This window comes from Trachypithecus francoisi, unplaced genomic scaffold (genome assembly GCF_009764315.1).
Source record: "Trachypithecus francoisi isolate TF-2019V2 unplaced genomic scaffold, Tfra_2.0 Contig01451, whole genome shotgun sequence".
NCBI classification, from domain to species: Eukaryota; Metazoa; Chordata; class Mammalia; order Primates; family Cercopithecidae; genus Trachypithecus; species Trachypithecus francoisi.
The window spans coordinates 3659751-3803929 of NW_022681432.1; the positions used below are offsets into that span (position 1 = coordinate 3659751).

At 35.8% G+C, this 144179-nt stretch overlaps 1 protein-coding gene across 1 annotated transcript; it reads left to right on the forward strand.

The window, feature by feature from the left end:
* The first annotated feature begins 49436 nt into the window (after positions 1 to 49436).
* On the forward strand, positions 49437 to 107520 carry LOC117096172 (highly divergent homeobox-like). Its single transcript, XM_033233199.1, has 7 exons — positions 49437 to 49520; positions 65603 to 65749; positions 81406 to 81613; positions 88977 to 89056; positions 91440 to 91523; positions 99091 to 99213; positions 103395 to 107520. Exons 1-7 carry the CDS (start codon positions 49437 to 49439, stop codon positions 103518 to 103520), a joined length of 852 nt encoding a protein of 283 aa, XP_033089090.1. The 3' UTR covers positions 103521 to 107520.
* Positions 107521 to 144179: the final 36659 nt, after the last annotated feature.

Consider the following 144179-nt stretch of genomic DNA (forward strand, 5'->3'; position numbering starts at 1 on the left):
TGGGTTTGGTTTGCTCTTCCTTTTCAACTTAATTTTTTTCATTTTAATTTAATTACTTTCTATTCAGATCATTATTTCTTATACTAATTTTGCATTTGATCTCTTCTGCTTTTCTAGTTCCTGGATGCATTTTTAGGTTTTTGAAGATTTTCTCTTTTCTTGATATAGGCACTTATAAAGTTCCCTCTTAATACTGCTTTTCCTGTATCCCATAGGTTTGGGCATGTTGTGTTTCCTTTCTCACTTGTTGCAAGGAATTTTTCACTTTTCTTCTTAATTTCTTCATTGACCAACATGTCATTCAGGAGCATATTATTTAATTTCCATGTATTTGTAAAGTTTCCAAAATTTCTTTTATTATTTATTTCATTGTCAAATAAGATGCTTGTTTTTCATTTTTTGAATGTTTTAAGACTTGCTTTGTGACTGTTCATATGGTCTTTTCTTGAGAACAATCCATGTGCTGAGAAAAAGAGTGTGTATTCTGCAGCCGCTGGATGACATATTCATCCATTTGGTCTACACTGAAGATTATGTCTGATTTTTTTTGTTGGTTCCCTGTCTCAAAGATCTTTCTAATGCTGACAGCTGTTTGTTAAAGTCTCCAACTATTACTGTATTGGAAACCATCTCTCTCTTTAGCTGTAATATTTGCTTTATGTATGTGGGTGCTCCAGTGTTGGGTTCATATGTATTTTAATTTCTTATATCCTCTTGCTGAATTATCATTATATATTGACCTTCTTTGTCTCTTTTATAGTTTTTGTCTTGATATCTATTTTGTCTAATATAAGTATAGTGACTCTTGCTCTTTTTTGATTTCATTGGCATGGAATATCTTGTTCTATCCCTTTATTTTCAGCCTATATGTCTTTATAGATAAAAGGTATTTCTCGTAAGCAACAGATCAATGGGTCTTTTTTAATCCTTTGAGCCAGTCTATGTCTTTTGATTGTAGGGTTTAGTCATTTACATTCAATACTGTTATTGACAAATTAGGACTCACTCTGTCCACTCTGTTATTGTTTTCTGGTTATTTTACCGTTTTCTCTTCCTTCTTTCTTTTTTTCTTACCTTCCTCTACTGAGGTTAATTTTGTCTGGTAATACAATTTAGTTCTTCTATCCAATGTATCTTTTCTTGTTTGAGGTTACCATGAGGCATTCAAACACTATTTTATACCCATTATTTTAACCTGATAACAACTTAACCCTGCTTGCATAAACAAATGAGAAACAAGCAAAATGGAAACTAATACTCTATAGTTTATCTTCATCCCCCAACTTATTAACTTTTTTTCTTTTTATTTATGTCTTCTCATACTGAATATATCTGAAAAGTTGTCATTATTTTGATTGGTTCATTATTATTCTTTCTACTTAAGAACAAGTAATACACACATGACTGTTACAGTGTTATAATATTCTTTGAATTTTGTGTGTGTACGTACAATTACCAATGAATTATGTACCTTCAGATGTTTACTAACTCTTCATCAATATACTTTTATTTTGATTGAAGTACTCTCATCAGCATTTCTTCTAGGACATGTCTAGTGTTGATAAAATCCTTTAGCTTTTGTTTGTCTGAGAATGTCTTTATTTCTCCCCCATATTTGAAGGACATTTTAACTAGTGATACTATTCCAGGTTAAAATTATTTGTTGTTGTTATTGTTTATTTGTTTTTGTTTTTCCTTCAGCACTGTAGGTATTGCATGCCATTCTCTCCTGGCCTGTAAGGTTTTCACTCAAAAGTCTGCTGACAGATGTATTGGAGCCCTATTGTATGTTATTTGTTTCTCTTGCTGCTCTTAGGATCCTTTCTCTATCATCGATGTTTGGGAGTTTGATTCTTAGATGCTTTATTTGGGTTAAATATGATTGGTATTCTATAATCTTTTTGTAGTTGGATATTAATATCTTTCTCTAGGTTTGGGAGGTTCTCTGTTATTGTCCATTGAATAAACTTTGCACTCCTGTCTCTTACTCTACCTTCTCTTAGATTTACCCTTTTGAGACTATTTTTTGATCCCATACATGTGCTTGGGATCTTTTTTTTTTTTTTCTTTTTCCTTTCACTCCTCTGATTGTGTATTTTCAAATAGCTTGTCTTCATACTCACTAATTATTTCTTCTGTTTGATCAATTCTACTATTAAAGGACACTGATGCATTCTTCAGTATGCCTATTGCATTTTTCAGCTTAATAATTTTTGCTTGATTCTTTATCATTATTTCAATCTTTTTATAAATATATATGATAGAATTCTGAATTCCTTCTGTGTTATCTTGAATTTCCTTAAATTTAGTTAACATAAGTGTTTTAATTTTTCTTTCTAAAAATTCGCATATCTCTGTTTCTCTAGGATTGGTCCCTAGTGCATTATTTAATGTATTTGTTAAGGTTATGTTTTCTTGGGTGGTACTTAAAGATGTTTTTCAGTGTCTGGGAATTGATGAGTTAGGCATTTATTGTAGTCTTCACTCTCTGGGCTTATTCGTAGCTGTCCTTTTGAGAAGGCTTTCCAGATATTTTAAAGGACTTGGGTGTTGTGATCTAAGCTGCATCTTCTTTAGGTGGCAACTGAAGCCCTTTAACACTGTAGTTCTTGCAGACTGGTATAGGTGCTGCCTTTAAGTCCTGGGCAAGGTCTGGGAGAATCCCCTGGATTACCAGGCAGAGAGTTTTGTTCTCTTGCCTTACTTTCTCCCAAGCAAACTGAGTCTCTCTTTCTGTTCTGACCCACCTAAACCTGAGGATGGGGTGACATCAGCAACCCGGTGGCCATCAAGAGTATTACTGTGCTTAGTTCGACCTAAAGCCACCACGGCACTGGGTATCACCCAAGTCCTGCTGTAACCACTCCCTGGCTACTGCCCATGTTTTTTAAAGGCTCCAGGGTTCTACAATCAGCCAGTGGCCATGCCAGTCAGACCTGTGTCTTTCCCTTTAGAGTGTCCAGGTTTCCTGGGTCCCAAGGTGCCAACTGGGCACCAGGGACTAGAGTCCAATATCTTAGAAGTATCTCGTGTGTCCTTGTACTGGACCTAAACTGGCACTCAGACACCAAGGTGCAGTTCTTTCCACTCTTCCATTTTCTTTCAAAAGACAAAGAATCCTCAGCCCATAGCCACTGCCACCCCATACCACAAGGAATACTACCAGACTACCACCAATGTTTCTTAAGGACCAAGGGCTCTTAAGTCAGCTTGTGGTGAATGCTGCCTGGCCTGGGATTCACACTTTAGGGCAGTAGGCTCTTCTCTGGCCCAGAAGAGGTCCAGAAATGCTGTCTAAGTGTCCAGTTCTGGAATAAAGGACCCCAAGAACCTGCTTGGTGCTCCACCTGCCCGTGGCCGTGCTGGTACCTGAAACCAGCAAGTCTCTGAGACTTCCCAAAACACTTGACATGGTACCTGAGTATCATTGCTTGTTATTCAGGGCCCAAGGGCTCTTCATTTAGCAGATAATGAATGCTTCCAGGACTGTGTTCTTTTCTTCAAGGCAACAGATTCTTTTCTGGCCTATGTTGTATCTAGAAATGTCATCTGGAAGCTAGGGCCTGGAACAGGGGCCTCATGACTCTGACCACTGCCCTATCCTGCTGTTGCTGAGCTAGTATCCAAGATACAAGATGAAGTCCTCCCCACTCTTCCCTCTTCTCTCCTTAAGCGAAAGGAAGGGGTCTGTTTTGGAGCCATGAGCTGTGCAGTCTAGAGTCTGGAAAGGAGTGATGCCAGCACTCTGTTAACTGTGCCAGCTTTTGTCTCAATAGGTCACATGCCTTCCCCCCACGCCCCAACCAAGGGTCCTTTGCGCCTTAGCCTAGTTTTGCACTAAAACATGCCTAAGAGTTGCAGTATTTATGGTGTAGACTACCTTTCAAGCTTATTGGCCTCTTTTTATTATTTTTTTTGTTTCTTTTTGAACCTTTGATTGCATACCTTCAAATGCCTTCGAGCTCGTTGATTCTTTTTTCTGCTTGATCAAATCTGCTGCTGAATCCCACTAGTGAAATTTTTAGTTCTCTTACTATTGGGTTGGTGCAAAAGTAACTGCAGTTTTCATCATTAAAAGTAATGGCAAAGACCACAGTTACTTTTGCACCAATCTAATACATACCTCAGTTTCAGAATTTCTGTTTGGTTTTTTTTTCATTTATATCTCCTTGCTAATATACTTATTTTGCTCATGCATTATTTTCCCAATTTAATTCAGTTGTCTATCTGTTTTCTTTTGTAACCCATTCATCTGCTTTAAGATTATTTTAAGTCTGCTGTAAGCAATTCATAGATTTTCATTCCTTAAGGTAATTTACTGGATATTTATTTTGTTCATTTGATTGTGTAACTTTCTCTGATTCTTCTTGTTTCTTATATCTTTTCATTGGAGTATGTGCATTTGAAAAATAACAGCCCTCATTTTCCTCTATGGATCGATTTTGAATGGGAAAGACCTTCATTGGTCAATCCAGCTAAAGATTCAGAATTTTTGTTTCTAACTGACCCATTCAGTATTTTTTCTTTCTTCAGAAGCCCATAATATAGTGCTTTCTCTGTTCTCTGTGTTAATTCCGTCAGCACTCCACACTGCAAAGGATATAAACCAGCCCCTTGAGGGGTACAGGGAAGAGCTGAGGACATTGGAGCCATGCTCCCCTCCTCTGTCATTGGAGAAAGGGCATCAATTCTGTGTGTTTTCCAGGCCTTGCATGTGGTGTTGGCCACAGCTGCCCCAAGCATCCAGAGTATGCCAGTTTCATAGAAGTTCTGTGTGAGACAAATCAGAATCCAGCTCCTTGGGGAGTGCACCAAAAGGCCAAAAACACAGAAGCCTTGTTTCACTCCTCTCTTACTCTTGGAGGAGAGACCTCAGTTCCGCACCTTCTCCAAGCCATATAAACCTGTACCAACTCCAGGAAAGTACCTGTCCTCTTTGTTGTCCCAGCAATTTGACTTTACTAGATTTTCCAGCATTCTGTGTGAAACCAGACCAAAGCCGTCCCTTCAGGGAGTGCACTGAAAGTCAAGAGGTATTGTATATATGCCCATTCTCTTTCCCTCTCCCAGTGAGGAGTCACAGTCTTCCTTGCCACTGAGGTTTGCAGGCATGAAGGAGAGGCAGATGCAGGTAAAGATAAATTGTTCTTCTTACCTATTTCTCTGCTGTTGATCTCAGTTTTGTGCTCATCTAGGGGTACCACAACTTCTTATCTGAATTCTGGACATCTTATAAAGGTGTTTTGTTACTTATGCATTTTTAAAACTGTGCTTATGTGAGGAAACAAGGACTGGGACTTCCTTCCTTCCTTCCTTCCTTCCTTCCTTCCTTCCTTCCTTCCGTTCTTTCTTTCTTTCTTTCTTTCTTTCTTTCTTTCTTTCTTTCTCTTTCTTCTCTCTCTTCTTTCTTTCTTTCTTTCTTCTTTCTTTCTTTCTTTTTGGAGTCTCACTCTGTCACTCAGGCTAGAGTGCAGTGGTATGATCTTGGCTCACTGCAAACTCTGTCTCCCAGGTTCAAGTGGTTCTTCTGCCTCAAGCTCCCTGGTAGCTGGGATACAGGCACCCACCACCATACCCGACTAATTTTTGTATTTTTAGTAGAAATGGGGTTTCACCACGTTAACCAGGCTGGTCTCGAATTCCTGACCTCAAGTGATCCGTCTGCCTCAGCCTCCCAAAGTGCTGGGATTACAGGCATGAGCCACCATGCCCAGCCAGGACTGGAACTTTCTATTCTGCCATCTTCCTGACATAGGTGGGGACTTATTAATAATTTTTGTATTAATTACATGTTGAAATGGTATGACTTTTGGATACATGAAGTTAAATAAAATAGGTTATTAAAACTAATTTTACCAACAGCTTTTTACTTTTTAATTGTTGCTGCTAGAAAATTTAAGCCTATATATGTGGTTCATATTATATTTATATTGTATCACACTGGTCCACAATGTGCCACACATTGTCCATGATCCTAGGGATGCAATGGCAAGAAAAATAAGATATAATTCCTGCTCTCATGGAACTAATGAACTAGGTCTAGTAGAAAGATAAATATTAATAAAATAATCATATAATAAATTATAAAATGTTAATTGTGATAAGTGACCATGTTGGTCACTTTCGAGGTTCTTCTAGAAACACATTTTATACAAACAATGAAATATGATCACCATCTCTGAAAAATTTTTCACCTCACAGCCAAATAAAATCTTACCAGTATCAACGCCACTCAGCTACATTCCACCAATAAATCACCAGTAGTTAATCAAGTTTGGCTTGTTACTCATCACAGCAGAGGAAAACACAAACCATGGGGAAGCATGGCATATCTCGATAAGATGATGTTAGAAATAATCTAGTAGAAAACGTGGGCCTTGGTTGGGTGATTTAGGGGAGGGTACAATGGAGTAGAGATTTATTCCTGATTGGATGCTGTGAGAAAGTGAGGGTAATTCTATTATTATTTTGTGTGTGACCTAACAACCTGTCTGGGCTTAGACAAAATTATGAAGTAGACTTGTTTTGTCATTATCTGAAAGTAATATTGGTTTAGACTGTCATCTGTGAGACTGTTTATGTCCAACAAGAAGGCAAAGTAACTTCCCTATGAGTATCAATCCATCTGGTAATAATATTGAGGCTAGCTATGAACATCAAAACAACTTTGGACAACAGTGGCTGCTTCACTTCATAGTGCACACTGTTTTTAGCATTCTATTCATTTAAAGGTTACATTCCACACATGTTATGCTAAAAGGTTATCTTTGTGGAAATTGTGGAAAAGCAAGAAAATGTGGAAATTACTTACTATCAAGTGGACAGTCTGTATCAGTAAGGTTCCAAGCAAGAAAACAGAAAACACGCCAGAGGAAATTTACTATAAGAGATAGTTTAGACAGGTTTTAGGAAAAACAAAACAAAACACAGAAGCAAACACTGTTTTAAAAGGCAAAACAAAACAAAACAAAACACAGAAGCAACAAGAGTATAAATGCAGAAAGCAGCTATTGTCTCTATGGCTAAGGAAACAAAGGGAAGACATTTAGATTTCCAGAAGCTACATAACGTAGAGAAGGGAATCTGCTGAGCTGGGACTCAGATCTCTGAGTAGGTACACTACCCCCTAATTATGGTACCTCCTGGAGCATAAGGAGTTTGGTTCTGGTAGTGTGGAAAAACAGGAACCAATGCTACCATTACCAACAATAAATGTCAGAATGAAGGGCTATTCCTGGGGTGATATTGAGAGAAATAGGAAGCAAAACAGGAAAGGGCAAGTGTCTTCTTCCCTTTTGTAACTTTCTATTCTCCCTCTGGTGTGCACTAGTGGCAGGATATCATGCAACGCCACTTGGCAAGTGGAGAAATGTGGTTTGCAGAGTCCCAGCCTTAGCAGTAGAAAGGTGGTATAAAAGAGGTGTGTTGGTACTCAGAAAATATAGCTTAATTATCAATACACAAGAATGGAAGTTTTCATATCTCTTAATTTCTTACATTAACCAAGCTGTATGAGTATATGCTGCCACTCTTGAAATGAAAATAAGCTTGTATGAACTAGAAATTTCAATAGAATTTGTTAAATCTGGATTTCGCCTATTTTGAACCACAAAATGGTGGTTGTTCTGATTGTTTTTATTATAACAAACTATATTTCCTTATGATACTCACATAAGACTATGAGTCTTCAGTAATAAAAATATACTAGCATATTTATTGTACTTTGTAGTTAAAATGTATTTTATTTAGAATAGTTAGTTCTAGTCGTTGTAAAAACGTGGAGAGTTAGGTAGGGCAGGCATTTCTACTTCACCTTTACAGATGGCAAACAGAGTCACAATGGTTGAATGACTTGAGTAGAATGATATGTTTAGTAAATGATTGAATGTGGATTAGAACTCAAGTCTTTTCTGGTTTATGATACTCAAATCATAGTATTATACATTGTATTATCATCAGGAAGGGAAAATGTTACGGTGTGTTTTCAGCAGAAGTCTACAGACCTTATTTAGTAAGAACACCTTAAAATTTCTTTGGAATCTCGACATACCTGGAACAAGGAAAAGAAAAAATGAAAGGATAAAGTTGGTTAAGTATCTTTTAGTTAGCTCTGGAAATATATGGAAGTATAACCTCTTAAGCAGGTCATTGAAAATAGGTAATAATGGTAACTCTATTCCCCTCTATCCCTGGAATTTGGGGGCAAACCTGGAGAAAGCAGTCAGTAACTTGAAGATCCAGCTGGTTGATGTAGTGTTTGCCAACCTTGCTTGATCATAAGAATCATTGGAATGTGCATGTTGGGGTAGGGGTGGTGCTTGTGAAAATGTCTGTATTCTACATGAGGCCTACTGAATTAGAATCTCTAGGGGAAGACCTGAAAATTGTACTCTTAATAAATATCTCAGGTGATTATGACAAATCAAGTTTGTCGATCTTGGTTCTAAAGTTGGAGTACACTGATTGAACTTCATTAGCTGGCAGTAATTGAGTCATATTATACAATTTAATGTTACCAAACTTTTTAAGTGACCTTTTTTCCAAAAGGACTATAAGTTAATTTCTTCACAGTTTCAATTACATCCTAATTTTCTGTCAGTTCTATCTATGCCCTAAGCTTTTATTATTACTTTATATTTTTCATCATTTAAATCAGGCAAATAAAAGCAAAACAATGGAGCTAAGAAAATTTAAGTAGTACTTAGTGGTCTACTCTCCTATGAATTCCATTGTTTTCAGTTCTGCTAAAAACAGATTTATGTTATTTCAAGATTTCTAGGAATCCCAGTAAAGGGCTAAGAACACTGAATTATTTTAAATATGGTATAATATTTAAAACCACAAAAATGCAAGGAAGTCTCTTCAGAAAAAGAGGAATAATATGCAAGTATTCATGGCAGAATAGACCAAGCTGAGGAAAGAATCTCAGAGCTTGATTACAAGTTCCCCAAATAATCTCAAATAAAACATACAGAATGTGCAAAAGCGCTTGAGAAATATAGCATTATGGCCGGGCGCGGTGGCTCAAGCCTGTAATCCCAGCACTTTGGGAGGCCGAGATGGCGGATCACGAGTCAGGATCGAGACCATCCTGGCTAATACGGTGAAACCCTGTCTCTACTTAAAAATACCAAAAACTAGCCGGGCGATGAGGCGGGCGCCTGTAGTCCCAGCTACTCGGGAGGCTGAGGCAGGAGAATGGCATAAACCCGGGAGGCGGAGCTTGCAGTGAGCTGAGATCCGGCCACTGCACTCCAGCCTGGGTGGCAGAGCAAGACTCCGTCTCAAAAAAAAAAAAAGAAGAGAAATATAGCATTACATAAAGAGACATATTACTCTTTAACATCCTTGCAAAAAAGGGAGAGAAAGCAACAAACATGCAAAATATTTGAGGATCTCATCCATGAAAAATTCCCCAGCCTCTTTGGAGAGGCCAACATTTAAATTCAGAAAATACAAGAAGCCCTTGGAGATACTATACAAGACTACTATCCCCAAGGCACTCAGTCATCAGATTCTCCAAGACTGAAATGAAAGAAAATATTTTAAAGGCAGCTAGACAGAAGGGTCAGATACCTACAAAGGGAACTCAACCAGACTAACAGCATACCTTCAGGAAAAATTCTCCAAACCAGAAGAGATTGAGAGCCTATATTAACCACTGTTAAAAAAATAAATTCCAACCAAGAATTTCATATCCAGCCAAACTAAGCTTCAAAATTGAAGAGGAAATGAGATGATTATCAGACAAGCAAATAATACAGGAATTTTGTTTACCACTAGACCTGCCTTGTAAGAAGTCCTTAAGGGAGAGCTAAATATCAACAGAAAAACCATTACAGGCCATCACAAAAAAAAAAAAAAAAAAAAAAAAAAAAAAACACTTAAGTACTTAGACCATTGACACTGTAAAGCAACTACATAATCAAGTCTGCATGACAGCCAGCTAACAGCATGACAACAGGATCTAATCTGCACATATCTGTATCTTCAATGTAAATGGGTTAAATGTCCCAATTAAAAGACACAGAGTGGTGACTTGGACAAAAACGCAAGACTCAACTGTATGCTGTCTTGATAAAATTCATCTCATGTTCAATGACACCCACAGGCTCAAAGAAATGGGATGGAGAAAAATCTACCAAGTAAATGGAAAACAGAAAAAAGTAGGGGCTGATAGTATAATTTCAGACAAAATCAGACAAAATAGAATTTATACCAAAAATGATCAAAAAATACAAAGGAGAACATTAAATAATGGTAAAGTGTCAATGCAATAAAAAAACCGACCTATCCTAAATGTGAATGCACCCAACACAGGAGGACGCAGATTTAAAAAAAAAAAGTTATTAGCAACCTAGGAAGAAATTTGGATAACCACACAATAAAAGTGTGGGATGTCAACACCCCACTGACAGTATTATACAAATTGTTGAGGCCAAAAACTAATGAAGGCATTAGGGAACTCAACTCAACACTTCATCACATTGACTTAGTAGAAACCTAGAGAACTTTCCACTCAAAAACAACAGAAAACATATTCTTCTCATCTGCACATGGCATATACTTTAAAACTGACCACACAGTTAACCCCTAGCAAATTCAAAAATATCAAAATCACACTCCAGGGTCACACTCTAGGATCACAGTGCAATAACATTGGAAATCAATACAAAGAATAACGCTCAAAATAATATAATTATACAGAAATTAAACAACCAGGTCCTTAATAAATTTTTGGTAAAGAATAAAATTAAGTCAGAAATTAAGAAATTCTTTGAAACTAATGAGAACAAAGATACAACATACCAGAATTCCTGAGTCACAGCTAAAGCAGCGTAAAGAGGAATGTTTACAGCACAAAATGCCCACATGAAAAAATTACAAAGATTTCAAATTAATGACCTAACATCACACCCAGATGTTCTAGAGAAACAGGAGCAAATAAATCCCAAACCAGCAGAAGTCAAGAAATAACCAAATCAGAGCTAAGCTGAGTGCAAATAAGATGTGAAAAACCATAGAAAATATTAACAAATCTAGTCAATGGAGTTTTGAAAGAATACATAAGATAAACAGACCACTAGCTAGACTTATGAATAAAAAGAATATCCAAATAAACACAAAGAGAAATGACAAAGGAGACACTACCACTGACTTCACAGAAACACAAAAACCCTCAGAAACTATTATAAACACCTCTATGCACACAAACTATAAAACCTAGAAAAAAAATGGGTAAATTTCTAGAAACATACAACCTTCCAAGGTTTAATCAGAAATAAAATGAACCCCTAAACAAACCAATAATGAGTTCCAAAATTGAATCAGTAATAGAAAGCCCACATATAAGAAAATGCCCAGGACCAGACTGATTCACAGCTAAATTCTACCAGACATGTAAAGAAGAACTGGTATCATTTCTCCTGAAGCTTCTCCAAAAAAATTTGAAGAGGTGTGACTTCTCTCTAACTACTTCTATGTAGCTAGTTTTATGCTGATAACAAAATGTGGCCAAAACACAAAAGAAAAAGAAAACATCAAGCCAATATCCTTGATGAACATACATGCAAATATCTTCAACACAGTAACTTAGCCAACTGAATCCAGAAGCACATCAAAAGCTGATCTTCCCCGATCAAGTAGGCTTTCCTCCTGGGATTCAAGATTTGTTCAACATACTCAAATCAATAACTGTGATTTATTACATAAACACACACACACACACACACATCCATATAACCATTTCAATAGATGAAGAAAAGGATTTCAATAAAATTCCTCATTCTTTCATGTTAAAAATCCTCAACAAACTAGGAATCAAAGAACATACCTCAAAATAATAGGATTCATCTATAACCAACACAAAACCAACATCACACTGAATAGGCAAAAGCTGGACATTCCCCTTGAACAGTAGAACAAGACAAAAATGATCTCTCTCATCTCTCTTATTCACCATAATCCTGGAAATCTTAGCCAGAGAAATCAGGCAAAAGAAAGAAATAAAGGGCACCCAAAGAGGAAAAGAAGAAGTGAAACTGTTTCTCTTTGCAGATATGATTCTACACATACAAAACTCCATAGACTCTGTCAGAAGGCTTCTAGCTCTGATAAATGACTTCAGTAAAGTTTCAGGATACAAAGTTGATGTGCAAAAATCAGTAGCATTCTTATATACCTACAATATACAAACAGAGAGCCCAATCAAGAATGCAACTCCATTCACAATAGCCAGAAAATGATTAAAATACCTAGGAATACATCTAACCAAGGAGGTGGAAGATCGCTACACAGAGAGGTACAAAACACTGATGAAAGATACCAGAGATGACACAAACAAATGGAAGAATATTCCACGCTCATGGATAGGGAGACTCAATATCATTAAAAGGGGTATGATGCTTAAGTAAATTCACAGACTGAATGCTATTCTGATCAAAGTACCAATGGCATTCATCATCACAGAGTTAGGAAAATTATTTAAAAATTATATAGAACCAAAATAGAGGCTATGTAGTATAATAACCAAGGAATTGTAAGCAAAAAAAAAAAAAAAAAAAAAAAAAAGAAAAGCTGGAGGCATCACTTTATGCAACTTCAAAATATACTACCAGGCTACAGTAACCAAAAACAGCATGCTATTTGTATAAAAATAGACATATAAACAAATAGAACAGAATAAAAATCCCAGAAATAAGCTGCATACCTACAACCATCTGATCTTCGACAAAGCCAATAGTCAACAAAAACAAGCAATGGAGAAAGGACTCTCTATTTAATAAATGCTACTGGGAAACCTGGTTAGCCGTATGTGGAAGACTGAAACTAGGCTCCTTACTTACACCACATAAAAAATCAACTAAAGATACATTAAAGACTTAAATTTAAAACCTAAAACTCTAAAAACCATGGAAGATATCCTACAAAGTGTCATTCTGGATGTAGAACCAGGCAATGATTTTATGACAAAAAGGCCAAAGCAATAGTAACAAAAACAAAAAATTGATAAATGGGAACTAATTAAACTAAAGAGCTTCTGCACCGTAAAAGTAACTATCAACAGTGTAAACAGACAGTCTACAGAATTGGGGAAGATATTTTCAAACTGTGCATCTGACAAAGGTCTAATATCCAGATTCTCTAATCGCCTTAAATTAAGAAGCAAAACAAAAAACAATCCGATTAAAAAGTGGGCAAAGGATGTGAAACAGACACTTTTCAAAAGAATACATACACGCGGCCAACAATCATAGGAAAAAAATGCTCAACATTTCTAATCATCAGAGAAATGCAAATGAAAACCACAATGAGATACACTCTCGCACCAGTCAGGATGGTTATTATTAAAAAGTCAAAAGATAACAGATGCTGCCGAATTTGCATTATACATTGGTGGGGATATAAATTAGCTCAGCCATTGTGGAAAGCAATTAGATGATTTCTCAAAGAACTTAAAAGAGAACTACCATTCTACTCAGAAATCTCATTATTGAGAATGAACACAAATGAGTATAAGTCATTCTACCATAAAATAATATGCATGTGTATGTTCATTGCAGCACTCTTCACAAAAGCAAAGATAAGGAATCATCCTAAATGCCCATCAGCAGTAGACTAGATAAAGAAAATGTGGAACATATACATCATGTAGTACTACACAGCTATAAAAAAGAGCAAGATAATGTCCTTTGCCCCAATATGAATAGAGTTAGAGGTCATATTCTAAGCACACTCACCCACAAACAGAAAAACAAATACTGTATGTTCTCGGTTATAAACTGGAGCTGAATATTGAATACACATGGACACATGAAAGGGAACAACACACACCAAGGCCTACTTAAGGGTGGAGAGTAGAAGGAAGATGAGGATTGAAAAGTTACCTATCAGGTACTATGCTTATTATCTCTGTGGCGAAATAATCTGTACACCAATGCCCCTGTGACATGCAATTTCTCTATGTAACAAACCTACACAGGTACTCTTAAACCTAAAATAAATGTTTACAAAAAGAATAATGTGATTAATTCTCTAGCCAACAATTTGGAAATATTTTTTAAAAATAAATTCAATCGCTGGGCGCGGTGGCTCAAGCCTGTAATCCCAGCACTTTGGGAGGCCGAGACGGGCGGATCACAAGGTCAGGAGATCGAGACCACCCTGGCTAATACGGTGAAACCCCGTCTCTACTAAAGAATACAAAAAAAACTAGCCGGGCGACGAGGCGGGCGCCTGTAGTCCCAGCTACTTGGGAGGCAGAGGCAGGAGAATGGCGTAAACCCGGGAGGCGGAGCTTAAAGTGAGCTGAGATCCAGCCACCGCACTCCAGCCTGGGCGACAGAGCCAGACTCCGTCTCAAAAAAAAAAAAAAAAATAATGGCCGGGCGCGATGGCTCAAGCCTGTAATCCCAGCACTTTGGGAGGCCGAGATGGGCGGATCACGAGGTCAGGAGATCGAGACCATCCTGGCTAACACGGTGAAACCCCATCTCTACTAAAAATACAAAAACGAGCCGGGCGAGGTGGCGGGCGCCTGTAGTCCCAGCTACTCGGGAGGCTGAGCCAGGAGAATGGCGTAAACCCGGGAGGCGGAGCTTGCAGTGAGCTGAGATCTGGCCACTGCACTCCAGCCTGGGCAACAGAGCGAGACTCTGTCTCAAAAAAAAAAAATAAATAAAATAAATAAATAAATAAATAAATAAAAATAAAAATAAAAAAATAAATTCAATCAAGTGATAAGTTCTGTTTGGCTGTCTTTCAACTTAGTAAAAAAGTGTTTTTTTTTTCTTTTTCACCAACTCAAAAGTTAAATAAAAACAATGATATAAATACTTTTGGGAAATTAATAGTTAACATTTAATTTTTAATATGAGTTTATATTTTTACTTAATTTCACATGAAACAAATGTTTAAATTAGTAGTTTAATCTGACATATAGTAAGGAAGTCTTGTGAGTCAAGAAAATAAATCCAAAGACTAAAATCAAATTGCAAAATTCTCATAAAAGCACAATAGTGCAACAGAATTCCTTAGTGGTCTTTAGTCTACTTTGTTATAATTTTGATGTAATAATCTCATATCTTGAACATTTAAATTGAAGCCATGTTAACTTTTAAAAATACCTATGTCTGGATATATAATAGAAAAGAAAAAAAAAGCAGAAAATCAAGTAGTCAATGCTACAGTCATATAACTGAGTTTCAGGAAGTGATATGACAGTATCATTTGCAACAATTAAGCACAAAATACTCTTTAAACATTAAAAAATAAAAATACTGTTCAGAGATAGTTTTAATTCACTTAATGCTAGTTTTGAAAAGCATTTATTCTTGTCTGCTCCTTTCTGTTTGGGTGGACTTTTAAAATAGTTATTAACTAGTATATACACACATTTAAAATATTAAAACTGTGTAACAAGTGAAGTTGGACTTAGTTACGAATATTTTACAAGTTGTGTGACTAAATTTCATGAGACTGGAACTTCTCTATGAAGGATAGATAGATGATGATAGTGACGATGATAATAAGATAGATTGATGTTTGAATTAAAATCTTGAAATTCTTAATGTTTTGCAGGGTTTTTAAAATAATATTCACTATACACAAAAATTGTCAACTGAATTTGTTTTTTTCCATTCATATTAATGTAAAATTAGTACTGGTAAAATTTCAACTCAATGAATATTCTTATATTAAATTTTTCATACAATATATAGGCGAATCTAGATTTCCTTTTCCCAAAAGAAAACCCAGTAGGAAAACTGTGTGCTTCATTCTCTATTTAATTACTCATCTGTATTGAGAAAATAAGTGATGGTATGCATTTTGCATAAGGGGAAAATCTCATGATATTGTTTTCCAAGAAGTAATATTTAATTCTCCTTATTCTGTCTACTTCACACACCTCACCTTTCAAATTTCTTAACCATATCCAAGTACTTAAGAAACTTGAAGTATAAATGTAGTTAAAAGTATAAATATTTGTATGACACTCTCTGCTTTCTCCTTTTCACTCATAGAAATCAATTAACTCTATTTATGTCTCACTTCTATAAACCTTCATTTTCTGTTTGTATGTCCTGTGTCTTCAAGAAGCTTCTATTATATCACCTAAAATACTTAATACACTTCTGAGCCTTTACTTATAAACATATTGAATTGAATTGGTACTGTATTGTGCTATGGTATTCTTAACCTTAGATCAGATGTTATGAGTTCATTCAATTATTGGACAAAAAACAACTTAGTAATTTTTCAAAACTACTGGTTATTTCTAAATTTGTTGAATCATGCCATTGCTGTAATATCCTAAGATGTGACACAGTTATGTTAAAAATATTAGGAAAACAGTGGGGAATGCATGCAATAGAAGACACAGACGGTCTATATGTTTCACAATGTAATAGTTTGCTTTAAAATATATTTGTATACTGTAGATGCTTTTTACACTCAAAAACTAAATCAATCCATTCTTCTCAGGAATCAGACGGCTAGAACAGTTCCTTGTCAGTTTAGATCAGCTCTCTTTGCAAAATGTTGATCAAAATTAAGAATTATAAAGTCAATTTAATAATGGGATTACCTGTCTGATTCATTTAAAGATGCTTTAAAGCAGCACATTGTTTTTTCCTCCGTCTTTCCCTGTCCAGAATTAACATGCTTTTTGTTCTGACTTAGTCAGTGTATACCTCGTAGAACACGTTTATCTTCTTTTCAGTGGGTATCATATAAAACTTCTATGAAAGGAATATACCATGCTTTTGTGATAAACATTTTGAAATGTGTTTGTCTTCTAATTTTGAGAAATCTAAAATAAGTTGAAACAGCTTAGTTTATAGGGCATTGTACATAATTTTTGAAGAAGGTTCACTATTAGCCTGAATATTCTAGCAGAATGTCACTTAGGCTGGTTAGCAAATCTATACTTTGTAGTTTAGTTTTGAACTATTGGCCAACTGAAAATTCTGTATTAAGGTGCTGGGTGCCCAGTCCATTACAATATATTCAAATTAGTAAAATCTAAGATCAGCACTAATTTAGTCCACTGATTTCAGTGTACTTAGAGCTTAAAATCTCATTTGCGCACTGATTCCTTGTTGTAATTTGTTAAACTATGAAGTGGAGACACAGATTTTTAGCTTTTTGTGATAAGATAGCTCCCAAATAATAATTTTGCTGTATATTTAATTTTAAAGATTAGGAGTCTTAATTCCAGCAAAATAAAATTTAGCTTTCTTTACTGTTACATAGAAAAAAATATAAAGGACATTTCATTTAACCTTTATTTTTATTTATCAGTGTTTCAGAATTTTCTTATTTAGATTTAGATTGTTTAATGCTTCAAAGTCAAGGTTACTGAAAAGTTTGACCAGAGTCTAGCATTTTCTGTATGTCAGTAGTATATACTATATTCTAAGATGATTGATAAAATGAGTTAGTTAACGGTGACTTTTTTTCCCCCAAAGTTTTATTGGAGTAAATAGCTTCAGTGTTTAAAATGTATTTCCTAAGCAAGCATAAATTTTAGCATAAATGCATTTTTCAAGCGAAAAATATAATTAAAGCTATTAGCATTATTCTGAAAATATAACCTGAAAGTTTCATGCAAGGGTAATATTCCATAGTGTTCTTAGAATGAAAATTCTATGTGATTTTTATTGTACATGCTTTAGACTAAAAAGCTATCAACCTACTATAATGGCTAAATCCAAAACACTAAAAATTCCAATTATTGATGAGGAACAGCAGTAATTCACATTTATTGCACATGGGAATGCAAAATACAACAGCCACTTTGGAAGTCTGTCGGAAGTTTCTTACAAAGTTAAACAGTCTTACCATATTACATTCTTGTAAGAGTAAGCTGGTAAGAGTCCAGCAATTACATTCTTAGGTAGTTACCCAATTGATTTGAAAATTTACATTCTCACAAGTCCCACAAACAAATGATTATAGTAGATTTAGTCATAATTATAAAAAAACAGGAGATGGAAACAACCACGATGTCTTTCAATAGGCAAATGGGCAAGCAAATGGTGGTACATCAGTACAATGGAATACTATACACTGTATGATTCTTTTTATATGAAATTCTGAAAAGGGCAAACTATAGAAATGGTAAATAGATCAATGGTTGCCAGGGATATAGAAGAGGGTTGGTTCAACAGGTAAAACATGAGATATTTGTTAGGATAGTCAAACTATCCTATATGGTACTATAATATTTGATACATAACACTGTAAGTTTGTCAAAACATAGAATGTTACAGCCAATGCTATAAAATATGCATAAGAGCTATAATGGATTGCACAAAAACTCAACTTTTCAAAACAAATTGGCAATAGAGTAGTTCTCGGGTTCTAATATTCTTTTTTATTTTACTTTAAGTTCCGGAATACAAGCGCAGAACATGCAGATTTTTTACATAGGTATACATGTGCCATGGTGGTTTGCTGCACCTATCAACCCATCATCTCGGTTTTAAGCCCCACATGCATTAGCTATTTGTCCTAATGCTCTCTGTCTCCTCATCCCTCACCCTCCAACTGGCCCCAGTGTGTGTTGTTCCCATCCCTGTGTTCTCATTGTTCAACTCTCACTTAGGAGTGACAACATGCAGTGTTTGGTTTTCCGTTCCTGTTTTAGTTTGCTGAGGATGATGGTTTCCAGCTTCATCCATGTTTCTGCAAAGGACATGCTTTATGCCTGCATATACTCCGTGGTGTATATGTACCACATTTTCTTTTTCCAGCCTATCATTGGTGGGCATTTGGGTTGGTTCCATGTCTTTGCTATTGTAAATAGAGCTGCAATAAACATATGAGTGCATGTGTCTTTATACTAGAATAATTTATATTGCTTTGGGTATATACCCAGTAATGGGTTTGCTGGGCCTAATGATATTTCTTTTTCTAGATCTTTGAGGAATCGCCACACTGTCTTCCACAATGGTTGAACTAATTTGCAAACCCACCAACAGTGTAAAATCTTTCCTATTTCTCCACAGCCTTGCCTGCATCTATTGTTTCTTGACTTTTGTATAATCACCATTAGACTTGTGTGAGATAGTGTCTCATTGTGGTTTTGATCTGCATTTCTCTAATGATCAGTGATGTTGAGCTTTTTTTCATGTTTCTTGGCCACATAAATGTCTTCTTTTGAGAATTGTTTGTTCATATCCTTTTTCCACTTTTTGATGGTTTTTTTTTCTTGTAAATTTGATTAAGTTCCTTGTAGATTCTGGATATTTAGACCTTTGTCAGATGGGTATATTGGAAAAATATTCTCCCATTCTGTAGGTTGCTTGGTCACTCTGATGATAGCTTCTTTCGCTGTGCAGAAACTCTTTAGTTTAATTAGATCCCATTTGCCAATTTTGGCTTTTGTTGCAATCGCTTTTGGTGTTTTCATCATAAAGTCATTTCCCATGCCTATTTTTGAATGGCATTGCCTAGGTTTTCATCTTGGATTTTTATGGTTTTGGGTTTTACATTAAAGTCTTTAATATATCTTGAGTTAATTTTTGTATAAGGCGTAAGGAAGGGATCCAATTTCAGTTTTCTGCATATGGCTGGCCAGTTATCCCAGCACCATTTATTAAACAGGGAATCCTTTCCCCTTGCTTGTTTTTGTCAGGTTTGTCAAAGATCAGATGGATATAGATGTGTGGTGTTATTTTTGAGGTCTCTGTTCTGTTCCATTGATGTATATGTCTCTTTTGGTACTAGTACCATGCTGTTTTGGCTACTGTAGCCTTGTAGTATAGTTTGAAGTCAGGTAGCATGATGCCTCCAGCTTTGTTCTTTTTGCTTAGGATTGTCTTGGCTATACGAGCTCTTTTTTGGTTCCATATGAAATTTAAAGTAGTTTTTCTATTTCTGTGAAGAATGTCAATGGTAGTTTGATGGCAATAGTATTGTATCTATAAATTATTTTGGGTAGTATGGTCATTTTCACAACATTGATTCCTCCTATCCATGAGGATAGAATGTTTTCCAATTTGTTTGTGTCCTCTCTTATTTCCTTGAGTTGTGGTCTGTAGTTCTCCTTAAAGAGGTCCTTCACATCCCTTGTTAGTTGTATTCCTTGGTATTTTATTCACTTTGTAGCATTGGGAATGGGAGTTTGTTACGGTTTGTCTCTCTGCTTGACTTTTGTTGTTGCATACGAATGCTTGTGATTTTTGCACATTGATTTTGTATCTTGAGACTTCGCTGATGTTGCTTATCAGCTTAAGAAGTTTTTGGGTGGAGATGATGGGGTTTTCTAAATATAGAATTATGTCGTCTGCAAACAGAGACAATTTGACTTCCTTTCTATTTGAATACCCTCTAATTTTTTCTCTTGCCTGATTGCCCTTGCCACACCTTCCAATACTATGCTGAATAGGAGTGGTGAGACAGGGCATCCTTGTCCTGTACCAGTTTTCAAAGGTTCCAGCTTTTGCCTATTCAATATTATATTGACTGTGGATTTGATATAAAATAGCTCCTATTGTTTTGAGATATATTCCATCAATACCTAGTTTATTGAGAGTTTTTAACATGAAGGGATGTTGAATTTTATCAAAGGCCTTTTCTGCATGTATTGATATAATAATGTGATTTTTGTCATTGATTCTGTTTATGTAATAGATAACATTAATTGATTTGTGTATGTTGAACCAGCCTTGTATCCCAGGGATGAAGCTGACTTGATCATGGTGGATAAGCTTTTTGATGTGCTACTGGATTCAGTTTGCCAGTATTTTATTGAGGATTTTCACATTGATGATTATCAGGGATATTGGCCTGAAGTTTTTTTTATTTAATTTAATTTATTTGTTTATTTATTCGTTCCTGCCAGGTTTTACTATCAGGATGATGCCGGCCTCATAGAACGAGTTAGGGAGTAGTCTCTCATTTTCAATTGTTTGGAATAGTTTCAGAAAGAATGGCATCAGCTCCTCTTTGTACCTCTGGTAGAATTTGGCTGTGAATCTGTCTGGTCCTGGTTTTTTTTTTTTTTTAGTCAGTAGGCTATTATTACTGCCTTATTTTCAGAACTTGTTATTGGTCTATTCAGGGAATAGATTTCTTTCTGGCTTAGTCTTGGAAGGATGTATGTGTTCAGAAATTTATCCATTTCTTCTAGATTTTAGGGTTTATTTGTGTAGAGGTATTTGTAATATTCTCTGATGGTAGTTTGTATTTCTATGGGGTCAGTGGTGATATCCCCTTTATCATGTTTTATTGTTGTCTATTTGATTCTTCTCTCTTTTCTTCTTTATTAGTCTAGCTAGTGGACTATTTTGTTATTTTTTTCGAAAAACAGCTCCTGGATTTACTGTTTCTTTTTGGAGGGGTTTTTGTGTCTCTATCTCCTTCAGTTGTGTTCCAATCTTAGTTATTTATTGTCTTCTGCTAGCTTTTTGTTTTCTTTGTTCTTGCTTCATAAATCTTTTAATTGTGATGTTAGGGTGTCAATTTGAGATGTTTCCAGCTTTCTGATGTGGCATTTAGTGCTATAAATTTCCCTCTTAAGACTGCTTTAGCTGTGTCCTAGATATTCTGGTATGTTGTTTCTTTGTTCTCATTGGTTTCAAAGAATTTCTTGAAGCCTGCCTTAATTTCATTATTTACCGAGGAGTCATGCAGGAGCAGGTTGTTCAATTTTCATGTTATTGTGTGGTTTTGAGTGAGTTCCTTAATCCTGAGTTCTAATTTTGTTGCACTGTGGTCTGAGGGACTGTTTTTATGATTTCAGTTATTTTGGATTTTCTGATAAATGTTTTGCTTCCAATTATGTGATCACTTTTAGAATAAGTGCCATATAGCACTGTGAAGAATGTATATTCTGTTGATTTGTGGCGGAGAATTCTGTAGACCTTCATTAGGTCCACTTGATCCAGAACTGAGTTCACGTCCTAAATATCCTTGTTAATTTTGTCTCTCAATCTGTCTAATATTGACAGTGGGGTGATAAAGTCTTCCACTATTATTCTGTGAGAGTCTAAGTCTCTTTGTAGGTCTCTAAGAACTTGTTTTGTGAATCTGGGTGCTCCTGTATTTGGTGCATATATATTTGGATTAGTTCTTCTTGTTGAATTGATTTCTTGATCATTATGTAATGCCTTTCTTTGCCTTCTTTGATCTTTGTTGGTTTAAAGTCTGTTTTGTCAGAGACTAGGATTGGAATCCTTGCTGCTTTTTTTTGTTTCCGTTTGCTTGGTAAATTTTCCTCCATCCCTTTATTTTGAGCTTATGTGTGTCTTTGCACTTGAGATGGGTCTCCTGAACACAACACATCAATGAGTCTTGACTCTTTATCCAATTTGCCAGTCTGCGTCTGTTAGTTGGGGCATTTGGCCTATTTACATTTAAGGTTAATATTGTTGTGTGTAAATCTGATCCTGTCATCATGATACTATCTGATTATTTTGCACACTAGTTAATGCAGTTTCTTCATAGTATCATTGGCCTTAAATATATATATATTTTGTGTGTGTGTGTGTGTGTGTGTGTGTGTGTGTGTGTGTGTATTTAGTGCTTCCTTCAGGAGTTCTTGTAAGGCCAGCCTGGTTGTGATGAAATCCCTCAGCATATGCTTGTCTGTAAAAAACTTTATTCCTCCTTCACTTATGATGCTTAGTTTGGCTCCATATGAAATTCTGGGTTGAACATTCTCTTTAAGAATGTTGAATATTGGCCCTCACTCTCTTCTGGCTTGTAGCATTTCTGCTGAGAGGCCCACTAGTAGTCTGATGGGCTTCCCTTTGTAGGTAACCTGGCCTTTCTCACTGGCTGCCCTTAACATTTTTTTCTCCATTTTTACCTTCGAAAATCTGATGATTATGTGTCTTGGGGTTAATCTTCTCTTGGAGTATCCTAGCGGTGTTCTCTGTATTTCCTGAATTTGCATCTTGGCCTGTCTTACTAGATTGGGAAAGTTCTCCTGGATAATGTGCTGAAGTGTGTTTTCCAGATTGGTTCCATTCTCCCCATCTCCTTCAGGTACTTCAATCAATAATAGCTTCAATCGTTTTATATTGACCTATATGTCTCAGAGGTTTTGCTCCTGTTCACTCTTTTTTCTCTAATTTTGTCTGCATGTCTTATTTCAGCAAGGTAGTATTCAAACTCTGCTATCCTTTCTTCTGCTTGGTTGATTCAGCTATTGATTCTTGTGTATGCTTTATGAAGTTTGTGTGCTGTGTTTTTCAGCTCCATCAGGTCATTTATGTTCCTCTTTAAACTGGTTATTCTAGGTAGCAGTTCCTCTAACCTTGTATCAACGTTCTTAGTTTCTTTGCATTGGGTTAGAACATGCTCCTTTAGCTCAGTGGAGATTGTTATTATGCACTTTCTGAAGCCTACTTCTGTCAATTCATCCATCTCATCCTCCATCTAGGTCTGCACCCTTGCTGGAGAGGTGTTGCAATCATTTAAAGGAGAAGAGGCACTCTGGCCTTTTGGTTTTCAGATTTTTGTTTGTTTGTTTCTTTCTCATCTTCATGAGTTTGTCTAGTTTCGATCTTTGAGGCTGCTGACCCTTGGATGGGGTTTGTGTGCGGACTTTTTTGTTGTTGTTGATGCTGTTGTTGCTTTCTCTTTGTTTTTTTTTTGTTGTTGTTGTTGTTTTTGTTTTGTTTTCGTCAATGGTCAGGTCCTCCTTTTGTAGTTCTGCTGCACTTTGCTGGGGGTTCACTTCAGGCCCTATTCATCCGGTTTGCTCCCAAGCTTGGAGATGTCACTTGAGGAGGCTGGAGAACAGCAAAGCTGGGTACCTATTCCTTCCTCTGAGATCTCTGAACTTGGGAGGTACCAACCTGATGTCAGTAGGAACTCTCCTGCATAGGGTGTCTGACAACCCCTGTTGGAGGGTCTCACCCAGTTGGTTGGCACAGGGAGCAGGACCCATTTAATGGAGCACTTTTACCCTCTCTTATTGGAGGGGATGTGCTTTTCTGGGGGGAATCCCACCCATCTGGGCTGCCCTGATTCCTCAGAACTAGCAAATGGAAGGACTATGTCTGCTGGTCCATGAAGACTGTGGCCACCCCTCCCTCTAGGGGCTCAGACCAGGGAGATCAGAGTTCTGTACCTTAGCCCCTGTCTAGATTGGTTGGAGGTCCTGCAAGGATGCCCTGCCCAGTGAGGAGGGATGGGTCAGGGTCAGGCCTGAAGAGGCACTCTGGCTGCAGTCTGCCATAGCTGGTGTGTTGGGCTGTGGGATACCTCTTGCGACCAAGCTGTCCAGCCTCCCTGGCTCCAGCCAGAGTGGGGTTGGGGGGAAAGAGCAGCCTGGAGCTATAGAGAGGGTTGCTACCCTTTCCCCACCCTGGGAGCTTAGTGTGTTAGGCAGCTATCAATCCCAGTGTTGGCCTCCACACCCCACTCCCAAGGAGCTCAAATGGCTTAGACAGCAGGCAGCTGCAGCTGTGGTGCTGATCGTCCCTTCACCCGGGAGCTTGGCAGGTTTAAGCAGATTGTAGTTGAGAGGCTTTTGAGAATCTGCGCAGCTCTGTGGTTGGGACCCTAGACCCCAGTGGCATGGGTTCATGAGTGGGATCTTCTGATCCATGTGTTGCACAGTTCCATGGAAAAAGCATTATTTCCCAGGCTGGGCAACACACTCACTCACCACCTCCCTTGGTTGGGGTGTGGGGGGTCCCTGCCCCATGTGGCTCTCCGGTGGACCACCCCACCACACTGCTCTTCGTTCCTCTCTATGGGTCACACCAGCTGCCTAGTCATTTCCTGGATGAAAGAACCTGGATACCTTGGTTGCCGGGGCAGGATTCCCATGCTGTTATGGTTATTTTCAATGAGAGCCTCTGATTGCTGCTGCATCTAGTTGGCTATGTTTCAGGTTCTACATTTGTCTACTTCAATCAATAGCATTTGTCCACATTTTAGATTTAATTATTGTTATAGGACAATTCTTCACTTGAATGTCTTATTGTTAAACATGTTAAAGATAGCAAATTGGACTGGAGGTACTTCACGATGGCTTATAGAGACATCTCATACTCACCTTCACCACAAATAAGAAACTAAATAGCCAGTAGGTAATCACACTTTGAATAGATTATCCAAAAGAGAACACTGTGGTTCAACAGAAAAGTGATAGGAAATACCTAAAGCGCAGAAGGAGAGGGAAAAAAGGCAGCCTCCTCAGCTGGGATCTGCTGGGAGCCTGGTGAGACTCCTCGATGTGGTTTAAGGGTAAGTGAGGGATCCCCAGCAGTCCACCTTTCTACCGTGGACTCCCGCAATCTTAAACATGGAAGAGCCTCTTGGCCCTTGCAGACCTGAAGACCACACAATGGCACTACCCAAAGAGGGAGCTTGCGCTGGATCCGACTTCCTTGCTGCTCCAAGTTCTAGGCAACTTTCGCAAGGTGCCATTTTGAGATCCCAGATCCCAAGACTAGATATGGCCATTGGTCTCAACAGTACCTTCATCTCCACATCCCTGGAGCTTCACTGACATCCCCTATGCACAAACACCACACTGACTGACAGCTATCAGCAGGGCCAAAACATGGGCAACAGGCAGTGACTCCACTGCCTTCAGGAGAGAAGCCACCATGCAGCAGCAGAGTTCCCTACCTGTAGCTTCAGTTGCTGCATGCTGCTGTTGAAAATGAATTTCGAGTGAAGTGTTGACTGACGTTGTGGGAGACAAAGTGCGAGTAAAGAGCCTGCTCCCCATACACCTGCATGTGGCAGCTGCCACTGAAAGCAACCCCACCCTCCCCAGTGACAAGGCTTCAGTGCAGCTGCTGCCTCTCTTTAGCATTCTACTTGTGGCCTAAGAATTACTCTGCCCCTACCTACCACAACCAATATCAGTATGCACCACTCTGAGGCCCAAGAACATGCCCACTTAGTCCAGCTTCACCCCCTCATGCCAGAGTATGAAGTGCAGGGGTCTAAGGATCACCCAGCCTGTCTCCTTGAGCACTCCTCCCAGGGAACTGAGGTTGAGCACACCCACCCTGCTGATACTGCCACGGCTGACACTTACATGCACACACTACCTGAGGACCTGGAGACTGGCCTTCCCAGCCCACTGGGGATGCCAACAACACTAGCATATACTGCTCAAAACCCAGAGAAATATCCCACCACTGCTACTGCAATTGCCCATGCCACATCTGCTGTATAGTGGCCTGAGAACTTTCTCACCCATTTGACCATCACTGCCACAACTGAAATCCAAGCAAACAACATAGAGGCCCAAGAATCAGCTCTCATAGATCCACTAACACAGGTGCCATAATACTCTGCCCTAGGGTCCAAGGATAGACAGACTTAGCCTACCAATGCCACCACTGGAGTCCAGTCTCAGGTAGAACTTCACCACAGCCTCCAGTAATAACTGCACCCTAAGACATCAAGGATATCACAGACACCAATAATGTTATTTACAGAAAAAGAAATCATACAGCAATTATGCTACTGCATGCACCCAGAATCAAAACCAAAGTGGCCTACCCAACCAACACCATAGATTCATCTTCAGGAAAATGTCCTCCCCTATGAAAACAAATTCAAAAAAATTAGAAGCATTCGTTTTACTACATGTGTAGCTATCAACATAACACCATAGGGAACTTGAAAAAGCAAGGAAATATGACACCTACAAAGGAGCACAATAATTCTTCAGAATAGGTCCAAATCAGAGATAAATGTACAAAATATTGGAAAATAATTTGAAATACTGATTTTTAAAAACTCAGGGAGGTACAAAATAATACTGAAAAACAATATACAGAAATCAGAAAATTCAGGATATGAATGAGAAATTTGCCACAGAGATAGACATCATGAAAAAAAATTCTGGTACTAAATAATTCATTGAATGAAGTTCCAAATATATTGGAAAGTTTTAATAATTGACTAAATAAAGTAGAATAAAGAATTTCAGAACTTGAAGGCAGATCTTTTGAAATAACCCAGTCAGACAAAAATAAAGAGTATTAAAGAAGATGAACAAATCCTACATTACATATGGAATGCCATAAAGGGACCAAATATTCAAATTTGTAGAGTTCCAGGAGGTAAAGAAAAAATGAGTGGGTTAGAAAACATAGATGATGAAATAATAGATGAAACCTTTCCAAGTCTAGCAAAAGATTTAGATATCCAAATATAGGAAGCTCAGGAAGCCTTAAGCACTCACAATGCATAAAGGTCTTTTCCATGGCGCAATTTAGTGAAACTTTCCAAAGTCAAAGAAAGAGAGAGAATTCTAAAAACATTAAGGAAAAAGCATATAGACAACTATAAATGAACCCCCATTTCACTAATAACAAATTTTACAGCAGAAACCATACAGGCTGTGAGAGAATGGGATGATATAATCAAAGTGTTGGGGGGAGGGAAACTTGCCAATAAAGGATACTATTCTCAGTGATGTTATTCTTCATAAATGTAGGTAAAGTATTTTCCAGACAAATAAAAGTTGATAGAATTTATCACCACTAGACCAGACCAAGAAACACTTAAGGAAGTATAACACCAACACACAAAAGAATGATATCAATCATCATGAATACATACAAACATATAAAAACCACTAGGAGAGCAAAACACAAACAAAAAAGAAAAAAGACTCAACTCTTACCACTACAGAAAAACACCAAGCCACATTGATGATATGAGAGAAAGCAACAATTTATATGCAAAACAACCAGAAATCAATTCATAGGATGACAGGAATAAACTCTGATATGTCAATAATAACCTTAATTGTAAATGGATTTATCTATCCACTTAAAAGATATAGACAGGCTGAATTTAAAAAGTGACCCAGTTATATGCTGCCTACACAAAACTTTTCTGACTTGTAAAGATACATATAGGCTGAAAATAAAGGGATGGAAAAAGATATTTCATGCAAATAGAAACCAAAAGCAAGCAGAGGTAGCTATACTTACATCAGATAAACAGATGTTAAAAAAAAAAAAAAAAAAAAAAAAAAAACAGTGAAAAGAGACAAAGACATTATGATGAAGGGATCAACTCAGCAAGAGAATGTAATAATTCTAAATATATGTGCACCGAGCACTGGAGCACCTAGATATATGAAGTAAATTGTACTACACTTAAATGGAGAGATAGACTCCAATACAACAATAATTGGGGACTTCAACACATCACTCTCAGCATTAAACGGATCATCTATAAGAAAATTAGCAAAGAAACATTAGACTGAAACTACCTTTTAGATCAAGCGGATCTAACAAATATTTATAAAAATTTCATCCAAGAGAGCTACAGAACACACATTCTTCTTATCGAAACATAAAACTTTCTCCAGGATACAACACATGATAGGACAAAAAACAAGTCTCAAGAAATTTTTAAAAATCAAAGTTGTATCAAGTCTTCTATGACTACAGTGGAACAAAGCTAGACATTCATAACAAAAAGAAATTTGGAAACTGTACAAATACATAGAAATTAAACAACATGCTCTTGAATTTGAACTATTGGATCAATAAAGAAATTAAGGAGGAATATCAAAATTTTCTTGAACCAAATGAAAATGAAAATACCTCATACTGAAATATATAGCATATAGGAAAATGCAGTTCTAAGAGGTAAGTTTATAGCCATAAGCACTTTCATCAAAAAGGCAGAAGTATTTCAAATAAATAATCCAATCATGCATCTCAGGGAAAAGCATGAAAAAACTCAAAACCCAAATTAGGAAAAGAGAATAAAGATAAGAGTACAATTCAATGAAATAGGGACTAAAAAAATACAAAAGATCAACAAAATAAAGGGTTGGTTTTTTGAAAAGATGAACAAAATTGATCAGCCATTTGCTGGATTAAAAAACAAAGAAGAACCAAATAAACAAAATCAGAGATAAAAATGAGATATCACAGTGAATACCACAGGAATACAAGATTATCAGAGACTATCAAGAAGAACTGTACACTAACAAACTGGAAAACCCAGATGAAATGCAAAAATCCCTGGACACATACAACTTAGCAAGATCAAATTAGAAAAAATGAAAACCTGAGCAGACCAATAACAAGTAATGAGATCAAAGCAGTAATCAGGAGTCTCCCAATAAAGAAAAGACCACAACTGGATGACTTCAATAAAGAATTCTACCAAACTTTCAAGAAAGAAACCAATTTCTCTCAAAATATGCCAAGAAATTGAAGAAGAATGAATTCTCTTTAACTCATTTTATAATGCCAGCTTTACTATGATACCAAAACCAGAAAAGAACACAATAAAAAAGAAAACTACATGCCAATTTCTCTGATGAACATAGAAACAAAAATCCTCAACAAAATACTAGCAAAGGATATTCAACAACACATCCAGAAAACAATACACCATGATCAAGTGGGATTTAATTCAATGATGCAAGGATAGTTTAACACATGAAAATGAATAAACATGATGGTAATACAGCACATCAACAGAATGAAGAACAAAAGTCATATGATCATCTCAATAAGTGCAGAAAATGAATTTGATAAATTTCAACATCCCTTTATGACGAAAACACTCAACAAACTAGGCATAGAAAGAATGTATCTCAACATAATAAAGGACATATATGACAAATCCACAGGTAACATCATACTGAATTGAGAAAAGCTGAAATTCTTTAAGAACTGGAACAGTACAAAGATGCCACATTTGCTAAGCAAATTTTTAGAAAGTTATAAAGTATTTATACTGTAATTCAACATAGTACTGGAAGTCTTAGCAAGAACAATCAGGCAAGAGAAATAAATAAACAGCATCCGAATTGGGAAACAAGAAGTCCAACTATCCCTGTTATATGATCTTATATAGAGAAAGTCTATGGACTCAATCAAAAACTTCTTTGATCTGAAAAATAAATTCAGTAAAGTTTCAGGACACAAAATCAGTAGACCAAAAAAATCAGTATATAAAAATCCATAGATACAAAAATTAGTGATAAAAAATCAGTAGCTACAAAAATCAAGATACAAAAGTCAGCAGAATTTCTATTCACTAATAATAAAGTTGCCAAGAAAGAAATAAAGAGGGCAATCCAATTTACCATAACTAAAAAAGTAAAATACCTAGGAATAAATGTAAGCAAGGAGGTGAAAAATCTCTACAAGGAAAACTACAAAATGATAATAAAATAAATTTAAGAGGACACAAAAAATGAAAAGACACCCATGCACACACATTGAAATCATTTAGATCGTTAAAATTATTATACTGCCCAAAGCAATCAACAGATTCAATGCAATCCCTACCAAGATACCAGAGTCATTTTTCACATAATTAGAAAAAATGAATCCTAAAATTTGCACAGAACAAATGTGGAGCCCAAATAGCCAAAGCAATCCTGGGAGAAAAGAACCAGCTGGAGGTACCACACTACCTAACTTCAAAATATATTACAAGGCTGTAGTGACCAAAAAGCAAGGTGTTGATATAGAAACAGGCACATAGGACAATGGGACATAACAGAGGACCCAGAGATCAAAATGCATATTTAAAGCCAACTGATTTTCAATATAGGTGCTATGTACATACATTTGCAAAATGATAGCCTCTTTAATAAATCATGCTTGGAAAATCAAATATTCATATGCAAAAGAATGAAAGTGAGCCCTTATGTCTCACCATATACAAAGGCGTAAATGTAAGACTCAAATCTATAAAACTACTGGAAGGAAACCTAGAGAAAAATCTTCATGACCTTAGTCTAGGCAAAGATTTTATGCTTAAGACCTCAAAAGCACAGACAACAAAACAAAAATAGGCAAGTGAAATTATATTAAACTAAAAAGCTTCTGTACAACAAAGGAAGCAATCAAGAGAATGAAGAGACAACCTGTTGAATGGAAGAAAATATTTGCAAACTATTCATTTGATAAGGGACTAATATCCAGAATACACAAGGGACTCTAATAACTCAATAGCTAAAAAACAATCCTATTAAAAATTGGGCAAAGGATCTAGGAATTTCTCAAAAAAAGACATACATATGACTGACAGGTATATGAAAAAATGCTCAACATTCTTAACTAACAAAGAAATGCAAAACAAAACCATGATGAGATATCATCACACCCCAGTTGAAATGGCTTTTATCCAAAAGACAAAAAATAACAAATGCTAGTGAGGATGCAGAGAAATGGGAACTCTTATATAGTTTTGGTGAGAATGTAATGCCATAGAGCCACTGTGGAAAACAGTAAGGAAATTTGTCCAAAAACTAAAAGCAGCACTCCCACATAATCAGCAATCCTACTACTGAATATTTATCCAAGAGAAAAGAAATCACTATATCAAATATAGGAATGCCTATGCTACCATGTTTATTACAGCAGTATTCATAATAGTAAACATATGGAACTAACCAAAGTGTCAGTCAATGGAGAAGTGGATAAAAAATGTGGTATATATACACAATGGTATATTATTCAGTCATAAAAAAGAACGAAATCATTTCATTTGCAGCAACATGGATAGAAATGGGGATCATTATGTTAAATGAGATAAGCCAGGCACAAAAATTCAAAATCACATTCTCTCATATGTGACAGCTAAAAAGGTTTATCTCACAGAATAGAATGACAGATGCCAGAGGCTGGGAATAGCATGGATGGGAGGGGTGATTAAAAAGGTTTATTAAGGGGTACAAACATACAGTTATATACAAGAAATAATTTCCAGTGTTGATAGGAAAGTGGGATGACTACAGTTAGCAGCAATGTATTGTATATTTCAAAGAGGCTAGAAGAGGGGACTTGAAATGTTCCTAACACAGAGAAGCGATAAATACTCCAGATGCTGGATATCCCAAATTCCCTCACTTGATCATTACACATGCTACGCATGCAACAAATACATGTACCCCATAAATATGCAAAATATTACATCCCAATAAGAAAAGATACAAATTTGTTTAAATGTGCTTTTTAAGCAAGTTTACTGTGCCACAGAGCGTATAAGTAATCATTTTCACTTACTTTATTTTTTTGCTAACAATTTAAGGGCATGAGGTTGCAAAAGCTGTCACACCTTAAAATCTTTTGACAGCTTGCATAGATTCTTCTTTGGTAAGCTGGATAACGATAGATGAATATTAATACTCATTATCTTGGATATTTATCTTGGATAATTATGAAATTGTCTAGCTTGGACTAGTGAATTACTGGGGCTATTCTATGAGCCACTTGTGTTTTAACATTGCTCTTAAATCCATTCTAGGGGTAATAAAAGGTAAGTTAATTGTTCCAATCCCTGCCCACCCTCTAGAAGCTTCTATTTAAAAGCTAAGCAGATTTTCAGAATGTGAAAAAATGTTTATACTGTAACTGGTTAAGTTCAACAGAGGCTATATCACAGTAAGCTACAATATTGAAAACAGAAATTCACTCTTAAAAATTTACTAGTAAAAATACATTTAGTTAGCACACCTATTAATAGCAGATGATTTTACAATTTTTAAAACCATATACTTTAAAACTAGAGGCACGTGTCATTAGAGAGTGTGGTTATATCTAGAGACTGAATGTAATATTAACAAAACAATAATGGGAGAGGGGACAAGATGGTCAACTATATGCAACCAAGAAGCACTACTCCCATGGAGACAGACCTAATTACCAAGTAAACCACCATAACATGGGAAGAACTTTGGAGAGAAAAATCTGAGGGTGGATAGAAAGGATACACTGACGCCTAGGCTGAAGAGGGAGGAAGCTGGAAACACTGCACAGGGTACATGAGTGCTAGAGCTACCTTCAGGCCCTGGAGAGCTCCTGAAAAGAGGGTGAGAGAGAATGAAAGGACAGCTCACTCTTGCCACTGACCTATGGGAACCTAGATACAGCGGACCACGCATCCCTGACAGACATGTGAGCTGGCGTGGGGAATCTCCCCAAGGAACAAGTAGAGATATGCCTTTAAACCGCTTAAAGGCCAGGAGTTTCTGTGCACTGGGCAGCTCTGGTGGAGAGCAGTAATAGATGGCCATCTTCCAGCACTCCCCAGTTTTCTCTGGGAGGCACAGGCCTTAGCTGACCTCTGATCCAGAAGGGAGTGGAGCCCGCTTCCCCATGGGACTGACGCATGTCAATTCTGCACAGCACAGCCTCTGAAGCCCAGCCTCAGTGCATTGCTTCACCTGAGTATTTTCCGGGTGACCTGGGAAAACACTGAATCCCTCAGTGGAGCCAGAACCCAACTCCAAGCCCTGGGACATCTTAGTGCCTCAGGGCTGTGGCATGCAGCTCTGGATTAGGTAGCCAAGATCTACGGCCAGCACTCAAGCAGGGAAGGAGCCCCCAACCTCAGAGCACTGAGGAGGACAGGATGGGTGGGTCGCTGAATCAGGGCAGGAGTAGGTGTGCTTTCCTCTGCTGGGCTGGTCCAGAAAGGGTGTGGCATATCTCCCTGTCTCTGTGTCTGCCTGAGGTGGCCCTTTGACCCACAACACCTAACAAAAGAAAACCAGGCGTGGCAGTGGTGATTGAAGGGAGCTCCGAGAAAGCCAAAGAGCAAACCTGGTGAGGGTGCCGTCTCTCCACTCCCAAAGCAGAGCATACCTGCAAATGACAAAAAGTACAAAGGAGTCACGTGGCTATTAGCCTAACGGCTGACCATTACTCCCTAGCACCATCTAGTGGATTAAAATGAAAACTACAACGCCAAATATTCTGCCAGTATATACACCTGTGAAACCAAGCACACTAATTCACCTATGCAAAAGGATTCTTTACAGACCCCTGGCCCTCTGAGTGTCCAGAATGAAAGCCAACTGGCTATCCTCAGCTTCCACCACAGTTAAAGGAATACCACACATCTCAGATGAGAAATAAGCACAAAACTCTGGCAATTAAAAAAGCCAGAGTGTCCCTCACCCACTAGCTCCCCAGCAATGGTTCTTAACCAGTCTGAAGTGACTGAAATGACAGACATAGAATTCAGCATCTTGATGGCAAGGAAGTGTACTGAGATTCAGGAGAAAGTTGAAACCCTATCCAAGGAATCCAAGAAATCTAGTAAAATGATCCAAGAGCTGAAGGATAAAATAGACATTTTAAGAAAGAACTAAACTAAACTTCGAAAGCTAAAAAAAAAAAAAAAACTACAAGAATTTCATATTACAATCTGAAGCATTAACAGCAGAATAGGCCAAGCTGAGAAAAGAATTCCAGAGCTCAAAGATAAGTTCCTTGAATCAATTCAGTCAGACAAAAAATAAAGAAAAAAGGAATTAAGAAAAATGAACAAAACCTCTTAGGAACATGGGATTATGTAGAAAAAACAAATCTGCAGCTCATCAGCATTCCTAAGAGGAGGGAGCATAAAAGTTTTAAAAAATATATATTGGAGGACATCATCCATGAAAATTTCCTTAATCTCTCTAAGGATGTTGACATGCAAATCCCAGAAATACATAAAACCATGGCTAGATACTATAAAAGATGACCATTCCTAAAACACACAGTCATCAGAGTCACCAAGGTCAATGAAAAATTTAAAAAAAAAAAAAAACCTTAAAGGCGACCAGAAAGAAGAATCAAGTCACATACAGAAGGAACACCATCAAGCTAAAAGTAGACCTCTCAGTAGAAACCTTATAAACCACAAGACACTGAGGACCTATTTTTAGCATCCTTAAAGGAAAGAAATTATAATCAAGTATTTCATGTTTCACCAAACTAAACATCATAAACAAAAAAAGAAATAAAACCTTCTGAGACAAGCAAATGATGATGGGGTTCATGTCAACTACACAAGTCTTATAAGAGGTTGTTAAGTTAGTGCTAAACAGGGAATCAAAAGAACAACACCTGCTAACACAAAACACACGTAAGCACACAGCACACAGGTTCTATAAAGCAACCATGAAATCGAGTCTACATAACAATCAGCAAACAACATGATGACAAAATCAAAATCTCACATGTCAATACCAACCCTGAATGTAAATGGGCTAAATGCCCCCACTTAAAAGATACAGAGTTGCACGCTGGATTTAAAAAAAGAAGATTCAACCATCTATTGTCTTCAAGAGATCCATCTCACATGTAACAGCACATCCAGGATCAAAATAATGTATTGGATAAAGATATACCATGAAAATAGAAAAAGAAATGAGCAAGAGATGCTATTTTTATATCAGATAACACAGATTTAAACCAACAAAAATTAAGAAAGACAATGACGGGCATTACATGTTGATAAAGGGTACATCCAACAAGAAAACTTAGCTATACTAAATATATGCAGCTCAAACATTGGAGTACTCAGATTTATAAAACAAGTTCTTCTTGGCCTAAAAAAAGACTTAGACAACCACACAATAATAGTAGGCGGTTTCAACACCCCACTGACAGTGTTAGACAGATCACTGAGGCAGAAAACTAACAAAGAAACTTGACACTTGAACAGTTGGACCTAAGAGACATTACAGGTCACTCCATCCAGCAACCACAGAATATACATTCTTCTCACCTGCACACAGAATATATTCTAAGGTTGAACACATGCTCAGACATAAAGCAAGTCTTAATAAATTTTTTAAGAAATAGTGAAATCATACAAAGCACACTGTCAGTCCATAGTGCAATAAAAACAAATAATTACCAAGATCTCTCAAAACTACGGAAATATGTGGAAATTAGACAACTTGCTTCTTAATAACACCTGGGTTAACATCAAAATTAAGGCAAAAATTTAAAAAATCCTTGAAATTAATGAAAATAGGAACACAATTTACCAAAATCTCTGGAATGAAGCTAAACCAGTGTTAACAGGAAAGTTTATAGCCCTAAATCCCTTCAAGAAGTTAGATCTCAAATTAACAACCTAACTTTGCAACTAAAGGAGCTAGGGCAAAAAAGAAACAAATTAACCCCAAAGCTAGCAGAAGAAAATAAATAACTAAAATTAGAAAAGAATTAAATAAAATTAAGCTGAAAATACCCATATAAAAGATTATGAAATGAAGGATTGTTTCTTTGCAAAGACAAATAAAATTAATAAACTATTCTCGAGATTAACAAAGAAAAAAATCCAAATAATTTCAATCAGAAATGAAAATAGTGACATTATAACTGATCCCACAGAAATATAAGATGCTCCAAGATTCCTGGGAATGACTCCATGCACAAAAATTAGAAAATCTAGAGGAAATAGATAAATTCCTGTAAACACACAATCTCCCATGATTGAATCAGGAAGGCATGGAAAGCTGAATACACCAATATCAAACTCTGAAGTTTTATCAGTAATAACCAACCAACCAACCAAAAAAATTCCTGCATCAGATGGATCCACAGCTCAATTTTACCAGAGGTAGAAAGAAGAACCGGTCCCAATTATCATGAAACTATTGCAAAATCAAGGAGTAGGGTCTCCTCCCTAACTCAGCCTACAAAACCAGCATTACCCTAATACGAAAATCTGACAGAGACACAATGAAGAAAAAAAGATTAAGGCCACTAATTCTCATGAAGGTAGATGCAAAAGTTCACAAGAAAATACTAGTAAATCAAATCCAGCAGCACATCCAAAAGGTAATTTTGCACAGTCAAGTAGGCTTATTCCTGAGATGCAAGGTTGGCTCAACATACATAAATCAATGAATGTGGTATAACATATGAAGAGAATTAAAAGCAAAAAACATATAATGATCTCAACATACACAGAAAAACTTTTCCATAAAATCCAACATTCTTCATGATAAAAACCTTCAACAAACCAGGTATTGAAGGAATATCCCTCAAAATAATAAGAGCCATCTGTGACAAACCCACAGCCAACAAAATATTGCATGGGCAAAAGCTAGAACCACTCCCCTTGAGAACTGGAACAAGACAAGGATGCCCACAACCACCACTCCTATGTAACATAATACTGGAAGTGTTAGCAAGAGCCATCTGGTGGGGCGGCTGAGGGAGGGGGGGGCGGGGAGGGCAGGGAGGGGGAAAGCATTCAAGCATTCAAGTAGGAAAAGAACAAGTCAAATTATCTCTCTGTTGTTGATATGATTTTATACTTAGAAAACCTTAACGACTCTGTAAAAAAGGCAACTAGAATTAATAAACAATTTTAGTAAGGTTTCAGGATACAAAATCCATGTTCAAAATTTAGTAGCATTTCTATACACCAATAACATGCAGACTGAGAATCAAATCAAGAGCACAATCCCATTTACAAATCCCACAAAGAAAGTAAAATACCTAGGAATGCAGCTAACCAAGAAAGTGAAAGATGTCTGTAAAGAGAACTACAAAAAAACTGCTGCAAGAAATCAGAGATGACACAAATATATGGAAAAAATTCCATGCTCATGAATTGGAAAAATCAATATCATTAAAATGGCCACATCACCCAAAGCAATTAACAGAGTCAGTCCTTTTCCTGTGGAACTCTGAACATCATTCTGCAAAGAATGAGACAAAAAAATTCTAACTTTCACCTGGAACCAAAACAAGCCTAAATAGCCAAGGGCAAATCTAAGCAAAAAGAACAAAGCTGGAGACATTACACTACGTGACTTCAAACAATACTACAAGGCTACAGGAACCAAAACAACAAAGTACTGGTACAAAAACAGACACACAGACCAATGAAATAGAATAGAAAACTCAGAAATAAAGTCACACACTTATAATCACTTGATCTTTAACAAGACCAAGGAAAACAAAAATTGGGAAAAGTACTCCCTATTCAATAAATGGTGTTGAGGTAACTGGCTAGTCATTTGCAAAATAATGAAATTAGAACCTTATCTTTCACCATATATAAAAATTAACTCAAGATGTATTAAAAATTTAAATATAAGACTGAAAACTACAAAAAATCTTACAGGAAAACTTCGGAAATACCCTTCTCCACATTAGCTTTGGTGAGGAATTTTTGGCTAAGTCCGCAAAAGCAATTACAGAGAAAAAAAAAAAAAAAAAACTTGCTAAGTGAGACCTGATTAAACTAAATAGATTCTACACAGTGAAGTTAACTATCAACAGAATAAACAGACAACCCACAGAATGGAAAAAAAATTCACAAACTACATACTGCGCCTTATATCTAGAATCTATGAAAAAATTAAACAAATCAACAAACAAAAAACAACTCCAATACAAAATGGGCAAGGACATGAAAGGCGGCATACAAGCAGCCAACAAAAACATGAAAAAATGCTCATCAATAATCATCAGTGAAATGCAAATCAAAACCACAATGAGATATGATCTCACATAGCTCTGAACGGCTGTTATTAAAAAGTCAAAAATAAATACTGGCAAGGTTGCACAGAAAGGGAATGCTCATACACTGTTGGTGGAAATGTAAACTGGTTCAGCCACTGTATAAAGCCCTTTGGAGAGTTCTCAAAGAACTAAGAGTTGAACTACCATTTGACCCAGCAGTTACGTCATGGGTTATATACCAAAAGGAAAATAAATTTCTCTACCGAAAAGACATATGCTCTCATGTTTACCGCGGCAATATTTACAATAGTAAAGACATAGAATCAACCTAACTGTCTATCAACAGTGAACTAGATAAAGAAATTCATACATATACACCATGAAATACTATGGAGCCATAAAAGGGAATAAAGTCATGTCCTTTGCAGTAACATGAATGAAGCTGGAGTTCATAATCTTAAGTTAATTAATGTAGAAACATAAAACCAAATACCACACGTTCCTACTTATAAGTGGGAGCTAAACTTTGAGCATGCATAGACATAAACGTGGGAACGATAGATACTTTGAGCAACTAGAGGGGAGAGAGGGGGTCAAAGACTGAAAAAGTGCGGATTGAGTATTGTGCTTACTAACTTGGTGCAATATACCATGTAGCAAACCTGTACATGTATGTCCTATATCTAAAATGAAAGCTGATATTTAAAAGAAATGACAGCAACTACAAATACATATAGCCAGACATATGATCTTGATGACTTTTAACATTTTTAGTACTTATTACTGAATATAACCATGGAAATTCCATGAAATGCACATTAATATAAAATGACAATAGACTTAGGCTGAGTTTTTTCAGTTTTACTTATGGAGTAAACTATACATATTACACATTATTTTGGAAATTGTTTATAAAGTTCCGGACTAGGTAAATATTTTTCTAGTTTTTATTTCAATGACCAATTATGAAATAACATTTCAAAATTCATGTGAGGTATTACAAAATTACCTAGGAATAGTGTTTTCTCTCTTTGGGTGAGAGAGGGTAATCATTCTTAAATATTCTTGTTGATTCTAAACATCTGCTAGGGTGTGTCTGCCCTCCCAAAAGTTTTTCACCCTGTATTGGTGGTGGCATTATTATAAAGGTAGATTAGGAAGGCCAGGATTAAGAAGAATGCTACCTTTTTATTTTATATATGCTACACATTAATTTTATATATTGTTCAGATTTTCACAATGATCACAAACTAACTTGATTTTTAAAACTCCAGAATTTTTTTATATTTAATTTTTAAGGGTATATAGTAGGTATATATATTATGGGGCACACGAGATGTTTTGATACAGTCGTGCAACATGAAATAAGCACATTATGGAGAATGGGATATCCATTTCCTCGAGCATTTATCCTTTGTATTACAAACAGTCCAATTACACTCTTTTAGCTATTTTAAAATATACGATTAATGTATTACGGACTACACTCACCCTGTTGTGCTATCAAGTAGTATGTCTTTTTCATTATTTCTGACTTTTTTTGTAACCATTAAATATCCCTACCTCCCCCCATGCCCTCCACTACGCTTCCCAGCCTCTGGTAACCATCGTTCTACTCTCTAGGTCCATGAGTTCAATTGTTTTGATTTTTAGATCCCACAAATAAGTGATAATATGTGATATTTGTCTTTCTGTGCCTGGCTTATTTCACTTGACATAATGACCTCCAGTTCTATTCATGTTCTTGCAAATCACTGAATCTTATACTTTTTATAGCTAACTAGTACCGCATTGTGTGTATGTACTACATTTTCTTTATCCATTCATCTGTTAATGGACACTTAGGTTGCTTCCAAATTTTGGCTATTGTAAACTGCTGCAACAAACGTGGGAGTGCAGATATCTTTTAGAAATACCGATTTCCTTTCTTTTGAGTATATTCTCAAAAGAGAATTAAGTATATTCTCAAAAGGGATTGCTGGATCATATGGTACCTATATTTTTAGTTTTCTAACAGTCCTCCAAACTGTTCTCCATGGTGTTCGCACTAATTTGCATTTCCACTAACAGAAAGGGGAACACAATGGTTCTCCATATCCTCACCAGAATTTGTTATACAAGCCACTTTAGCTGAGGTAAGATAATGTCTTATTGTAGTTTTGATTTGCATTTCTCTGAGGATCAGTGATGTTGAGAACCTTTTCATATGTCTGTTTGCCATTTGTATGTGTTCTGAAAAATATCTATTCAAATCTTTTGCCCATTTTTAATTGGATTGTTAGATTTTTTTCGATAAAGTTGTTCGAGCTTCTTATATGTTCTGATTATTAATCCCTTGCCAGATGGGCAATTTGCAAATATTTGCTCCTTCTATGGGTTGTCTTTTCATTTTGTTGTTTTCTTTGTTGTGCAGAAGGTTTTTGACTTGACATGATCCCAGTTGCTCATTTTTGCTTCGATCGTCTGTGCTCATGGGGTATTATGGGGTATTTTTGCCCAGTCCAATGTCCTGAAGGTTGTTTCCAGTGTTTTACTGTAGTAGTTTAATAGTCTGAGGTTATAGACTAAATGTTTAAGGCCATTTTGTTTTGATTTTTGTATATGGCAAATAATAGGAGTCTAGTTTTATTCTTCCGCATATGAATATCCAGTTATTGAAGAGACTGTCTTTCTCCCCAGTGTATGTTTTTGGCACCTTTGTGGGAATGAGTTTACTGTAGGTGTGTGGATTGGATTTGTTTCTGGGTTCTCTATTTTATTCCATTGCTCTACATGTCTATTTCTTATGCCAGATCATGCTGTTTTGGTTACTATAGCTCTGTAGTATAATTTGAAGGCACATGATATAATTACTCCAGTTTCGTTATTTTTGCCTAAAATAGTTTTGGCTATTCTGGGTCTTTGTGAGTCTATATAAATGTTATGATAGTTATTTTCTCTGTGAAGAATGTCCCTGGTATTTAGATAGTGATTATACTGAATCTGTAGATTGCTTTGGTGAGTATGGAAATTTTAACATTATTAATTCTTTCAATCCATGAACATGGAATACTTCTCCATTTTGTGGTGTCCTCTTCAATTTCTTTCATCGGTGTTTTATGGTTTTTATTATAGAGATCTTTAACTTCTTTGGTTAATTCCTATGTATTTAATTTTATTTGTGGCTATTGTAAATGGGATTCCTTTTTAATTTCTTCTTCAGATTGCTCACTGTTGACATATAGAAATGCCACTGATTTTTGTATGTTGATTTTGTATCCTGCAACTTCACTGAATTTATCAGTTCTAAATGTTTTGTTTGTAGTCTTTAAATTTTTCCAAATATAAGATCATATCATTTGCAAAGAAGGACAATTTGACATCTCCCTTTCCTGTATTCATGCCCTTTATTTTTTCTCTTTTCTCATTGCTGTTCCTAGAACTTCCAGTAGTATATTGAATAACCGTGGTGAAAGTGGGCATCCTTATTGTTTTCAAGATCTCTGAGAAAGGGTTGTCTTTTCTTCCCATTCAATATGATACTAGCTGAGTGTCATATATACCTTTTATTATGTTGAGGTATGTTTCTTTTATCCCTGGTTTTGTGATTTTTTTTTTTTTTTTGTCATGAAGCAATGTTGAATTTTATCAGTGCTTTTCTAGCATTAATTGGCATAATCATAAAGTCTTTACCTTTCATTCTGTTGGTGTGATGTATCACATAGATTGATTTGCATATGTTGAACCATGCTTGCATACCAGAAATAAATCTCACGTGGTCAGGATGAATGATATTTCTAATATTTGGTTGAATTATCTTTGCTAGTATTTTTTGAGGATGTTTACATCGATATGCATCAGAGACAAATACTGACTTGGAATTTTCTTTTTTTTTTTTTTGAGGTGTCTTTATCTGGTTTTGATATCATAATACTGACTTCATAAAATGAGTTTGGAAGTATTTTCTCTTCCTCTATTTATTGGAATAGTTTAACTAGGATTGTTATTAGGTCTTTAGTAAATGTTTGCTAGAATTCGGTAGTGAAACCATTGGGTCCTGGAGTTTTTTTTTGTTGGGAGACTTTTTTTACGGCTTTGATCCCATTACTTGTTATTGGGCTATTCAGGTTTTGGATATCTTTGTGGTTCAATCTTTGTAGGTTGTATGTGTTTAGGAATTTGTACATTTCTGCTAGATTTTTCAATTTGTTGGCTTATAGTTCATTGTAGCCACTAGTGATCTTTTGAATTTCTGCAGTATGAGTTGTACTGTCTTCTTTTTCATTTCTGATTTATTTATTTGTATCTTATCTCCTTTTTTCTTTGTTAGTGTCGCTAAAGGTTGGTCAATGTTGCTTAAGTTTTCAAAAAATAAAAACAATGCTTTGTTTCATTGACGTATTGTTTTCTTCATTTCAATTTCATTTTTGGTTATATCTTTATTCTTTATTTTCTTCTACTAATTTGGGGTCTGGATTTTTCTTGCTTTTCTAGTTCTTTAAGATGCATTAGTAGATTGTGTATTTGATAGTTTTTACCTTTTCTGAGGTAGGCATTTATAGCCAAAACTTCCTTCTTGGTACAGCTTTTCTGTATCCATAGGTTTTGGTATGTTTTGTTTCTATTATTTGTTTCAAAAAATTTTAAAGTTTCTTCTTAATTTCTTATTGACCTACTGGTTATTCAGAAGCATATTGTCTATTTTCTTTCTATTTGTATAATTTACAAAATTCCTCTTGCTATTGATATCTAGTTTTATTCCTTTGTGGTCAGAGATGATGCTTGATATTATTTCATTTTTTTGAATGTTTTAAGGTGTCTTTTGTGATTACACATATGGTCTATCCTTAAAAATGATCCATGTGCTGAGGAAAAGAATGTGTATTCTGTAGCTCTTTGATTAAATGTTCTGTAAATATCTATCAGATCCATTTGGTGTATAGGACAGATCAAGTCTAATGTTTCTTTGTTGATTTTCTGTATGAAAGACCTGTCCAATGCTGAAAGTGGGGTGTTGAAGTCTCCAGCTATTATTGTATTGGGACCTATCTCTCTCTTTAGCTCTAATAATATTTCAGATCTATATGGGTGTTCCGGGTTTAATTATATATATACAACCAAATTTGATTATATATAATTTGATTATATATATAATTGTTACATCCTCTTGCTAAATTGACCCCTTTATTATTACATAGTGACCTTCTTTGTTTCTTCATACAGCTTTTGTCTTGAAATCTACTTTGTCTGATATAAGTATAGCAACTCCTACTCTTTTGGTTTCCATTGGTATTAAACATCTTTTTCCATCTCTTTATTTTCAGTCTATGTGTGTCTTTATAGGTGAAGTGCATTTCTTGTAGACAACAGATTAATGAAATGCATCTTGATTTTTCATCCATTCAGTCATCTATGTCTTTTTGTTGGAGAGTTTAGTCCATTTACATTCAGTGTTATTATCAATAAGTAAGGACTTACTCCTGCCATTCTGTTGTTTTCTGTTTGTTTTGTTGTCTTCTCTCCTTTCTTCCTTTCATTCCTTTCTTCCTCTGGAGAAAGTGATTTTGTCTGGTAAGATGATTTAATTTCTTGCTTTTTATTTTTTGTGTATCTGTTATATGCTTTTCTGTTTGAGGTTACCATGAGGCTTGCAAGTGCTATCTTGTAACCCATTATTTTTACCTTATAACAATGTAACACTATTTGCATAAACAAACAAACAAAATAAAACTAATATATATTCTACACCTTAAGTTTGTTCTCTTGCTTTTTAACTTTTTGTTTCTAATTGTATTTTATTGTACTGTCTATGTCTTAAAAAGGTTTTGTAGTTATTATTTTCGATCGGTTTATCATGTAGTCTTTCTACTTAGGATAAGGGTAGTTTGTACTCCAAAGTTATGGTGTTATAATATTCTGTGTTTTTCTGTGTACTTACTATTACCTGTGAGTGGTTACAGTGATTACTTATTGCTTATTTACATTATTTTCTTTCTGATTGAAGTACTCTCTTTAACACTTCTTTTTTTTTTTTTTTTTTCTTTTTAACTTTTATTTTAAGTTCCAGGATACATGTGCAGGATGTGCAGATTTGTTACAGAGGTAAACCAGTACCATAGTGGTTTGCTGCACACATCATTCCATCACCTAGGTATTAAGTCTAGCATCCACTAGCTATTCTTCCTGAATATGCATTATTTTTAAATGAAATTAAGCTGGTAGTATTTATTTTAAGATAAAAAAGTGTCAAATATTAGCAAATTTAACAACATAATTTCTCTTTCTATTATTATTCAATTATCATTTCCTTGATAGACTGTGATATATACGATGATATTTTCTATCAGATTATACCACCAGAAAATCAGTAATCTTGGAAAAGATGCATATTTTTCTGATTATGATGACAGACAAATTATTGAAATTATCAAAACAATTAGGAAATACAAAATATCAATAATGTTTTTTAACACCATTTTTATCTTTTTTTTTCTTTTTTATTATTATTATACTTTAAGTTCTAGGGTACATGTGCATAACGTGCAGGTTTGTTACATATGTATACTTGTGCCATGTTGATGTGCTGCACCCATCAACTCGTCAGCACCCATCAACTCGTCATTTACATCAGGTATAACTCCCAGTGCAATCCCTCCCCCCTCCCCCCTCCCCATGATAGGCCCCGGTGTGTAATGTTCCCCTTCCCGAGTCCAAGTGATCTCATTGTTCAGTTCCCACCTATGAGTGAGAACATGTGGTGTTGGTTTTCTGTTCTTGTGATAGTTTGCTAAGAATGATGGTTTCCAGCTGCATCCATGTCCCTACAAAGGACACAAACTCATCCTTTTTTATGGCTGCATAGTATTCCATGGTGTATATGTGCCACATTTTCTTAATCCAGTCTGTCACTGATGGACATTTGGGTTGATTCCAAGTCTTTGCTATTGTGAATAATGCCACAATAAACATACGTGTGCATATGTCTTTATAGCAGCATGATTTGTAATCCTTTGGTATATACCCAGTAATGGGATGGCTGGGTCATATGGTACTTCTAGTTCTAGATCCTTACTTACTTACTTACTATTACCTGTGAGTGATTAAAGTGATTACTTATTGCTTATTTACATTATTTCTTTCTGATTGAAGTACTCCCTTTAACACTTCTTATAAAATGGGTCTGGTGTTAATGAAACCCTCAGATTTTGTTTGTCTGGGAATGTCTTTATTTCCTTATGTTTGCAGGGAATTTTTGCTGGATATACTATGCTAGGTAAAAAGTGATTTTTTTTTTTTTTTTTCAGCACTTTAAATGTGTCATGCCACTCTCTCCTGGTCTGTAAGGTTTCCACTGAAAAGTCTGTTGCCAGATGCCTCGGACCATCATTGTTGTTATTTGTTTCTTTTCTCTTGCTGCTCTTAGGATTGTTTCTTTATCATCTATGTTTGGGTGTTTGATTAGCAAATGCCTTGAGGTAGTCTTCTTTGGGTTAAATCTAGTTGATGATTTATAATCTTTTTGTGCTTGGATATTGATATCATTTTCTAGGATCAGGAAGTTTTCTGATATTATCCCTTTGAATAACCTTTATATCCCTGTGTCTTTACCCTCTCTTTAAGACCATAACTCTTAGATTTGCCCTTTTGAGTCTGTTTTCTAGATTCTCTGTTTGTGCTTCATTGTTTCTTTTTTTTTTTTTTTCCTTTTGTCCCTGTATCTGTGTATTATTAAATAACATGTCTTCAGGCTCACTATTTCTTCGTTCTGCTTGATCCATTCTGTTGTTAGAGAACTCTTAGAGAACTCTGATGCATTCTTTGGTATATCAATTGCATTTTCAGCTCTGGAATTTCTGCTTGAGTCATTTAAATTATTTCAATATATTTGTTAAATTTATCTGAAAGGATTCTGAATTTCTTCTCTGTATTAGCTTGAATTTCTTTGAGTTTCTTCAACACAGCTACTTTCCATTCTCTCTCTGAAAGGTAACATATCTCTGCTTCTCCAGGATTAATCCCTTGTGTCTTATTTTGTTCACTTGGTGAGTTCATGTTTTCCTGGATATTGTTCATGCTAGTACATATTCTTTGGTATCTGGACATTGAAGAATTAGGTATTTATTATAGTCTTCACTGTCTGTTCTTAGTTGTGCCCATCCATTTTGGGAAGGTGTTCCAGATATTTGAAAGGACTTGGGTGTTGTAATCTAAGCTGTATCTACTTTGGGGGCACCCCAAGACCAATAATGCTGTGATACTTGCAGATCCAGAGTTGTATTGCCTTCATGGTCTTGACAATGTCTGGGATAATTCTCTGGATTACCAGACAGATACTTATTATCTTCCCTTATGTTTTCCCAAACAAATGAAGTCAGTCTTTCTCTTTCTGAGTACCTAAATCTGGGAGTGTAGTGACATAAACACTCCTGTGGCCACCATCACTATGACTTCATTGGGTCAGACCTGAAGCCAGCACAACATGTGGTCTTGCCCAAGGTCTGCCATAACCACCCCCTGGCTACTGTTTATGTTCGCTCTAGGCCCTCGGGCTCTACAATCAGCAGGTGGCAAAACCAGCCAACCCGTGTCCTTTCCTTTAGGGCAGGGAGGTTCTCCAGGCCCCAGGTGGGCCCAGAGGTGCCCTCCAGGAGTCTGGGACTAGAGTCAATAACTTTAGAAGCTTATCTGTTGTTCTACTGTACTGTGGCAACAGTGCAATAGAACTACAAGACGCAATCCTTTCCATTTTTCCCTACCCTTGCCAAAGGCAGAAGAACCTCATCCTCTCATCCTGTAGCCCCAACACCACAGGCCATGGAAGTACTGCCAGACTACTGCCAACATTCCCTTAGGGCCAAAACACTCTTAAGTCAGTTTGTGGTGAATGCTGCCTGGTCTGAGACTGAATTTTCAGGGAAGTGGGTTCCCCTCTGGCTCAGGGAAAGTCCAGAAATGTCATCCAAGAGTCAAGTCCTAGAATCGGAGACCTTAAGGGCCCTCTTTGTGCTCTACCCAATTGTGGCCATGCTGGTACCTAAGATGCTAGACAAAGTTCCCTTTACTTTTTCCTCTGCTTTTCTCAAGCAGAAGGAGCTTCACCTTGTGGTCCCCACAGCTAGTCATGTGCTGAGTCTCACCTGAAGCCAGAAAGTCTCAGAGGCTCACCCAAGGCCCTTGGCGTAGTACCTGGATATTGCTGCCAGCTATTTGGGGCCTAAGGGCTCTCTAGTTAGTAGGTCATGAATGCTTGCAGCACTAGGTCCTTTTCTTGAAGGCAACAGGTCCCTTCTGGCACAGGCCATGTCTACTAATGTCTGGGAGCTAGGGCCTAGCAGGTGATCTCCAGTTGTTAAATAATAATCTCCAGTTGTTAAATTAGTGTCCTTTTTGGGGGATGATCAGTTGAGCCTTCTATTCTGTCATCTTGTTCTGCTTCCTAAGCCAAAACTGTTTTGTTTGAAGTGATTCAAATGTACTTTTCAATTCGTATTTTTAAATACCTGTATTCTTTTATCACAATTTTCTTTTTTTTTTTTTTTTTTTTTTGAGGCGGAGTCTCGCTCTGTCGCCCGGACTGGAGTGCAGTGGCCGGATCTCAGCTCACTGCAAGCTCCACCTCCTGGGTTTACGCCATTCTCCTGCCTCAGCCTCCCGAGTAGCTGGGACTACAGGCGCCCGCCACCTCGCCCGGCTAGTTTTTGTATTTTTAGTAGAGACGGGGTTTCACCGTGTTAGCCAGGATGGTCTCGATCTCCTGACCTCGTGATCCGCCCGTCTCGGCCTCCCAAAGTGCTGGGATTACAGGCTTGAGCCACCGCGCCCGGCCTCACAATTTTCAATGTGTCAAGACTCTGAACTAAATGTCTGCCTACCCACATTCCCTACCAGATCCTTGTGTTTCCAAACATGGATAGAAGCCTATTTGGAGCAATGTTTCCTATAAAAAGTGCTGCTCTTCAAAATAGATCTGTTCTTCATTCTTTCAAACATGAGTAATTTAGGTACATCCTGTTTGCTAAGTCATGACTTTTCCCTAAACTATGTCTTATTCTTTGGAAAATAACTATGTGTTTTGTTGTTTTGTTTTAATCTATTCTCAAAACATCAGCTTTTATGAATTAACCCACAAGTTATTAAAAATGGCATATTTTAATGCAAAGAAAATATTTCTATATTTAGACAATTTAATGACATGGGTTATCTTAACACTATCGGTTTAAAACTATGAGTATTTTATATACATTTTCAAAGTAATTATAACTTTTTAGCACCTGGGGGGATTTAGTGGTAGAGATGGAGATGGCAGGATAATTTTCTGCTATATAAACATTTTATTAATTTAAACGGCTTTGTCTCTCACCTGCTATAAGTCAAGTTCTGAATTTTTGTGATCGTAATTGTTCTATACACATTGCAGAAGCTTTCCCATTCACAGATAAGAACACAACTAAAGCATATGTATGATAAACCTTTGGGAGTTTACATTTTACAAGAACAATTTTCCTTTTTAGTTCTTTGTTGTACTTTAGATCTGTAAGATTAAAATATTTTTTTAAACTGTAGGAACAAAAAAGAACTTATACAATGCAATGAGATTAAATGAAAGAATTTAAAATGCAAAACTCTGCCAGGTTTCAAACTTATATTACAGAATTCTTGGTCAAACATCACTTTTAGTGAAATCAAATGTAAACTTTCTATGTACTTATGTACCACATGCCTAGTAGATACTAAATAATGTTAAATGGCCAGCTGACAAAATGATCCTATATAGTGAAAGGTTTACCACTGATTTTTCTTTTCATTTAAGGCTATGCAAAAGTCATTTTAATCATGTCTTAAAATTGCATATAAAATATATATATGGGTAACCTGATGCCTATACATGATGCCAAGAAATACTTAATATTTTAAAATGTAACAGCACCTTCTGATGTTGGCTTAAGATTGTGAGAGCTATGCAAGGAAAATTATGCAAATTTTCCTTAGTGCTGAGCTACCTAGTTTATTACTATGACTACCCTCTTTTTGTATAATTCTTTGACTCCCACTTCTTTCTGTCTCAACAGCTGCTGTGCTGTCTTATTATATCTGGCCATTTGAAGACATCTACACATTTATTCTATTGTATCAACAATAGAATTCTTTCAAATTACATTTTCTTGTGGGTTTCCTATTTTGATTTATTTTTTAACCAAACTCTCCATAATTTTCTTATCACTAAACAATGGAGACATATAACTGGTGCTTAATCACTGTAGGAAGTTAACATTAGATATGGTGAAAGTGGGCAGCCAACCAGGTGCCATATTGCAGGAACTTGCAGCAGATTGCTGTTCAATTCCAGAACTCTGCTGCAGGGTACTGGGCCCCCACATTTAATTTTATTAACGAATAATTCTCCTCAGAGAGCACATAGAAATAGGCAATAAGCATCAAATGTGAACCTAAGATACTTTGAAAGGTGATATGATGATACAAGCAAGGCAGGAAATCAGACCTTTTCCACAAGCTAGCTGTCATGTGAGTGACATCTGTGTTCCATGGGGGCTGTGACATCCTGTTTTAAATATACAGAAATGTATAACTAAAAGAACAAAACAATAGCCAGCATGAGAAGCCCTTCACAAAGAAGCTGGAGCAAAATCCAAGCATGCTCAGCTACTGCTGCTCTTTCTAAAAGAGCAGTTTATTCTCTCAGGTACCTGTGATTCTCCTGTTAAGTTAGTCTCCCCTAATAGCACCTGTATTTTTCTTCCTATTTAGGATACAAGTGGGTGTATGCGGGGTAGGTTTCAGAAGAAGACTGATGTTTACTAGATTCCTATGAATATGAACCTGATTTATTTTGCATGTGTTTTCTCATTTAATCCTTTTTAGCAATCCTATGAGATAGGTAGTATTATGTCCATTTTGATATAATGAAAATAAGCTTCAGAGAGAGATTAAGTCACCTGTTCACAACTAGGAAGAGACAGAACTGAGATTCAAACATAGGATATTCTAGATTCTTACTGTTTTGCACTGAGGAGAAAAATTTCAGCCTCTATTTGTTACAAACTGTAAGCCCTTGCTATGTATTCATCATAATAAAAATCTATGCTATTTCTGGCTTTAAATGTTTGTTGCTGGAGAATAGAAGTGTTGTACATATATGTTGAACTGATGGACCTCATCGATTCTGTGATATTTTGTTTTGTTTTGTTTTTGAAAAGTTTGCAGTTACATACAGAGGCTTACCGACACTTCTTCTCTTTTATATTAAAGATACTGCCTGCTAGGTTTAGAGTAAAAATAATGTACTCAATTTTGTCCAAAGAGGATTAGTTAATTTTTCCAGGGAATTCTGCAAGAAGTCTAGCTATCTTCATTCAATGCTTTTAAGCTTAGCTATGATAATAGGGGGTTTTGTTCCACTTCTGCTTATCCGTATACATTTTCTATTTGTATGCCATTTCCCTAGCAGAGCATTGTGACTGACACTGCTTGTAAGACAAGTAAAATGTTAGCCGAGCAATGTCAGTTGAAACTCTAGAATTCACTGTCGATCTTTTTAAAATAAATAAACTGACAATGACAGCACTTTCTCACATATGGTATATTTGGAAAGGAGTGGGTCAGGGATTTGGATGCCAGAACTCCAGAGACTGAAAGCCAAAAGGTAACTGTTGTCCAGACCCCTATTCTGTAAAATTGAAGGAAGTTATTTTCAAGAATAAATTTCAAGTAGTTTTGTGATGATAAGTGCTTTATATTAGGCAGCAATCTCCAGAGAAATAGAACTCATACATTAGATGGAGATAAAGAATTGTCTCACACTATTGTGAAGGCAGAGGTCCCACAGTCCTCAGTCTGCAAGCTGGAGGCCAGGGAAAGATGACGTGTAGTATTGGTCTCAGTCGAAAGGCCTGAGAATGAGGAAAGCCAAGTCCAGTAAATTCCAGTCCCAAATCCAGCAGCTTCAAGACCCAAGAAGAGCCAATGCTTCAGTCTGAGTCTAAAGGTTAGAAAAGACCAGTGTCCCAGCTCAACAATCAGGCAAGAGGAATTCCCTCATAACCCAGGCTTTTTGTTCAGTTCCAGTCTTCAATTAAATAGATGAGGCCCATTCGCATTAGGAAGGGCAATCTACTTAACTCAATCTACCGATTTATATGTTAATCTAATTCTGAAACATCCTCACGGACACACCCAGAATAATGTTTGACCAAATGCTTGGGCACAGTTTAGCCCAGTCAAATTGACACATTACATTAACTACCACAAAGATATATTTCAGAAAGTCAAGGATCAGAAACTATTAGAATGTAAATGATAACTCTCTTATTGAAGGGTGTTAACATCAGGAATGTATTTTTACAACTCCTACAACTCAATACCGAAAACAAATAACCCATTTAAACAATGGACAAAGGACCTGAGTGGGAACCTCTTCAAAAAAGATACACAAGTAGCCAACAAGCATATAAAAAGATGTTCAATGTCACTAATCAACAGGGAAATGCAAATCAAAGACTCAGTGAGATTTCACCTCATACCAATTAAGATATCTACTGTAAAAACACACACAGGTACAAACAAATGCACACATGTTCAGAAAATGGCAAGGATTAGTGAGGAGATAGAGAAATCAAAACCTCTATGCACCGTTAGTGGGAATGGGAGATGGTATATCTGCTGGGGAAAACAGTATGTAGGTTTCTCAAAATATGAAAAATAGAATTACCCTGTGATCCAACAATTCCACCTCTGGGTATATATTCCAAGGAATTAAAAACAGGGTTTTGAAAAGATATTTGTATGCATATATTCATACCATTATTCACAGCAGCCAAAACATGGAAATAACCTAAATATTCATCAATGAATGAATGTATGAACAAAAATTTGGTACATGCATACAATGAAATATTATTCAGTCTTACAAAGGAAGGAAATTCTGACACATGCTATGACATAGATGAACTTTGAAGACATTATGCTAAGTTAAATAAGCCAGTTACATAAACACAAATATTTCATTATTTTATTTATATGAGCTATCTAGAGTAGTTAAACTAAGGAAGGTTTAATAGAATGGTCATTGCTTGGGGTTGGGGGAGGGGAAATGGGTAGTTTATTGCAGGGGTTCCCACTCCATGAGCCATGGACTGGTACGAGTCCACACAGCAGGAGGTGAGCAGCAAGCAAACGACCATTAATGCCTGAGCTCTGCCTCCTGACAGATCAGTGGCGGCACTCGATTATCATAGGAGTGCCTATGATAATCTATTGTGAACTGTGCATGCAAGGGATCTAGGTTGTGCACTCCTTATGAGAATCTAATTAATGCCTGCTGATGTGAGGTAAACCAGTTTCATCCTGAAACCATCCTCCTAGGCAACCCCACCCTCATCCGTGGAAATATTGTCTTCCATGAAATTGGTCCCTAGTGCCAAAAAGGTTGGGGACTGCTGGTTTAATGGATATGAAAAAGTTCTAGAGATGGGTGGCACAACAGTGTAACTGTACTTAACACTACTGAACTTTACATTGAAAAGTGTTTATAATGGCAAATGTTATATATATTTTACCACAATTTGAAAAATACATCAGTCAAATTAATTTTCTTCCCAGAAAAATTCACATAAGAGGATTACTTTTGAGGACCTCATATTGCACCTCACAGAGTTAACAAGCCATTTTCACTGGAGATAGAAACTATGTTAATAAATAAATTGAATGAAACAATATATGGAGCATAAGATTTTCTAAAAGTCACATACACAATTTAAAATTGTAAAACTTTGCTAATAATAAAAATGTACTCAATGTGATTAAAATATCATTGTGTAAAAAAGATAACACTTTAACACATGTTTAGTACAGTTCTTCTCACTAGGAGTATAGAAATTTTAAAAATAAAAAAGAAATAAAGCCAAGATTTTTTAAATGAGCATTTAACATAAAAATAAATGCATATGTTCAATAAGTATATAAAATGATTAATCCTCCTTATGCTTCAAGAAAACAAAATAAGAAGTTATGTTTTCACTAAATTGGCAAAAATTACACAGTAGAATAAAACTTAATATTTAAGAAGATAGAGGAAAAAAGGTACCATCATGCATTTCTGCCTTCATTCAAAGGCAGCCTGACAATATTTATTTAATTTTTAAAATTATACTTTAAGTTCTGGGATATGTGTGCAGAATGTGCAGATTTGTTATATAGGTATACACATGCCATGGTGGTTTGTTGCACCTATCAACCCGTCATCTACATTGGGTATTTTGCCTAATGCTATCCCTCCCTGCTCCCCCCACCCCACAACAGGCCTCGGTGTGTGATGTTTCCCTCCCTGTGTCCATGTGTTTTCATTGTTCAACTCCCATTTATGAGTGAGAACATACAGTGTTTGGTTTTCTGTTCCTGCGTTACTTTGCTGAGAATGATGGTTTCCAGTTTCATCCATGTCCCTGCAAAGGACATGAACTCATCTTTTTTATGGCTGCATAGTATTCTATAGTATATGTGCCACATTTTCTTAACAGTCTATCACTGATGGACATTTGGGTTGGTTCCAAGTCTTTGCTACTGTGAACAGTGCTGCAATAAACATAAGTGTGTATGTGTCTTTATAGTAGAATGATTTAAAATCCTTTGAGTATATACCAAGTAATGGGATTACTGGGTCAAATGTTATTTCTACTTCTAGATCCTTGAGGAACTTCCACACTGTCTTCCACAATGGTTGAACTAATTTACACTCCCACCACCAGTGTAAAAGCGTTCCTATTTCTCCACATCCTTTGCAGCATCTACTGTTTCCTGACTTTTTAATGATTGCCATTCTAACTAGTGTGAGATGGTATCTCATTGGGGTTTTGATTTGCATTTTTCTAATGCCCAGGGATGATGAACTTTTTAAAATATATTTGTTGGCTGCATAAATGTCTTCTTTTGAGAAGTGTTTATTTATATCCTTCACCCACTTTTTGATGGGGTTGTTGATTTTTTTCTTGTAAATTTGTTTAAGTTATTTGTAGATTCTGGGTATTAACCCTTTGTCAGATGGATAGATTGCAAAAATTTTCTCCCATTCTGTAGGTGCCTGTTCACTTTGAGGACAGTTTCTTTTGCTGTGCAGAAGCTCTTTAGTTTAATTAGATTCCATTTGTCAATTTTGGCTTTTGTTGCCATTGCTTTTGGTGTTTTAGTCATGAAGTCTTTGCCCATGCTCAAGTCCTGAATGGTATCGCCTAGGTTTTCTTCTAGGGTTTTTATGGTTTTAGGTCTTAAGTGTAAGTCTTTAATCCATCTTGAGTTAATTTTTGTATAAGGTGTAAGGAAGGGATCCAGTTTCAGTTTTCTGCATATGGCTAGCAAGTTTTCCCAACACCATCTATTATATAGGACATCGGCCGGGTGTGGTAGCTCCAGCCTGTAATCCCAGCACTTTGGGAGGCTGAGACAGGTGGATCACGAGGTCAGGAGATCGAGACCATCCTGGCTAACACGGTGAAACCCCGTCTCTACTAAAAAACTACAAAAAAACTAGCTGGGCAAGGTGGCGGGCACCTATAGTCCCAGCTACTCGGGAGGCTGAGGCAGGAGAATGGCATGAACCTGGGAGGCAGAGCTTGCAGTGAGCTGAGATTCGGCCACTGCACTCCAGCCTGGGCGACAGAGCGAGACTCCATCTTAAAAAAAAAAAAAAAAAAAAAAAAAAAAAAAAAAAACTATAGGGCATCATTTCCCCATAGCTTGTTTTTGTCAGGTTTGTCAAAGACCAGATGGTTGTAGATGTGTGGTATTATTTATGAGGCCTCTTTTCTGTTCCATTGGTCTATATGTTTGTTTTGGTACCAGTGCCATGCCATTTTGTTTACTGTAGCCTTGTAGTATAGTTTGAAGTCAGGTAGCATTATGCCTCCAGTTTTGTTCTTTTTGCTTAGGATTTTCTTGGCTATATGGGCTCTTTTTTGCTTCCATATACAATTTAAAGTAGTTTTTTCTAATTCTGTGAAGAAAGTCAATGGCAGCTTGATGGGAATACTATTGAGTCTATAAATTACTTTGGGTGCTATGGCCATTTTCACAATATTGATTCTTCCTATCCATGAGTGTGGAATATTTTTCCATTTGTTTGCATCCTCTCTTATTTCCTTGAGCAGTGGTTTGTAGTTTTCCTTGAACAGGTCCTTCACATCCCTTGTAAGTTCTATTCCTATGTATTTTATTCTCTTTGTAACAATTGTGAATGGGAGTTCACTCATGATTTGACTCTCTGTCTATTATTGGTATATAGAAATGCTTGTGATTTTTGCACATTGATTTTGTATCCTGACACTTTGCTGAAGTTGCTTATCAGCTTAAGGAGATTTTGGGCTGAGATGATGGGATTTTCTAAATATACAATCATGTCATCTGCAAAAAGAGACAATTTGACTTCCTCTCTTCCTATTTGAATACAATATATTTCTTTATCATGCCTGATTGTCCTGTCCAGAACTTCCAATACTATGTTGAATAGGAGTGGTGAGAGAGGGCATCCTTTCTTGTGCTGGTTTTCAAAGGGAATGCTTCCAGCTTTTGCCCATTCAGTACAATATTGACTGTGGGTTTGTCATAAATAGCTCTTATTATTTTGAGATATATTTCATCAATACCTAGCTTATTAATTTAAATGCACATACTCTTAGGTTCACTAATCACACTTTGTGGTCTAAGGTCTAAAATTAAGGCCTCATATTCTGCACATATTGGCATCCAGGGAAAACTGGGAGACCCTCGATTGGACCTCCTCATTATGTTCCTGCAGATAAAATATACTATTCAAATAGCTCTTTATATCATAGGCACCAAACACAATGCCTGTTTATTTCTGAGTCCCTCAGTTCCCTGCTAGTCCACAGAATGATTCAAACAGGCCAATCACATCCTCCTTTGGGAACCAGGAGTTACACCACCTTCTTGTTACTACAAAGCTTGCCTCCCACAGACCCTGCTTGTTTACTCTATTCCTAAGTGTAGCCCCATGTGGCTCTGCATGTCATAAAATGTCCTCAGCCTGTGAGTATATGTGACTAATACACTACTGTTGACCTCATCTATGTAGTGTTGGGTGTCGTAGTTTTGACCATCCCAATGACTTTAGGTCAAAAATCCCTTCCTCACCAACGGGAAGCAGAGGAGGTGATCAAAACACACTGCTAGGAATTTCATATCACATATAATGTTCATCAATAGATAACTGTAACTAAAGTGTGGAGTGCCCAGATGATGTAGCACAATGTAGCAGTTAAAAACACTGAGGTACACAAAAAATTAAAAATAGAATTACCATATTACCCACCAATCTCACATCTGGTATTGAAAAAAAAAAAGAAATCAGGATATCAAGAAGATGTCTGCCCTCCAACGTTTACTGTAGCATTATTCACAATAGCCAAAATATGGAAAAACCTAAATGTCCATAGAGGGGGGAAAAATAAAAAACAGCAAAAATGTTTCTTAGACATACAGTGGAATTTTATTAACCTTAAAAGGGAAGGAAATTCTGCCATACAGGACAACATGGATGAACCAGGAAGTCATTTTGTTAAGTGAAGTAAGCTAGGCACAGAAAGACTGATACTTCTTGATCCCACTTATATGAGGAATCTAAAATAGTCAAACTCAGAACCAGAGAGCAGAAAAGTGGTTTCTAGGAGCTGGGGGGAGGGGGAAATGGAGAGTTTGCTGTTCCACGGGTATAAAATTTCAGTTATAAAAGATGAATAGCCAGTGAAACACTGTCTCTACTAAAAATCCAAAAAATTAGCCGGGCATGGTGGCAGGCGCCTGTAGTCCCGGCTACGGGGGAGGCTGAGGCAGGGGAAACGGCTTGAATCCAGGAGGTGGAGGTGGCAGTGAGCCAAGATCGCACCACTGCACTCCAGCCTGGGCGACAGAGTGAGACTCCGTCCCAAATTAAAAAAAAAAAAGACTCTACCTCTGCGGACAGCGCACAGCTGCAGTCCATTAGGGGAAAGAGCGGGGCCGTGGCAGACGCGAACGACTCTGTCTGACAGCTTTGGGGAGAGCCGTGGATCTCCTAACGCGGAGGTTGAGATCTGAGAACGGACAGACTGCCTGCTCAGGTGGGTCCCTGACCCCTGAGTAGCCTAGCTGGGAGACATCCCCCACTAGGGGCAGTCTGACACCCCCACCTCACAGGGTGGAGTCACCCCTGAGAGGAAACTTCCAAAGAAAGAATCAGACAGGTACACTCGCTGTTCAGCAATATTCTATCTTCGGCAACCTCTGCTGCTGACACCCAGGCAAACAGGGTCTGGAGTGGACCTCAAGCAATCTCCAACAGACCAACAGACAGTCCTTCTGACTGTCAGAAGGAAAACTATCAAACAGGAAGGACACCTATACCAAAACCCCATCAGTACGTCACCATCATCAAAGACCAGAGACAGATAAAACCACAAAGATGGGGAAGAAGCAGGGCAGAAAAGCTGGAAATTCAAAAAATAAGAGCGCATCTCCTCCTGCAAAGGAGCGCAGCCCATCGCCAGCAACGGATCAAAGCTGGTCAGAGAATGACTTTGACGAGATGAGAGAAGAAGGCTTCAGTCCATCAAACCTCTCAGAGCTAAAGGAGGAATTACGTACCCAGCGCAAAGAAACTAAAAATCTTGAAAAAAAAGTGGAAGAATTGACAGCTAGACTAATTAATGCAGAGAAGATCATAAACGAAATGACAGAGATGAAAACCATGACACGAGAAATACGTGACAAATGCACAAGCTTCAGTAACCGACTCGATCAACTGGAAGAAAGAGTATCAGCGATGAGGACCAAATGAATGAAATGAAGCGAGAAGAGAAAACCAAAAGAAAAAAGAAGAAAAAGAAATGAACAAAGCCTGCAAGAAGTATGGGATTATGTAAAAAGACGAAATCTACGTCTGATTGGGGTGCCTGAAAATGAGGGGGAAAATGGAACCAAGTTGGAAAACACTCTTCAGGATATCATCCAGGAGAACTTCCCCAACCTAGTAGGGCAGGCCAACATTCAAATTCAGGAATACAGAGAACGCCACAAAGATACTCCTCCAGAAGAGCAACTCCAAGACACATAATTGCCAGATTCACCAAAGTTGAAATGAAGGAAAAACTCTTAAGGGCAGCCAGAGAGAAAGGTCGGGTTACCCACAAAGGGAAGCCCATCAGAATAACAGCAGACCTCTCGGCAGAAACTCTACAAGCCAGAAGAGAGTGGGGGCCAATATTCAACGTTCTTAAAGAAAAGAATTTTCAACCCAGAATTTCATATCCAGCCAACTAAGCTTCATCAGTGAAGGAGAAATAAAATCCTTTACAGATAAGCAAATGCTTAGAGATTTTGTCACCACCAGGCCTGCCTTACAAGAGACCCTGAAGGAAGCCCTAAACATGGAAAGGAACAACCGGTACCAGCCATTGCAAAAACATGCCAAAATGTAAAGAACATCGAGGCTAGGAAGAATTGCATCAACTAACGAGCAAAATAACCAGTTAATATCATAATGACAGGATCAAGTTCACACATAACAATATTAACCTTAAATGTCAATGGACTAAATGCTCCAATTAAAAGACACAGACTGGCAAACTGGATCAAGAGTCAAGACCCATCAGTCTGCTGTATTCAGGAGACCCATCTCACATGCAGAGACATACATAGGCTCAAAATAAAGGGATGGAGGAAGATCTACCAAGCAAATGGAGAACAAAAAAAAGCAGGGGTTGCAATCCTAGTCTCTGATAAAACAGACTTTAAACCATCAAAGATCAAAAGAGACAAGAAGGCCATTACATAATGGTAAAGGGATCAATTCAACAGGAAGAGCTAACTCTCCTAAATATCTATGCACCCAATACAGGAGCACCCAGATTCATAAAGCAAGTCCTTAGAGACCTACAAAGAGACTTAGACTCCCATACAATAATAATGGGAGACTTCAACACTCCACTGTCAATATTAGACAGATCAACGAGACAGAAAGTTAACAAGGATATCCAGGAATTGAACTCATCTCTGCACCAACCGGACCTAATAGACATCTATAGAACTCTCCACCCCAAATCAACAGAATATACATTCTTCTCAGCACCACATCGCACTTATTCCAAAATTGACCACATAATCGGAAGTAAAGCACTCCTCAGCAAATGTACAAGAACAGAAATTATAACAAACTGTCTCTCAGACCACAGTGCAATCAAACTAGAACTCAGGACTAAGAAACTCAATCCAAACCGCTCAACTACATGGAAACTGAACAACCTGCTCCTGAATGACTACTGGTACATAACGAAATGAAAGCAGAAATAAAGATGTTCTTCAAACCAATGAGAACAAAGATACAACATACCAGAATCTCTGGACACATTTAAAGCAGTGTGTAGAGGGAATTTATAGCACTAAATGCCCACAAGAGAAAGCAGGAGAGATCTAAAATGGACACTCTAACATCACAATTAAAAGAACTAGAGAGGCAAGAGCAAACACATTCAAAAGCTAGCAGAAGGCAAGAAATAACTAAGATCAGAGCAGAACTGAAGGAGATAGAGACACAAAAAACCCTCCAAAAATCAATGAATCCAGGAGTTGGTTTTTTGAAAAGATCAACAAAATGACAGACCGCTAGCAAGACTAATAAAGAAGAAAAGAGAGAGGAATCAAATAGTCGCAATAAAAATGATAAAGGGGATATCACCACCGACCCCACAGAAATACAAACAACCATCAGAGAATACTATAAATGCCTCTACGCAAATCAACTAGAAAATCTAGAAGAAATGGATAATTTCCTGGACACTTACACTCTCCCAAGACTAAACCAGGAAGAAGTTGAATCCCTGAATAGACCAATAGCAGGCTCTGAAATTGAGGCAACAATTAATAGCCTACCCACGAAAAAAAGTCCAGGACCAGATGGATTCACAGCTGAATTCTACCAGAGGTACAAGGAGGAGCTGGTACCATTCCTTCTGAAACTATTTCAATCAATAGAAAAAGAGGGAATCCTCCCCAACTCTTTTTATGAGGCCAACATCATCCTGATACCAAAGCCTGGCAGAGACACAACAAAAAAAGAGAATTTTAGACCAATATCCCTGATGAACATCGATGCAAAAATTCTCAATAAAATACTGGCAAACCGGATTCAGCAGCACATCAAAAAGCTTATCCACCATGATCAAGTGGGCTTCATCCCTGGATGCAAGGCTGGTTCAACATTCGCAAATCAATAAACGTAATCCAGCATATAAACAGAACCAAAGACAAGAACCACATGATTATCTCAATAGATGCAGAAAAGGCTTTTGACAAAATTCAACAGCCCTTTATGCTAAAAACCCTCAATAAATTCGGTATTGATGGAACGTACCTCAAAATAATAAGAGCTATTTATGACAAACCCACAGCTAATATCATACTGAATGGGCAAAAACTGGAAAAATTCCCTTTGAAAACTGGCACAAGACAGGGATGCCCTCTCTCACCACTCCTATTCAACATCGTGTTGGAAGTTCTGGCTAGGGCAATCAGGCAAGAGAAAGAAATCAAGGGTATCCAGTTAGGAAAAGAAGAAGTCAAATTGTCCCTGTTTGCAGATGACATGATTGTATATTTAGAAAACCCCATTGTCTCAGCCCAAAATCTCCTTAAGCTGATAAGCAACTTCAGCAAAGTCTCAGGATACAAAATTAATGTGCAAAAATCACAAGCATTCTATACACCAGTAACAGACAAGCAGAGAGCCAAATCAGGAATGAACTTCCATTCACAATTGCTTCAAAGAGAATAAAATACCTAGGAATCCAGCTTACAAGGGATGTAAAGGACCTCTTCAAGGAGAACTACAAACCACTGCTCAGTGAAATCAAAGAGGACACAAACAAATGGAAGAACATACCATGCTCATGGATAGGAAGAATCAATATCGTGAAAATGGCCATACTGCCCAAGGTTATTTATAGATTCAATGCCATCCCCATCAAGCTACCAATGAGTTTCTTCACAGAATTGGAAAAAACGGCTTTAAAGTTCATATGGAACCAAAAAAGAGCCCGCATTGCCAAGACAATCCTAAGTCAAAAGGACAAAGCTGGAGGCGTCACGCTACCTGACTTCAAACTATACTACAAGGCTACAGTAACCAAAACAGCATGGTACTGGTACCACAACAGAGATATAGACCAATGGAACAGAACAGAGTCCTCAGAAATAATACCACACATCTACAGCCATCTGATCTTTGACAAACCTGACAAAAACAAGAAATGGGGAAAGGATTCCCTATTTAATAAATGGTGCTGGGAAAATTGGCTAGCCATAAGTAGAAAGCTGAAACTGGATCCTTTCCTTACCCCTTATACGAAAATTAATTCAAGATGGATCAGAGACTTAAATGTTAGACCTAATACCATAAAAACCCTAGAAGAAAATCTAGGTAGTACCATTCAGGACATAGGCATGGGCAAGGACTTTATGTCTAAAACACCAAAAGCAACGGCAGCAAAAGCAAAATTGACACATGGGATCTAATTAAACTAAAGAGCTTTTGCACAGCAAAAGAAACTACCATCAGAGTGAACAGGCAACCTACAGAATGGGAGAAAATTTTTGCAACCTACTCATCTGACAAAGGGCTAATATCCAGAATCTACAAAGAACTCAAACAAATATACAAGAAAAAAACAAACAACCCCATCAAAAAGTGGGCAAAGGATATGAACAGACATTTCTCAAAAGAAGACATCCATACAGCCAACAGACACATGAAAAAATGCTCATCATCACTCGCCATCAGAGAAATGCAAATCAAAACCACAATGAGATACCATCTCACACCAGTTAGAATGGCAATCATTAAGAAGTCAGGAAACAACAGGTGTTGGAGAGGATGTGGAGAAATAGGAACACTTTTACACTGTTGGTGGGATTGTAAACTAGTTCAACCATTATGGAAAACAGTATGGCGATTCCTCAAGGATCTAGAACTAGATGTACCATATGACCCAGCCATCCCACTACTGGGTATATACCCAAAGGATTATAAATTACTCTACTACAAAGACACATGCACACGTATGTTTATTGCGGCACTATTCACAATAGCAAAGACTTGGAATCAACCCAAATGTCCATCTGTGACAGACTGGATTAAGAAAATGTGGCACATATACACCATGGAATACTATGCAGCCATAAAAAAGGATGAGTTTGCGTCCTTTGTAGGGACATGGATGCAGCTGGAATCCATCATTCTTAGCAAACTATCACAAGAAGAGAAAACCAAACACCGCATGTTCTCACTCATAGGTGGGAACTGAACAATGAGATCACTTGGACTCGGGAAGGGGAACATCACACACTGGGGCCTATCATGGGGAGGGGGGGGAGGGAGGGATTGCATTGGGGAGTTATACATGATATAAACGTCATGCACATGTACCCTAGAACTTAAAGTATAATAAAAAAAAAAAAAAAACTCCTAGAGATCTGCTGTACAACATTGTGCCTATAAGTAACAATACTGAATTGTACATTTAAAATTTTGTTAGGAAGCTTGATGTCACATTGTGCTCTTGTCACTAAAAAAGACTGAGGCATATGTGTTTTTGATGATTTAGAAAAATCTCTAATGCACAGTATTAAGTGGAAAAGTTTAGATTTGTAGTATCATGCCAATTGTTTGGCACTAATTCAACACTGCACGTAAAAGGGCAGTGTTGAATTACAGATTTTTAATAGTCATTTCAAAGCAGTTTCGTTTAAGTACAAATATATAACTCAGCTCCTCATTTAACCAAGATACATACTTAAAACAGGAAACTCTGTACCCCCATATCAGTGGTGTCATTTAATGTTATTTAAAAAAGAAAAACAAAGAGCCAAACTCTTAGAAGTGTCGTTGAGGCTGATAAAATGACAGAAGATTTCTATCTATTATTATACATTGCAATATAAGCCAAGTGAAGTCACTTGTTGTTAAGTACAGTTATCTGTTTACTTGGCCAAAGTCTCATCTTTCACCTAGATTGCCTGGGTTATTGGAATACTACTCTTTTCACAAAATCAACAAGATAATCGCCTGTCTCCTTCACCTCAGCCACAGGTTTAGGTTTCATGATGCTTTGTAAAGTGAAAGTGGTTTGAGAGTCCAATAGAAAAACAAAACTGACATCAACTTCAAGCTTCCCTAGGGAAAAATTCATCTTCTTTTGTAAAAGTCCACTTTTTTTCCTTCTCTAAATGAGTATTCACAGTTTTACTGCGAATTGACTTGTATTACCTCATTTATTTTCTTAGTAAAAATATGCTCTTAGGAACTTTAAAAATAACTGCTCTTCCCCTATATGCTTCTCCTTAATAAGAATTGTCATAATAAGTTGCCTTTAGCATTGCTAGTGCTAAGACCCCAGCACATTTCCCGCAAATGAAATCAGGTTTTATTTAGTTCAGTTAAAGAATGAATCATGTTTCGATGTCCTCTAAATGAATTACAAATTAATTAGCTGAATGCGTTCAGCGTTGTGTTCATTATCACTTCTATTGTGACAGTAATGTATGTTAGCTTGCACTGGAGAACATGATGTAAAGGAAAATAATGGGAATATTTATACTGGCTATTTTGATGAATTATTTGAATCTACATAGAATCTTACTATAATGTATCTTGCTCTCTGTTTTATTCTAAGAATTTTAGCTCTGCAACTATTGTGCAATCAATGTTGGCTGAACACCAAATGTGATTTTTATGTTGTAAATAACTAGAGAATTAGTCTTCTTAATTAAATAAATAAAAAAAACTTAGATGGCCTGTTTTGATCCATTTATTGGAAACATGTAATTTAGTATTAGTACTTACAATAACTGTTACTCGTCAGGGACTTTTTAAGTAGGAGAGAACAGATTTAGGTGATAATGAAATTAATTAACACACACACACAAAATATGATATATCTTATGAAAAAGCATGCTTTAAATATGCAATCTAACTTCACTTCCTTGGTAGTAAACCAAGAATTCATATATTTTTTTTTTTTCCTTTTGGTGGCTAAATTTACTATTCAAAAGCTTGTAGCTTTAAAAGAGACACATTTGCAACTGTTGTTTAATATTACATCAGTTTTAACTATGGTAACCCTTTTTATTAAGCCATGTTTTATATGTTGTGTATATTATTTTCCACTGTTTCCAGAATCTAGTTTAGGAGGTTTCATTTTAAATTTCAGTTAGAAAGGAAATGTTGAAAGCATTGTATGTCTGAGGAGTATTTGAGGGCTAGCCTCTGTGTGGGACTTGATCATATCATCTTAGGCAGAAGAACACAACAGAACCCCATACCTCAAGCCATGAATTGCAACAGCTGTCCCAGACTCACTCTGACAGTTTCTCTCTCTCTCTCTCTCTCTCCTCTCTCTCTCTCTCTCTCTCTCTCTGTCTCTCTCTCTCTGTCTCTCTCATTTTTTTGTCTCTCTGTTTCATCAGAAGCACATACACAGGGCTTTGCTGTATATATTTTTAATTAAAGCCCATGTTTAGATTTTTCCACCATGTCTGAAAATAATTTGAGACTTCACTGGGATAACAACAACTAGAAAAACTCAGATGTTTCTATTTATGGCTCTGCCATGGACTCTCTGTGCCCTGTTGAATGAGTCCTTTGGCCTAGCTTTTCCAAAGTAGAGGTCATTATTCCATCACATTTCTAATTTACTTCCTAGGGATACTGAGAATTCATTGAAATAAAACAACATGTAAATCTGATAATTTATTGAATAAGGAAAACCTAAGGACAAAAAGGGTAGGCTTATTATGAAACTTGATGAGGCCATAAATATGATTTTAGGGCTACGTTATCTCCTTACTTTTCTCTTATTTACATTTTTAGTTAATTATAACATCAGTAGGAAACTAATATCTAGATTTGTATAACAAATCTAGATTAACTTATCAAAAGGCAGCACACTAATGTAAGCCTGTCTTTGTTTTTTTGTGTTTAGTATGTGAATGTAAATATCTGTATTATAGAAAAAAGTTTAAAAGAATATACATTACAATGTTAACAAGCATTATTTCTAATTTGTAAGTAATTTAAAGTATCTTATTTTTACCTGTATTTTATACAATGAACATGTATTACTTGTGTTATTAAAACTATTTTAAATCACCATTGTTTAATTGCTATCAGTTCAAAAATTCTATGCATTTCCTCCTAGCACACTGTATTGTTATGGAAATTTAAAAAATAAAAATGCTTATTTTCAGAACAGGAGGACAGAATAAGAAGTGTGAAATAAATGCTGCTACTATTGTAGCACATCTCACCCTGATGTTTCTCTTTGTAATATTATTACCTTTGATTACTCTAAACTTAAAAATTCAAAACAATTTAAAAATGTGTTTTTCAGCTGCAGGACCGCACTCAGTTCAGTGACCGAGACTTAGCCACCCTTAAGAAGTATTGGGACAATGGCATGACTAGCCTGGGCTCTGTTTGTAGAGAGAAAATTGAAGCTGTTGCAACTGAATTAAATGTTGACTGTGAAATAGTTCGGGTAAGACATTTTCTATAATTTTCATGCTATGGTTGCTGAGTGGCATAAATGAAAGCTTTAAAATCTTACATGAGGTGCTCTAAGCAATACTAGCAATAAAGTGAAAACATAACTCACAGAATAGGAGATAATATTTTGAAATCATGTATCTGATAAGGAATTTGTATCAAAGCATGTAAAGAACAATTACAAGTCAATAATAAAAATGCCAATAACCCAATTTTAAAAATAGGCAAAGGAACTGAATAGACATTTCTCTTAAAAAGATATACATATTGCCATATTTACCTGAAAATATCTTCAACATCATTAGTCATTATGGAAATGGAAATAAAAATTACAAGTTACCATTTACCCACTGTAATAATATTAATATAAAAGGTAGATAATAATGAGTTTTGGCCAGGATATGGATAAATTGTTACCCTTATACATTGCTGGTAAGAATGTAAAATATTTTAGCAAGTTGGACAACAATCCTCAAACAGTTTAACACTAAGTTCTCATATGACCAAAAATTCCACTGGTGAAATGGATTTCACTCCACTCAAAAGAATAAAAAATGTATGTCCAACTGAAAAAGTTGTACACTGATATTCATAACAGAGTTTTCCATAATATCCAAATGGAAACAGCCCAAACATCCACCAAGTGAATGAATAGACAACATCTGGGTATATGCATATAATGGACTCTTATAGAGCCATATAAAGGAATGAAATATTAATACATGCTATATAATGGATGAACCTTAAAAACATTATGCTAAATGAAAGAAACCCATTGCAAAAGACCACATATTGTATTATTTCATTTATATGAAGTGTCCATGTTAGGCACACTCTAGAGACAGAAAGTAGGTTAGTAGTGCCAGGAGCTGGGGGTAGGGAGGGATGGGAAATGACTGCTAATATGTATGGGGTTTATTTTTGGCATGATCAAAATGTTCCAGATTAGATAGTGGTGACTGGTGCACAGCTCTGTGAATATGTTGAAAACATTTTAATTGTACACATTAAATAAATGAATTGTGTGGTGTTTTAAAAATATCTCAATAACATTGTTTAAAAATTGCCTGAAGTGAACTGAAATATATCTCATATAATGAATGATAGATAAAAAATTATTTTACATTCCCACCTACAGTGTAAAAGTGTTCCAATTTCGCACAGCCTTGCCAGCATCTGTTGTTTTTGACTTTTTAATAATTGCCATTCTGATTGGCGTGAGATGGTATTTCATCGTGGTTTTAATTTGCATTTCTCTAAAGATTAGTGGTGCTGAGCTTTTTCTCATGTTTGTTGGCTGCTTAAATTTCTTCTTTTGAGAACTCTCTGTTCATGTCCTTTGCCCAATTTTTAATGGGGTTGTAAAATTGTTTAAGTTCCTTGTAGATTGTGTATATTAGACCTTAGTCAGATGGGTAGATTGTAAAAATTTTCCCTTTTTGTAAGTTTTCTATTCACTCTGATGATAGTTTCTTTTGCTATGCAGAAACTCTTTTGTTTAATTAGATCCCATTTGTCAATTTTTGCTTTAATTGCAATTACTTTTGATATTTTTGTCATAAAATCTTTTGCCCATGCCCAAGTCCTAAACGGTATTGCCTAGATTTTTTTCTAAGGTTTTTATAGTTTTGGGTTTTACATTTAAGTCTTTAATCCAACCATTGTGAAAAACAGTGTGGTGATTCCTCAAAGACTTAAAACCAGAAATACCATTTGACCCAGCAATCCCATTACTGGGCATATACCCAATGGATTATAAATCATCCTATTATAAAGATACAAGCAAATGTATGTTCATTGCAGCACTATTCACAATAGCAAGGAGATGGAAGCAACCCACATGTCCATCAGTGATAGGCTAGATAAAGAAAATGTGATACATATACACCATGGAATACTATGCAGCCATAAAAAGGAATGAGATCATGTCCTTTGCAGGGCCATGGATGAAGCTGGAAGCCATTATCCTCGGCAAACTAACACAGGAACAGAAAACCAAACACCACGTGTTCTCACTTATAAGTGGGAGCTGAACAATGAGAAGACATGGACACAGGGAGGAGAACAACACACACTGGGGCCTGTTGGGGGGTAGGGGAAGGGAGAGCAACAGGATGAATAGTTAATGCATACAAGGCTTAATATCTAGCTCATGGGTTGATAAGTGCAGCAAACCCCTACCAAGGCACACATTTACCTTTGTAACAAACCTGCACGTCCTACACATTTATCCTGGAACTTAAAATAAAATAAAATAAAATAAAATAAAATAAAATATTAAAATCATAATGATCAATCATCAGAACAGTAGTTTATGTTCCATTTAAAAGATGTTGGTATACAATTTCAAAAGTGGTAGTGCTGGTAAGTATTTAACAATCAATTCTTTAAGGGGAAAAAAGCCTTAATTAATAGCATTTGCTGATTTCTGTGGTGTAAAGATTCCTACCACAGCTGATTCCATGTCTCACTCAACACAGAGTTGGGAAGAGATGCTAACAGTTGACACTTGTGAGCAAGTGTAGGTTGACACCAGTACACACACTGGAAAATCATCTCAGTAGATCAAAAGGGAATTACATTAAAGAAGAAGTGACAAAGAGCCAGGCTTGGTAGTACACATCTGTAGTCCCAGCCACACAGAAGGCTGAGGTGGGAGGATCACTTGAGCCCAAGAGTTCAAGCCAGTATCCCATTGGCTAAAGATTAGTCACATGGTCATACCAAACTACAAGAGAAGCTGCAAATGTGATTTTACTGTGAGGAACCATGTGCCCAGCTAAACCTTCTATTATTCTGGAAGGTGAGGACAAATATGGGGAATAGACAGCAGTCTCTCTCATTAGGACAACCTAATGAGACTCCACCTCTTATCTCATATATATGAAGAAAAGAGCAATATAGAGAGAATTTTTAGAGTACAGATTTCTGAAAATAAATACTATTCTCAAAATAAGTACTGCCCTGTTCAGAGTCTTGCTTTTTCTTGTTAGAGTCCAGATGGAAAATTAAATTCAATACTGTGTTTGTTGAGCATGCTGCTATGTGTTAAAGTATACTAACAAGGAGAGAGAAGTGCATTAGACATTATTTCTATTTTAAGGAGCTCAGAGTCTAACAAGAGGGATGACACAAGAAAAAAAAATGGCCGAAGAGGAATTGGAATAGGATCATAGTATGAGGAGCCTAAGCAACAGTCAAAAATAGGGAAATGAAGAGCATGTGTTCTTGTTGTCATTGTCATTTTTATTTTTTAATCAAATTTATATATGTATATAGCTTAGGAAGTAAAGTTCTGTAGAATTTGCTACAAAACCAACATTCCTCACTCCTTCCTTCCTACCATTTTGCAATAGCCCAAGTCGAACCACTTTCCACTTTTAGATATTTCCTTCAGTATTTACTTTCATCTATGAATGATGTGTTGTATTAACTAGAATTAGGTTTAGCTGTAAGTATTAAAAAGACCTAAAACTAACAATGGCTTAGACAAGATGTTTCAATTCCATATATAAGTCCATGAGTATGCAATTTACAGCTAGCATGGCAGTTTGTCTCTACAATGTCCACAGAAACCCTGATGCCTTCCAGTTTCCATTCTGCTGTCCCTATGATGTGGCCCTTTTTATCAAGATACAAGATGATAGTATACATACTCGAGGCAGCATGACAGAGAGGGAGAAGAATAAAGAGCAAAGGGTGTTTACCAGCTGTCTTTTAACAAGGATTTCTGGAAACTGCCATGAGATCCTTTCACTTGTATCCCATTGGCTAAAGATTAGTCACATGGTCATACCAAACTACAAGAGAAGCTGCAAATGTGATTTTACTGTGAGCAATCATGTGTCCAGCTAAACCTTCTATTATTCTGGGAGGTGAGGACAAATATAGGGAATAGACAGCAGTCTCTCTCATATGTTTACATTGCAAATTCCCAAATTGTTCAATGTTAGGCATTGTCTATTGATTTTTCACTGTGAAATGTAAAGTTTTTAAAAAATCTCTTTCAAGATTTCCTCATTAATTCTTTCACCTACATGCATAATTCCTCTCTCCTTATCCTCCTATAACTTTGGTCAGCTTGGTATTCATTATTATGACTATGTAAATGCTTTACACATTTGAATTATGTAGTGAAACATCATTTTTTCCTTTTCTGTATAACTTAGCATTGTTTTGTTTCCCTGTAGTTCATAATTTACTTAATTTATATTTTTGATATTCATATGTTTGCTTGAGTTATTTTCTAGGTACTTACTACTAATTTATCTTTAAACCCTTTCCCAGTTGCACAAGTCTCCACTCAACACATTCATACACATTTGGTAGTATAATAATTCCATCATCTTAAAGAAATATCTCCTGGAATTTTCTGATCTGCTCCAACTGAATTGGTTATTTTATGCACCTGGACTATAACTGTTACTCTAAGATTTCCACTTCCAATCTGTATTTCCTCTTGCTCTACTTTCAGTAAGATATCCCTTAATTTATTCTCCAACTTGTCTACTGAGTTTTTCACTTTTTAAAAAAATTTGTCATGCCACTGGTACTAATAAGTACCTTGTGCCATGACAACAATGTTCAGGTTCTATGGACAGCCATAAAGTCTCCTTGAGACACCCATACTGCAAGAGAGGAGACAGGGACAGAATCTCTTTAAAAACATACACTCCTAAAATAAAGATAAGATATCCACAGGATTTCTGGCTAGAGTTATCTCTGATATCAAGGGATTTTAGGCACACTGACTGTAAAAATGGCCAAAACCATTAACATCAGCTCCCCCTTAGGCATTACTATATGCTGAGTTTCTTATTCCTACACAAAGATCTTGATATGCAAAAAAGGAAGAAGAATTTTGCTATTTTCTTCTTGCTTAATATTTGTTTCAACTCATATTAGATGAAAGAATAAGGAGCTGTTCACTATCCTTTTATTTCTCATGATTTTCACATACTAGAATGCTCATGGCAGAAAGAAAATTTGGAAGAGGACCTCTTCTGTAACATGTGATAAATTATTCCAAAGGAGAATATGTTTGCAACATATATTCTTGAGATTTCAGGAAAAACTATTTATATGTTTTTAAGTCTAATATACCTTCTAATTACTAATCACCAAAATGAACTTCACCTTAGGATGTCTAGTTAACCACTACTTACGGTATGATTTGAAAGTTTCAGATTTTTTTTTTTATGTCTTATACTTCTAAGAAGTGTAGGAAGCAAACTTGGTATATTTTTTCTTTGACCTTAACAATGATTGTTAATTATGTGCATGTTTTTCTTCATCTTGAAATGTCATTTCCAGGTTAGTGCCTATTTACCGACTTACTCATTTAGCAAAGGTAAACTGAACACCTATTATGTGCCAGAGCTTTTCTAAGTGCCATGGGAAAAGTACATCTCTCTGGAGGAAATTGAAATTTACTGTGATCAATTATTCCTAAATGAGAATAATACATTGGAGAAATATTTTGAGGTATTACATGCAGACTATAAGTTGGAAGCACTGCTAAGTCCTCGAGGACAGTTAGTTCCCCCCTCCTCCGCCTTGCTACAATTCAGTTTAATGCCTGTCCTTTCCATTTGCATTAGGGTTATAGTGGACAAACATTAAAGTGTACCTTTGCATGGCCAAATATTGATAGAAACAACATATTTTAATGTTTGAGATACATTTTGAAGGACTTAAATACAGTTCATAGAAAACCACTTTATGTTTTTATATTTTAGATTATGTTTATTTTCAAAGGAGCATGGCTAGATTTGAAGTACCTTTAAATGGAACAGTGTTTATACAGTATATGGCAAACTACCTATTATCTATTACATACATTGATTTAGAGCTGGGGGGCACCTTGGGGTTGAGTTCAATGCCTATCTATCTATCTATCTATCTATCTATCTATCTAATCTATATGTAAAATGGAGCCAGATTAGCTTTCCCATAGTAGGTAGAGGCCAAGTCTCTTATTCCCAGTCTAACATTATTTCCAGTTCTACTTTACTAGTGTATGTCTTACCATAAGAAATAACTTGGATGCTTCTTAAAAATATAGATCACCCTATTCTAGACCTACTGAATCAGAATTTGCAAAAAAGGCCCAGAGAATCTATATGTTTCCCTTCTGCAAATTATTCTTAAGATCAGGTAAATTTGGAAAAACCTTTACAACACTATGTCATTGCAGCTAAATATTCTAGCATGTTCTTTTTATCCATAACACTTGGTCAAATTTTATAATTTATATTTGTTTTCTACTTGTTTATCACCTGTACATATGCATTTCTGTTGTTTATCATCTATATTTATACATTTAAGTTCCCTGAGGAAAAGACTATATCTATTATATTTACCACTGCATCCCAAGCACCAGAAACAGTGTTTGGTACATAGTAAATTTTCAGTAATATATGTGGAATGAATATATGAATATCTAACAGAAAAGTGTACCCTCTATGTATAGCATACATGAACTAACAAATGTATAATAACATACATTAAAATAAAAGTTTAGAATATAGCTTCATATTGTTTAATAGAAATATACTTAGAAATGTACAGGGCTTTAGAGTACTCATTTTTAATAACTATTATGTTTGTGTTGTTAATACATAGGCATTCTGGTTGAAAAGATACTACTATTATTTTAGATTTGTGACCGTTCTGGTGGGAAATTTATTATTCAGGAAAGTAAATAATTTTGAAATCATTTTCCTAATTTTGCACATAAATAATCTGAGGCCTAGAGTGATAAAATAACTTGTCCATTGTTAATACAAAATGGTTGAAAAACCTAAATATTTTAAAGTAGGGATGTTTAATCTGAAACAGTGAAAAAATACCCTTCACATAATTGATAGCTGGAATGTAGAAGGGAGAGTTCAGGGTGAAGAAGATCTGAAGCAAAGAACTGGAAACAATACCTCAATGAAATAAAACCATAGATATGATTCAGTTTAAGGAATACCGTTATGAAAACACTTACAAAACCAACTGGGAACCTTGCAGAGTGGTATGCTTCATGTACCTGATATTTTTATGCAAAAAGAGGATGGATACTTTAGGCGCTCAACAGATTGTATGATACCCACTCACATTGGTAAAAGTGATCGTCTTAACAGTCTATACACTCAACTTCTAATCTCTACCAGTAACAATCTCAGGGACACACCTAGAAATAATGTTTTGCCAGCTATCTGGGAAACATTTAGCTCAGTTAAACTGACACATAAAATTAACTATCACAATCTGCTATAGTAAAATATTTTAGATCGGCTGTCTTATAAACAGCATAAATTTGTTCTTAATTGTTCTGCAATCTGAGGAATCAAAGACCAAGGTGCTGGAAGGTCCAAAGTATGGACAGCCCACTTTCTAGACAGCTATCTTTTTGCTGTAACCTCACATGGCAGAAGGGGCAAGAAATCTCTCTGGGTTCTCCTTTATAAAAGCACTAATCCCATTTATGAGAGATCCATTCTCATTATCTATTTACCTCCAAAAGGTCCCACCTTTTAACACTATTACCTTGGGGGTTGGGATTTTAACGTGTTAATTTGGAGTAGGGGAGACAAATATTCAGACCATAGCAGACGCTAAGATTAATTCAATTATCTATGATTCTGTAAAAATGTAATAAACCCATTAGCATTGTATTTATACATTGAATCATTTTTCCAGTGCCTTCTACTTTTGAGGAATATCCAAAGAGGAAATAGTTTAGCTTTGGTTTGCAATAAAATCTCACACACTTCCAATATTCACATAACATATTATTTTACCTTTATCTTTGCACATTTTGTAATCACTCATTTCTCTCAAAAAGAGTGCAAAAGAAGTTGAAGATAAATAGAAACTTGGTTTCTGCCTTTTTTTCTTCACTCTTCCCCAGCTTTTATGACCCAAATGAAGCAGAAATCATCCTACGGAGACTGGTGTTTTCCTCCTTCTGCTCATACCATCATTTTCACAAACATTGGTGGCTAAGATTATTGTAAAAGAAAAGCTTCTGCATTTACAGTTTGTTAAGTGTTCATAGGTAGAAAATAGAGAGATTACATGACAATTTGAAGAAGCTTTAGTAAGCAATTGCCATTCTTTATCTTTTCTGAATTATAGCAATCCATTTTCAACGTTTTGATGTAATGACAAATTGGGTGCTAGAGTCAATAATAATTTAATTGTACATTATAAAATCACTATAAGAGCATAATTGGACAGTTTGTAACACAAAAGATAAATGCTTGAAGGGATGGATACCCAGTGTTTCATGATGTGATTATTATGCTTTGCATGCCTGTACCAAAATGTTTCATGCACCTCGTAAATATATACACTTAACATATACCCACAAAAAATTAAAAATAGAAAAGTGTTAAAAAGAAAAAATAAATGGAATTCTCCTTTTTAAACTAGTATTTCTCCTATGAAAGAGGTTAACAAAGCTAAGAAAATTAATATCCGTACATATTTTAATTTCATACTAGGCAATTTTCTCTTTTGTGTGTACTTTATTCATGGGTTTCAAACTTCACATTTAGTGTCAATCCTAAATACATACAAGGAACTACATTTTATAAACTTGAAGGGAAAATTCCCCCCATCAAATATAAAGAAGAATTCGTCTTTTTGAACTAACTAAATAGTTCTTCTGTTTTGCCCTGCATATTTTTTGAAATCTTACCAAGTATAAAGTTAACTTCATTCATGTTTTTTATTGACACAAAGAGTAGCTAAGGTGGCTTTGTATTTACGTTGCCCTATTGTATAGAAGAAATTCTAGTTGATATAAAGGGCATCATAATCAAATTTAGAGCTGAAACTCTAAACTGTTATTTAGTGGTTTTCTACACTGCTTTAGGTTTTAAGAATCCTTTTTGACATGACAAAACTAGAAAGATTACAAATTCTAGTCATAAAATGGTCTTTCTGAAAATTGCATAAGAAACATGGGAATAAAATGGTTTCAGACTGTTGCTTCTGAGAAAATGGAGTAGACATAATTTTCCCTATTCTTCTCATTAAGTAGAACTAAAATCCCTGGATATTATATAAATAGGAAACATAAGAAGAATCTCAAGGGTGGAAAGAAGTCACATCTACTAGGGACCATGGGACCCCATGAATGACACTCACACAATGGTGAGTTTCCTGGATTTTCTTTTGCTTCATATGCCCCAGAATAGATACTGGAAAAGCCAACAATCAAGAAACACCAGTAGGTGAAAACAAATGGTAAAAAGGAAAGAAAAAGAAAAGCCTGGCCTCTCTCAGCAAAGAACCAGGAAAAGGGCAGTCTAACATGACAGAAAATGTTTAGATAATGACCTCTTTACTTCAGCCAAATACCACGGGGAAAATCTGCAGCCACACCCACCCCTACAAGAAAAGGCCAAGTGGAGGACCAAGACTTCTGCCTCACCACGTTGTGGAACAGCTAGATGCCCCCACCCCAGCAAAACAAAACAAAACAAACAAACAAACAAACAAACAAAAAACACTCACTGATGGGATGGTGTCAGATAAGAAAGAGTGGAGAGCTGGATTAAAAATCCATTCTCCACCATTCCCTTGCAATGTCACTAGAAGACTTTTATTCCCTCCTGCACTTAGAGGTGATGATGAGCCCTTCCTCCTCCTCATTGGGGTGGTATCAGAAGATGCCTGTTGGAGCTCCTGGACTCCCAACTCCACCCAGGAGTAAAACGAGTCTCCTTCCCCAGTGGATGTCAATGGAAATCCAATGGGCAACCTGGAATTTTACCCTTTTGTGATTCTCATAAGATAGGTAGATAGATAGATAGATAGATAGATAGATAGATAGATAGCCTGGATCAATCACTAAAAAGTCATACAAAGGGATACAGAAAAGTTATATACATAAATATAAATGGAATTCTAAATATTTAAAAATATGCCACAGGAATGCAGGGGAAAAATACAACTAAAGACGCTAAAAGAAATGAAGGCAGAAAATGAAATGACATATTTAAGCTTTAACATAGAAATAATTGCATTAAATTTAAATGATCTAAATTCACAAACTAAAAAATAGAGATTTGCAAATTGGATTTTTAAAAATGACCTAACTTGATGTTGTCTACAATAAGTTAAAATATCATGATATGTGTAGTTTGAAAGTAAAAGACTATAAAACATACAGAATGCAAACATGAATCAAAATAAAGCAGGAGTTGATACAATAATATAAGATAAAGTAGACTTCAGAGCAAAGGAAATTACAGGGGACAAAGTGGGACACTATATAATAATAGCAAGGTAAATTATATCAAGGAGACATTGCAATTCTGAATGTGTATACATCAGGTATCACAGAACTACAAAACATGTGAAGCAACAACTAAAAATTCTGAAAAGAAAAATAAGCAAATCCAAAATTATATTTGGAGATTTCATCACCCTTCTCTCAATAATTCCTATAGTTATTACATAGAAGAATATTAGTAATATAGAAGAACCCCAAAACACCCTCAATCAATAAGGTCTAATTGACTAATAGAAGGCACAACCCAACAAAAATAAAATACACACTTTTCAAGTGCTTATGTAACACACTAAAAGACAGAGTAAATCCTGGACCATAAGACAAACCTCAATAAATTCTAAAAATTTAAATCATACAGAATATGTTCCTGACCACTATTGCATCAAAGCAGAAACCAATAACAGAAAGATGCCAGAAAAATCTCCACACACTTAGAGGTTATGCAAGACACTTCTAATAATCCATGGGTCAAAGAGGGAGTCTTTTTCAGATTTTGTAGATTTCAGGGTATAAGTGCAGCTTCGTTACACACATATATTGTGTGGTGGTGAATTCTGGGCTTTGAGTGTACCTGTCACTCGAATAGTGAACATTGTACCCAACAGGTGATTTTTCAACCCTCACCCCTCTTCCACCCTCCTACCTTTTAGAGTTTTCATTGTCTATTATTCCACTCTCTATTGCCATGGGTGCCCACTGTTTAGCACCCACTTACAAGTGATATCATGTGGTATTTGACTATCTGTTTGAGTTATTTCACTTAGAATAATGGCCTGTAGTTCCATTTATGTTACTACAAAAGACATGATTTTATTCTTTTTTATGGCTAAGTAGTTTTCTATGGTGTGTGTGTACACACACACATGCACACATAGGGGTAGGGTTAGGGTCAGGGGTTAAGGATGTTAGGGGTTAGGGCTGTTATATATATATGTGTATATATACACAGACATATAAACATATAGATGTACATATATACACACACATATACACATCTATTTGATAAAAATTATGTTAATTTTGTAAATTATGTTTTTACATCTATATGTTTATATATGTGTGCATATATGTGTATGTAAACATATAGATGCACATATATGTGTATATATAAACATATAGATGTACATAATACATAATCTATATGTTTATATATATGTGTGTGTGTGTATATATGGAAAAACCCTAACCCTAACTCCTAACCTCCTTAACCCCTAACCTTAACCATATGTGCGCACACGTGCGCGCACACACACACACACACATATATGTATATAAAACATTTTTAAAGAAGTCATAAGGGAATAAAATGAAATTGGACTTCTAGTTTCTGGTCTGGCATGTGAGGAGCCTAGAAGTTGTCATTCTTCTTAACAAATAAAACGTTGAACAAACTGAAAATCAACAATTCTTCTTATATATGACAGATAAGTGAAGTTACTGAGCAAACCACTGACCCCAAAATTGGTGAGACAAATAGGCAAATACAGAGAATCACAACTTACTGGAGCAGAATTCCATGAGCAGAAGCCTCCATGGGAACCAGTACCAAGGCAGGAAAACCTAAATTGTAACTGATGAATTGCTGGAGGCTCAGTGTAGACAAGTCGGAAAGTTAGAAACTCCAGCATGAGCAATCATGGAGGGGGTGATACTTTTGTGAGTTTTACTCCCAGAGGCTGTATCAGATTCTCACTGTGAATATTGGAGAAAAACTCCCTCATGCTCTTGACAGGAAGAGTGGAAAAGTAACCATTTTTAAGAAATATTAGGATATTCTGTTAAGAAAGCCTGCTCTTAAGAACAAATATTTTACCAGAGCTTAGCCTATTGGGATTTTATCCTGACCTAACCATCCTAGGGCAAAAATAAACAACAATTATAACCAAATACAGTCCCCTTTAGCCATCCTGTCCCACCTAAGGTAGAGGAAAAACTGATAAGCACTTGTAAAGTTCACAGGCCGTGGCAAAGGTTCACTAAAAGACTGAGATCTCATCATAGGACTATAGGATGCTTTACCTTCCTCCTAACCTTAACACTACATCACCAAATGCTTAGTTCTTTCAGTTCTTTTAACCCAGTACATCATGTTTAACTTTTAATAAAAAATGACAAGGCATACCGAAAGGCAAAAAAAAAAAACAAACAAAAACAAAACAACAAAAGAAATTGAAGAGACAGAGCAAGCATCAGAACTACATTCATACATGACAGGGATGTTAGAATTGTCAGACCAGGAATTGGAAAGAACTATGATTAACATGCTAAGGGCACTAATGGAGAAAGTAGACAACATGCAAGAACAGAATGGTAATGTAAACAGAGGCATGAACATTCTAAGAAAGGATCAAAAACAAATGCTAGAGACCAAAAACAGTAACTGAAATGAAGAATGCTTTTGATGGTCTCATTAGCAGACTGGACATGACTGTGGAAAGAATTTCTGAGCTTAATGATATATCAATAGAAACTTCCAAAACTGGAGAGCATAAAACAAAAATACTGATTAAAAATGGAATATAATATACAAAAACTGTGGGATAAATATAACAGATGTAACATATGTCCAATGGGAATACCACCAGAAAGAGAAAAAAAAGGAAAATAGAACAGAAGAAATATTCAAAACCATAATAACTGAGAATTTTCCCTAAATTAATGTAACATATCAAACCACAGATCCACAATGCTTGGAGTACGCCAAGCAGGATAAATGCAAAACAAACAATAAAAAACTACACCTAGGCATATCATACTCAACTACAAAAATCAATGATAAAGAAAAATAATTGAAAGAAGCCAGAGGAGAAAAACAAATACCTTAATAAATGGAGAGATATTCCATGGACATGGATAGAACAACTCAATTATATCAAGATTTCAGTTCTTTTCCAACTTGATCTATAGATTCAATGCAATCCCAATCAAAACCCCAGAAGTTACTTTTCTTCTGTGGATTGTGCTTTTTATTACCATTTCTAAGAATTCTTCACTAATCCTGAAGCCCCAAAGATTCTCCTCTATGCCCTCTTGTAAAAGTTTTAAAGTTTTATTTTTTATGTTTAAATCTATGAAGCATTTTGAGTTCATTGTTGTATAAGGTGTGAGATTTAGGACAGGGTCCGTTTTTGTTTTCCTATGAATATCCAGTCGCTCCAGCATTGTTTCTTGAAAAAATACCCTTCCTCTATTAAATTCTTTTTGTACCTTTGTCAAAAGTCAGCTAAGCTGGTCATACTTGTGTAAGACTATTTCTGGGTTCTCTATTCTGTTTCAGTGATCTGTGGCTAGCCCTCTGCTAATAGCACACACTGTTGATTACTGTAAGTATATAATGTCTTGAAATTAGGTAGATACATTCTTTCCACTTTATTCTTTTTTATTCAATACTGTTTTAGCCATACTCACTCATTTTATTTTCATATGAATTTTAGAATTATCTCATATGTATCTACAAAAATCTTGCTGGAATTTGATAAAAATTATGTTAAACTATGTATAATGTAATGTGGTCAAAGTTCACTGCAGCCTTGAACTCCTGGGCTCAAGCAATCCTCCCACCTCAGCTTCCCCAATAGATGCAACTACAGGTGCTCACCAGTCACCAGGCCCATGTTAAACTGTATTTAACAATTAGATGTTTGCCAAGTTTACCAGTCTTTTCAGTGAACCCATTGTTTATTATTTTAAATTAATATCCTTTATTTTTTGAGCAGTGTTAAGTTTGTGCTGCCAAAGACTTAACAGGACAGAAATTCAAGCTACAGACTGGGAGCAAATATTTGCAAACCACATATATGACATGTAACTCATATTTAGAATATATAAAGAACTTCTCAAAACTCAACACTGAAAGCAAACAAGCACTTCAATTAGAAAATTAAGAGACATTTCACTGAAAAGGATGGCAAATATACGGATGACAAATAAGCACATGGAAATATGGTCAACATTAAGAACTTGTTGAGCTGTTGCTACATACACCTATGAGAACAGCTAAAAGTTTTTAGAAAATACTGACAATAATAAATGATAGCAAGAATGCTAAGAAACTGGATCTCTCATATATTGCTGATAAGAATGTAAAATGGAACAGTTTCTCTGGAAAACAATTTGACAGTTTCTTATAAAACTTAACATATAGCCATATGATCCTTAATTTGCATCCTTGTGCCAATATCCTAGAAAAATAAAAACCATGTCTACATAAAACCTGCAAGTTACTGTTCACAATGGCTTTATATATAATAAGCAAAAAATTTGAAGCAATGCAAGCATCCTTCAACAGGTAAATGGTTAAACAAACATGGGTAAACATATATCATGGAATACTGCTTAGCAATAAAAATGAATGGGCTCGATACACACAACTTGAACGAATCTCCAGGGAATTATGCTGAATTGAAAAAGTTGATTTCAAAAGGTCACATGCTGCATGATTCCATTTATATAATATTCTTGAAAAACCACAGTTATGGAGACAGAAAACAGATTAGGGATAGTGGGAAGGAGAGGAAGAGGAATGCTGTGATAAAGGGAGAATGAACTATACACACATATTTCACAGTATCAATTTCCTTTTTATGATATTTTGCTATAGTTGTGTAAGATGGAAGTTGGAGAAGATGGAGTGAAGAATAAACAAGACTTATCTTTGAAACTTCCCATGACTCTAAAATTATTTCATTACAAAATGTCTTCAAAATTGGTTGTAAGTTTAGTAAAATGAAATTTCAGAGTGCTTGAAATGCCAAGGTAATAATATGGAGCCAAAAAAAATTAACAGAGGGCACATTTTTGCATAGGAAGAATAAGATTAGAAATAGGATATGAATTAGAGTTACAGCTGTTTGAAAAAGAACCAGTTTATTTTTCTTTTGAAAGATTTGGTGAATCGTTTTCTTGAGAAACAAAACAAAAACAGAAAAAAGTCATCCTCAATAGACTACATGTTGCTTAAAAGTATGAATATTTATATAAATACCTTCTTTCTGCTAATAAATATTTTAAAGTAAAAGTCATAACTATTAATATTTTGAGGTGATTGACATGCTGACCATCATGAGTCGATCATTATAAAATCTGTACATGTACTGAAACCTCACACTGTCACACTGTACCCTATAACCATGTACAATTATTATGTGTCAATTATAAATAAAATAAATAAGTTATAAAAATATAAAACATAGTTATTTTTATTTTAGCATATTGACATAAACGTTTTTATCTTTCTATGTACCCATTTATTCCTTTAAATCCTATTTTATACAGCATTCATTCATTATTTTACTGGCCAGAACTGCTAAGTTCTCTATGTTCACAAAAATTCCTCCTATATTTCTCTCATAAAGACTTGGATTGGGAATCGAAGAAGGAAATATCGTTTAATGGGGATTGAAGTTCCACCTCCAAGAGGAGGCCCTGCTGATTTCTCTGAGCAGCCTGAGTCTGGTTCTTTATCTGCACTCACACCAGGAGAGGAAGCTGGGCCTGAAGTAGGAGAGGATAATGACAGAAATGATGAAGTATCCATCTGTTTGTCTGAAGGAAGCTCTCAAGGTACTTTATATGCTGAATCTTCTAATAATAGCCTTTGTAAATTTGATGCATTTTTTACTTGCTTTTCAGCTTACTGCACTTCAAGTCTAGAGTCTTCAAAACATTTGGCCAAGTATTTGAAAAGAATAGATTTATTTTTAATACCTCCACCTAAACAATCTCCCACATCGTCATCACAAGGAACATTCATCTACAACAATAATAATCTCTTACATTTATAAATGTTGATTATTGCAATTCATACATTATAATTAAGTAAATGATTTTTATTTTATTGGAATTCTAGTCAGTTTAGGTCAGAGCATTATAAACACACTATAATGAAAGAGTATGGCATAATGTAACAAATACCAGGCTAGTAGTCAGGAAATCTGGATGCAACTCCTAGCTTTTCATGTGACTTTTCATGAGACTTTCATGCAAAGTATTTAATTGGGGTTTAGTTTCCTCATCTGCTAAAGATAGTCTGGATTATCTTTATGATACCTCTCAATGTTTCTCTAAAAGAGAATTCAAATAATATCATGTAATGACACTATCTGTCCATGAGAAGTATGTTTCATTTGTCCTCAAGCATAGATATGATTCTTTTCTGACATACTTTTATTAACACTTTTATTGAGATTTAATTTACACATCATAAAATTCATCCATTGTAAGGCCATGTGAGGTGACTAATGCCTCTAATCCCAGAACTTTGGGAGACTGTTATGGAATGATTGCTTGAACTCAGGAGTTCGAAATCAGCCAGGGCAACATTATGAGACCTCATCTCTACAAAAAGTGGTTTTTGGTTTGTTCGTTTGTTTGTTTTTGTTGTCGTAGTTATTGTTTTAATTAGCTACAGTCCCAGCTACTAAGGAGTCTAAGTTGAGAGGATCATTTGAGCCCTGGAGTTTGAGGCTGCAGGGAGCTCAACTGATTGTGCCACTGTACTCCAACCTGGATGACAGAGTGACACTTTGTCTCAAAATATAATCATTCATTTTAAATAAAGAATTCAATGATTTTTAGTAAATTTTATGCAATTCCACAACCATCATCATCACTGAAATCTGAATTTATATCACTTTCATCACTCCAATAATTCCCTTTAGCCCATTTGCAGTCACTCCCTCTCCCCACTCTAAACTTCAGGAAGTCACTGATCTGTTTTATGATGATATAAATTTGTCTTTTCTGGGCATTTTCTATAAATTGAATCATACAATATATAGGATTTTGTATCTGTGATTGAGAAACAAAAAGGATCACGACGTTTCTCATTTTGCTTTTGGTTTCATTGAGCTCTGTTTAGAATACTTACAAAATATTTTCCAGTTTATTTTTTGCCTTTTAATTTTGCTTATGATGTTTTCTGATGTCAGATTGTCTTTTGCAATTTTTAAGTTTTCAAATCTACCAATACTTTCCTTTATGGTTTCTGACTTTGTGTCATAATTACAGTCTTTCCTTGTACTACAATCATGTAAATATACCCCTACATTTGCCTCTAGTATCCTTATAGTTTAATTTGTACAACTTGATATTTATTTCACCTAGAATTAATTTTGCTTTAAGATGTGTGAATACATCCAATTTTATTTTTCCAAATGGTTAACTAATAGTCCCTACACCATCTGTTGAATAACTCATCTTTTACCAGTGAGTTGGAATGTAGCTTTTTATTAAATACACACACACACACACACTCTCTTACACACACATATACACACACATGCAGGCGTACACATATACACATGTGGGTCAAATTTGAGGCTTCTTATTGTTACACTGATCTGATGGTTTACAACTGTGGCTTTATAAAATGTCTTAATATCCGGTAGGGCACTCATTCTTCTTTGCTTTGTAGTAGATTGATTATTGAATTGTTTAGTCATACAATTTGAACTGTTTAAGCATGCCTTTTCCAAATCTCCTTCCCCAAAATTTATTCGAGATTTTTCTTGGGATTGTATTAAACTTATAGAATACTGTAAGAAGATGAATTCAGCTTTGCATGTATTGAATTTTATATAGTGTTCGGACATCCATGTAGAGCTGTCCAAGCAGGCCTTTGGATAATATGAGTGTGAAACTCAGATGAGGGCTTAAGACATAAGAAGAAATATGGAAGTCACCACATTGAGGCAAAAAATATCTAACCATGAAAATTGAAGATTTAGTTAAGTGAGAAATGAAAAACAAGAAAGGACAATGAACAAAGACGTGTATTGATAAATATCCAGATTTGGGAGTTGGAGGAGAAAAGGGAGCCACTGAAAGAACATTCAGAAACAGAAGAGGCAGGACGGTATGCTTTTCCTAAAACCAAGGCAAGAGTTGGGTGCAGTGGCATGCCTGTAGTCTCAGCTACTTGGAAAGCTGAGGCGAAAAAGATCCCTTGAGGTTGGGAGTTTGAAGCTTCAGTGTGTTCTGATTGCACCTGTGAATAGCCACTATACTCCAGCCTGGGCAACGTAGTGACTTCTGTCTCTAAAATTAAGAAAAATAATAAATAAAGAGATTTCAGAAGGAAGAGGTGTCATTATTTCAGTAGTCTCATGGTCTCATAGAAGTTAGGTAGAAAAAGGGATGAGAAAGCCATTGAATTTGGTGTTTTAGAAATTCTTTTTAAAAAGCAATTAACTGCATGGGAAGAGGAGAGGCAAACAGATTGCAGTAGGTTGAGTAATGAAAGGGAAAGCAAATCTACTAGTATTAAGAGGGCCATGTATTTTAAGATCAGGTATTTGAAAGGTTATCAATGTGAATATTCAAGTTTCTCTCTCTCTCACTCCTCTCTTTCTCACTCTCTCTCTCTCTTCTCTGTCTTTCTCTCTCTCTCCTAACATTTGTTCTTCATATTGAAGATGATAAAAGAAAATTGAGTGTACAGGAAAATAGTGAGGCAGATTTTAAAATTATCGAGAAAAAAAGAAACATTGCACCATTTCCAAGCCCTTTATTTCTAATATAATTGGTCCTTTAAATCATTTCTGTCATTTGTTAGTGTTTACTAAATTGCATGTGCCTGGAGATACTTGGATATTCCCAATGACTCATGACTGGTGCTTTAGAGCCTGCTGAGTGGTGGCTAGTTGAAGGAGAGTGGGGAAGTAGGGATTTGTGTGTTTCTGTGGTTGAGTGGGTAAGCTGAGAGAAAATATTCAGAGAAAGTACAGAAGACCCTAAGTGAAGTTTCATTTCCCAACTCCCACTTCTCCACCTAAAAGATAATTTTAAAAAATAAGTAGTTGAAGAAAAAAGTGAAAGTTAATTTTAAAGACCACTTAATGGTCCACTCTGAATGGACCACTGCTCCTACATTGACATTCTTTGTCATGGTGTGTTCTTTAAATAGCTGGCATAGTAATCACGACACAACGATAAAAAGAAGAAAGAGAATTTAATACATGAATCAAAAAACACTTGATCAGAAGTGTGACTGCCTAGAATTTTTGTCGGTGGCTTATTTTTCACAGCTGCATGGTAACCTTTTCATTCTCACAGAAATTGCAAGAGAAAAGCAAAAAGTCTTTTTCAGATACTGAAAAGAGCCCTTTTTGGTACAGTTTCCTACTAGTTATGTCCTATTCTTTTCCTCATTTTGCTAGTGGGGAATACTAATCCGATTCATTTGATTAAGTGAATCATATCATCTGGCCTAAACTAATATCACGCCTTTAAAATATGCTAACCATTTTCCTTCCAGTTTATGAAAATGTATTTAAATATATTTCTACTTTGAAATTTCCATTAGTCACATCTAAGAAATATAAAGAAAAAATAATTTTTAGATTATTATAAAATTAAGTGCCCATAGTATTTCAAAAACCTAACAACTGAAATTCAGACTGCTTATAATAGGGCTATTGATTCAGTAGCATTAGAGTCTTCTGCATATCTAAGAAGGGAAAGATTTCTTTAAATTAGGGTTACATATTATGTATTAAAAATCAATTGAAAATCACATTAAAATATTCTAGAAAAATCTGTATAAGCAAAAATTAAGATTTTTTTTTATTGCAGTAAAAGGCAACTTTAGTAAGAGTCAAAAAAAGTGCTGCTGGTCTTTTAGCAGTTTCAGTTCCATTCGTTTGTTTCTGAGAAGGTAGATACTTCCCTAATACGTATTAGAGCTTCTGACTTACCTCTAACTTCTGCCTTCCACCTCCCACCTTCCCTTTCCCTGTGTAGTGGTGAAGAGAAAAGAAGTGTTGTTAGGAAAGATAAAAAACAAAACAAAAAAACAAAAAAACCCTGCCTGAGCTCACCCCTCCCACAACTGCAAACTCTAGCAAAAGTAATAGCTAGATGGCTGAGCTCCTTAATTTCTGTATCTACAGTTAATAGAATGTGAAAAATAAATTTATGTCTGAACAATTTTAAAGATTTTTACTATCCCGAGAAGCAAAAGTTTTAAAGATGAGAACAATTCATCTATGTCATTGAATTTTACATCAAAGCCTCTTTTTTTTTCGGCTGTATCTATTATATGAGTATGCACATGAAAGATAATTCTACATTCAGTTACTTAGTGTGAGTATATAGAGCCACCACATAGAGCGCCCTCTAGAGCTTTAACTGGGTAATAATTCCACTTTATTATCCAATTAGCAGCTGAGTTGCTTTTCTTGGGGAATTACCAGTCACATAGATAGTGTTTAGATTTCAAACATTCACAAATATTGAAGCTTCTGTAAGTGAAAGAAAACATTCTTTATTCAACTGTATCACTTCACATCCTTTTATTTTAGAAATCCTCAATATAGTTTTAATTTAAATCTTCCAAATAACCAAACCATATACAAAATATGTTGCCAGTAAAGCAGAACTGTGTACAAAGTTATGAGAAAAGGAGAATAGGAATATAAGGCAAACCTGTAAAGAATGTTACGTTGTTGATGAGCAATATAAACTCTCTTCTGAGGCCACTAGTGCTAATACTGTCTGATGACATTTTTTCCCTTCCTTCATTACATTTTGTTGCTGATTACATAGGAATTGAAATGTCTGTGATTTGAAATGTCTAAATAATGAGTAGGTAAAGGCTCCTCTGTCTATGAACCATTCTTTTAAAAAAATAAATTGACATGTTTTTAAGATTTCACATATAAGTGAGATCATGCAATATTTTCTTTCTGTGTTCAGTTATTTCACTTAGCATAATGACCTGCAGGTCTGTATTAGTTTGTTCTAGCACTGCTATAAGGAAATACCTGAGACTGGGTAATTTATAGAGAAAAGAGGTTTAATTGGCTCACAGTTCCGCAGACTGTAAAGGAAGCATGTTGCTGGCTTCTTCTCAGGGAGGCCTCAGGAATTTACAGTCATGGCAGAAGGTGAAAGGGAAGCAGGCAGGTCTTACAGGAGGAAGAGGGGTGAGGTGTTACCCACTTTCAACACCAGATCTCTTGAGAACTCACTCACTCTTACAAGAACAGCACCAAAGGGGAAATCTACCCCCACGATCCAATCACCTCCCACCAGGCTCCAACTGCAATATTGGGGATTGCAATTTGATGTGAGACAGACCTAAGCCATATCAGGGTCTATCCATGTTGTGGCAAATGGTAGGGGGGAAAAACAGTCAAATATATACAGATAGAGAGAAAAAAAAAAGAGGTTACCAGGATCAGAAGAGGAGGGAGAGGAAATAGGGAAATGCAGGTCAAGTGATAAAAAGTAGCAAATATGTAGTATGAGTAAGTCAAAAGATCGAATATGCAATATGAGGATTACTATTAATAAATGTACCCTATTCAGAATTTTTGCTAAAGGAATATATTATAGCTGCTCGTGGGTGGGGATGGGTAACTATGTGAGATAATGGATATGTTAACTTGTTTCATTACAGAAACAATTTATATGTATGTGTGTATGTGTGTATCTTATAACATCATGTTGTATATCTCAAATATACCCCCAAAAATTTAATTTTTAAAAAATATAGCAGAGGAGACAAAAACATTTAAATCGTGTTTATAGTGGACTTTGCATCAAAATTCTGGTAAGAGTTTTCTGAATATCTTAAACTTGAATTCTCTATATAGTCATATGTGAGTTCCTGGATCAAACACATTTTCCTCTTAATAATTCCCCTGTGCTCATACAAGCCACCCTTATATTTCTTTCCATGAAAAGGAATAGACTTAGAAAAATTTGTGAGGGCTGATAAATATTTTTGTTCTGCTTCCTAAGGTGAAGTAAAATGTCAGTTACCGTGAAATCAAGAAATTCTACTAGTATTTATTCAAATAATCTCCACGACATGTCTGTGCCAAAAGAAAAAAGATAGAGAAGAACATTGCTACCTTGTTTTTTTAAGGGGCTGGTGGAGGGTAATCTGAAACAGAAAGGATTATACATGCAGACACCCTGTGCCTTGAACCAATCAGTTCCCTTAGCTCAGCCTGGAGAGTTTTTTAGTAGTCTGATTTCTCTGAATTAATTTATTTATTTTACTTATTTTCTCATTTTTAGAATATTGAATTTTGATCAGAAAAGGGATACATGTTCATTTTAGAAAGTACTGGGAAATACAATAAAAAATAGAAACAACCCTATTCCTCAATGATAACCCTTCTGAAAATAAGGATGAGGGGATATTTTTGCCACTCTTTTCTCTTAGCATATATACAGAAGTGTGTTTGTACACACATACATTCACAAAACTGGAAATGCTCTGGATTTATGGTTTTATATCATAGATTTGAAAATTATGTTATCACTTTTTCCTTATTTGAATGAGAAACAAATGTTCATTGTAGAAAAATATTTAAACACATATAAACAAAAAGAAAACAGAAAAATTAAAAATTACCCATAATTCCATCTAGAAATAGTAATGGCAATGTCTTGGTGGAAACAGTCCTAGTGCTTCTCCATGAAAATTTACATATTTGTATAATAAATTTATGTAAATTATATAGTAAAGTTTATATATTTTAAAATAAAATTAATATTATATGTATCCACAAAATAGGTTTTGTTACCTTCATTTTTTCACTTGCCAGTAAACCATGAATATTTTCCTTATCACTACCGTTCTTCTACTTCAATTTTAGTGGCTTCATAATATTTATTATAGAGATAGATTCTAAATTTCTCTATTCCTCTATTGTTAAGGATACAGTTTTTGTCCATTTTTTCAATTACAAATAGGACAGTGGTGACCATCCTTGTATTTTCCCCCATCTCTACTTATTTCTTTAGAATACATCTTTTGAAGTAGAATTGTTCATCAAACATGTGTGAAATGAATTTGCCATTTGTGTCTTTTTATAATAGAGAAATTATTTAAATGATCTTGAAAATAGTATTCTCAAGAAAGTTTTGCGAAATGAAAAACGAAATTATGACTTTTTTTTTTTTTCTATAGAAGAGCCCAGTGAAGTTGTTCCAAATGAGGCAACGGCTCATAAGGAAGAGGACCACCATGCAGTATCCACAGATAATGTGGTATGTACAGTTTGAAATTCTTTTCTCATTATATGGTTGATTACAAGCCCAAGTATCCAGTTGGTGAAAATATTCTCATTTTCAGAATAAAGTCTTGCTCCACTTCACAAACCAAAACAAAACTATTTCCAGTGAAATTACATATCTTTGAGGGCTTAGTAAATAAAATTTAAAATGTTGTCATTTGTATCACTAATTTTTTGATTGAGGAGATTTGCAAATATAAAAACCCAATACTTGGTACATATATGATATTTTATATATAACAAGTTATTTTTCTTATTTTTCTTTTTGGTTTTTTTTTTTTTTTTTTTTTTTTTTTTGAGACAGAGTCTCGGTCTGTCGCCCAGGCTGGAGTGCAGTGGCGCGATCTCGGCTCACTGCAACCTCTGCCTCCCGGGCTCACGCCATTCTCTGCCTCAGCCTCCCGAGTAGCTGGGACTACAGGCGCCCACCACCACGCGGGCTAGTTTTTTTTTTTTTTTTTTTTTTTTTTTTTTTTTGTATTTTTAGTAGAGACGGGGTTTGACCGTTTTAGCCAAGATGGTCTCGATCTCCTGACGTCATGATCTGCCCGCCTCGGCCTCCCAAAGTGCTGGGATTACAGGCGTGAGCCACCGCGCCCAGCCAACAAGCTATTTTTCTTCAACACGGTTAGCAAAGAGCAGATTTCTACCTATTTGACAGATAGCAGAATTAAAACAGAGTTTGGCATGAGATCCTGAAGGAAACCTTTTTTAGTTGTGGCACATGTATGCAAAATTTTCTGACTCTGAGTTCTCTGTTCAGAACATACCTATCTGTGGTGTGTTTGGAACTCTTTTTCCTCCTATTAATAGTTAAATTGTACTCTGGTTAGTCATCTTAAAAATCACAATCTAGGAGGAAAGGTAGTATTAAATGTTTGAATAGCAAATAGAAGCAGGTTGTGCGTGGTGCATCCCTCCATGAATTGCCTAGCTCCTTTTTCCCAGAGCCAATCCAATATATAGAGAATCTAAAACATATCAAAAAATATCAAATATGAGGTCTTGGAAGAGCTGACATGATGAAGCCCCAATTTTATAGAGATTAGAATAGAAAACAAAATACTGGATTCATCTGCAGGCAGCAGTAGAAAGTAATTTCACTGCAGCTGTTTTCCTGACTCAAAAGCCTGCAGGTCACAAACCCTGTAATAGTATCGTATCCTCATATGCAATATATTAAATATAATCATTCCAAGTTAATTGGTGACTTTTAATCACCATATATAAATATATTTGTATGTGTGTGCATATATGTATGTGTGTGTGTATACACACACACACACACACACACACACAGACAGGGTAGGAAGCCTGATTTCAAATTCTGCCTACAACATGTTGCTATTTATGTGCTTGTTCTTAAAAGACCGTCTAGTGACTGAATATAGCTTAGTTTTTCCTTTTTTAAAATTTTTCTTTGGGTTGGCAGGGTTTAAATATTTAAAGGCATTTTTTCTTAACTGTGTTTTTTACATGCGAAAGAAAAAAATAGAGCTGATTTTATTTATACCTTTTTCCTTTTTTTTTTTTTAAAAAAAAAAATCATGTGATTAGAGAACTTGCCCCCTCATGGTTGGAGCTCATTGGTCATTTTTTTTTTTCATCAACGCTGAACAGTTTTGTTCATTCTTTCGACAGATATTTAATTAGTATTAGTACCTACTGTGGGCAAGATATTGTACAAGCTATGCTATGCCTTTTTTTAAAAAAAGCTAAAGATAATTTAATCTGTCTCTCTCCGTTCTCTTTCTCCCTTTTCCTCTCTCTCCACCTCCTCATCCTGGATGTCACTCTTCAATGAAGGAAACAAATCATCATGATATTTTTATCATTATATCATAGATGCCTGCTTTTAATTAGTTGTCGAGCTAAAGTTGTGCAGTGTGAAGTAAATATTGGAATTTTTAAAAATGGTATTTGATTTTGGAATATGTCATATGCTGACATTTTACATTAGAAGTCACAAAGAGGCATGTGGAAACTTACAAAAGAAACCTATTTCATCAATTGTGTGTTTACCCCCATTAAAATAGACCACCATTACAGGAAGTGAATTTCCTGTCACTGGAGGGTGCTGTTTAAGCAGTTCGCCTGTTTTGTTAGGGATATTGTAAAAAGACATTTTCTATTTTAAATAGTATTTATGTTTTTATTTACCAGTCATCAGTTAAAGGTAGAGGGAGGTGGCTCAGACACACACTATGTGTAACACTGAGGAGCCAGTCAGTTATCAGGGTTCATTCCAGATAATCTAGACTAGACAACCTGAACATTGAATGCATATTTTCTACACATTGCTGAGTGTAGTAAGAATGATGTGATATATATTTGTAACTTCTCTACTTCTGTTGCAGAAAATAGAAATTATTGATGATGAAGAAAGTGACATGATAAGTAATTCTGAAGTAGAACAAGTAAACTCTCTCTTGGATTATAAGGTAAGTAAATTAAAATTATGAATTTATTAAGAGAAGATATTAAATGAGGCAGAATTTTACAATACCTATGTTACTCCTATTTAATAAATTAAGCATTCTGAGGCTCTGCATTAATTCTTTCTGGCAACTTGAATATCAGTCAGAGTGCTGATTATTTTAATTATTGCTGTCTGGTTTAGGGGTTATGATCTTAGGCAAAGAGTTTGCTGAGCGGAGTAAGTATGGATGGTATATGGCAGGATGGAGGCAGTACTTAGTGGTGGTCAACATGAAATGTATAACAAAGCTTTTCGAAAGCCAAAGTTCATTTTTAAACGATGGTAAAAGGGATTTTTTTTCCAGTGGACTTTGGTAATTTTATCCTAAATTTTTACTTCTTCTGTAGATAATTTTTAAAAATATAATAATATACCTGTTCTAGGAGAAGTTTACAAACAATTTCCAAAGCAAATACAGAATGAATATGAATACAGATGACCTTTTCTTAATGTCACTTGTTAGTAAATTGAAAAGCTGCCTTTGACAGGGTGCTATACATTTTTTTAATTAAATCTGAACATAATCTGTTAGTCTGTATGTTAATATGTTTTCTGCATAGATTTATAAAAGTTGTCCCTTTGATAATGATTATTCTATCTTACTAGGTAACTTTGGGGCCTTCTGAAATTTTGGCCACACAGCCTTTTTCATACACAAAAGTTCTTGTCATGAAATGTCATCAGTGTTCAAAGCAGAGATTAGTAATGTTAAAATGTTAACAGAAAATAGTATTTAATCAGAAAGTACAACAGCTGTCATTTCCTCAAAAATCTTTTCAGTTTTACTATAATTGAAACGTATGCCATCCAACAGATTCTGTTTTCCAAATATTCATAACATGTCAAGCTTTAAAATATTGAATATTGTAAACACAGAAGGGAAATATCTTTTGAAATGTATTTCCTAAATGGCCAAAGAACTGATAAAATCCTATGTTTCGACTGTATTTCCAACTAACAAAATTATAAATTTGTTGGTTCTGAAATACAAGAGATTATGATAATCTGTCCTATATGGCCATATAATATTTCTAAATGCCCAGTTCAGGATTACAATGTCTCCGCATGCCACAACTTGGCACAGGTTGTGGAAACTACAGACGAAAGGACTGGATTGCACAGCTGTTAAGTGTACTCCTCTTAGCACTCTCAAATATGTCAAAGAGGGTTGGGCCCAGGACTCAGAGGATTCTTTCCAAGACCTCTCGCCTCTTGGGTGGCAGTCTACTTGAAAAGGTTTGGTGCTAAAAACCAGAGTAGGGCAGGGTAGAGTGTCTAGTCCAGAAATGTTTGTTAATATTTTCATTGAACTCTAAAGAGCATTGTATCAATCCAGTGTTTTCCATTGTAATAAATTCTGTGGAAACAAGGGGTCATTTACTGCCCCATTAGGGATTTTCTTGTATGTTTTATATAACTGCCTCTGTCTTGGCAGTTCCATAAAGTTATTTTCTTTAATCTTCAAAATTCAGCACCTATATAGAAAATATATCTTTTTGTAATCATGATTTTAAAATTTTTCAACTCACCTCACATGAACTTTGTTACTTCTAAAGGAAAGGTAAGCAAAACCTCATACAGCAGTTCTTGTTACTGATGTCAAGATGTTGATTTTAAAAAGCCCTACCAGTTTAGTAATTTAATCTGTCTTCAGAGAAAATGTTGTACCCCTTGGTATACACATACTAGTGTTTCTTGTTTGGGGATGAAAACCACATTGTTGATATCTTAAGTACCATTATGCATCGCTTATGATGGGGATAAATTCTGAGAAACCCATTGTTAGGCAATTTTGTTATTGTGCAAAACATCATAGAGTGTACTTACACAAACCTAGATGTATATAGCCTACTACATACCTAGCGTGTATGATATAGCCTATTGCTTCTAGGCTACAAACCTATACAGCACGTCACTGCATTGAATACTGTAGGCAATTGGAACACAAAGGTAAGTATTGTGTATCTTACCATAGAGAAGTTAATCATTGTACTATGGCGTTATGATGGCTACAATGTCACTAAGTGATAGAAATTTTTCAGCTCAATTATAATTTTATGGGATGACTGTCATTATATGTGGCACATTGTTGACTGAAACGTTGTTATACAGCACATGATGATATATTCATCATAAACTTCTTGTGAGAAGAGACTTACTTTATTCACCTATGTGTTACCTGGTTGAGAGTCTGTCTCATAACTGTTCAACTATAACTATAGTTATAGTAGTTGCTGAGTGAGTGAACAAATGACTTAGTTTATCTTTGGAAATCATTTTAAAACTATTATGCAAGTACTCATTTACATAAAATCAGGAGCTGGATCATTGTATTTTTTCCCCTACACTGAATTATTCAGTCTGTCATTCTTGGGATTTCATGTAGCAAACTGAAAGAATGTTTCCAATGGTGCATTTGACACTTATTACTATGCAACCATCAATAGTGGAGTTTTTGATTGAGATACATCACTAGAAATCCATGTTCTTCGGAATTCTAACTAACACAAAATGTTTATGAGATACGTTGATGGGCTCAGTACCTGAGGCAGGAGTAACTGCATCATAAAATAGCACCTCAGACTTGGCAGCCATTAATAGCTTGCTCAGAGATCAAAGCTCTGGTCAACGTGGAACCTGGAGTTCTCCTTACTATCATCTTGACAAAGAATTAACAAAGCTTACTCAAAATGTAGGTAGGACTTTAACAACAATAAAAATAAGATAGATCTTGTTTTCTGAAATTCAGTAACTGATGTTATGATACTAGTTCCTCTCACAAGCATTGATTTACTTAGAAAATCTGGAAAGTATACATACATTACTGCCTATTATCTAGGAAGTATTTAATAGGTTTGCAAAGCAGCTCTGTGAAGAAAATGTCTGCAATATTAAATTATCTTAAAGCTGCTTATATTTTTCAAACATTGCATAAATACTGAGGAGGAGAAATATTTGCATGGAGAATTAGAAGTCTGCATATCAAAAGATGCTTCATGACTTTTGTAAATGTGAATTAATGTTTCCCAATACACTGTGAATGCAGCTAAGAAGGACTGTGCATTCACACCACATACTACTATAATGATAACGTATATGTCTTGTATTAGAAAAGACTTCCTAGTCAGCACTTTACTAATACTACTGCTCCGACAATGAATACTAACAAAGCAAAGGCTTAAAATTAGTAAAATATATCATGACAGGAGTATGTTGAATTATATTATAATGCTTACTTATAATTTAGATTTTTATAGAGTGCTCTGGATAAGGAATTTAACTTGTGCAGATGATTCAATTGATATTAAATGGTCTGAGAAGAAGCAGTTTTATCAGGTAAAAAAAGCTTTTAACTAAGCTGATAAAATAAATGGTATAGTAAACATCTTAATAGATTGAATATGATAATTACTACAGCATCCTCTCAATTGAAACAACAAAAATACCCATAGAACCAATTAATTGTAATATACTTTAATTTGGTTTTGTGAACAAATGCTGTTAAAAGTCCTGCTATGATTTTGAGACCAGTTTGCCAGATGCGAAGAATAATCACAGCCTACTTTCATGTTTTTTGAAATGGTAACTGGCTGATTATTTATTTACAATAATTTTTACTTTTTAATTTTAAGCTGACAAGATTTGTGTATATTTATAGGGTACAAAATGCTGTTATGATTTATGAGTACAATGTGGATTAATTAAATCAAACTACATAACATATCCATCACCACAAATTACCATATTTTCTGATGAAAACCTCTCAACTTTTCTCATAGTGATTTTGAAATGTGCAATATATTATTATTATTTACCATATTCACCATTCATACAATTCAGCATATAAAAATATTTTGTTGTTTGAAAAAACATGGACAGAATTGGAGAACATTATGATAAATGAAATAAGCCAGAAACAGAAAGACTCCCACCAAGTTCTCATGTATGTGCACAATACAAAATAATCAAATTCAAACAAGCAGAGAGTAGAATGGTGGTTACCAAGGGCTTGCGGGAAATTGGGAAATAAGGGAATGATGGTCAGAGGTTACAAAGTGTCAGTTAGACAGAAGGAAAAGGTTTTGTTTCGCCCCTTTGGGATAGACTTTATTTTTAACCAGGTTAATTGATGCATAATTTTCATACAATAAAATTCCTCTTCTTAAGTATACAGTTAGATGAGTTTTGACAGGTGGACATAGTTGTGTAAACACCACCATAATTTGTTTATTCACCTGCTAATGAAGTATTGAACTGCTTCTGGTTTGGGACTATTATAAATAAACCTGCTATGAATATTGATAAGTCTTTTTATGACATGTGTTTTCATTTATCTTGGGCAAATACCTCAAAGTAGGATTGCTGAGTCTTATGTTAAGAAAGATTATGTTGAATTTCATAAGAAATTGCCAAAATATTTTCCACAGTAGCTGTACCATTTTACACTTTCACCAAAAATGTATGTATTAACAAACCAAAAATAAAATTCTAAGACCCTCAACCATCTGAATGAACCCTCCCTCTTGGCCAAGGGCATTCCAAAGTTAATCTGAAAAATTAGTTCAGGCCATGATGGGAATGGCGAGCTGGCCATGCCTCATCATATCTTCCTCCCGTTTGGAATTACTGATAAAACAGATTCTTTAAGTCTGATAAGAAACACTTACAATCTATTCTCTCTGAAGCCTGCTATCTGGAGCCTTCATCTGCAAGATAAAACCTTGGTCTTCACAACCCCCAATCATAACTCAGACATTCCTTTCTATTGATAACTCTTTCAAGAAATTGCCATTCAGAAAATCTTTGAATCTGTGTTTGACCTGGAAGCCTCTGCTTCCATTGCCCTTCCTTTCCGGAACAAACCAATGTACAACTTACAAATATAGATTTATGCCTTGTGTCTTTCTAAAATGTATGAAATCAAGTGGTGGCCCAACCACCTTGGACACATTTCTCAAGATCTCCTGAGGGTTGTGTTACAGGCCATTGGTCACTCATATTTGGCTCAGAATCAATCTCTTCAAGCATTTTGTAGAGGTTGACACCTTTTGTCAACATGTATGAGACTTCTAATTGCTCCACATTCTTGTCAGCACTTGGTATTGTCAATCTCTTTAATTATTGTAATATGTCAGTAGTAGTATCTCTTTGTTATATGTCAGTAGTTTTAATCTGTATTTCTTTAAGGACAAATGACATTAAGCCTATTTTCATGTGCTTATTAGTCATTCAGATACTTTATTTGATGAAGAGTGTGTTCAGATATTTTGCTTTTTACTTTGTTGCTCATCTCATAATTGAGTTGTAAGTTCTTTATGTATTCTGAATCCAAGTCCTTTGTCAGATGTATGGTTTGAAAATATTTTCTCTCTATATATGGCTTTATTTTTTATTTTCTTTACAATATATTTTAAAGAGCAAAGTTGTTTTTTGTATTGTTTTGTTTTGTTTGTTGACATAGGGTCTCACTCTCACCGAGACGAAGTGCAGTGGTGTGATCATGGCTCACCGCAACCTCAAACTCTTGGGCTCAAGCAGTCCTCTTGCTTCAGCCTCCTGAGTAGCTGGGACTATAGCTGCATGCCACCACACCATACCATGTCAGGCTATACATATAGATATATATTTGGTAGAGACCTATGTTGCCCAAGTTGGTTTAAAATTCCTGACCTCATTTTATAAAATAGGTCTTTCTTGAGGCTAGGCATAATAATGTATCCCAGTAATACCAACACTTTGGGAGACTGATGTGGGAGGATTGCTTGAGACCAGGAGTTCAAGACTGGCCTGGGCAAAATAGGGAGACCCATTTCTACAAAAAAGTTAAAAAAACAATTAACCAGGGATGGTGGTGCATACCTGTAGTCTAGCTAATGAGGTGAGAGGATCTCTTGAGCACAGTAGTTCAAGGTGGCAGTGAGTTATGATTGTACCACTGCACTCCAGTATGGGCAACAGAGCAAGTCCCTGTCTCTAAATAAAAAAAATAAATAAATAAAATTGATTTAACTAAATAAATTAAAATAAAAGTTTTCTTTTTTTTAAGTTCCATAGTTTTTGTGTTCTATTTAAGGAACTTTTTGCCTAACGCAAGGTAACAAAGATTTTCTCCTCTGTTTTCCTCCGAAAGTTTCAGTTTTATTATGCATTTTAGTTTTAGGTCTATGATCCATGTCTGTTACATTTTGCCTATGATGTGAGGTAAGGTTGATTTTTTTTTTTTTTTTTTACATGTGGATTTACATTTGTTTAACCACTGTTTGTTGAAAAACAATACTTTATCTATTGGGTGACCTCAGCACCTTTGTTGAAAATCAATCGGCCATTTTTGTGGGGATTTATTTCTCATCTCTATTTTTTTCTATCGGTTGATATGTCTACCCTTATGCAATACCATCCTTTCTTGATTACTGTGGCTTTTATAGTAAATCTGAACATTCAGAGCACTTTCATGGCCATTATCTTATTTGAGTGTTAGAGCCCTCAAAGCTAGAACTGTCAGGGATTACCAGTATAATAACCATTTTACTGATGAGTAAAGAGTCACCCACCCAAGTTTACAGTTATCAGTAGACCTGGCACTAGAATACTCCCAAATATTAGTCCAGTTGTTTTACCTATGCAACCAGCAAAAATAGTAAAGAGTAACTGATTTTTACACTAATGGTACACAGTGGTACATTTTCAGATTTTTTGGAATAACAGACTCCTACTTAATCCGTGGAGGCTCAGCAAACAACTTAAGACAGTCTTAGTAATTTCAGGCTCTTCTTTGTGCAAATTAACCATTTACGTTCTGAGTAGTTGGCTTTCTGAATGGCAAATTCAACATTACTGTGTCTGCTATTGCTCTTTGGGTTAATTGGACTCCGTCTATTCTCAATTTTTTTTTTTTTTTTTTTTTTTTTTTTTTTTTTTTGAGACGGAGTCTCACTCTTGTTGCCCAGGCTGGAATGCAGCAGCGCGATCTCCACTCACTGCAGCCTCTGTCCGCCTCCCGGGTTCAAGTGATTCTTCTGCCTTAGCCTCCTGGGTAGCTTGGACTACAGGCACATGCCGCCATGCACGACTAATTTTTGTGTTTTTAGTAGAGACGGGGTTTCACCATGTTGGCCAGGCTGGTCTCAAACTCCTGACCTCAGGTGATCCGCCCGCCTCTGCCTCCCAAAGTGCTGGGATTACAGGTGTGAGCCACACGCCCAGCTTTTATTCTTAATCTTAATCTAAATGCCAATCAGGCTTGATAGAGGAGGGGTCTTTCCAAGAAGGGAGCTGTTTTTTGGTTTTTCTCTTACTGGAACTGATTGGATTGGTTTTTTATCTTAAAAATTGTTTTCTATAGTGATTTGCTTAAAAGGCAGCCTATGAAGGATCATTTTCTTCCATGCTTTGTATTCCTTTATGTTAACATTTTGTTTTCTTTATTATCCTTCTTATTTGATGGTTTTTAAGAATTTTATTGTGTATCAAACATGTACACTCCTAGGTTTACATAAGGTAATTGTATCATTTGATATTTTCTCTTTCAGAATGAAGAAGTCAAATTCATTGAAAATGAGCTAGAGATTCAAAAGCAAAAATACTTTAAACTTCAGACTTTTGTCAGAAGCTTGATATTAGCTATGAAAGCTGATGATAAGGAACAACAGCAGGTAGGTCCCAGGAGAGAGTACTAAGCTGCAATGTATCAAGTCGAAAAATGGTATGTCACACTTGGGTTCCTCATATATTTTCATTTTTATACTTCATTTCTGTTTGGCATGGAGGAAATATTTGTTATTTCATGACCTTTGCAAAACAGTTTTCTTGAGAATAGCTGCTCAGGTTTTGAATGCTGCTTCGGTGGAAAATCAAAATAATTGATTAACATGCTTTTAATTTCAGGTTAGTCTTTAGGTGGGAAAAATAATTTTAAAATTAATTTCAAATAAATTTCTGAAAATGTTGATAGAGACTGGGCTACCCTAACTGAGAGGCACATATTTTGGGAACTTTTGTGAATGAAAGAGTTAAAGCATTTCTTTGCCTCTCTTCTGGATCTTAATTTCTTGTTAACCTTCACTACAGTTCACAGATGTTTGGACATCTTCTGTTCTGTAATGTGTTGCTCATCACTAAGAAAATATGAAATTACTTTGTGAAATTCTTTGTTTCCACAGTGCATCACTTACTTTTCCCAATTTAAGTATTTGAGCATTTGAATTTTTGACTCCAAAGATGAAATTTACTGTCTTTTGCATGTTGATGTGGGTTTTTGTTTACCAGTTCCTCCCAAATTACATTTTGTGTCTCAAATATTCATGTGTAATCTATATAATAATTTGTTAGGCCTGCTAAAAACTATAGAATTATAATAAATGTTCCATTTAATATTAAATTATACCAAATTTTCATTTGAACTACATGTCATTATGCTGATTCCTTGTCACAGTTCTATAGGAGTGGTGTGAGACACAGGTAACCCTTATCTTAGGAAACAGTCTCAGAGGTTTTTATTCATCAAGGAATGTCAGGAGTACAAATATTCATCTCTTATATCAAAGAAAGACAGCATGTATATAGCCCACCCCAGATATCCCTAAGGAAAAAGATTAAAGCCATAGCATCCTATAAGCCTCCTTTTTTTTTCAATGAAATAGCCTTTATATATTTTACTGAAGTGCTAAACCACAAAACTGAAACTAATGAATTTACTCATGAGGCTCAAACCAGCAAGTATATTATGTGTCAAGTTTTATGAATTTTACTCCCTGTGCACCCCATCACACACACACACACACACACACACACACACAGACATTCCAAGACAGTAGCTTTCATTTATCTTTGCCAGCTTAATTTAAGCATATTGGTTTATTATGTGAGTTATGTATATTCTGTGACATACTGAAAATGTGTTTATTTTTTAGAAACCTAAAAATGCAGATTTTAAATGAATAGAGGAGATAGTTTTGAACATGGTCCCAAGAGTACTGTAAATTTTAAATAACTGTGAATAAACAAAATTAGGTACAAGCAGAGGAATAACTTGAAGTGTGGCCCTTGTTTCGTAAGTCATAGCATGGTTGTGAATTCAGAGTTATGGCCAAGTAACTAGCAAGTTTCTGTGTCTCTTGACATCTAGGAATAGTACACAGACTCCATTTTGTTTCCTAATTCTAACCTCATTCTTGGTTTGGTTCTTTTCCCAATACCAATAACAAATAAGAAGTGTAACTAATGTGCATTTTTATTTTTCTCTTCCTTTCTACTTTCCCTCTGATTAAAACTAATAAATTAGTATATGGACAAAAGTTGGCTGAAAGAGAACATGATTCAAAAATTGTAGTGAACTTCATAGCCGGTATAATCAGCACCAAATAGAAACTACTAATTTGTATAATTAAGAATGAGTATAACGAATCTCAGAATATGGTCACAAAATATAGAAGACATGAATAGTAGTCCAAAAAAGTTATCTAGGTAATCACTTAAACTACTGATCTTTACATCATGAAATATTTTTGGGTTTATTTCTGGAATTAATTTTATTCTACCTTATAAAAGACAACCATGTGTCACTGGTTTTTAATTTTAAAACAAATTTTCAGTGTTCTTCCATTAATCTTGATTTGTGTAAGTTGAGTAAGATGTGTGGTCCATAGAATATTTTGGACCATTGAAGTAGTCCAGGGTTTACAAAATGTGATAGTCTTTGACTGAAACACTAGATTACCCAAAGATTTTGTTGTTGTTGTTGTTTAAATCAATTAGCCACTTTAAAATCAAAGTAATATTTTCAGCATTATATTTAGTCATTTGCTATGGTCTTGCTTCTGCTGATAATTCACTGTATGTTCCTAGCCAGATCAATAGCCTTTCTTGAACTTCAATTTCTCCACTTTGCGAATGGGATAAGAATGATTAATACTATAGAAATTGATATTCATACCATAGAGTCTAGAATAAGTGTTATGGAAACTGATCATATGGAAAATGCTTTAATCTCTTGGGAAAAATGACAGTAGGTCAGAACCTGAGGATAGCTGTCATTTATGAAACATTCGTAATAAAGAAAGTTAATTGTATTCACCTTAGTATCTGTGAAAAAGGCAGTTCCAACAACTGTTATAATCCAAAGATTTTTTCAGTTGCAAATCTAGTAAGATACTGAAAGAAGAATTCTAAAGTGGACCATATGTATTAGTAGTGCCCCATGCTGCCTCAGATATTAAAATTTTTGTATTTTTTTTACTGCACTCATTTTACTCAGTACTTATAATGCAGTAACAAAGAAATAAATAACAATGCTTCTCTGATTTGTAATCTCCCCACTAAAAATTAGAATATCATTAAATCTCATTATCTTGACTTTCTGACACTAAGCACATGTTTAGTGAATGTTAATTTGAATACTTTCTCCTCTTTAATATGGCATCTCCAAAATTGCAAAGTGAGCTAAATCCGTGATTCTTTCACATAGAATGATCAGCCAATGTCAGAAAAGGCCCCATTGCGCTGGGACTGATTTAGTGGTAAAACACTTTTCCAGGAGAAAATGACTCTGTGTCGTATTACTGCAATCTAGCAACTTAGAAAGCATGCATTACCTTTAAGTTAGTTTACTGTGTATATACGCAGTTCCAGCAATAAATTTATGAGAAATTCAATTTTATAAAATAAATAATAACAGCTTGTCTGCCAGATAGGGGTTAGTCTTCCCTTACATAGCCTGATAAAAATGAGAATGTTTTTATCTTGCCTCTGTGCTACAAGGCAAGGAGTATAGGATTTGCAGCTGCCACTTCTTTTAATAAAGAGAATGAGTGTATACTGTCTTATTTCAACAGTGGATTTCATATATTCTCCAACATGCCCTTTCTGTTCCTTAACTGGGTAGTGACAAGCTTTTCTCTGGTCCTATTCCCTTAGTCCTTATTTACCACTGCACCCAAAGCCCACATTACAAGTAATACTGTCTAAAAATTGCCAGATATGCTACATTATTCTTAGTATTGGAAGCAGCAAATCAGTCATTAAGTTCAAAATTCCTCATGGTCAAGTGAACATCAGCATTGTCAGCCGCATAAAACTTGATCAATCATTTATTTCTTTACTATGGATGCATGTTCTCCAACTTCAGATAAAACAATTAGACCATGACAAAGCTTAGTTTATCGTTATTGGATTATCCTTATTACTCAAACAGAGAAATGAGTAGCCCTCCAGGTACATCATTTCTACAGACAGATCCACTGATTCGGCTGTGCTCTGGTGGGTGCCTGACCATCTGTAGGTATGAACATAGCCTTAGGAAAGAAAAAATAAAATTACTTGGTCTTTTCAAGTTGTTAAAAGTTAATCTAAAGTAAAATAGCTGAACGTTTTTCCGAACTGCTAAGTTCTTTCTCCCACTAAAGAACAAAATCGTGTTTTGTTAAATGCAGTCTCCTACAAAGGACAGCATAACTGGCATGAATATTTTAACAGAGAAGGCAATTTTGAATCCCTTAAACAGTGATCAATGCACACTCAAAACCAGTATGAAAATCACTAACCTCAAACACTTCAAAGCACTTGGTTCAGAAGAGTTGCTCATTTCCCTCTTAATATCCCCTTTGTACAGGTTCCACTCTACACAATTCATACTTTCAACATCTAGAATTTTGTTACTTTCTTAATAATGTATGAAGAGTTTTTCTTTTCGGTAAGGTATTGTCTAAGATCCCAAATTATAAATTATTCTTTAAATCCAAAAAGATAATTCACCATTAGAGGACTACAACTATTAACATAAAATTGAAAAACAATCTATCCACATACTAATCGAAAAATATCAATTTTTTTTATTCAGGCACTGCTGTCAGATTTACCTCCTGAGTTAGAAGAAATGGATTTCAATCATGCCTCGCTGGAGCCTGATGATACCTCATTCAGTGTATCTTCTTTATCAGAGAAAAATGTCTCAGAAAGTTTGTGATTTCAGTTGGAGGGAATGTATGATACAGCCTTTTGGCTTTGTAACAGGTGTGCATTTCAAGATAACTGCATTCTGTTGCCCTGGTATTCTTTAGTTGGGAAAACACATTGTTGAAATGGATATATTCTGTGAAGAATGTACAAGATATAATGGCTACAGTGCAAAAAATGTAGGTGAAATTTAAAAGCATTGTTGAGAGAGTATTTTTTTAACTCATGGAACTCTGTAAAAAATTATATTTAAGTTTCAGCAGTTTGACCCTGAAATTTGTTATGTCTAATTTCTAACCAGAGACAAAATAACTAAAGACATTTCAGCATTGCTTATCAAGTTGCTACAGCTTGATTAGTCTTGTTTTTGTAGCCATTACATCTTCTTTCTTCTTCTCTGCTTTTCCTATCATACACACACACTTTTTCTCAGGAAAGTGGACTAAACATTTAAAACAAAACTTTAAAAAATTATTTGACTCATTATTTAATGAGTTCTCTGGTTTATTTTTTAACCCCTATGAGAATTCGACTTAAGCTAATGATTGAAAATTGAAATGATTACAGGTATGTAATTGTAAATTGCTGGTGTTCTTCTATTATCTAACCCAAATATTTGTGTGGGGTTGGGGAAACACAATGGAAAGGTAATTTAACCAACATAAAGTCAAATAAATTACGAAGTGTACAGAAACAAAATGTTGTCAAAATTAGTCTTGATGGGGATTGTTCATTACTACAAATGACAAATAGTGATACAATTGACATTCTAGTAGTAATTTGTATAACTGAGTTAGATGAAGTGTTACACAAATATTTTAAATGTATCCCATCTTTATAATTCTTTTTTAGTTCTTACATGTTATGAAACAGGAAGTCAAGGTAAGCTGCTGAGATTTTTTAAAAATTTAGTCATTCAGCTTTGCCACAGAATTTACCTCATTTCCATATGAGGCCTGTACAGAGCCATCAGCCAAGGATAGTATTCAAAAAGAGTTATACTACTTTGGTTGTAAATCACAGTCTTCTGAATTCCCTGAATACTATTCTATGAGTACACACCTAAAATGGGCAAGCTACCCAGTTGTTCTATTAGTAGGTACCAGATGGCAACACACTGTAGACTGTTCTTTGCAGTTCTTCCTTTCCGGAGTACCAGATGGTATTACCAAGACCCATAGAAGAAAAAAAATGTCAGTTTCTCCCTAAGCTCACAGTGTCATATATTTGTGACTTGGCGGTGTGCAATTGTGTTGCATGGTTAAATTATTATCTGTACCTAAAAGATTAATGAAGTAGCTAGATGGCTGTTTCGGTCATCAAGTTTCTGTTCCCAATTTGTTTTTAATTTTTGTGGGTACATAGTAGGTATTCGGATATTTTTAAAATTTGTAATTAGAGCCAAATTTGATCTTGAAATTTACTAATACCAACTTATGAACACAGAAAGGCAGTCATAAATGTCTTTAACCCTGAAGTGTCCCATCCTCCCACACACACAAATAGGTAAGGTCCCACTGATAGTCTCATTTTGTCACTTATTTGTTTATATTGCTTCCATACTACTGATACGGTTCCTTTGTTAATAAGAATATTTCAGTGTTCAGATATGCTTCCTTGAGCCATATGGAGTTTTGCAAACAGTGGTTAGTATTTCTTGCTGACAAGCCAAATTCCATTCAGAGAAAGCAGCACAGAGTAACAGAACCTCAGATATTATGATTAAATGTACCAGTCACACCAATTCCTCCATGAGACGAAGAGTCACCCCCATATACAGCAAATTTAGAAACCACTTCTTAAGTAGCATGAACAAATTCCAGGTTTCAAGTCTCTCCTAGGGTCTGCTTCATAGTTATTGAGTTTATCTTTCAAATATAATTACTTCTGCTTCAATTTAAGCCCCTTCTTATTTGGTTCTCATTGCAAATTAAGTATAGGTATACTCTCTCCTATAACTTTTAACACTATAGATTGTATTTGTCACACATCAGCCATTAGTCACTAAATCGAAAATACTTGTTGAGCTCCTGCTATAGAGAAGACACTGTGCTGGACACTGGTTTTCTCAGCAAACTGTAAACTTCACAAATAATTATTTCTTGTTAACATCTTCTATGGTATTAATAAACCTTATTTAAATAGAATTTTTAATAGATTTAAGGTTCTGCTAAGTGTGATTCTTAGAAGGATTTCTAGTCTACAATTTTAGAGAAAGCATAGATGATCTTTTTGTCTCTGTTTAAAGTTTCATCAAAACAGAAACTATATAAATCGTAACAAAACATTTAAAACTCCTTTTGACTTGAAATTTGTGTTTCAGCACCAGAATGTTTTCCTTCACCATCACTGGAATTAAAACACTTCTAAAATGAAATGTGGCTGTTCTGTAGCAAGAACCAAAGGAAATACCTGTATCTATAGAAAAAGAACCATAATTGCCAGATTGAAATTATGCATGGTAGATTTTGAAAAAGATGTCAACGTCAAGCTTTGAAAAGTTGTTATGAAGAAAGTATATTTTTTACATATGTAGATAGGAGTTGGTTTTGAGATATGTTAGAGCAGGAAAAATTATCAGCTTATAATTACTCTTGTGAACATCTTCATGGTTGGGGATAAAATTAACTAACTAGTGTTCTTTCTTTAGGGCTTTGAGAGTATTAAAACAGACCTTACTATCTGAAGGCTCTCTCAGGGAGACAGAAGCCAATGTGGAAAAAAAAAAACAAAACTAAACTAAACAACAACAACAACAAAAACTTCTCTTTTCTTTCAACTACATTTCTTTGTCTGCTTTAAGCTTAGAATAGCTAAGCGGTTTTTAAGCCAGAAATGTGTATGTAAGAGCACTTACCTTCCAAAATGTGTACATACGAACAAAAAGGAAAGTATTTTCTTCTTTTCAGCCAAGCTAAACTTATTCACAAGAAAATGCGAATTGCAATTGCTCTGGAGAATAGGAAAATTAGCACATGCAAAGAAAACCTTAAAAGAAAATTGGCCTCTTCATGGAAACTGGGGATATTTTGTTGTAAGGTCAGTTATCAACAGCAGGATTGTTGTATTGTCATTACAAGCATGTGATAGAAATGTTTGTTATTGTTGGAGAAGAAAAGGCTGAGACCCAATTATACTCTGTACTCTTTATTCGACCAAGACCTCAAAAGATGTCAAAGAAGCCATTTCTCCAAAGACAGCAACATCTATTGTGAGGCACTTTCATATTCAGCAGTCTGTAAGTTTGTAGAAGAAAACCTAAGTGGTGAATTTAAAATAATTCTTGGCTCTAAAATTAACTTTGTTGCCTTTTTGGTGGGGGTGGTGGGAATCGGATTCAGCCCATTTCCAAGGGATAGTTTCCTCATCTCGGACAAATAGTTTGTGATCATTTTTAAAAGACATTCTGAAATTTTAACTCCTGCCCTTCTTCCATATTACAGTTGTGTTATTCCAGAAATTTTGTCTGCTTTTTTAATATATTAGATTTTCATTCAGATCTTAAACATGCAAACATGTGATAGGTTAGCTTTTTAAGGGAATTATCCGTACCACTGTATCTAAATGTTAGGTAAATGGGTAGATTTCTCTTTGAAGTTGGTATTTTCCTTGGCAGACAGCACTGCATCATGCTCTTCACCAAGCTATGCTCTGTGATGCTATAATCGAAGAGGCTACTAACTTGTGAACCTGCAGTCTACACGCCATTGCTGAAAACAAACTTTGATTAAGAGCAGATTTGCTAGGGGGAAAAAAGAGTAAAGTGATATTTTCATGCAAATATAATTAAAATTGTTTCATTAAAATATATACTGAGTGTATATTGCTCCACATTGAAATTTTATTTTGCATTAACTTGTTAAGTAATTAATTTTAGCAATCCTGCATCCCATTTTACTAGTACTACCTCTGAATATACTGTCACCTTAAAACCACATCAGACTGTAATGTGAATTTTTGTAGAGTTTTTATTTAAACTTTTATAGAGGCAATAAATGATTTCCAACTAACAGACATCTATTTCTTTATTTTAATATTTATTTTTATAAGCCTTTGTGTTGTAAGCACTTTCACCTTTAAAAGTGGATTATTTTCTCCCTGAAATACGGTTCTGATAAAGTGAAAAATAAAGAGAATAATAAGGTGTTGGGGGTCAAAGAAGGGAGAAAATGGAGTGCTCATGTGAAAACTGAGTTGATTTCCAAGCTGACATGTGTACTGTCCTTAACTGACTTTACTTAACTCCAATACCAGTGGAATAAAGTCGATATTTTGTAATAGACAACAAATATGTTCGGGATATTATATTTAAATGGTAACATCAGCAAGTAAATTGCCACAGTGTAACAGAGTGTTATTTTTACAAGAGTTTTTTTGTTTTTTTGTTTATTTTGTTTTAATGTGGCGATTTTGCATCTAATTTTTCCTAGTTATCTTAGAAACTGGTTGAGCATGCTTTTAATTTGCGTGAATATGTCTATGCCTTGTCAAAGCCTTACCAATTAAAACTCTTCATGTTACCTAACTAGTGGGGAAGGAATGAGAAAGGGCAAGTGGTATGTTTTAAATAGCAAGTCAGCAGTTTTTCTTCCCAGTTGGTAAATTTTCAAAAACATTGCAAGGAGTGAATCACATACAAATATGCATCTCAAATGACGGATGTCTTTCTCAGATCTGCAAAATTATTGACTTAAGATGGTGAAATCATTTTATTTTAGATAAGTGAATGAATATCATTGCAAATCTATTTAAAAAACAAGTCAATGGATGAGTAGTTCATAAGATTGAATATTTTTCACATCAAATGAAACTAAAGAAGTTTCACATGTTTATTTATATTTCTTTATCAAAGTAATAAATGTTCATTGCAGAAATTTTAGAAAATGTGGAAAATATATTAAAAAACAGAACCACTTGTAATCCCATCACCCAGTAAGAATCGTTATTACATTTTAGAATATTTAATTCCAGTCATTTCTTCTGCATATTATGTTCTCAAATATATATTTACAAAACTAGAATTTTGCTGAATATGAAGATGTGTTCTGCTTTTTCTCTTAAAAAATGTATTGAGAGCATTTTCCCATGTGAATATGTCACAAAGGTATTTCCCCTCAATTACATTTGGACTCAGAGGGGGAAAACATTTTTTTGTGTGTGTTTGTTTTTGTTTGTTTGCTTGTTTTTAAGCATTTTATTCATCTGAGGTTATTTTTCCCATTTTTTTTATTTTTTGAATTATTGTTGGTACACAGTAGGTGTGTATATATAAGGGGTACACGACATGTTATGATACAGGCTTGCAGTGTGAAATAAGCACATCATGGAAAATGAGGTATCTGTCCCCTCAAGCATTTATCCTTCGAGTTACAAACAATCCAATTACACTCTTTGTGTTATTTTAAAATATACAATTAAGATATTATTAACTATATCACCCTATTGTGCTATCAAATAGTAGGTCTTATTTGTTATATCTAATTATTTATTTTCTGTACTGGTTAACCATTCCCACTTACTACACACCACCTCCCAGACCACCACTACCCTTTCCAGCTTCTGGTAACCATCCTACTCTCTATGTCCATGAGTCCAATTTTTTTTGATTTTTAGATTCCACAAATAAGTGAGAACATGTGATGTTTGTCTTTTTGTGCCTGGCTTATTTCACTTAACATTATAATCTCTAGTTCCATCCATGTTGTTGCAAATGACTGTATCTCATTCTTTTTGATGGCTGAATAGCACTCCATTATATATATGTATCACATTTTCTTTCTTCTTTCATCTGTTGATGGGCACTAAGGTTGCTTCCAAATCTTAGCTATTGTAAACAATGTTGTAACAAAGATAGGAGTGCAGATATTTCTTTGATGTACTTACTTCCTTTCTTTTGGGTATACACCTAGCAGTGGGAATGCTGGATCGTACAAGTAACTCATTTTTAACATTTTTGAGGAACCTTCAAACTGTTCTCCATAGAGGTTGTTCTAATTTACATTTCCATCAACAGTGTGCAAGGGTTCCTTTTTATCTGCAGTCTCACCAGCATTTGTTATTACCTGCCTTTTGGATACACGCCATTTTAACTAGGGTGAGATGATATCTCATTTCGGCTTTGATTTGCATTTCTCTGATGATCAATGATATTGAGCATCTTTTCATATGCCTGTTTTTCACTTGTATGTCTTCTTTTGAGAAATGTCTATTAAAATCTTTGCCCATTTTTAATCAGGTTATTAGACTTTTTCTATAGAGTTGTTCGAACTCCTTATATTTTCTGGTGATTAATCTCTTGTCAGATGGATACTTTGCAAATATCTTCTCCCATTCTGAGAGTGTTCTCTTCTTTTAGTTGATTTTATCCTTTGTTGTGCAGAAGCTTTTTAACTTGATGTGATCCCATTTGTCCAGCTTTGCTTTGGTTGCCTCTGCATTTGGGGTCTCATTCAAGAAATCTTTGCCCAGACCAATTTCCTAAAGATTTTCCCCATTGTTTTTTTTAGTAGTTGCATGTCTTAGATTTAAGTCTTTAGTCCACTTTTCTTTAATTTTTGTATATGGCAAGAGATGAGGTCTAGTTTCATTCTTCTGCATATGGATATCCAGTTTTCCTAGCTAGCACAATTTATTGAAGAGACTGTCCTCTCCCCAGCTTATGCTCTTGGCACCTTTGTCAAAAATGAGTTCACTGCAGGTACGAGGATTTGCTTCTGGGTTCTGTTCTATTCTGTTACACTGGTCTATGGGTCTGTTTTTATGCCAGAACCATATTTTTTGTTAACTATTGCTCTGTAGTATAATTTGAAGTCAGATAATGTGATTTCTCCAGTTTTGCTCTTTCTGCTTAGGATAGCTTTGGCTAGCCTAGGTCTTTTGTGGTTGTATATAATTTTAGAATTGTTTTTCATATTTCTGTGAAGAATGCCATTGGTATTTTGATAGCAATTGCATTCAATCTGTAGATTGCTTTGGGGAGTATGGACATTTTAACAATCTTGATTTTTCCAATACAGGAACATGGAATAATATTCCATTTTGGGGGGTTCTCTTAAATTTCTTTTATCAGTGTTTTATAGTTTTCATTATAGAGGTCTTTCACTTCTTTGCTTAATTCCTAGGTATTTATTGTGTGGTTATTGTAAATGGAGCAATTTTTTATGTTTTTTTTTTTTTTTTAACATTACACTGTTGGCATTTAGAATGGCACTAATTTTTGTATGTTGATTTTTGATCCTGAAATTTTCCTGAATTTGTTAATCAGTTTTAATCGTTTTTTTTTTTTTTTTTTTTTTTTTGGTGGAGTCTTTAGATTTTTCCAATGTAAGATTATATCATCAGACAATTATAATTTAACTTCTTTGCTTCCAATTTGCGTATGCTTTATATCTTTCTCTTGTCTGACTGCTCTATCTTAAGCTTCCAGTACTATTTTGAAGAACAGTAGTTAGAGTGGGCATCCTTGTCTTGTTCCAGATCTTAGAGAAAAGGCTTCCAGCTTTTTCTCATTCAATATGATATTAACTGTGGGTCTGTCATATATGGCTTTTATTATGTTGAGGTATGTTCTTTCTATACCCAATTTTTTCAGGGTTTTTATTAAGAAAATATGTTGAATTTTCTCAAATTATTTTTCAGCATCAATTAAAATGCTCATATGGTTTTTATCCTTCATTATGTTGATATGATGTTGATTTGTATATATTGAACCATCGTTGCATCCCAGGGATCTAACTTTGTCATGATAAATAATCTTTCTAACGTATCATTAAACTATCTTGGCTTGTATTTTATTGTGGATTTTTGTATCAATAGTCATCAGAAATATTGGCCTGCAGTTTCTTTTTCTCTTTCTTTCTTTTTCTTTCTTTCTTTCTTTCTTCTTTCTTTCTTTCTTTTCTTTCTTTCTTTCTTTCTTTTCTTTCTTTCTTTCTTTCTTCTTTGCCTTTGTCTGCTTTTGGTATCAGGGTAATATTTGACTTGTAGAATGACTTTGGAAGTATTCCTTCCTCCTCTATTTTTTGTAATAGTTGGGCAGGACTGGTATTGATTCTTCTTTAAATGTTTGGTAGAATTCAGCAATGAAATAATCAGGTCCTGAGCTTTTCTTAAGTGGGAGACATTTATTATGGCTTTGATTTTGTTACTTATTTGTCTGTTCACATTTTGGATTTTCCTGGCTCAATCATACTAGGTTGTAGGTATTTCTTCTAGGTTTTCTAATTTATTGGCATATAGTTTTTCATAGTAGCCATTAATGATCCTTTGAATTTCTTCAGTATCAATTGTAAACTCTGCTTTTCCATTCTGATTTATTAATATCTTCTCTCTTTCTTTCTTAGTTGTCTGGCTAAAGTTTTGTCAATTTTGTTTAATTTTTCAAATAAAATTTTTGCTTCATTGATCTTTCGTATTGTGTTTTTATTATTTCAGTTTTATTTATTTCTGCTCTGTTCTTCATTATTTATTCTTATTTTGGGTTTTGTTTGCTCTTGCTTTTCTAGTTTTTCAAGATGCAAATTGTTCATTTGAAGTTTTTCTTTTTCTTTTTCTTTCTTTCTTTTTTTAATGTAGGCACTTATAGCTATAAACTTCCTTCATAGTACTGCTTTTCTGCATACCATAGGTTTTGGTATGTTGTGTTTTCATTACCATTTGTTTCAAAAAGTTTGTAAAGTTCCTTCTTAATTTCTTTGTTGACCCACTGGTCATTCAGGGGCATATTCGTTTATTTTCCATGTATTTGTATAGCTTCCAAAATTCCTCTTTTTATTCATTTCCAGGTTTATTCCTTTGTGGTCAGATAAGATGGTTGATATTATTTCAATTTTTTAAATCTTTTAAGACTTGTTTTGCGACCTAACATATGGTCTATTTTTTATTGTTTATTTTTTATTATACTTTAAGTTCTAGGGTACATGTGCACAATGTACAGGTTTGTTACAAATGTACACATGTGCCGTGTTGGTGTGCTGCACCCACCAACTCATCATTTACATTAGGCATATCTCCTAATGCTATCCCTCCCCCCTTCCCCCACCCCACAACAGGCCCCAGGGTGTGATGTGCCCCTTCCTGTGTCCAAGTGTTCTCATTGTTCACTTCCCACCTATGAGTGAGAACATGCAGAGTTTGGTTTTCTGTTCTTGCGATAGTTTGCTGAGAATGATGGTTTCCAGTTGCATCCATGTCCCTACAAAGGACATGAACTCATCCTTTTTTATGGCTGCATAGTATTCCATGGTGTATATGTGCCACATTTTCTTAATCCAAAGCGTATGGTCTATTTTTTAAACAATCCATGTGCTGAGGAAAAGAATGTGTATTATTCAGATCTTGAGTGAAACGTTATATAAATGTCTATTAGATTCATTTTGTCTATAGTGTGGATTAAATCTGATGTTTCTTTGTTGATTTTCTGTCTGGAAGATCTGTCTAGTGATGAAAGTGGGGTGTTAAAATCTCCATCTATTTTTGTATTGGTCTATCTTTCTCTTTAGTTCTAATAATATTAATTTTATATATCTGGGTGCTGGAGTTTTAGGTGCATATGTATTTAAAATTGTTATATCGTATTTATAAATCGACCCCTTTATATTATATAGTGACCTTCTTTATCTGTTTTTATAGTTTTGTTTGGAAAGCTCATATAGTTTTGCCTGATATAAGCATAGCGACTCTTACTCTTTTTTGGTTTCCATTGGCATGGAAGATCTTTTTCCAACCCTTTATTTTCAGTCTATGTGTGTCTCTATAGGTGAAGTATTTTTCTTGTAGGGAAAAGATCAATGAGTCTTATTTTTCATCCACTGAGGGAGTCTGTGTCTTTTAATTGCAGAGTTTCATTTATTTACATTCAATATTATTATTGATAAGTGAGGACTTACTCCTGCCATTTTGTTATTTGTTTTATGGTTGTTTTATGGTCTTCTCTTCCTTCTTTCTTACCTTCCTGTCTTCCTCTTGTGAGGGTGATTTTCTCTGGAGATATGGCTTAGCTTTTTGCTTTTTATTTTTTGCATATCCATTGTATGATTCTGGGTTTGAAGTTACCATGAAGCTTACCAATACTATCTTATAATCCATTATTTTAATCTAATAACTGCTAAACACTATTTGCATGAACAAACAAACAAGCAAAAAATTAACTACTAAAAACTGTATGCCTTAACTTCTTCTTACAACTTTTTAACTTTTGTTGCTTCAATTTATTAATATATCTAATTGTACTGTCTAAGTCTTGAAAAGTTGTAGTTATTTTTGATTGGTTCATCGTTTAGTCTTTCTGCTCAGAATAAGAGTTTACACACTACAGCTACGGTGTTATAATATTCTGTGTTTTCTGCATATTTACTATTACCATTGAGTTCTGTACCTTCAGATGATTATTGTTCATTATGTTCTTTTCTTTCTGGTTGAAGTACCACCTTTAGTATTTCTTGTAGGACAGGTCTGGGGTTTATGAAATCATTCAGCATTTGTTTGTCTCAGAAAGTCTATTTTTCCTTCATGTCTGAAGGATATTTTCACTGATGTACTATTCTGGGTTAAGTTATTTTCCTTCAGCGTGTTAAATATGTCATGCCATTCTCTCCTGGCCTGTAAGGTTTCCATTGAAAAGTCTGCTGCCAGGTATATTGGATCTCCATTGTATGTTATTTACTCATTTTCTCTTGCTGCTTTTGGGATCCTTTCTTTATCCTTGACCTTTGGGAATTTGATTATTAAATGCCTTGAGGTAGTCTTCTTTGGGTTAAATCTGCTTGGTGTCATATAACCTTCTTGTACTTGGATATTGATATCTTTCTCTAGGTTTGGGAAGTTCTCTGTTATTATCCTTTTGAATAAATTTTCTACCCCATCTTATTATCTACCAATAACCCTTATTTAACACATTTGCTCTTTTGAGGCTATTTTCTAGATTCTGTAGGCATGCTTCATTGGTTTTCTTTTTTCTTTTGTGTCCTATGCCTGTGCATTTTCAAATAGCCTGTCTTCAAGCTCACTAATTCTGTCCTATTCTTGATCAATTCCACTATCGAAAGACTCAAATGCATTCTTCAGTATCCCAATTGCATTTTTCAGCTACAGAATTTCTGCTTGATTCTTTTCAATTATTTCAATCTATTTGTTAAATTTATCTGATACAATTTTGCATTCCTTCTCTGTGTTATCTCGAATTTTTTTATAGTTTCTTCAACACAGCTATTTTGCATTCTCTGTCTGGAAGGTCAGGTATCTCTATTTTTCCAGAACTGGTTCCTCGTGCCTTATTTAGTTCATTTAGTGAGGTCATGTATTCCTGGATGGTGTTGATGCAAGTAGATGTTCTTCAGTGTCTGAACATCGAGGAGTTAGGTATTTATTGTAGTCTTCACTGTCTGAGCTTATGTGTAGCTGTCCTTCTTGAGGAGGTCTTTCAGATATTTGAAAGGAATTAGGTGTTGTGATCTAAGTTGTATCTGCTTCAGGAAGCAACCCAAGCTCAGTAATGCTCTAGTTATTGCAGACTCGTAGAAGTATTGCTTTGATGGCCTTGGACCAATCCAGGAGAATTCTCTGGATTATCAGGCAGACTCTTTTTCCCTTCCTCTACTTTCTCCCAACATACAGAGTCTCTCTTTCTGTTCTGAGCCACCTGGAGCTGGTGGTGGAGTGACACAAACATCACCACTACTATGACTGCACTGGTTCAGACCTGAAGCCAGCACAGCATTGGGTCTCACCCAATACCTGCTATAATCACTCCGTGGCTACGGCCTATGGTCACTCAAGGCCCTAGGCTCTATAATCAGCAGGTGGCAAAGCCAGCAAGGTGTGTTTCCTTCCCTTCAGGTTGATGAGGTCCCCCAGGCCCTGGGTGGGTTCATAAGTGCCATCTGAGGGTCAAGGACTAGAGTCAAAAGCCTTAGAAGTGTACCTGGTGTTCCATTGTATTGTGGCTGAACTGGCACAGAAACCCCAAGACATAATCCTTACCCACTCTTCTCTCCTTTTTCCAAAGGCAGAGGAGTCTCACCCTGTACCTACCACCACCCCAGGCCATGATGAGTACTGCCAGACTACCTCCCATGTTTCCTTAAGGCCCAAGGTCTCTTAAGTCATCTTGCTGCGAATGCTTCCTGGTCCAGGACTCACCATCCTGGGAACTGGACACTCCTTTAGCCCAGGGCAAGTCCAGAAATGCTGTCCAAGAGTCAAGTCCTATAATCAGGGATGACAAAAGCCTGCTTGGTTCTCTACCATCTGTGGCTGTGCTGGTAACTAAGGTGCAAGACAGTCACCTTTACTTTTCCCTCTGCTTTTCTTAAGCAGATAGAATTTTGCCCCATAACCACCACATCTGGTTATGTGCTGAGTCTCACCTGAAGCCAGCAAGTCTCAGAGGCTCGCCAAGGCACTCGATATAGTATATGGGTATTGCTAGAGGGTATTCAGGGCTGAAAGGCTCTTCAGTTAGCAGGAGATAAATGCCGCCAGGACTGGGTTCTTTCCTGCAAGACAACAGGTTCAATTCTGACCCAGGGTGTGTCTAGAAATGTGGTCTGGTGGTTAGGGCCAGAAACAGGGGCCTCACAACTCTGACTGGTGCCTTATACTGCTGTGGCTGAGCTTGCATCCAAGATACAAGACAAAGTCCTCCCAACTCTTTCCTCTCTTCTTCTCAAGTGAAAGGAAGGAGTCTCTTTTGGAGCCAGGAACTGTGCAGCCTGGGGAAGGGAAGGGTTGATGCCAGCACTCCTTGGGCTGCCCCACTGGTGTCTCAGTATGTCACGTGCCCACTACCCACTCTCTCTGGAACTAGTTCAACACTAGGATTTGCCTAAGCACTGCAGTCTTTGTGGCCTAGACTGCCTTTTTTTTTTTTTTTTTTTCTTTTTTTGACAGAGTCTCACTCTGTTGCCCAGGCTGGTGTGCAGTGGCACAATTTCTCAGCTCACTGTAACCTCTGCTGTCCCTGTTCAAGCAATTCTTGTGCCTCGGGCTCTGGAGTAACAGGGACTACAGGTGCCCGCCACCACACCCTTGGGACTACAGGCGACTGCACTATGCCCAGCTAATTTATTATTGTTATTATTATTATTATTTTGCATTTTTAGTAGAACAGGGTTTCGCTATGTTGGCCAGGCTGGTCTCGAGCTCCTTACCTCAAGTGATCCACCCACCTCAGCCTCTCAAAGTACTGGAACTACAGGAATGAGCCACCTTGTCCATTCTAAAACTTGAGAGGGATAAATATAGGACTTCTAGAAGTCTTGAGGGAATTATCACAATTGAGTCCACTAAGTGGCTGATGGGCAGGAGAGAGGAAATTCTAAATTCTAAAATCTAGAAGATTAAAGTTGTGTATAGTAGTAAAATGAAGGAGTTAGGATCAAATGTTTTAAGAGTTAAGTTGTGGGGGCAATTCTCAAGTTTTAACACTTACTGGCAATGTGGTCTTAGGACAAGTTATTTGACCTCTGTGTATTTCAGTTTCTTTTCAAGATGTGAATAATGATAGATAGTAACTATCTCATCGGGTTGTTGTGAGAAATATAATAACCTGTCATAAAGTGCTTCGTGTAGTGCCTAGGACACAGTAAGTGCTCAGTAAATGTTAGCTAATACTGTTATTATTACTTCTAGAAAAGGATATTGAAGGAAGTCAAAGACAACTTCGACCTAACAATTTTGCCCTGGGCATAGATGGCCCAAGGAAAACATTTGGGAGAATCAAAACAGCACTCAAAACAGTTTCACCTAAATATGGTATATGACTAGCACAGTTTTCACATTTAAAGGGCAGCACAATTTTATTGTTCATGCCCTCAGTGGTCTTCTCACTGCCTTAGAGAGTTAATAGGCCTACCAATCAAAGAGCTGCTATGGGAACTGGGCAAATCTGGTACACTATCTTTCATTCAATAAAATATCGATGCTATGCAGCCATAAAAAAGGATGAGTTCACGTCCTTTGTAGGAACATGGATGCAGCTGGAAACCATCATTCTCAGCAAACTATCACAAGAACAGAAAACCCAACACTGCATGTTCTCACTCATAGGTGGAAACTGAACAATGAGAACACTTGGACACAGGAAGGGGAACATCACACCCTGGGGCCTGTTGTGGGGTGGGGGAAGGGGGGAGGGATAGCATTAGGAGATATGCCTAATGTAAATGACGAGTTAATGGGTGCAGCACACCAACATGGCACATGTATACATATATAACAAACCTGCACGTTGTGCACATGTACCCTACAACATAAAGTATAATTAAAAAATATATGTTGATGCCATACAACATTTTAAAGAAATAGCTATTTCTTTAAAAATGCATTTAACTTTATATATCAAATATTGGTCTCTGGCTCAATGTGTGTATGCATGCAGATGAATATCTGACACAGATCTTTGAAATCGCTTGCAGAAATTTTAGTTTACTTACTTTGTTTTTGCTTGTCATTAGTTTTCCATCAAGTGAATTCTAGCCACTTATTGCTGGTTCTAGAATAGATAAACTAATCTTTTTATCAAGCATATTTTATTTATCAGGAGAATCTCTACCTTTTTTTTCTAACTGCACATTACATATTTAAATGTAGCTTCCTTCCAGTCTATTCATGAACATACATTTTGCTTTCTTTATTTTTTTTTTTTTTAAATCAGCTTTTACTTTTGTTTCAGAGGATACATGTGTAGGTTTCTTACATGGGTATATTGTTTAGACAAATTAAGGCAAGAAGAGAAGACCAAATGCCACACGTTTTCATTTTCAAGTGGGAGCTAAACAGCGAGTACACATGGACACAAAGATAGGAACAATAGATACTGGGGTCCACTAGAGAGAGGAGGGAGGGAGCAGAACAAAGTTTGAAAAACTACCCAAGTAATGGGATCATGTGGACACATTTTGCTTTCTAAGGGTTATCTTTCTAATCCTATGCCATTTTAAAATGCCTAGTTTACCCTTGCATTAAGGATTTCACAACCTGTATCTCCGCTGGCACCCTGGGTCAGAGGAAAGGGTGATTTACCATTGTTAAACCTACTTATTGCACATAAGGTTATTTTTCTAAATCTACTAATATAGGTCTTGGAAAAATTAAACGAACATTCAATTGATTGATTTTCTTTTCTTTTCTTTTTTTTCTTTTTCTTTTTTTTTCTTTTCTTTTCTTTTTTTTTTTTTTTTTTGAGACGGAGTCTCTCTCTGTTGCCCAGGCTGGTGTCCAGTGGCACGATCTCGGCTCACTGCAAGCTCCGCCTTCCGAGTTCAAGCCATTCTCCTGCCTCAGCCTACCGAGTAGCTGGACTACAGGCGCCCGCCACCATGTCCGGCTAATTTTTTTGTACTTTTGGTAGAGACGGGGTTTCACCGTGTTAGCCAGGATGATTCTCGATTTCCTGACCTCGTGATCCGCCCGCCTCGGCCTCCCAAAGTGTGGTGCTGATTATTTTCTTATATAGCCTCATAAATTATTGTATTCACTTTTCACTTCTAAAGCATTCACCAATATGTTAACTTAAAAAAAAAGAAAAAAAGAAAAACACAAAAACAAAAAACGCCAATAACAAAAGGTTAAGGCAAGAAACAAGAGACCTCAGGTTCACTTAGATAAGAAATATTGACCCATTTGGATACAAATGTTGCTGGAAATCAGGAAGATAAAAAAGAATTCAGGTACGGAAATTTAGAAAACTCTATAATGAAGACAACATCAAGTTCAAAATGCAGTGAAACTACTATTCAATAATTAATGTTTCTCCTTATCCTAATTAGAAACTCATAAAGTCCTAGGCATTAGTCTTTAAAAAATTTTTATTGGCTTTCTCTAGTACAAACATTTTTATCAGAAGGGGCTGAAATTTTTAAGACAATAAGTTCTGGATCCTAGCATGTATGTCCTTGCCTCTCCTTTCAACAGTTAGATACAGTGTATTGTGGTATAGTAGAAAGAATACTGGCATGTGTTATTTGTTTACCATATAAATTCCTTAAGCCTCAGTTTCTTCATCTGTGAAAGGAATAATAATTCCTTATCTGACTGCTCTTACAGTGATTGTGAAAATCAAATGAACTACTTTTTTTTTTTTTTTTTTTTTTTTTGAGACGGAGTCTCTCTCTGTCACCCGGGCTGGAGTGCAGTGGCCGGAGCTCAGCTCACTGCAACCTCCGCCTCCCGGGTTTACGCCATTCTCCTGCCTCAGCCTCCGGAGCAGCTGGGACTACAGGCGCCCGCCACCACGCCCAGCTAATTTTTTGTATTTTTAGTAGAGACGGGGTTTCACCGTGTTAGCCAGGATGGTCTCGATCTCCTGCCCTCGTGATCCGCCCGCCTCGGCCTCCCAAAGTGCTGGGATTACAGGCTTGAGCCACCGCGCCCGGCCAAATGAACTACTTTTAAACACTCTTTACAATTTACGAAGCACTGCAGAAATGCAAAAGTTTAACACCTGTTAATCAAGTATTTACTGGTTGCCTAGATATTGAATCTATATGGGCACTGCCGGATATATGGAAAGGGCTATGATTTCTGGCTCCCAGGAGCTTGATGTACTGTGAAAAATTAGACTTAAACAGATGAAATGTAACGTGAAAGACATCACACAAGTGTTAAATGTTATGGTATAATTGCTAGGGGATTGGTGGAGAGTTATTGTGCGGAGACCTCAATGAGGTATAGCTGTCAAATGAAACTTTGTGTAAAAGGATAATTATGAGTTGAATCAGATCCAATTAAGGCCTATTCAGCCAAGTGTTCATCCCAGATGACTACCAAGATATAATATAAATAAAATATATGATTGTTCTCACAGGTTTAAAGAGAGTTTCCAAATATTTTATTAGCTTTCCTCAAAGCATTGTCCATTACATATTCACAACTGAGAATGTATTTCAGTCCTGCTTGAACTTGTTTTTATTTTGTGTCTGCACTCACATAATTAATATGTATTTAACTGATATTATGTGTCAGACATTGTACTGGGTGCTAGACACTCTGACCTCATAAAACAAGTTCATTGATTTAATATTCTCTGTGTAGATTCATAGAATATTAGGGCTGAAGAAGATATTAGAGTTTCTCTGGATCAAATCTCTCAGAAATGTACAGAAAAGTAAAATTGTGCTGAAAGAGATGACATCATTAACTCAAGATCTCACAGAAAACAAAAGGTAAAACCAAAACTACACTCTAGGTCTCTTCCTGGCCAGGGCAGTGTGTTTTCCATCAAAAAAGATTATTTAATAGTACCTTATTTGAGTTACTCTACTCCTACTTCTTTAAGGCAATGGTTCTCAAACTTAAAAATTCATAAGAATCATGGAGTTAGGTGATTTGTTTAAAACGTAAAGATTTGGGCCTTATACCTAGAGATTGTGAAACAATTGGATTCCAAAGTATCATTCTTTTTATAATTTTTTTATTTTCAATGTTAATATTTTATCTATATATATTATGTTTCAGGGTACATAGTAGGTGTATATATTTATGAGGTACATGAGATGTTTTGATACAGGCATGCCAATGTGAAACAAGCACATTATAGAGAATGCGGTATCCAACCCCTCAAGCATTTATCTTTGAGTTGCGAACAATCCAATTACACTCTTTACATTATTTTAAAATGTACAACTAAGTTATTATTGACTATGTAATCCTACTGTGCTATCAGATAGTAGTTCTTATTCATTATTTCCATCTTTTTGTGTACCCATTAACCATTCCCACCGCCCCCCGCCAACCCCCAATACCCATCCCAGCGTCTCCTAACTATCCTTCTACTCTCTGTGTTCATGAGTTCATTGTTTTGATTTTTAGATCCCACAAATGAGTGAGAACATGTGAGGTTTGTCTTTCCATGCCTGGCTTATTTCACTTGACACAGTGATCTTCAGTTCCATCCACGTTGTTGCAAATGACTGGATGCCGTTTTGTGTCATGGCTGAATAGTACTCCATTGTGTATAAGTATCACATTTTGTTTATCTATTCATCTGTTGATAGACACTTAGGTTGCTTCCAAATCTTAGCTATTGCAAACACTGCTGTAACGAACATAGGAGTGCAAATATCTCTTCCATATACTGATTTTCTTTCTTTTGAGTATATACACAGCAGTGGGATTGCTGGATCATATGGTAGCTTAATTTTTAGATTTTTGAAGAAATTTCAAACTGTTCTCCATAGTGATTATACTAATTTACATTCCCACCAACAGTGTACAAGGGTTCCCTTTTCTCCAGTTCCTCACCAGCATTGTTATTGCCTCTCTTTTGAATATAAGCCATTTTAACTAGGGTGAGATTATATCTCATTTTAGGTTTTGATTTTCATTCTCTGATAATCAATGATTTAAGCATTTTTCATATGGCCTGTCTGGCACTTGTATATCTTTTTTTTTAGAAATGTCTATTCAAATCTTACCCATTTTTTAAAATCAGATTATTAGATTTTTTTCCTATAGAGTTCTTTGAACACCTTATATATTCTGGTGATTAATTCATTGTCAGATGGGTAGTTTGCAGATATTTTCTCCCATTCTGTGGGTTTTTGCTTCACTTTATAGATTGTATCCTTTGCTGTGGAGAAGTATTTTAAATTTGATGTGATCCTATTTCCATTTTTGCTTTGATTGCCTGTGCTTGTGGAATAGTGCTTAAGAAATTTTTGCTCAGATCAAGGTCTTGGAGAGTTTTCCCAATGTATTCTGTAGTAGTTTCACAGTTTGAGGTCTTAGATTTTAGCTGTTAATTCATTTCGGTTTGATTTTTGGATATGATGAGAGATAGGGTTCTAGTTATATTCTTCTGCATATGGATATCTAGCTTTCCCTGCATCATTTATTGAAGAAACTTTGTTTTCCGAGTACATATTATTGGCATTTTTGTCAAAAATGAGTTCACTGTAGACGTGTAGATTTGTTTATGGGTTCTCTGTTCTGTTACATTGGTCTGTCTGTTTTTATGTCAGTACCATGCAGTTTTGCTAACTATATCTCTGTAGTATAATTTGAAGTCAAGTAATGTGATTCCTCCAGTTTTGATCTTTTTGCTTAAGGTAGCTTTAGCTATTCTGGGTCTTTTGTGGTTCAATATAAATTTTAGAATTTTTTTTTCTATTTCTGTAAATAATAATATCGTTGGTGTTTTGGCAGGAATTGCATTGAATCTGTAGATTTCTTTGTAGATTTCTTTGAGTAGTGTGGACATTTTAACAATACTGATTTTTCTAATCCATGAACATACTATATCTTTCCATTTTTCCTGCCCTCTTCATGAGTTTCATCAATGTTTAGTAGTTTTCATTATAGAGATATTTCACTTCATCAGTTAATTCCCAGGTGTTTAATTTTATTTGTGGCTATTACAAATGGAATTACATTTTTTATTTATTTTCTGGATTTTTCACTATTGCATGTAGAAATGCTAGTGATTTTTGTATGTCTATTTTGTATGCTGCAACTTTACTGAATTTGTTAATCAGTGCTAATAGGTTTTTGTGGAGTGGTTAAACTTTTCCAAATACAGGATCATATCACCTGCAAGTGAGGATAATTTGAATTCTTCCTTTCAGATTTAGATGCCCTTTCTATCCTTCTCAAGCCTGATTGCTCTAGCTAGGACTTCATAACAGGAGTAAAAGCAGATATTCTCACTGTGTTCCAGATCTTAGAGGAAAGGATGTTATTTTTTCAGCATTCAGTGTGATACTAACTGTGGATCTGACGTATATGGCTTTTATTGTGTTGAGGTATGTTCCTTCCATAACCAGTTTTCTGAGGGTTTTTATCATGAGGAGATGTTGGATTTTATCAAATGCGTTTTCAGCATCAATTGAAAGGATCATATGGTTTTTGTTATATATTCTGTTTATATGATGTATCACATTGATTTGCACATGTTGAAACATCTTTATATTTCATGGATAAATTCCATTTAGTCATGCTGAATCATCTTTTAATTGTGTTGTTGAATTTGGTTTGTTATATTAGTAATTTGTTGAGAAATTTTGCATCAATATTCATCAGTTATTGGTCTGCAGGGGTTTTTTGTTTTGGGTTTGTTTGTTTATGTGTCTTTGTCTTGTTTTGGTATCTGGGTAATGCTGGTCTCATAGAATGAGTTTGGAAGTATTATCTCCTCCTCTCTTTTTTGGAATGGTTGAGGTATGACTGATATCTCTTCTGTAAAATGATTGGTAGAATAAAGCAGTAAAATCATAGGGTCTCAGACTTTGATCAGTTTGGTCTGTAGTACAGATTAAGTCTGATGTTTCTTTGTTGAATTTTTATCTGGAAGATCTGTCTAACACTGAAAGTCTGGTGCTGAGGTCTCCAGCTATTACTGTATTGAAGTCTATCTCTTTATATCTCTAATAACCTTTGCTTTTTATAAAGTATAGTGACTCCTGCTCCTTTTAGGTTTCCATTGGCATGGAAATTTGTTTCCATCCCTTTACTTTCAATCTATGTGTATCTTTATAGGTGAAATGCATTTCTTGTAGGCAATAGATCAATCAACTTCATTGTTTTATCCATGCAGTCACTCTATGCCTTTTGATTGGAGAGTTATATTTATAATCAATTTTGTTATTGTTAAGTAAAGACTTACTCTTTCAATTTTGTTATTTTTTTTTTTTCTGGTGAGTATGTGGTCTTTTCCTTCTTTCTTTCCTTCCTGTATTATTTTTGTGAAGGTGATTTTCTCTGGTGATAAGATATAGTCTTTTTGCTTTTCATGTGTATCAGTTGCATGTTTTTTTTGGTTGGATGTTACCATGAGACATGCAAATACTGTCTTGTAACCTATTATTTTATACTAATAGCACTGTTTGCATAACCAAACAAGTGAAAAAATAACTAATAAAGATTATATGCCTTAACTGTGTACCCCTACCTTTAAATATTTAGTTATTACTACTTATGTCTTTTTGTACTGTCTATATCTTGAAAAATTATTGTCATTATTTTTATTGGCTTATTATTTCATCTTTCTACTTAAGAATAGTTTACACCTTGCAGTTACAGTGTTATAATATTCTGTGTTTTTCTGTGTACTATTACTAGTTAGTGTTGTACCTTCAGATAATTTCTCATTGCTGATTAAAGTAATTTTCTTTCTGATTTAAGTAGTCCTTTTCACATTTCTTGTAGGCAACTCTGGTGCTGATGAAACCCTCAGTTTTTGTTTGTCTAGAAAGCCTTTCCTTCTCCTTCATGTCTGAAGGATGATTTTGCCAGATATGCCATTCTAGGATGAAAGTTCTTTTCCCTCAGCATTTTAAATATATCATGTTACTCTCTCCTGGTCTGTAAGGTTTCCACCGAAAAGTCTGCTGCTGGACCTATTGGAGCTCCATTGTGTGTTCTTTCTTTTTGGCTGCTGTTTTTAGGATCCTTTCTTAGTCTTTGACTTTTGTGAGTTTGATTATTAAATACCTTGAGGTAGTCTACTTTGGGTTAAATCTGCTTGGTGTTCTATCACCTTCTTGAACTTCATTATTGATATCTTTCTCTAGGTTTGGGAAGTTCCATGTCATTATCCTTTTGAATAAACTTTCTATACCTAACTCATTCTCTACTTTCTCTTTAAGGCCAATAACTTTTAGACTCGCCCCATTGAGGCTATTTGTTACATCCTGTAGGTGTACTTCATTTTTTTTTCTTTTGTCTCTACTAATTGTATATTTTCAAATAGCCTGTCTTCAAGCTCACTGTTTTTTTCTTCTGCCTCATCAGTTCTGTTATTAAAGGACTCCCATGCATTCTTCAGTATGTCAATTACATTTTTCAAGTCTAGAATTTCTACTTGATTCTTTTTAATAATTTCAATCTCTTTATTAAATTTTAAATATCTTTGTTAAATTCTGACAGAATTCTGAGTTCTTTCTCTGTGTCATCTGGAATTTGTTTGAGTTTCCTCAACACAGCTATTTTGAATTCTCTGGCAGAAAGATACACATATCTGTTTCTCTATGATTGGTCCCTGGTGCCTTATTTAGTTCATTTGGTGAGGTCATAATTTCCTGAATGATCTTGATGCTTGTAGATATTCATCTGTCTCTAGGCATTGAAGAGTTAGGTATTAATTGCAGTGCTCACAGTCTAGGCTTGTTTTTACCTGTCCTTGGGACGGCTATCCAGATATTTGAAAGGACTTGGGTGTTGTGATCTCAGCTGTATCTGCTTTAGAAAGGATGCCAAGGCCAGTAACGCTGTGGTTCTTGCACACTCTTAAGGTACCACCTTCACGGTCTTGGACAAAATCCAGAACAATTACATGGATTACCAGGCACAGACTCTTGTTCTCTTTCCTTACTTTCTCACAAACAAATGCGGTCTCTCTCTCTGTTCTTAGCTACCTGGAACTGAGGGTGGAGTGACACAAGCACCCTTGTGGCCAACACCCCCAGGCCTTCTGTGAGTCAGACCTGAAGCCAGCATAGCACTTAGTCTTGTCCAAGGCCTTCTGTAACAAATCCCTGGCTATTGCCTATGTTTGCTCAGAGCCCTGGGGCTCTACAGTCGGCAGGGGCAATGCCAGCCAGGACTGTGTCCCTTCAGGGCGACAAGGTCCCCCAGGCCTCAGGCAGGTCTAATGGAGCCAGGGCCTAGAGTAAAAAGCCTTACAATTCTACATGGTGTTCTACTGTCCTGTAGCTGATCTGCCACTCAAACCACAAGATGCAGTCCTTCCCCATGCTTCCCTCCCCTTTCCAAAGGCAGAGGAGCCTCACCCCGTGGCCATGGTCACTTCAGGCCCACAGAGATTACCGCCAGACTTCTGCCAATGTTTCCCTAAGGCCCTAGGGCTGTTCATTCAGCTTGTGTAAATGATGCCTGGCCTTGAACTCACCCTTCAGGGCAGTGGACACTCATCTTGCCCAGGGCAGGTCCAGAAATACCTTCAAAGAGTTCAGTCCTTGAATTGGGGACCCCAAGAGGCCCTTTTGTGCTCTTTTCCCCTGTGGCTAAGCTGTTGCCTAAGTTGCAAGACAAAGATCCCTTTACTTTTACTTTCATATTTCTGAAGTAGAGGAATCTCACCCTGTAGACACTCCAGCCAGTTGAGGATATGCTGAGTCTCACCTGAAGCTAGCAAGTCTCAGGGTCTCATCAAAAACCCTCAGCTTCGTACCTGGGTATCACTGATGGTTATTCAGGCCCCAAGGACCTCAGTTAGCTGCTGATGAAACCTGCCAGGACTGGGTCCTTCCTTTCAAGTCAATGGGTTCTCTTCTGGTCCACAAAATCAGGTAAGCACTCATAGTACCTGGTTTTAACTTCATGTTTCTTAAGGAGGCACTGAAGAGGTAGAAAAAAATATCTCAAATCACTGACATACTTAGACATATCTGTGAGCTGGGGCATCATGACTCTAACCAGTGCTGTATCTTGCTGGGGCTGAGCTGGTATCCAAGATGCAAGGCAAAGTCCTCCCCAATCTTCCCTCTCCTCTTCTCAAGTAGAAGGAAGAAGGATCTTTAGGATCCATGAACTGTGCAGCCTGGGGTTAGGGGAAGGAAGATGCCAGCACTCCCACAGCCATCCCAGTTGGTGTCTCAATAGGCCACGTGCCCCCTCCCCCAGTCCATTGGCTCTGGGCCAAATTCAGCACTAGGACTTGCTTGGGTGTTGCAGTCTTCATAGACTAGCCTGACTTTTAAGTTTATTTGGAGCCCCAGAGTGCCTTAACCTGTGGTGACTAGGTTTGCAGGAACTCAAGCTCTGACTACTGAGATCCATAATTCCATTCTTACTAGGACTGGTTTAAATGCTCCCTCTATGTGTAGGCACCAGCTGAATTTGGTCTGGTTTTCCTTTCTGCTATAACAAGAAGCACTGAGTTTCATGCCCTACAATTGCTGGTTTTCTCTCTCTACAGGGCACAGAAACACTCTCCACACCATGCTACCACTGCTGGGGGGTGGGGGAGAGGTAATGTCAATGATTTGAGGTTGTTTTTTTCTACCACTTCAGTGCCTCTTTCAATGATATGAAGTAAAACCAGGTACTGTGAGTGTTTACCTGATTTTTTAGTTCTTACAAAGTTTCTTTTTTTGTGTAGATAGTTGTTAAATAGGGGTGTCCATGAAGGGGTGGGAGGGAAACCATTGGTGGCCTTCTATCTGCCATCTTGTTTTAATCCTTCCAAAGCACCATTCTTAACAGAAAGAAAAGATTATCTAACATTCATATGGAACAAAAAAAGACGCTGAATAGCCAATGCAATCTTGAGAGAAAAGGTGCTAGAGGCATCACACTACTTGACTTCAAAATGCACTACAAAGTTATAGTATTCAAAACAGCATAGTATTTGCCTAAAAGTAGGCACATAGACCAACAGAACAGAATAGACAATCCAGAAACAATTTCACACACTTATAGGCAACTGATTTTTTACAAAGGCACTAAGAGTATACATTGAGGAAAGGACAGTCTCTTCAATAAATAATGCTGGGTAATCTGGATTTCTACATGCAGAAGAATAAAACTAAATCCTTGTCTCTCATCATATACAAAAGTCAACTCAAATGGATTAAAGAATAAATGTAATACCTGAAACTATGAAACTATTAGAAGAAAACATAGGGGAAACATTTTATTACATTGATCTTGGCAAGGATTTAAAAAATAAACTCAAGAGCATAGGTAAGGAAAGCAAAAATAAGACAAAATTTCAGCAGACTAAAAGCTTCTGCTCATGAAAGGAGACAATCAAAAGAGGAAGAGACAATCTGTAGAATAGAAGTAATATTTGCAATTATGTATTTCTCGACAGGGTAATGTTCAGAATATATAAGGAAATCCATAACAAAAAAAAAAATAATCGATCTTTTTAATGGTCAATCAGAAGGCTGAGATGGCAGGATCATGTGAGCCCAGCAGATTGAGGCTGCAGTGAGCTTTGATTGCTCCACTGCCCTACAGCCTGGGTGACAGACAAGACTTTGCCAAAACAAACAAACAAACAAAAAACAAACAAAAAAAGCTTTTGTAGATTCTGGATAGTAGACCTCCGTCAGATGGATAGATTGCTAAAATTTTCTCATGTTCTGTAAGTTGTCTGTTCACTCTGATAATAGTGTCTTTCTCTTTTTTTAAATCTTTTTATCTTTTTTCCTTTTTTTTTTTTTTTTTTTCTTGAGGCGGAGTTTTTCTCTTGTTGCCCAGGCTGGAGTGCAGTGGCGTGATCTGGGCTCATTGCAACCTCCACTTCTCAGGTTCAAGCGACTCTCTTGCCTCAGCCTCTGGAGTGGTTGGAATTACAGGCATGCACCACCATGCCCAGCTAATGTTTGTATTATTAGTAGAGATGGAGTTTTACCATATTGGCCAGCCTGGTCTTGAACTCCTGACCTCAGGTGATCCACCCGCCTCGACCTCCCAAAGTGCTGGGATTACAGGTGTGAGCCTGGCCTACTTTAAAGTCTTTAATCCATCTTGAGTTCATTTTTGTATATGGTGTAAGGAAGGGTTCCAGTTTCAGTTTTATGCACATGGCTAGACAGTTCTCCCAGCACTATTTGTTAAACAGGGAATCCTCCATTTCTTGCTTTTGTCAGGTTTGTCGATGATCAGATGGCTATAGATGTGTGGTCTTATTTGAGTTCTCGATTCTGTTCTGTTGGTCTATGTGTCTGTTCTTGTATCAGTACCATGCTGTTTTGATTACTATAGCCTTGTAGTAGTTTGAAGTCAGGTAGCTCGATGCTTCCAGCTTTGTTCTTTTTGCCTAGAATTGACTTGGCTATTCGGGCTCTTTTTTTTTTTTTTTTTGTTCCATATGAATTTTAAATAATTCCTTCTAATTCTGTGAAGACTGTCAATGGTAGTTTAACGGGAATAGCTTTGAATCTATAAACTACTTTGGGCAGTATGGCCATTTTCACAATATTAATTATTTCTATCAACCACATTAAAAAGTTGTCAAAAGACATAAACAGAAACTTCTCAAAAGAAGACAAGCATGTGGCCAAAAAACATGAAAAAAAAAGCTGAACATCACTGATCTTTAGAGACGTGCAAATCAAAACCCCAGTGAGATATCATCTCATGCCAATCAGAATGGCTACTGTTAAAAGTCAAAAAACAACAGATACTGGCTAGATTGTGGAGAAAAAGGAACACTTTTTCACTGTTGGTGAAAGTGTAAATTGTTCAACCACTGTGGAAGACAGTGGAGCAATTCCTCAAAGATCTAGAAGCAGAAATACCATTTAACCTAGCAATTCCATTACTGAGTATATAACCAAAGGAATATAATCATTCTATTATAAAGATACATGGACACATATGTTCACTGCAGCACTATTTACAATAGCAAAGTTGTGGAGTCAACCTAAATGACTGTCAATGACAGACTGGATAAAGAAAATGTGGTATATATATACCATGGAATACCATGCAGCCATAAAAAGGAATGAGATCATATCCTTTGCAGGCCATAGATGAAGTTGGAAGCTATTATCCTCAGCAAGGTAACACAGGAACAGAAAACCAAATACTGCATATTCTCACTTATAAGTGGGAGCTGATTGGTGAGAACACATGGACACATTGAGGGGAACAACACAAAATGGTGACCTGTTGCAGGCTGTTGGAGGAAGGAAAGCATCAGGAAGAATAGCTAATAGATGCTGGGCTTAATACCTAGGTGAAGGGATGATCTGTGCAGTAAACCACCATGACACACCTTTATCTATGTAACAAACCTGCACATCCAGCACATGTACCCCTGAAATTAAAATAAAAATTGAAAAAAGGCATAGTCCTAAATAGATATTTCTCAAAAGATGGCATACAAATAATCAACAGGCATATGAAAAAATCTTCAACATCACTGATTATCAGGATATTCAATCAAAAGCACAATGAGATTCACTTATTTTAGTTGGAATTGCTATTATCAAAGAGACAAAAAACAGCAGATGCTCGCATGGATGTGGAGAAATGGGAACTCTTACACACTGTTGTTGGGAAAGTAAACTAGTAAAGACATTATGGAAAACCCTATGGAATTTCTTCAAAAAAACTAAAAATTGAACTACCGTATGATCCAGCAATCCCACCACTGGGTTATTTATCCAAGGAAATTAAATCAATATGTTGAAGAAACAGCTGCACTCCCATATTTATTGTAGCACTATTTACAATAACCAAGATTTGGAATCAACCTAAATATTCATCAGCAGATGAATGGATAAAGAAAAAGTAGTATATATACACAATGGAATGTTATTTAGCCACAAAAGAATGAAATAATGTCCTTTGCAGTAACATGGACGAATCTGGGAGATGGTATGTTTAAAGTGAAATAAACCAGGCATAGAAATACAAATATTGCATGATCTCACTCATTTGTGGAACTGAAAAAGTACATAGTAGAATAGTGGTTACCAGAGGATGGGAAGGGGAGGGGTGAGTGGGGTAATAGGGAGAAATGGATCAATGGATATAAAATTACAGTTCTATAGGAGAAATAATTTCTGGTGTTCTATTACAACAGTAGGGTGCCTGCAGTTAACAATGTTATATTTTATATTTCAAAATAACTAGAGGAGAGGATTTTAAATGTTATCACCATAAAGATATAGTAAATGAGGTGATGGATATACTAAATACCCTGATTTCATCATTACACAATGTATACATGCATCACAGAATCACATTGTAACCCATAAATGTGTATGATTGTGTCATGTCTACTAAAAATAACACTTAAAAATAATAACTTACCTTAATCACCTTCCAATGAATAAATAAAGAACTTGCTCTCTGAAAAAAAAAAAAAAAAAAACACACACACACACAATAAACTATAGGCTGATATTTTGTCATTTTTGCCTTTTAAAATAAAATAAAATTTTGCCACTTGATAGTGACTTAAGTGGTCCTCTGATCATGCTCGGAGAAACTTTGTATTAAAATCTGAAGTAATGACAATACACAGTTCCATTGTCCTGAGATTTGATGTTACTCTTATTTAATATGCTCCATGATAGTAAGGACCTCATTAATTTTTGCAGCCTTTGTCTTTGCCTATGGGAAAAAAACTAATTTTTAAGATTTTTTTACATTGAAGGCTTTTATGTTGTTGATATTTTTAATTTCTTTATCAAAAATGACTACCTCATACCTTTACTACTATGACAATGACCCAAGGCTAAGTTGATTGCTCATGAATGAACACCTGTCTGGAGTTTTCGGAAAAGTAAGAAGGATTTTTTATTAGAGCAGAGCACATGGTGCCTAGCACAGAGCTTAGAATCAGGTCTTGATGACAATAAATGTAGGTTACAAAGGAAAGGTGCATTAAAACTCTATACAAAGCAGCACACACACACACACACCCCTCACATAAAAACACCACATAGCACATATAACTACAGTCCACAAATACGAATGTCACTAACTGATCAGATTCTAGGACAATAATTGGGTTACTTGTTGCTAGTGGGGAAAATAACTTATGTATAAAATATTACTGATGTGGAGTGCTCTCTCTCTTGTGTATACATGTATGTGTACATTGTTACCTCTTCCTCCCGTGAACCTAGATGGGATCATGGAAAGTGAAAATAACAGAGAATGTCCCAAACCAAGAGAAAGGTATCAGTCTCAAATAGAGGAAAGGTATAGAACACCAAGCAGATTTAATCCAAAGAAGACTACCTCAAGGCGTCACACTCCCAGATGTTAACGATAAAGAAAGAATCCTAAAAGCAGCAATAAAAAACAGAAAAATAACATACAATGTAGCTCCCATATGTTTAGAAGCAGACTTCAGTGTAAAACTTACAGGCCACGAGAGTGGCATGGCATGTTTAAAATACCAAAGGAAGAAACCTATTACCTTAGAACAGTATATCTGGTGAAAATACCCTTCAGATATAAAGGAGAAATAAAGACTTTCCCAGACAAACAAGCTGAGGGACTTTGTCAATATAAGAACTGTCCTATAAGAAATGTTAAAGGGAGTACGCCAGTCAGAAATAAAAATGCATTAAATAATGAGCAATAAATAATCATCTGAAGATGCAAAATTCACTGGCAATAGTAAGTACGCACAAAAACAGAGACTATTATAATACCGTAACTGTGGTGGGTACATTACTGTTATCCTAAGTAGAAAGACTAAATGTTGAACCAATAAAAAATAATAACTACAACATTTGTTGTTTCTATTTATATCTTATTTTACTGACTTCATAGTACAGTACAGTGTATGTCAGTGCAATAAGATATAAATCGAAACAACAAAAAGTTAAAATGCGAAAAGACAAAGTCAATGCAAGTTTTTATTAGTTTTCTGTTTGCATGTTTGTTTATGCAAATAATATTATGTTGTTATCAGGTTGAAATGTGGGGTTATAAGACAGTATTTGCAAGCCTCATGGTAACCACAAATGAAAAAACATAGAACAGATATGCAAAAAAAACTCAAGAAACTCATCTTTTCTAGAGCAAGACAGGCATGAAAGAAAGAAGGAAGGAAAGACTACAAAACAACCAGATAAAAAATAACAAACTAGTAGGAATGAATCCTTAGTTATCACTAAAAACATTGAATGCAAAACGGTCTAAACTATCCAATCAAAATATATAGACTGGCTGAATGGATTACAAAATAGGACCCACTGATCTTTTGCCCACAAGAAACACACATCACCTATAAAAACACACATAGGTTGAAACTAATGGGCTGGAAAAAGATATTCCATGCCAATGGAAACCAAAAAAGAGTAGGAGTCACTATACTTATATCAGACAAAATAGATTTCAAAACAAAAACTATAAAACAGAAAAGAAGGTCATTATGTGAAGAAAAAGGGATTATTTGGCAAGAGGTTATTCAGCAAGAGGATCCAACAAGGGATCACCAAGATATATAAAGGAATATTATTAGAGCTATAAACAGAGATAGTCCCCAATAAAATAATAGCTGGAGAGCTTAACACACCACTTTCAGCATTGAACAAATGTTTAATGCTGACAGAAAATGAACAAAGAAAATCAGACTTAATCTGCACTATAGATGAAAAATATCTAATAAATATTTACAGAACATCTCATCCAAGAGCTGCAGACACACATTCTTTTCGTAAGCACATGGATTGTTCTCAAAAATAGAACATATGTTAGGTCACAAACAAGTCTTAAAACATTTTTAAAAATTGAAATAATATCAAACATCTTTTCTGACTACCATGGAATAAAACTAGAAATCAATAACAGTGTAATTTTAGAAACTTTACAAATACATGGAAAGTAAAGCTCCTGAATGACCAGTGGGTCAATCAGAAATTAAGAAAGACATTGAAAAAATTATTGAAACACATGATAATGAAAGAACATCATACTAAAACCTAAGAGATACAGCAAAGCAGTAGTAAGAGAAAAGTTTACAGCTATAAGTACCTACATCAAAAAAAGAAGAAAAAACTTCAGACAAACATTCTAATGATATCTCTTAAATTACTAGAAAATCAAGAACAAACCAACCCAAAATTAGTGGAAGAAAAGAAAGAGTAAAGATCAGAGCAGAAATGAATGAAATTGAAATAAAAACAATAAAAAAGATCAATGAATCAAAAAGTAGTTTTGGTGAAAAGTTAAAGTGGTTGAAAAAAAGAGAGAAGAACCAAATAAAATCAGAAATGAAAAATGAGGCATTATGACTAATATTGTAGAAATTCAGAGGATTATTACTGGGTACTCTGAACAATTAGATGCCAATAAATTAGAAAATCTAGAAGAAATGGAAGATTACTAGATAGGCACAACCTACCAAGATCGAACCAAGAAGAAATCCAAAACCTGAACAAGTAACAAGATCAAGCCATAATAAAACATCTTCCAGTGAAACAAAAGCCCATGACGTGATAGCTTCACTGCTGAATTCTACCAAACATTTAAAGAATCAATACCAGTCCTACTCAAACTATTCCAAAAAACAGAGGGGGAAGGAATACTTCCAAAGTCACTCTACAAGGCAAGCATTACCCTGATAGCAAAACCAGACAAAGACACAACACAAAAAGAAAACTAAAGGTCAATATTTCTGTTAAATATTGATGCTTAAATCCTCAACAAAATATTTGCAAATCAAATGCAAAAGTACATTAGAAAGATTATTCATCATGACCAAGTGAATTTTATCCCTGGGTTGCAAACATGGTTCAACATATGAAATCAAGCAATGTGATACATCATATCAACAGAATGAAGGGTAAAAATCATGGGATCACTTCAAATGATGCAGAAAAAGCATTTGATAGAATTTAACATCCCTTCATGATATAAATCCTGGACAAACTGGGGATAGAAGGAACATACCTCAACATGATAAAAACCATATATGACAGACCTACAGTTAATATCATACTAAATGGAGAAAGACTGAAAACCTTTTCTCTAAGACCTGGAACACAACAAGGATGCCCACTGTCACTACTGTTATTCAATACAGTACTGGAGTACTAGCAAGAGCAATCAGACAAGAGAAAGATATAAAGTGTGTCTAAATTGGAAAGAAAGAAGTCAAATTATCCTGTTTGCTGATGATATGATACTAGGAAAAACCTAAAGACTCAACAAAAAACTATTAGAAGTAATAAACAAATTGAGTAAATTGCAGGATACAAAATCAACATAGAAAATTTAGTAGCATGCCTGAATGCCAACAATGAACAATCTGAAAAAGAAATTAAAAAGTAGTCCCATTTACTAGCCACAGAAAAACCTAAATATCTAAGAGTTAACTTAACCAAAGAAGTGAAAGATCTCTATAATAAAACTATAAAGCACGGATGAATAAAATTGAAGATGACACCAAAAAATGGAAAATTTTCTATGTTCATGGATTGGAAAATCAATACTGTTAAAATGTCCATACTACCCAAAGACATCTACAGATTCAATGCAATCCTTGCCAAAACACCAATGGCATTCCTCACAAAAATACATGAAACTACTCTAAAATTTATATGAAGCCAAGAATCCCCAGAATAACCAAAGATTATTGCAGAAAGAACAAAACTGGAAGAATCACATTACCTGACTTCGAATTATATTACAGAGTTATAGTTACTAAAACTTCATGGTAATGGCATGAAAACAAACACATAGGCCAGTGGAACAGAAGAGAGAACCCAGAAATAAGTCCACATACCTACAGTGAACTCATTTTTGACAAGTGCCATGCAAATATGCTGGAAAAAAGACAGTCTCTTCAATAAATAATGCTGGAAAAACTGGATATCCATATGCAAAAGAATGAAATTTGATTCCTATCTTTCACTATACACAAAAATCAAATCAAACTGGATTAAAGACATAACTATAAGACCTCAAAATATAAAACTACTATAAGAAAACATTGGGGAAAATCTCCAGTACATGGTCTAGCAAAGATTTCTTTCTTTCTTTCTTTTTTTTGGGGGGAGTAGTTGTATTTATTGATTGATTGATCGATTGATTGATTGATTGATTTTAAATGTAAATTATTTTATTATTTCTCATTAAAGAAAGAAGAATAGGGCATTCCTGGCCTTTTTTTTTTTTTTAAATTATACTTTAATTTCTAGGGTACATGTGCATAACGTGCAGGTTTGTTACATATGTATACTTGTGCCATGTTGGTGTGCTGCACCCATAACTCGTCAGCACCCATCAACTCATCATTTACATCAGGTATAACTCCCATGCAATCCCTCCCCCATCCCCCCTCCCCATGATAGGCCCCTGTGTGTGATGTTCCCCTTCCCGAGTCCAAGTGATCTCATTGTTCAGTTCCCACCTATGAGTGAGAACATGTGGTGTTTGGTTTTCTGTTCTTGTGATAGTTTGCAAAGAATGACGGTTTCCAGCTGCATCCATGTCCCTACAAAGGACACAAACTCATCCTTTTTATGGCTGCAGAGTATTCCATGTGTATATGTGCCACATTTTCTGAATCCAGTCTGTCACTGATGGACATTTGGGTTGATTCCAAGTCTTTGCTACTGTGAATAGTGCCACAAAAAACATATGTGTGCATGTGTCTTTATAGCAGCATGATTTATAATCCTTTGGGTATATACCCAGTAGTGGGATGGCTGGGTCATATGGTACATCTAGTTCTAGATCCTTGAGGAATCACCATACTGTTTTCCATAATGGTTGAACTAGTTTACAATCCCACCAAAGTGTTAAAGTGTTCCTATTTCTCCACATCCTCTCCAGCACCTGTTGTTTCCTGACTTTTTAATGATTGCCATTCAATGAGATGGTATCTCATTGTGGTTTTGATTTGCATTTCTCTGATGGCGAGTGATGATGAGCATTTTTTCATGTGTCTGTTGGCTGTATGAATGTCTTCTTTTGAGAAATATCTGTTCATATCCTTTGCCCACTTTTTGATGGGGTTGTTTTTTTCTTGTAAATTTGTTTGAGTTCTTTGTAGGTTCTGGATATCAGCCCTTTGTCAGATGAGTAGATTGCAAAAATTTTCTCCCATTCTGTAGGTTGCCTATTCACTCTGATGGTAGTTTCTTTTGCTGTGCAGAAGCTCTTTAGTTTAATTAGATCCCATTTGTCAATTTTGGCTTTTGTTGCCGTTGCTTTTGGTGTCTTAGACATGAAGTCCTTGCCCATGCGTATATCCTGAATGGTACTACCTAGATTTTCTTCTAGGGTTTTTATGGTATTAGGTCTAACATTAAGTCTCTAATCCATCTTGAATTAATCTTCGTATAAGGAGTAAGGAAAGGATCCAGTTTCAGCTTTCTACTTATGGCCAGCCAATTTTCCCAGCACCATTTATTAAATAGGGAATCCTTTCCCCATTTCTTGTTTCTCTCAGGTTTGTCAAAGATCAGATGGCTGTAGATGTGTGGTATTATTACTGAGGACTCTGTTCTGTTCCATTGGTCTATATCTCTGTTTTGTATGTCTACTGCCATGCTGCTGTTTTGGTTACTGTAGCCTTGTAGTATACTTTGAAGTCAGGTAGCGTGACGTCTCCAGCTTTGTTCTTTTGACTTAGGATTGTCTTGGCAATGTGGGCTCTTTTTTGGTTCCATATGAACTTTAAAGTCGTTTTTTCCAGTTCTGTGAAGAAACTCATTGGTAGCTTGATGAGGATGGTATTGAATCTATAAATAACCTTGGACAATATGGCAATTTTCACGATATTGATTCTTCCTATCCATGTGCATGGTATGTTATTCCATTTGTTTGTGTCCTCTTTGATTTAATTGAGCAGTGGTTTGTAGTTCTCCTTGAAGAGGTCCTTTACATCTCTTGTAAGTTGGATTCCTAGATATTTTATTCTCTTTGAAGCAATTGTGAATGGAAGTTCATTCCTGATTTGGCTCTCTGTTGGTCTGTTACAGGTGTATAAGAATGTTTGTGATTTTGGCACATTAATTTTGTATCCTGAGATTTTGCTGAAGTTGCTTATCAGCTTAAGGAGATTTTGGGCTGAGACAATGGGGTTTTCTAAATATACAATCATGTAATCTGCAAACAGGGACAATTTGACTTCTTCTTTTCCTAACTGAATACACTTTGTTTCTTACTCTTTCCTGATTGCCCTAGCCATAATTTCCAAGACTAAGTTGAATAGGAGTGGTGAGAGAGGGCATCCCTGTCTTGTGCCAGGTTTCAAAGGGAATTTTTCCAGTTTTTGCCCATTCAGTATGATATTGGCTGTGGGTTTGTCATAAATAGCTCTTAATATTTTGAGATAAGTTCTATCAATACCGAATTTATTGAGCGTTTTTAGCATGAAGAGCTGTTGAATTTTGTCAAAAGCCTTTTCTGCATCTATTGAGATAATCATGTGGTTCTTGTCTTTGGTTCTGTTTCTATGCTGGATTACGTTTATTGATTTGCGAATGTTGAACCAGCCTTGCATCCCAGGGATGAAGCCCACTTGATCATGGTGGATAAGCTTTTTGATGTGCTGCTGAATCCGGTTTGCCAGTATTTTATTGAGGATTTTTCTATCGATGTTCATCAGGGATATTGGTCTAAAATTCTCTTTTTTTGTTGTGTCTCTGCCAGGCTTTGGTATCAGGATGGTGTTGGCCTCATAAAATGAGTTAGGGAGGATTCCCTCTTTTTGTATTGATTGGAATAGTTTCAGAAGGACTGGTACCAGCTCCTCCTTGTACCTCTGGTAGAATTCAGCTGTGAATCCATCTGGTCCTGGACTTTTTTTGGTGGGTTGGCTATTATTATTGCCTCAATTTCAGAGCCTGCTATTGTCTATTCAGGGATTCAACTTCTTCCTGCTTTAGTCTTGGAAGAGTGTAAGTGTCCAGGAAACTATCCATTTCTTCTAGATTTTCTAGTTGATTTGCGTAGAGGTGTTTATAGTATTCTCTGATCGTTTTTTGTATTTCTGTGGGGTCGGTGGTGATATCCCCTGTATCATTTTTTATGGCGTCTATTTGATTCTTCTCTATTTTCTTCTTTATTAGTCTTGCTAGCAGTCTGTCAATTTTGTTGATCTTTTCAAAAAATCAACTCCTGGATTCATTGATTTTTTGGAGGGTTTTTTGTGTCTCTATCTCCTTCAGTTCTGCTCTGATCTTAGTTATTTCTTGCCTTCTGCTAGCTTTTGAATGTGTTTGTTCTTGCCTTTCTAGTTCTTTTAATTGTGATGTTTGAGTGTCAATTTTAGATCTTTTCTGCTTTCTCTTGTGGGCATTTAGTGCTATAAATTTCCCTCTACACACTGCTTTAAATGTGTCCCAGAGATTCTGGTATGTTGTATCTTTGTTCTCTTTGGTTTCAAAGAACATCTGTATTTCTGCCTTCATTTCTTTATGTACCCAGTAGTCATTCAGGAGCAGGTTGTTCAGTTTCCATGTAGTTGAGCGGTTTTGATTGAGTTTCTTAGTCCTGAGTTCTAGTTTGATTGCACTGTGGTCTGAGAGACAGTTTGTAATAATTTCTGTTCTTTTACATTTGCTGAGGAGTGCTTTACTTCCAATTATGTGGTCCATTTTGGAATAAGTGCGATGTGGTGCTGAGAAGAATGTATATTCTGTTTATTTGGGGTGGAGAGTTCTATAGATGTCTATCAGGTCCACTTGGTGCAGAGATGAGTTCAATTCCTGGATATCCTTGTTAACTTTCTGTCTCGTTGATCTGTCTAATGTTGACAGTGGAGTGTTGAAGTCTCCCATTATTATTGTGTGGGAGTCTAAGTCTCTTTGTATATCTCTAAGGACTTGCTTTATGAATCTGGATGCGCCTGTATTGGGTGCATATATATTTAGGATAGTTAGCTCTTCCTTTTTAATTGATCCCTTTACCATTATGTAATGGCCTTCTTTGTCTCTTTTGATCTTTGATGGTTTAAAGTCTGTTTTCTCAGAGACTAGGATTGCAACCCCTGCTTTTTTTTGTTCTCCATTTGCTTGGTAGATCTTCCTCCATCCCTTTATTTTGAGCCTATGTATGTCTCTGCATGTGAGATGGGTCTCCTGAATACAGCAGACTGATGGGTCTTGACTCTTTATCCAGTTTGCCAGTCTGTGTCTTTCAATTGGAGCATTTAGTCCATTGACATTTAAGGTTAATATTGTTATGTGTGAACTTGATCCTGCCATTATGATATTAACTGGTTATTTTGCTCGTTAGTTGATGCAATTTCTTCCTAGCCTCGGTGGTCTTTACATTTTGGCATGTTTTTGCAATGGCTGGTACCCGTTCTTCCTTTCCATGTTTAGGGCTTCCTTCAGGGTCTCTTGTAAGGCAGGCCTGGTGGTGACAAAATGTGTAAGCATTTGCTTTTCTGTAAAGGATTTTATTTCTCCTTCACTTATGAAACTTAGTTTGGCTGGATATGAAATTCTGGGTTGAAAATTCTTTTCTTTAACAACGTTGAATATGGCCCCCACTCTCTTCTGGCTTGGAGAGTTTCTGCTGAGAGATCTGCTGTTAGTCTGATGGGCTTCCCTTTGTGGGTAACCCGACCTTTCTCTCTGGCTGCCCTTAAGATTTTTTCCTTCATTTCAACTTTGGTGAATCTGGCAATTATGTGTCTTGGAGTTGCTCTTCTCGAGGAGTATCTTTGTGGTGTTCTCTGTATTTCATGAATTTGCATGTTGGCCTGCCCTACTAAGTTGGTTAAGTTCTCCTGGATGATATTCTCAAGAGTGTTTTCCAGCTTGGTTCCATTTTCCCCCTCACTTTCAGGTACCCTAATGAGATGTAGATTTGGTCTTTTTCATAATCCCATACTTCTTGCAGGCTTTGTTCATTTCTTTTTCTTCTTTTTTCTTTTGGTTTCTCTTCTCACTTCATTTCATTCATTTGACCCTCAATCGCTGATACTCTTTCTTCCAGTTGATAGAGTCGGTTACTGAAGCTTGTGCATTTGTAACGTATTTCTCGTGTCATGGTTTTTATCTCTGTCATTTCATTTATGACCTTCTCTGCATTAATTATTCTAGCTGTCAATTCTTCCACTTTTTTTTTTTCAAGATTTTTAGTTTCTTTGCGCTGGTACGTAATTCCTCCTTTAGCTCTGAGAAGTTTCTCTCATCTCATCAAAGTCATTCTCTGACCAGCTTTGATCCATTGCTGGCGATGAGCTGCACTCCTTTGCAGGGGGAGATGGGCTCTTATTTTTTGAATTTCCAGCTTTTCTTCCCTGCTTTTTCCCCATCTTTGTGGTTTTATCTGCCTCTGGTCTTTGATGATGGTGATGTACTGATGGGGTTTTGGTATAGGTGTCCTTCCTGTTTGATAGTTTTCCTTCTAACAGTCAGGACCCTCAGCTGCAAGTCTGTTGGAGAGTGCTTGAGGTCCACTCCAGACCCTGTTTAGGCAAAGATTTCTTAAGCAATACTCCACAAGTGCAGACAACCAAAGCAAACATGGACAAATGGGATTACATCAAGTTGAAAAGCTTCTACACTACAAAGGATACAGTTAAAAAATTGAAGAGACAACCCACAGAATGGGAGAAAATACATGCAGACTATCCCTCTGACAAAGATGAATCACTAGAATATATAAGGAGTACAAACAACTCCGTAGGAAAAATCTAATAATCTGATCAAAAAATCGGCAAAAGGTTTGAATAGACATTTCTCAAAAGAAGACATACAAATGCAAACAGGCATACAAAAAGTTGGTCAACATCACTGATTATCAAATAAATGCAAATCTAAACTACAGTGAGATATAATCTCACCCCACTTAAAATGGCTCATATCCAGACAATAACAAATGCTGTTGTAGAGGATGTGCAGAAAAGTCAATCCTTGTATACTCTTGGTGTGAATGTAAATTAGTACAAGCACTATGGAGAACAGTATGGAGGTTCCAAAAAAAAAAAAAAATTGAGCTGCCATATCATCCAGCAATCCCACTGCTGGGCATAGAGTCAAAAGATAGAAAATTAGTATATCAAAAGTGATGTCTGTACTCCTAAGTGTGTTACAGCACTGTCTACAATAGCTGAGATTTGGAAGCAACCTAGGTGTCCATCAGCAGATTAATGGGTAAAGAAAATGTGGTACATATACACAATGGAGTACTATTCAGCCATCAAAAAGAATGACATCTAGTCATTTGCAACAACATAAATGGAATTAGAGATCATTATATTAAGTGAAATAAGCCATGCACAGAAAGACAAATATTGTATGTTCTCACTTATTTGTGGGATCTAAAAATCAAAACAATTAAACTCATGAACATAGAGAGTAGAAGGATGGTTACTAAATATTGTGAAGGGCAGTAGGGAATTGAGGAGAGGCTGGGATGGTTAATGAGTACCAAAAAATGGAAAGAATGAAAAAGAATTACTATTTCATAGCACAATACAGTGACTATAGTCAGTAACAACTTAATTGTATATTTTAAAACAATTAAAAGAATGTACTTGAATTGTTTGTAAGACAAAGGATAAATGCTTGAGGAAATGGATACCGCATTCTCCATTGATGTGCTTATTTCACATTGCATGCCCATATCCATATATCTCATGTACCTTATCAATATATACACCTACTATGCACCCACACAAAATTTTTAAATGATTTTAAAAATTAATACATAAATAACAAAATACAAATAAAATAAAATATGACTTTCTGTAACTTCTACCTATTGTTCCAAACTTTACCCAAATGATGTATGGCAATTCTGCCTTTTTATGTGAAATCTTGAGCATAATAAACATGGCAGCTCTGTCTATCCACAAATTTCCTTCTCTAACAAAATTTTTTTCATGTCAAACACCCCCAGGTTTTTGTGAGAATTCCACATGTGACTTTATAATCAGACCTTAAATCAGCCTGGTCACTCTCCACTAGAAGAGTAGCTGAGATTATTGTACCTGAAAAGAAATTGTAATCCCAATGCAGTATAACCAGTAAGAAGTTAAGTAAAGCTATTTATGACATTTTTCTGGATTTCCATGCAATTAAAGAAGCCTGCACTGCATGTTAGAAATACTACAACATTTGGCCGGGCGCGGTGGCTCAAGCCTGTAATCCCAGCACTTTGGGAGGCCGAGACGGGTGGATCACGAGGTCAGGAGATCGAGACCATCCTGGCTAACACGGTGAAACCCCGTCTCTACTAAAAAATACAAAAAACTAGCCGGGCGAGGTGGCGGGCGCCTGTAGTCCCAGCTACTCGGGAGGCTGAGGCAGGAGAATGGCGTAAACCTGGGAGGCGGAGCTTGCAGTGAGCTGAGATCTGGCCACTGCACTCCAGCCTGGGCCACAGAGCGAAACTCCGTCTCAAAAAAAAAAAAAAAGAAATACTACAACATTCATACCATACTATAGAGGATCCCACACCTTTTTCTTTGCTCTAATTGACATCTTATTGAATTTTTGAGGTCTGTGCAGTTAATTCTCAGTACAGGAGTGACCAAACATGGTCGTTTTCTCCTCTTATGAATCACTAAATTGGGCAAAAGAAGAAAAAAACTTCGCACTCCTTAAATTCTTAAAAACAAGTTTTTAAAAATAATTAGAACAAGCCAGTGTTTTTATGGGGCATTCGGTATTACTTTCTCTATATTTACTTTCTCAGTATTACTTTCTCTAAGAAGTTTGAGTATGCTTCATAGTGGAAGCAACCTATCATTGATTCCAGCTCTACTCAAATTTCCTGAACAATTATAGAAAGGATAACATAAAACAGGCCTTCTCATGTAGGCTACAAATTGCCTTTGTAAATGGGGTTAAAAAACCCATGTAAAATGAGTTATTTCTATGAAAGGGAATATTAAAGATTAAATAGTAACATTTTAATTATGCACACCAAAACAGAAGACTAAGAAATAGTTAATAGAGAAGAAAAGTGAACTCTAAGAAGTAATAATAGTTATAATAGCTGTTGCTATTTTGTTATGGACAATTCTTAAGGGATAGTGATGATAGTAGGATTAGTGATAGTGCATATTGTTGTTCAGTAGCACACTGCACCTAAGCACCAAGGTAAAGGATTAAATGGTTGCTGAAATCCAGCTTGTGCACTCTTTGCCAAGACCTGCAACCTATGGGTGAAAGACAGTTCCAAAAGGGTACCCTTTTGTAGTCTATCTGGCCAGAGGAACACTTTTGTAATTTGCTTAGACAGTTTGATTGGGAACCCCAGTTGTATCTTACTTTCTTGCCCTTCATCCGACATTATATATAGGTGAAATCAGGCCTTAATC

Coding starts and splice junctions, on each gene's coding strand:
- LOC117096172 (XM_033233199.1), top strand. CDS start 49,437: ATGGTGAAAGTGGGCAGCCAACCAGGTGCCATATTGCAGGAACTTGCA. Junction 89,057..91,439: donor CAGTATCCACAGATAATGTG/GTATGTACAGTT, acceptor CTTCTGTTGCAG/AAAATAGAAATTATTGATGA. Junction 91,524..99,090: donor ACTCTCTCTTGGATTATAAG/GTAAGTAAATTA, acceptor TTTCTCTTTCAG/AATGAAGAAGTCAAATTCAT.